General features: G+C 38.2%; 1 protein-coding gene across 7 annotated transcripts; it reads left to right on the forward strand.

Moving 5' to 3' along the window:
• Window positions 1-47,978: 47,978 nt before the first annotated feature.
• Window positions 47,979-117,640, forward strand: Spopl (speckle type BTB/POZ protein like). Of its 7 annotated transcripts, none has more exons than XM_052724095.1 (11): window positions 47,979-48,241; window positions 91,486-91,621; window positions 91,802-91,923; window positions 92,179-92,330; window positions 93,805-93,932; window positions 99,399-99,489; window positions 99,654-99,709; window positions 106,565-106,687; window positions 109,868-110,010; window positions 110,100-110,153; window positions 113,459-117,640. In XM_052724095.1, exons 2-11 carry the CDS (start codon window positions 91,544-91,546, stop codon window positions 113,601-113,603), a joined length of 1,092 nt encoding a protein of 363 aa, XP_052580055.1. In that variant the 5' UTR covers window positions 47,979-48,241; window positions 91,486-91,543; the 3' UTR covers window positions 113,604-117,640. The 7 variants fall into 7 exon arrangements, with proteins under 7 accessions (XP_052580055.1, XP_052580057.1, XP_052580058.1 ...); XM_052724094.1 differs by having other exon boundaries at window positions 47,980-48,241; window positions 99,399-99,576; XM_052724097.1 differs by lacking the exon at window positions 106,565-106,687 and having other exon boundaries at window positions 99,399-99,576.
• The last annotated feature ends 26,539 nt before the right edge of the window (window positions 117,641-144,179 follow it).

The raw sequence follows: 144,179 nt of genomic DNA on the forward strand, positions 1-144,179 counted from the left end.
GTCTATGGCTATATTCTATTCTCATTGTTAGCCAAAATGAGAATATTTCAACTAAATTATATATATAAATTATATATGTATATTTATATACCAACTTAAAGTGTATTATAGGTATTTTAGGTGGTAGTTGATAGTATGACTCCTTCTGACCCTTTCAGATGTCCTTACTGTTATTTTACCCTCTTCTCTAATTTTTCTGTATTTATCGCCTCCCCTCCTACCTAATTAGAATCCCCTACTTTTCTTATTTCCCCCTTCAGATCACCTTTACCCTGTTATTCCCCTCTCTATTGTTTCCTATATTTTTTATTTCAATTTCATTAGTGTCTGCATTTATTTTTTTAAATAATATCTTCATTAACTATCTAACATTTTCACAAATTTATTAAATGTATTTTGTTCAAATCTATCTACAAATACCTCCATGCAACTACTTTCATTTCCTACCACATTGTATCCCTAACAACCTCATGTCTTCTTTGTTTCTATGTTATTTATACTCCCTGAGTCCAATTAGTGTTGTCCATATACACGGGTGTAGGGTCATCCACTGGGGCATGACAAACTCTCAGTGGCCATGTCCCAGAGTGAGAGTTATTTATTCTCTATCAACATCCATCAACTGTCAGTAGTGCTTTTCCAAAGGTGGAACCTTGGGGAGCCTGCCCCAGTGATGATTACATTCTGACTGATTTAGTCTTGTGCAGGAAGGCGCAGCTGCTATGAATTAATGAGTTCTGCTAGCATGACATGTCCACAAGTAAGCACTCCACAGCACTCTTCCCCATTGTCCAGCTCTTACGATCTTTCAACTGCTTCTTCCTTGGATGGGAGAGATTGATATAGATGACCACTCACAGCTGAACAACCATAGCTACTTATACTTAGCATGATGACCAAGTCTGAGTCTCTGCATTAAGCACTGACCTACTGCAGAAAAGAAACACATCTGACCAAACTTCAGAGTAGGAAAAAAACCTATGGGGATTAAATATTTAGATACTTTATATTAAACACTCAATTAAAGCTTAAACATTAAAAATTAAATGCTTAAATATTTAGAAGGAAATTTAACAGCATAATTTTTTAAGCAAAAACAAATAATAAACAGAAAACCACGTAATAGATTAGACTTTCATGGACTTTTGACCAAGTTTACAATACCAGGCAGTAAGTCCCTTGTAGTGGATAGCTGTTCCAGCTTTGACCTTGAAACACTGCCCCTAAAGTGACAGCAGGTACCTGCCACACCTGCCTATGACCTGCCCCTGGGACGTGGCCGAGAGGGACCCCCTTAAGACTCAAGATGCATACGTGTTTGCTCTCTTCTGGATACCTTGTGGTCCTGGAATCTAGATGGGAGACCAAACTGGAGTTCTCTGCTGGATGATACCTCATCTCTCATGGATCCTGTAACCCATCCCTATTGGCTGTAGGTTATCTCAGAAATAAACTTCTCTTGTTACCAGATAAATTATGTGGAATTGCCTCATTAAATGCAGCAATAATCCCTCCTGTAGGTCTAGCCTCATATCCAATCAGAAGGTAATTGGTTACCCCATAACTACCATGCTACTGGTAGTTACACACTTGTGGGCATTTCTTGTAAGTTACTTGACTGATGGAACTTTTCCTAGATAAATTAAGAAACAAGTTGATTCAGTGAGGACCCTGGGATTGTTCCAGTACTTTAGTAGCTTTGCTGAGGCCCAAATAAGAGAAACTCTAACAGATCTCAATACTTAGCCCACGATGTAAATGATGTTTACATAACGTGAACTTGAGCGAGGTTCCTGCTGATGTCATACAGGAAAGATATAAGAATGAAATCCCAGGGCAGATTGACTTTGCCAACCTGGATCAGCCTTCTGGGGAGTCTAGCGCCAAGTGATTCATTGTCAGCTTACTTAAAGCACAGTGCAGTTTGAGAAAATTTTCTAGGCAACAATCAGTCCAATTCCAGGTGCACAATAAAGCTAAAGGTGTAACTACATAGAAACTCTTTTACAAAGGTCATGTGACTATGAGGGTGGTTCTACAGCTAAAAGGCCTAGAATCTGCTGTGGTCTCTGACTGAGAGTGTAGAGGTCAGCAGGCCAAAAAGTACATGTGAAATCTCTCTTAAGGATGGGTAATGGTCTAGGCAGGGAAGAGTCTGGGATAATCATCTGGGAAATTTGGGTGAGGTCTGCCTCCACAGATAGCAAAAAGGTCACCAGGTTCACAAAATCCACTTTCAGCTTTCTGGATGGAACTCAGGTATTTGGTTTTACCTCCTCCATTAAGTATGATTAACATACCAGGCTCTTTTCGTGCTTCTCTGTGAGTACAACATGAACTAAATCAACAGAGGATGAGGAAAAGAAAAGAAGTAGATAAGGGGATCTGGTCAAAAGCAAATATGACAGAAGCCACAGTTCCCATGGAAGAAATGAACACAATGGGAAATTCAGTGCTTGTGAGCCTCTGGGAAACTTTAAAGCTCAAAACTGCAGTTCATGGAAGACAAAAACAATACAATGGTTCAAGGGGAAGGTCAAGCTCATCCCAGTTACCCAAGCACCTGAGTAACGTGTGTACATTTTGCTCCCATAAGAAAGTGCAATAGAAATGGAGACTGTTCATCCAGACTAGAAGAGAGGGGCCCACAGGGCTCTGCCCCTTTTCAAAGTTATACAAACAATTACAGGTTACATGGGAAGAGAGATTTTGATGGTGTAGTCTCCCTTAGGTTGTCCACGCTCCTGTAAGTCACCCCAGTAAACTCAGTGGTTCACCAAGCTAGACTAAGGTAAAATTATTTCTTTGGTCTGTCACTGGTGCCCTTTTTGGGATAAGTAGACATTTGTTCACATCCTCCCAGGAAATAGTCACACACAGACAAATTAAGTCCATGAAATATTAAATGAATATATTAGGTTATACAATGATAGAGACAAGACTAGTCCAAAATTCCATTCTTCAGGCATCAAAACTATAGAAATGCCTTTTAAAAATCTTATTAAGTCTTTTTAAAAAATTTATGTGTACATTCTCAAAATGTTGCTTTTCTGTTTTTACAATCTTTTATATGTTGGATTCTACCTAGTACTAACAATGAAATTTATAGTGCTTATAGAAATTAATGTACTTTTGTCACATACCAAGCACAAATCTGTAATGAAGTTGCTATGTATTTCATTTTGTATTCTGTCTGTGAAAGCTTATTTTTCCTTTTCATTCAACTAAAGTGGGATTCATAAGCTCACAATGAACTGAACAGAGAATATTTAAGGAACACTCCTTATAATGCACATGTTCTCTATCAGAAATCAAATATTATCCCTTTATTAGGAAAGATTGGGGCCTCATAAAAGTGCTGGTGGGAACTTGTTACTTGTGTGTCTTTCATATGACACATGTGTGCAAGCAGGTAGATACACACACACACACACACACACACACACACACACACACACACACACACACACACAAACACACACACACCAGTGGAGTAATGGCTGATCACAGTTAAAAAGGCTAAAAACTATGTAACTCTTCAGAAAGGAAATATGTATTAAAAAGTACAAAGTCTTACATGTCAATTAAAGATCAACAACAAAGTCTAGCCCTGGAAATTTTGAAAAATAAAATGGACTTATTGGAAGTATATTGGCAGGTTATAGAAATGAACAAATAATTTCAGAGTATGCCCAGAAAAGGCCACAGAGAGGCACATGCCAAGAACTTGATAGAAAGAAGCAGACCCTGGTTTTATTAGGCCAATCCCATATGATAAGATGTTTTTTTTCCCCACCTTTATACAACTCTCTTTAAGAGTCAAAATTTGGACATGAATTTCTGTTAGTTCATATATTTACCACTTGCACAGGCACCCAAGGGACAGGGAGTCTTTGACTGACTCTTAAAAGGATTCAAACAGTGGGCAAAAAGTAATTCCCCAAAGGGGAATGTTATAACTAGAAGAAAGAAAAAAACATTCTGGAACTGCTAAAAATTGATCTTATAGCTGAAATGTCTTAGGTAGATGTTTGTAGGGGTAAAGACTTCCTCCAGATAAACTTAAAAACCATACACTGACATAAGCTTTGAGATTATTGCACTTAATCATTAGAGACACTTACTTTAGAAAGTTATCAGTATATGAAGTTAGATATAATTTTGTTATTGCTGTTATTTTACTCATAATTGCCTACTTTAGTATTAAACTTGTTATTTTAAAAATGACACCAGTGGCACAATATAGTTCATTATAAACTACAGTTTCTTTCATTATTTGCATTAGAAAACACGATGCCTTCTGCTAGAGTAAGATAATGTAGTTCCTAGGTGTTCAGAGATGCACAGTAAGCAATGCCTGAAGGGGGAATGTTATCTTGCAGTAAAATATGCCAACCTCAGAGCTTTGTTTTACCTGGGCTGATGGGCTTTTGCAATCCTGACAATGACGTACGCTAGGAATGCCATTGGCCAATCATTACATAGCAAATTCTCAGACAAATTCACACTAAGAATTCAAGACAAATCAGTAAGTGTTTGGAAAGTATATACACAGAAATTAAAGCCATTTGTTTCAAAATGCCATGCTGTTTTATCTAAATGCAATGTAGGCATTTGATAAGTATTTGGAATCTATAAGTGATTTTAAAATGGAGTAATGCTGTAGTGTTACTGATGTTTGCCTTTGCCTTTTTTCCAGAAATGAAGTCTTGAGGTGTAAATTGGAGCTCTGGCAAATGAGTGCAATTTATCGTAAGAATAAGTTAGTCCTCTGTAAACTCAGATATTTTTAGAATTTGCAGAGCATAGAATTAAAGAGACCTTATAATTCTTCCAGTGCAGCCTCTAAGTAGCACTTTCCAGTATAGCTGTCCTGTCCTGGAGGGTTCGGGTTAAGCTTTAGGCCTTGGTATTCAAAGTTGAGAGAAAACTTTAACCAAAAAAGTGTGGAAAGAGATTTTCTTTTTCTTTTTGTTTTGTTTTGTGTTGTTTTATGTTTATTGTAGCAGGATGGCCCAGGATTAAAGCAGGAGAAAATTTTAAAATCCAAGCTACTCCACTGACTTTTGTTTACTTTAGAAATATTCAAGAGTCTGGGAGTTTACAACTGAAGGGTCTACTTCTTCGTGTATTCCTTGTTTGACTTTAAAAACCTAACTTACTGTGTCTTTAGAAGTTAACTAGCAAAATCCTGCTTCCTTGAGAGGAACATCATGCATGCCATCGCAACTGCTACTTTATTTTCTTCAAAACAGAGCACACCTCACAGGTGGCTTCCTCATGATGTGATAAAGCCAAAGATTAGAAAAATTGCTTTCAAGACATTCATATAGTCTATTCTTAAAGAGGTGTTTTGTTTACCTTAACACAATCCACTTTAAGCTCCTTTCAAGGTCATAATCTGTCCACAGATTGTCAGGATGAATTACTCACACCCTGTCAAAAGTGGCTTCTGATTTGATTCTAAATCAGCTTCACAATCATTTGCTGTGAAAATTCTTAGACTCATCTCCAGACAGACAGAGTAAATCAGAATTCGTAGAGAATTCATGTACATAAGTATATGATTTATTTAAATCCTTGACCATTCCCCAAGAGAAGAGAATAAATATATTTTGTGGACTGATCTACCTTTAAACACACTAGTAGATAATTTCATTTATCAAGAGCTATAACATTCCCACAGCTGTCTGAAAGTTCTAAAGTCCTGTAAAGCATTACACACACACAGACACACACACACACACACACACACACACACACACACACAATCAAGTACTGCAATACTACATCATGTGAGGCAGGTTGGCTGCTCAGGGAGTAATAGCATATTGGAGTGAGTGCTCAGAAACAAAGAACTGTAAATCAGCATCAAAGGGTTATGGGTGGAGGGAAGCCCTGCAAACTATTACCTTCATCTTATCTCAAGAATGTGAACAATGCTCCATCCAATTCCACTGCTGCTTAAAATCAAGAATATTCTATAACAGATGTCTAATTTTTGAGAGGATTTGGAAATTTTGAGTTTAGTATCCTAATGTAGAATTAAATTCAATAGCCTTCAATCAATACTTTAGCTTCCATTTTAAGAATTAAAGATGGAATCTATCCTAGAACTCAGTCTGTGGATTTCTCTTTGTCCCTGCATCCATGCCCCATTTCCTCTAATCTTATTATAGCTTTTAAATATCACCTAGACTCTGATGTTCACTGCATTTTCTAGTTTGATTATTTGTATCTAATGTCTAACTTCATATCCAATGCCTATGTGACATCACTGCTTGTATTTAGTGCAGATATCTCAGGGGTGATGTTTCTGACCCTAAGCTTTCATCTTTCTCCAAATATGCTCTTACTCTTGAAAATATGCTTCCCATTAACTTAAAAGCTATCTTTTGAATTGCTCAAGCTAAAGACTTTGAAACTGTTGTAGCTTATTTCCCATCCCCAAATGTAATACCTCAAGGCTTCTTGAATCTGTCTTCAAAATACATCCAGAATCTATTCCACTTCAAATCATATCTATAACCATCAACCACTCTGAAGCACCATCTCCCCTCCCATGAAATATTGGTTGGGATGGCCTCCTAACTGATTTCCCTGGTTCCACCCTGCCTCACTTTAATCCATTCTTCCCCAAGCCCAGAGAGTAATTTTAAAATGTTAAAATTGACTGATTATGAAGCCCAGGGGCTAGAGAGATTGCTCAGCTGTTAAAGGGACTTACTACTCTTGCAGAAGGCCCACCTTTATTTCCTGGCACCCTCATAGTGGTTTACAACTTCCTATAGCTACAATTCTAGGGGATCCAGTACCCTTTTCTGGGCTCAGAAGACTCTTGCACACATGTGATACACATACACTCAGGCAAACACACACAAATATTAAATAAGTAAATGTTCTTTAAAAAATAAATAAAAACTAAGCCCAAAGATAGCACTCTATGGCTCTAAATTCTCCAATCATTTCACTCAGAGTAGAAATAAAAGACCATGCAAGGCCCATGGAGACCTGATTATAAGGCCTTATAATCTATTGGTTTGTATCTACACATGCTGGCTCTGGACTCCCAAAGATATCATTAGGATGTTGATTTAAGATCTTTGCATAGACTTTCTCCAAATATTCTCAAATACTCTTTCACTTACTTCAAATTATTGTTCAAAGGGTCACCTACTCAGTAAGTAGCTGTCCAATCACTATTTAAAATGTTTCTATTTCCCAAAGAGTTTCTTCCCTGTCTTTCTTGCTCATTTTTATCTCATATGTGTGATATAGAAATATAGGATATAGATATGATAGGATAAATGGGTAGATTATTGAATCTACTTTTAAAGAGCAGCAACTTGTTTGAAATGTTTTACATTGCTATGGATTTTAGTTTATTGATACAAATTTAGAGTTGATTTTGATATATATATATATGGATATTTCTACTCTTGTTTAAGGTATTATGTTTATGTAATTCATTTAAATTATAATGGATAATTTAAAAATACAGATTAATAATTAGTCTTTTATGATAATCAAACTTATAGTTATGTTAGTTTAGTTTTTTAGGTATATATATCTATGTATAGATAGATAGATAGAGAAATAGATAGATAGATAGATAGATAGATAGATTTCAGATTGATAAATAATCTTCAAACACTTCAAAGACCTACAGAATATGGCATTTAACACGTTTTAAAAACTTAGACTTCCTTGGATAATGAGTCAAGTCTGCTCCTGGCAGCACCGATTTACTTCAGAAAAAAAGATGGACGTCGAAGACATTCCATAAGGAATTTATCTTCTTGACAAAGACAGTTTTTTGGGCAAGAAACTGTTCTTGCATGGACTGCTTGACAAAATGTTGTATCAACTGGACATGCAGAACCTATAGGAAGGTGACCACTGAACTTTACAAGGCAAGATGGTCCTTCAGGTTCCTACTTCATAGACGAAACTGCTAGACATTCTACAGGACACAGAGAGAAGCAACTGAGAGACTCTAGGTCTGTAGACTAAAGAATGGATGCCCCAACATTGCGAAAGAACTTTGGGTGACTGTCCAGGCAGCCAACTGTCTCTGTCATGCTAGATTTTTGGAAGCTGCTTACAAAACTTCCTGTTTACTTAGGTAATATTATATCCTTCTGAGGTCTTTAATATAGTTAAAGACTAGGTAGTTATGATTATGGTTTTCCTTGGTTTTGATAGGAGATAATGTAGATATGGAACCTTGGACTCAAAAATATAAGATAGATAGGATATCTTCTTTGATTTTTGCCAAAACAAATAGACTAAATATTATAACTACAATTCTTGCTTGATAACTATTTTGTTATATGTAATTTTACTATGTTAAAGTTAAACCCTTCCTTTTCGATTACACAGAAAAGGGGAGGTACTGTGGGATGTTCTATATGCCTGAATGTGTTGATCTGATTGGTCGATAAATAAAACGCTGATTGGCCAGTAGCCAGGCAGGAAGTATAGGCAGGATAAACAAACAAGGAGAATTCTGGGAAAAGGAAGGCTGAGTCAGGAGGTGTCAGCCCACAGTCCAGGGAACAGCATGTAATGGCACACAGGTAAAGCCACAGAAAACGTGGCAACATATAGACTAACAGAAATGGGCTGAGTTTAAATGTAAGAGCTAGTCAGTGAAAAGCCTGAGCAATGGCCAAATAGTTTTAATTAACGTAAGTTTCTGAGTGATTATTTTATAAGTGGCAGAGTCCGTGGGGCTGGGCAGAACCAGGAAAAACTTCAGCTATGTAAGTGTCATTACTTTTCTTTATTCTGTAATTTACCCTTTTGTTTTAACTCAATATCTGCCCATTCTCACACAATATAAACTCATTAGAGCAATAATTTTTGTTTTTCTCTTTCCCTTCTTTTATTTGTATTGGTTTCTTTTTACTTTTCTACTGCTCTTTTTCAGTACCTAGAACAAAAAAACCTTCGAAATAAACATTTTTCAAATGAATCAACTAGTGAGTAAAGAGGCACAATTGGAGCCGTGTCCCAGTCGAGTTGGTCATTTAGTTTTATGTCACCTGTGCCCTCACTTGTAAAATGTGATTCATGATCCTTTCTAAGGTCTCTTTTGTGGTCCGAAATTAAAGTCATGATCATAGACCTGCAGACACGCAGTGTTGCTCTGAGGCATTCTCTTTGTACATTGTTAGAAACTGAACTGCTGTGGCTGTTAGAAGGGCACTTTTATCTGTGATAAAAGCTGAGTTCTAGTATAAACTATGAAGGTGGACCAGAGATCGTACTAGCTCTTATCAGCATGATAAATAAAATTTGTCTGATAGTTTCATCCTCACATCTTTTTGCTACTTTGAGCAAGCCAAGCAGTGCTCACTATGTCCACTTAAAATTATGTATTATACAAACTTAAAGGGATGTTAAAATTGAAGATTTCTGTTGAGGTTTATGTTCTAGGAATGTTAGTATGAGATGACAATTTTAACAAAAGAATTTAAGATTCTAAGCAACTTATCTAAATCTGGTTTTGTCAAACTTCAAAAGTGCAACTTCAAAGAAGCCACTTAATCTTTATGCCTCAGTTTCTTAGTTGTCTTATTTGTCAAGTAGAGATTTACCATCCCTCACTGGATAATTGTGAAGATTTCATAAGGCAATAGATGTAAAAGTACCTTGAAATTTTCAGATATCCTACACACATATCATCCGTTTTTAGTGTACTTGTGCAATCATTTCATTTAATTGTTTAATTTTTTAAAATTTCACAAAGAAGTCCTCTACTGACATCCTTTCCACCCTCTCTATCTTCAACTTTTCTTACGTTCCTCCCATTCCTCTCAAATGTATGACCTCTTGTTCTATGATTATAACTAATATATATATATATATATATATATATATATATATGCACATATGCATATGTGCATGTGTAACCATTTAGTGTTTTCAATATGTATATGTATCTAGGGCTGTAATTGTATAAGGGGCTCATCCCTAAAAAAAACTGAGTCTCCATTTATCAGTAACCATTGATTACCTATAGCTCTTGTGTGACCTTGTGAAATTTCCATCATTCATTTTGTCATGTTGACTGGTACTGTTATACAGGTATTGTTAGATGACCATATTGTTGAGTTTTCATAGATGCAGCATCCTGCTATGTCTAAAAAAAAAAAAATAAAAAAAAACTATCTCCCAGCAGGTTTCATGGTTATTTGATTCTTATAATTTTTATGCTTCTTCTTCCTTGATGATATCTGATGCTTAGTGTAGAGGGTGGATTGTAGATATACTAATGAGGGCTAGGCATCTCACCAATAACTTGTTCTCTGAATTTTCTCTTATTATGAATCTCTGTAGTAGGCTCCATCTGCTGCAAAAAGAAATTTATTTAAGAAGAGCTACAATTACCTGTATGTATACAGGTATCTGGTGATATATTATGCACCTCAATAAAACTTATGTGGGGATCAGAAGACAGAGCCAGCCACTAGATTAGACATAGAGGCCAGACAGTGATGGCATACACCCTTTATCCTATCACTTGGGAGACAGAGATCCATCTGAATCTCTGTGAGTTCAAGGCCACACTGGCAATAGAACCAGACATTGTAAAACACACCTTTAATCCCAACATTTGAGATCTCATGCCTTTACTTGGGAAGCACACATGCCTTTAATTCCAGGAAGTAAGATGGCAAGGCAGTGAGGAAACAGGAATGCTCTCTCTTGAAGCTGAGGATTTTGTAGAGGTAAGAATGTGGCCAGTTTGTTCTGTTTCATCTTTCAGCTTTCATCCCACTGTCTGGCTCCAGGTTTTTTACTAATAAGACCATTTAGCAATTTGTGTTACATCTGGTGACCCAACGTTTGTGGCACAAATTCATGAAAAAGCCGCTTGCCTGTTTCTCAGGCTGGAGCTACACAAGGCCGGAATCTCCACCCTGCCTGGGCTGGAGTCCCTAACCCACTGGCTAAGATTCTATTGCAGCCTCTCTGCAGCGAACTCCTCAGGCTCAAGCTCCAATCACCCCAGAATTAGCTGCTTTCACACATTCCCCAGTGCAGAAAACTGGCTTTTTGGTTTCATTCCTCTCCTGGTGAATTCTGGCTCCCCCTGGTTCCCCATCTCAGGCTGCTACCACACTAGGTAGCTGCCTTGAAATCCACTTGGGCTTCTACTGTTCTATGCAGTCAGCATAGTTGGTGAGTCAATTAAGATGTCTTAAAGAGAGAAATTAGTAAAAAGAATTTTTCCCACATTAAAAAATGGGGAACATTTTAATAATGAAGGGTGTTTGGTCTCTGTTTGATAACACATTAGTCAGTCTGAAAATGGAACAATTAAATGAGAGGATAATTAATGGGATTTACATAACATCAATTATAAATATTATTTGTTTGACCTTTTTGTTTTATCATTAAAAAGCTGGTTAAGGGGGCTGGAAAAATGGCTCAGGGGTTAAGAGCACTGCCTATTCTTCCAAATGTCCTGAGTTTAATTCCCAGCAACCACATGGTGGCTTGCAACCAGCTATAATGAGATCTGACGCCCTCTTCTGGCCTTCAGGCATACATGCAGGCAGAACACCATATGTGTGTGTGTGTGTGTGTGTGTGTGTGTGTGTGTGTGTGTGTGTGTGTGTGTATAACAAATAACTCTTTAAAAAAAGAAGAAAAAAAGTTGGTTAACATGAGTGCTAAGATAAAACTTTTAGAAAAACTTGTTAAAAAAGATCATAGAGAAATTCAGACCCAGACAGAAGAATTTGAAACTGAACCTATCTCAGATGCATTATATGGTTACAGAGAAACAGCCTAAGGCTTTCAAGCAGCCAACTTTATTCTATCTGATAACCTTACAGGAACTGTTAAATGCTCGAGACTGTGTACAAACTGATTGAACTCCTGTGCAAATGTTAGATTTGAGGATATTCAAAGAAGTCTCGTATGGTATACATTCTCCATTCATGAAGGAAATGTTAAACTCATGGTCAACTTGTAATAGAATTATCCCTCAAGACTGGAAAGATTTGGTTATAGCTGTCCTAGAAGCTGGTCCACAGTTACAATGGAGGAACTGGTGGAAAAATGATGCTAAGATAATTAAATAATGATGTAGGGCTAGAGGTATGGAAATTTCCCAAGATCAACTTCTTGGAGAAGGCGATTATGCTGCTATACAAAGACAGTCTTTATATGATGACCACATCCTAATTTTATGACAAATGGCAACCTTGAATGCTTGGAACAGACTTGAAGAAGTAGGAAAGAAAATTAAGTCATTTACAAAAGTTATACAGGGTCCAAAGGAAACCTTCACAGATTTTTTTTTTACAAAGACTGTCTTCAGCAGTAAATAGAATGATACCAAAATTCAGAAGCTAGACAGATAATAATTGAATCTCTGTCTTTTGAAAATACTAATGTACAATGCAAAAGGATAATGGTTACAGAGGCCATTAGGCCAGTAAGGAAAGATCAGCACCTTGGAGAAATGGATCCAAGATACAATTAATATTGAATCTCATGACCATGGTGATGCTTGGATAGGAGAGGTGATTTCCAGAGGTTTGAAGAAAATTAGTAATGTCAGTTGTTTCAATTGTGGTAAACAAGGTCGCCTAAAAAGGGAATATAAACAGGGCATTCCGAGAAACAATGTTTTTTCAAAGAATAATCCCAACAGAATGCACCACCCTTCTGGATAATGCAGAAGGTGTGGTGAAGGCAAACACTGGACTAATGAATGTAGATCTACAAGGGACAGACAAGGTAATCCTTTGCCTTTGCCATTGGGAAACTCCCAGAGGGGCCTGTTGCAGGCTCCCATGACAAATTCATTTCAGTCTTTTCCTACCATCATAGAAGAAACCCCTTCCCAGAGCAATTAAATAACCTAATGCCTATTGTAAAAAAAAAACCATACTACTTGGGGTGATAGAACAGCTATAGAAGAGAGTACAAAATAAAATTTAAGGAGAAATCATGAATCAAAATTGATAAAGATTAGAAAGGGAACCTCCCCAAAGTTAGGTTGAGGAAGTGTTTTGTTTTTATCTTTCAGGAGAATGAAGGCTAAGGAATCTGAAGAACACTGGACAAATGAGACATCTGAAGAAAAAGGACAAGTCATCCAGAAAAAATGTCCCAAGAAAAAGAGTAAATTGGCCTATTGGTATATCACATATCTAACAGGATAAAATTTTATAGGTCTTCCTAAATGTTTTTTTCTGCTGTTCTCTACAGACATATAACATAAATGGTCTTTATTTAGTCCTAGTTCAATTAATAATTAAAGCTGGCTTTGGAGTTGTAGTGTGGCTCTCTCCTTCTCTAAACCCAAGCATGCTTGTTAAAAGAAAATGCAAAATCTCTGTTTCATGTCAGAAGATCCACTTGATATGGGACAGAAGAAAAACCAAAATTAATTATTCTACAGCCACTAATCTCATGAGCTTTTCATTTTATTTTCACTCTTCAAAACTTTTCCATAAGATATGAATACTATCTCAAAATTTATAAGATTAATATATATTTTTTAAACTTTTTGTCATATTTTAATGGTCATGTAGAGTACTAACTAATCCTAGGAAAGAGGCTTCATCTAGCTTCCTGTACATGATTTTGGGTTTGAGTCTTTATCAGTTTTCTGCAGGGGACCATGACTGCACCTGACAGTGACTCTGAAGTCTACAAAAAGATGATAGGGACCCACAATGATGATTCCATCAGGATGATGATAATACCACTAAGCTGACAAACATCGCCCAAAAATCTTCTTTGGGCTACAAACTGCTCAGGACAACCTGGAGATGGCTATCTGAGATGATCTAGCCTCACAGACTACTCAAGCAAGGATTTGAGACAAGCCCAGCACTTTCCCATTATGCAGAGACTGGACAACAAATGATACAGATACCTCTCCCAGGACTTGATAATTAACCCACAATTTTCTTTTCAGGGTTTCCTAGAGGTAAGAATGTGGCTGACTTGTTCTATTTCTCTGAACTTTCAGCTTTCATCCCAATGTCTGGCTCCAGGTTTTTTTTTTAATTAATAAGACCATTTAGCAGTTCATGTTACAAAGGTAAGTACTTAAATTACAGTCAGAAACTATATTTACTTAAGAAAATCACAATAATTGGCTCTCCCCTAAAGGCTATGACCTCTCTAATCATTGGTACTGAAGTTTACAAAACCAAGCATTAGTTCTCTTTCAATGAGGAGACTTAGATCCAATGCCAGTGCTGCACCATTGGGGGTGTATGTAAGGGCTAGTGATTGCTGAAGCTCACAGGCTTTACAGATGCTTTGACTACTGATTGATTTCTCCTTTAATGTATTGCATAGCATCTTCTGATAAGACAAGAGCTAACCCTCAGGAAGGAGGCTTCCAGATCAGTGCTAATTCCATTCCTGCAAGTCTGGTTGTCAAAATGTATGGTGTCCACAGCAAAAAAAAAAAAAAAAAAAAAAGCAGAACCTTCAAGTTCTTGGAGTCATTCAAAGGCAAAGGCAATAACTTATATGTTTGGGTTACTTTTTTAATACGTCTTCAGTAATATGTACTTTTCTTTCCTTCCTCTCCCATAAAATTATGCTCTCTCTCCCAAGTTCTTTCACAATTTTTTCCCTTTCCCACTTCATAGCACCTATGTCCTTCTTTCCTCTCGGCAGAGATCCTTCTCTCCCATCCCCCATGGTCCCTCTCTGTTTTCCTGGTATCTCAGTTACTTCCAGTTGTATGCTCATATCCAAAAATCCATCCTTTTAAGTCATTAACCATATGTTAGATGTTGAAAGTGACAACAAATTAAATGTTATCTTTGTATATTAGTTTACCTAACATGACATGACATGAGCACCAGGAAACACTCAAGGAAAAAGGCTGTTGACACAGTAGAAAAGTCAAGGCCTACACCATTACAGTGTTGAATCCAATCACTCTCATGAGTTCACTGTAGATATTTATGGATCATTGTGGGGTTAAGTAGGAATGTGACATTCTGAAAGGGTGGTAGGAGAGGATTTCCTTCAAAAATGTGAAATTACCAAAGACAAATCCACTGCTAACTTAGGAAATGGATATTTTACAAGATATCCAGCTTGTTTTTTTTCAGGCCTAGCATTTGTGGCATGCAGCAACCAAGTTGTCATAGGAGCACAGTAAATGTTCTAAGTACTATGCTTGGTCCTAACACAGCTGTAAAAGGGATAGATTATAATCAGGACACCCCCCACCCCTCACCCCACCCCACCCCCACCCCACTGAATAAAAATACAGCTATTATTTCTGACTTTGTTCATGTGGCACAGCTACAGAAAGTAAGCACCCTTTAGCAGAAGCAAATTCATACTGTACGTTATGCCCAGTCTCATTAGTCAAGGGCACACCAATAAGCCCTGCAGAAGAATCATTACCACCATTTGTATTTGAAACACAAGCCTATTCTTAGAATGTCAGTACCTTACAAATACACTAATTGTTTTTTTAAAAAGTGACTATAAGGCTATATAAGACCAAAGAGATTCTTTAACAGAAATGAGAAATGCCTTCTTCTAAATTATCTGCTAGATCTCCTTCAACCTTAAAGTCCTCAAAACCATCCTCATTTATGCCCTTGATTCTGACACTGTCAATGTTGGAAAGATCTTCAGCTCATATGTGAAGGAATTTCTTTTATATGATACAACATCCTAGTAACTGTAAAGGTATAGTTCATTCCATACAAGGTTTTCCACAATCACAATTTTCCAACCATAATTCACAGTTCTGTGCTTAATTATATCGCAGTCATTAGTATACTCAAATGTAATCTCCTAATGTCTCACAATGTACTTTAGGATAACTATGTATCTCAGTTGTTTAATAGATTCCTGGTACATGCAACAGCATTTTTGCCCCAAACTATTTGGTGAAACTATAGCTTTCAGTAGCCCTAGGCATTTTGTTGTTGTTGTTCAACTACTCATCAAGATCACCTATATATAGTTTTCTAGGTCAAACAAATGCTTTAAAGACATTTGCCTATGCATTTATTTATTCAAGTTTTGTATTTCCTCCAACAGTCAGTCTCTCTCTCTCTCTCTCTCTCTCTCTCTCTCTCTCTCTCTCTCTCTCTCTCTCTCTCTCTCGTGTTTTCATTTGAGGTTTTTCTTCAAATTTGAAGTTACTATTTTTCATAACAATTTCTTCCCCTTAATGTTTATTTTAAGGCTGTACTCAGCAAGTCCTCCAAAACTGTCCTCTCTCCCGTCTTAATGGATATAAATATGGCAAAATAACTGATGTATTATTTAGGAAGCAACCAAAATGGTCCTTTAAACAATATAGTTTTGCATTCCAAATGCCTCAACTTATGCCACTCTGTCTTTGTTTTCTGTATTAGGATTCCACACAATATTGTTTGTAAAGTAAATAGGAGAATAAGTAATGTTGTCCCAGCTGTACTAATAGAAAGTGAATATTTCACTTTCATGGGTCTTCTTGCTAGTTGACAAACCCACTATTGAGCAGTAGCAGTGATGGTGATCAGTAAAAGTACTTTGGGACAAAAATATTTTAAAACACAGAGCACAACAGTGACTAAAGCTCATGTATTCCCAATACTTACAGTTCAATGTAGCAAAAACAGTTAACTCAAGTTTTTCTTCATAGTTCTCATGTTAAGCACACACACACACAATACTTGTCATTAACAGAGATTTGCATTACAATATTTGAGAAGCACATATGCATGCAATTTGACTCTTCACACTGGAGTAATTACCTAGTGTTGTAGCTGGACTCAAGGGATTTGGAGTAAAGTAATGAGTAACTGCAAATCTTCCAAGAAATATAGAGCCATATGTCTCTGGGACTGGGTTGAGGCTGCAGCTTTAGATAAGAATGTGAGAAGGGAATGAGAATGCTTCCAAAGCTGACTACTAATGTGAATAAAGCTGGAATGCATTCTTCCCAAGCTGTTTAGGGTAGAATTTGTCACATAGTAGGAAACTGGTTGCTAAACTTCATAAGTTGTTTTCTAGTGATTAAAGAACAAAATATCCAGATACTTGGGATTTTCATACTACACGTTCAAAATTACTAGGACTTCCATTATTTTTGTGGTTACAATGTAAAACTCTCAGGAGCTTTGGCAAAAAAAAAAAGGCCAGAATGAGAATGAAATCAACAAGAGTTAAAACACAGTGGACCAGAGAAGTGAGCTACAGATATTCAAGGACCTTCAAATTGAAGCAAGGAAGAAAATGCAAATAAGAAAAATGCAACCTAACCAATTAGATCTATTTATTGTTTGTGTGTAGAAAGAATGGGGTATATTTGTAGAATCACAACAGTTCACACTAAGGCAATTTAAACTAAGCAGGTTTCCAAAATAGACTAGTAAAAGGTTTATTCAACTTTAGAAGAAAAGAGACTATACCTAGGTCACATGAAGTGTATTGTAGCTATGAATAGGGGCAAATCAGCAAGCTTTTTCTAAGTTTCTTTATTATCTTTAAGATTCCAAGAAAGAAAGGATAAAGAGTTGTGGGGGGGAAAAAAGCCATCTACAATCGTTTGGCTTTATTTAAAGGAAATAATCCAAGGTAATCTGACTCCATCCATTGAAAGGCCTTTGCAGGGAACTGAACTTTCCAGGAAAAAGGAGAAACTGTTTGTGATCTATAACTTCATTACAATTAAGAGCTCTCCCCCCACCACTCTGCTTCTTCTGGACTTGCTTACCCAGTTTCCAAAGCCAAGTGAGCCAGTAGAATAAATACCCAAGAATATGTTGTCTAATGGTTTTGCTTATTTCCATTTAATCTCATTATTTTTCCATATAACCTTTCTTAGGCAACTAATGCATACCATGTACTTGATCAAATAGAAAGAGTAATTAAAGAAAGAAGATTATGGTCAAGAAACAGGCAATTCAACTGAAAAGAGAAAGTGAATTCTAGAATTCTGATAACTGAGAAACCCTGGGAGAGCAGTCATGGATCATATTCAACAGGATACCTAATATTTGTGAGAGAAAAGATAATTATATGATGAATGTTACCATGCATCGGATTAGTATATGTCAGTAGCTTGAGAAAATGGCAAACAAGGCCACTTTAAGAACAGTATTGACTGAAGTATTCAGTGCCTAACACAAAGCTTCCAAGTAGCTTTAAAGGACAGAGAAGTTTGTCCCTTGTCCAGGAAGGAGAGCACTAGTGATACTACCCCAGGTCCTTATGATAGAAAGATAGAAAAAATCTTAGGGGTATGAAAAGGAGAGGAAACCCTCCACCCGGAATCTTGCTGAAGACTGGTCAATAAAGGAATTTAGTATAATTAACAACTGTTTAAGGCCTTTGTTCCCTTCCCAGCTTAAACCTGCAGTTTTCTAAGAATCTCACCAGAAACTCGTTGCCTCTTTCACAGTCTTGGTTCTGGTTTTACTTTATCAGACTATAACTACCCAAGGCATTGCCAAAGCCACAGAGAGATTATAATTTCAGTAATCAAAAGAAAGGGGAAAAGAGGGCTCTTATTAACCTTGTAAGATGTAACTTAAGAGTCACCAAGATGGTATATATGGCTAATACTAAAATAAGTAATTACGACTGCTTTGAGGAGCTTCTGTCCACACATTTCCAGCTACTGTTTGTGTCTCTGTCTTAGTGAAGCCCATACCTATGCTCTCAGGTACATTCTGTTTTCTCCTTAATTTTCTGTTTTTCCTCCTAGCTCTTACACTTAAGTCTGTATCAAAGTACCCTTAATATAATCTCCAACTCTGCTGCAATGGGATATGCTTGCAATTCTTTTGAATGGCAATGCCATGGTTCTGCTTTGTTCCGAGTCATTGTCTCAATTAGATTAAGTGATTCCTCAGACTGCTGAAAGGGACATTATGAAGCTGTGTCTCTGTCCCCTCACTGCTTATCCCTGCCCATGCCATAATCAAGTCCTCAAGATGAATGTTTCTCAAGACAATGGAATTCTGAACCACAAATGCCTGTCCATGGTTTTGTTATATTAGAGAAAACTAATTTCTGAACATAAATGAAAAAATATTAGTGTAGCTAGAGTTTTCCTGCCTGGCTCACAGTCAGGACAAATCTCTCTCACCTGCCAGTCCCACAGCCACTCAGACCCAACCAAGTAAACACAGAGACTGATATTGGTTACAAACTGTATGGCCATGGCAGGCTTCTTGCTAACTGTTCTTACAACTTAAATTAATCCATTTCTATTAATCTATACCTTGCCACGTGGCTCGTGGCTTACCAGCATCTTCACATGCTGTTTGTCATCATGGTGGCTGGCAGTGTCTCTCTGCCTCAGCCTTCCACTTCCCAGCTTTATTCTCCTCCTTGTCCCACCTATACTTCCTGCCTAGCCAATGGCCAATCAGTGTTTTATTTATTGACTAATCAGCAACACATTTGCCATACAGAACATCCCACAGCAATATCAGGATGGAAAATATTCTCTTCTTCTTTTTAATAGTCTCTTCTTCCTCCTCTGCCTTCTTTTCCTCATCCTCCTTTTTTTTTTCTGATTTTTTGAGACAAGATTTCATGTAGTCCAGGCTGGCTGTGAACCTCTGGTCCCCTGTATCTTAAGTACTTGGACTACAGTGATGTGGGATGGTCTATATGTCAAATGTGTTGCTGATTGGTCAATGAATAAATCACTGATTGGCAGTGGCCAGGCAGGAAGTATAGGCGGGACTAGCAGAGAGAAAAAGGGAGAGAACAGGAAGCTGGGGAGAGAGACACTGCCAGCCGCCATCAGGATAAGGAAGATGTAAAGTACCGGTAAGCCACAAGCCACGTGGCAAAGTATAGATTAATAGAAATGGATTAATTTAAGCTGTAAGAACAGTTAGCAAGAAGCCTGCCACGGCCATACAGTTTGTAACCAATATAAGTGTCTGTGTTTACTTGATCGGGTTTGAGCGGCTTGGGACTGGCGGGTGAGAGAGATTTGTCCTGACTGTGGGCCAGGCAGGAAAACTCAAGCAACAAATGGCGTCCAACGTGGTGGCAAGAGTTTCCACCTAAAACCTGAGAAAAAAGATTCTAAAACGGAGCTAAAAACAGCTTCCTAATTGTCTCTCTCAAATGAGCGGCAGCTGCCGGTTTGAGCTACCGGCGGGTTCCTGGCGTGCGCGCTCGACCTGCTGTATGGCGGGAATGAGGCCTCTGCAAGTGGCACATTAAGCTGTGTGGTGAATTTAGCCTTTGCTAGTACAAAACAAAAAAAAAAGAGGTTTCTGGGCTACACACTGCTTTGATAAAAGCGTAGACCCACTATTTCTGAGACTTGATGGTTCCCAGAGCTGGCGGAACCACCATGTTGGGAAGCTAAAGTGGGCGGAGCCAGCAGCCACAGTGCCGTTTCAGGCTTAGAAGGCTGCAATTTAAAGCAACAGGTTCACAATAAGACAGATTCAGATGTAATAGTTTAAAATGTGTGTAAAATATACATAGGCTTAAAAGAGACAAAAAAAGGTGATATATACAGTATAGAAACAAATACATGGTTTTAAAAAATAAAGTCTTTAAAGAGACAGTAAAATTAATATAAAAAATAAGCCACGTAGAGATGACTATTACACAGAGAGTCTGGATTATGTTGTCTTTGGGATTCTTAACTACAGAGAGATATTTGATTGTAAAGGAAGCTGAGTTAAACCAGTATGTATATTTTAAAGATACTTTGACTTCAAAATTTGGATGTAAGGATATGTTGCTTTGGAAAAGAGTCTCTTTTGTTTCCACAGAAAGCAAGAGGCTATGGATTTGTTCCAGAGTAAGATACATCAGGTTTGACCAGCCAAGACCCCCTGAAAGGTCTCCGATGACACCATGGCCCAGATGATCCAACATCCAGAACCGTTTCAAGACAACTGGCTCAGATGATACAGCCTCACGGACTACTCCATGATCCTAAAATTTTCTTTGTTTCCCCAGAAGATACAGCGCCCCCCTCCAGCAGGAAGTAGTAAGAGAAGCTACGCCCAAATTCCCAAATATACCAAGCTGACTTTGGAGATATGTAAAGGTTAAAACCTTCCTTTTTAAGAAAAGAAAAGGGGAAGTGATGTGGGATGGTCTATATGTCAAATGTGTTGCTGATTGGTCAATGAATAAATCACTGATTGGCAGTGGCCAGGCAGGAAGTATAGGCGGGACTAGCAGAGAGAAAAAGGGAGAGAACAGGAAGCTGGGGAGAGAGACACTGCCAGCCGCCATCAGGATAAGGAAGATGTAAAGTACCGGTAAGCCACAAGCCACGTGGCAAGGTATAGATTAATAGAAATGGATTAATTTAAGCTGTAAGAACAGTTAGCAAGAAGCCTGCCACGGCCATACAGTTTGAAACCAATATAAGTCTCTGTGTTTATTTGATCGGGTTTGAGCGGCTTGGGACTGGCGGGTGAGAGAGTCTGTCCTGACTGTGGGCCAGGCAGGAAAACTCTAGCAACACTACAGTTATGAGCTATTAAAGCAAGCTTGAAAAATAATTCTCACAGTCAAAAGAAAATCCAAACTTGTGTTTAGAAAGAGTTACTGGGAATTGGGAAGGCACTATGAAAGTTGTGATTTCATACATAGTCATATAAGATGCTGATCAATCATGGCAATTTTGATATTAGCTATCAGAATCGATTAAATAAAATACATTATTGAGATGTCAGTATCATAGTTTCATCAACTAGGTCAAAGCTAAATTCAAAAAATGTTGGCTCTGAATTATACTTTAGTGAAAGGGAAACTATTTGGATGGCAACAACTGCTAGCTTCATGATTCTAGTTGCTTGGAATACTTTTGTCCATTCTTTTGCTTTAAAGTGGGGCCTACCTTTAGAGTTAAGATGAGTTTCTTGTACACAAGAGATAGATGAGATTTGTTTCTCCATTCATTCAGGTATCCTGTGTCTTTTGTTTGGAGAGTTGAGGCCATTAACTTTTGGAATTATTATTGAAATATGTGAATTTTGTTATATTTGTTTGTTTCTGCTAGTTTGTGTTCTTAGCTATGCTTTTTATGTATTTAATTAAATTATAGTTTTGATTGTTTTCCTTCTAGAGTTTCTTGGCTGTGCTTATTTTTCTCCTCGGTTTGAAGAAAATTTTCCAGTATTTTGTGTAGTGTTTATGTTACTGTTATTTTGAGGGTGTTTATGTCATAGAAAGTTTTTCCTTCTTGTTCAGCTATGGTGGACAATTTTGCTAAATATAATAGTCTAGGTGGATAGTTATGATCTTTTAGAACTCAAAGCATATTTCTCCAGGTTCTTCTAATTTCAAAGTTTTCACTGAGGAATCAGGTATTATTCTGATAGGTTTTCCTTTATATGTGACTTGTTTTGCTCTTGTAGCTTTCAATATTTTTTTTCTTTATTCTGTATGTTCAGTACTTTAACTATAATGCAGGATGTTTCTCTTCTGGTCTTGTATGTTTGGGGTCCTTCATGCTTCTCTTATCTGTATGAGGATGTCTGTCCTTAGTTTAGGAAAATTTTCTTCATGATGCTGTTAAAGATCTGGTCTATGCCACCAACCTGGAGATGGTTTGGTCTTTTCATGGTGTACCACATTTTCTGTATGTTCCTTTTCTGGTTTTTTTTTTTTTTTTTTTTTTTTTTTTTTTTTTTTTTTACTTTTTCACATTCTTTCCTTATTTTGTCTAGATCCTCTACTTTATTTTCGGGTCCTGATATTCTATTTTATTCTACATTCATTCTACTTGTAAGGCATGCTCTGAGTTTTCTAATTGGGACATTGAAGATTTTCATTCTATCTTCATAGCATCCTCTTCAATGTTTCTATTTCTTTATTAAGTTTAGTTTTCAAATCCTGAATTATATGAATCATTTCATTCAACTGTGTATTTATATTTTCTTGGATATCACCAAGTACTTATTTTCATCCTCTTGGAATTCAGGGAAGTATTTGTTCCTGTTTTCTTTAAATTTCCTGTATTATTTAGTAAAGTTTGTGATTATTTTTTAAATCTGGTGTCCTGACATTCATAAAGGTAATTTTTATTACAGAACACTTCTATAAGACTAGGGGGCATGACTGCAGACATGCTGTCCTGGCCAGTCCTGTTTTTTATTTTGTAATTTGATCCGAGCATGTAAACTTTTCTCTTTTATTGTGTCTGATATGAAAATCTGGCTTTCTTTAAATTGGGCCAGTACAGAAGTTGTATGGATTGAGGTAGGCCATGTGAAGCTGCTGTATGATCTGTTTAAAAATGCTAGGCAGAAATGGCTCCCAAACTACAGGTCTAGAACTGGGCTTATGGGTATAGAAACAGCAGCTAATGGAGGAAGGATGAGAGAAGGAAGACATGTCACTAGTCAAAGGTGGCCCTTTAACAAGGTTTGAAGGCCATGGATATAGGCCTAGACCAATGAATGCAAAGATGGCCATAGTAAGGGGAGGATTTGAGGGTATGAAGGGTATAGAGAAAGGCAATAGGGGATTTACTCATCAAAGATGGCTCACAAAGAAAGAGGAACCAAGTTTGTGGGTTTTCAGATGTTGGCCAATATTCTGTTTTATACACATATATGCAGAGAAATAAAAACATACTTATGGAGAAGTCATCAAGGAAAGTCACAAAATCAAAAGGATATTTCAGATATGTTTTTTAAAAACTATATGGATGTGGGTTCCAGGACTCTTTTCTGATGGAGTAATTTTTAAAGTTTTTTATTATTTACCAGAGTCACACTGCTCAAAAACATTAAAACTAAGTAAGGTTTTGTTGTGTTAGTTAACTCATTAGGTAATTTATATATTTGTTTAGACAGGGTCTCACTTTTTATGCCAGTCTGACTTTGAATTCACTGTGTGGCTGAGGATAACTTTGACTTCCTGATCCTTCATTTCCATATTCCAAGGGCTAAGTTACAGTCATGTGGCTCCATTTAAACAATCTTTTGATAGAGTGCACCCCATATCTTTTCTGAAGGGATAGGTAGGTATTTTTTCCATATGAGGATTTTTGGAAAAATAGAATATTATTTCTTGATAAACAGGTCTCAGATGAAAACATTCAGGTAATTTCTGCAAGTTTTTAAATGTTTTTAGTAGCATATTTGTACATAATAATGAATCTCATAATAACATTTTCATACATATATACAAAACATATTTTTTGAAGAGCAATTTTATATTATATTTATGTACAAGAAAGCCACAAAGTACATTTAACTCAATTCATGGCCTTTTTTTTTTTTCTCCAGCTTGGCAATGCAAGCCACAAATTTTGGACCCTGGCTCTTGTTGCCTCTCTGTGATAGTGGAGATCAGTGTTTCTGTCATTGCAATTGGTCTACATAGCTATAACCAGCTTAGCCTTTGCTTTCAAACCTGTGTGAAATCAAAGGTGGTGCCTGTCTTCCTGTGGACCAGTCTCTCCATCCTGAAATTTCTTTTTTTTAATGATGCTGTACAGGACCCCTGTATTTTGACACAGGAGAGACAGGAAAACCACCAGATGGATTGGGTCTACATCAAGTGCACTCACCACCAGTTGAGCCTTCTTGTTCTCCACCAAGATGGTGGTAGTATTGATCCCAGCTTAAGGTCGGGCCGTCAAATGAACCACCAGCCTCTACTGCTTTATTTGTTTTGTCTCTGGCCTCTGCTTGCAGGAGAGATTAAACAGCTAGGTGATTACTTGTTGATCTGGGGCCTTAGCAAAGTAGTTAACCATAAGCTGTACATTTAGCCACTTAGAGAAGACAGCCCTTTGCCTCTGCAGCCATATGTCACATCAATGGCCATTTGATGAAGGGTACAAGGTTTCTTTGAGGATGGATGTCCTATCCAATGCTGAAGTTAGGCATTTTCACTGAGAATTCACCCCCCTTTTTTTGGACTCCTGCTTCTTTAAGGCAGCAGGGGCCAGGGCTACCTTGTTCTCCTTTGCCTTCCTACCTTTTGGCATTTTGTTTAGTTAGAGAAGCAAGAAAGTAAACAGAATTATGGGCAGTCACATATAATGTATTTTGATTGTATTTACCCACCATTACCTTGTTGTCTCCCTCCCACTCTTGCTGCTCACCCTCCTCTTCCCAGATATCCCCCTTCTACTTTCATGTTTTCTTTGTGTGGGAGCCAATGAGTCCTATTAGGTTTGGACTACCATTAGGTAATAGGACTCCTCTCCCCGCAACAACCATTAACTGTTGGTAGTTCCTCAGTTGGGGATGAAGCCTTATGAGTCCTTTCTCCTCTGTTATGGGATGTTGACAGACAAAATATGAAGCAGGGAAACAACAGCTACTATGAACGAGTTCAAAAGAGTCAAAGCCATGTTGTGTCCAGATGACAGCTTTACACAGGACTCTTCTCTATCCTCTGCCTCTTCCTTCTTTCCACCCTCTCTTCCATGATGCCCTGAGTGGTTAAGGAGGTGACATAGATGTCACATTTCTGGCTAAATATTCAACCAATCACTTATTTTCATCACTTTGACCAGTTACGAATTTTTGCAGTTATACTACCTGCCTCATTAAGAAGCTTCTCTGACAAAAGCTGACAGCTGCAATAATATATGGGAATAAACATCACCATTTAAAAGGCAATTTAATTGGCATGCCATACCCATTTAGTTAAAACAATAGCTAGAGCTTCCACACTAAGGCCTATGACCTGCCTAGCCACTCTTTTGGTTAAGTTTAAGGTACCAATTTTCTACAATATTTAATTCCAAATATGACTCTAAAACTCTAAGCCAGATGTTGGGTTTAATGCTGGATTATCTTTCTGTCCTCTTATTTATACATGATGTTTGGTCCAATAAGAACTTTATTTTACAGATCGAAGTTCAAGCTATGTTAACATGTTATGGAAAAACACAAGAGCATGACAGTACAGGTCACCTGACTACTGCAGATGGCTATGATGCTTATTTTCTGGAACAATGGTTGACCTATGGCAGGCTTAAGTAGCACCTGGGGCACACACATTAACTCAGTAACTGAATTCTGTAAAAGTGCTACATGATAGAATTTCATAACTAAAACAAAGGAAGGTTTTGTAGAGTACGAGTAGTAGTCACACTTCTCTTTCTTATAAAAGCAGGAATCATAACATTGTTAGTCATTATTTAGAGTCACAGTTATTAGATACTGATTTATGGATTTCTTTTGTGATTTAAAGAGCTGCTTGTACTTCCTATTTGCCAATCATGACTTCACTTGCTGCCTGAAACAGAATGACCTAGAGAAGTAGCCGAAACAATGGGCCGTTGCCCTTAACCTACTGACTGTCAAGAACACTTCTCTGAAACCTTGCTTGCTCGCCTGCCCCCTCCCTTTGGGGTTTGTGTATAAAAACAGACTACAGAATTACAACCTGGACCCAGGATTGAAGCCTTTCTGGAATTTTCCTGGCTTCTGCACACCTGTGACACCACCTCTCTTCCACTCTCATTGGTGTCACGATGTGTTTATTCCAGAAAGATTCCCACATTTCTAGAGCCTCCCGTTGCCCAGAAAGATCTCTTTCTCTGTGACCCCGGTTGGTCCAGAGAGGCTGACACTCCAGGGCCTTTCTGGCCACTAAATGTCTCTGAAACAGGGAAGCAAGTGCCACCTGTCATGGGATTCCAGGGTCACCTTCCAGTGGTGAAGGCGACTGTCAGTCCCAGAACCAGAGTCTTCATGTGGAAGAAGAGACTAAGCTAGATGTTCAGGCCATGCAAGGACTGCCAGGGAGGTGGGCAGGAAGAGCTGAGCTGGCTTGAGTACCCTGCATGAGATCGCATCTAAATCTTCAATAAGATATTGAGGTAGCATGGGTCTCCAAGGAAGAGCTTCAAAAAGATACCGAGATACTGGTATTGACCTCTGGAGAAATAGACATACTAGGAACTTAAATGGGAATGTATAGGTTCTGAGTGTGGGTGCTTGCGACTGTCCCACAGCCCTGTGGCTATGAGATCCGACTGGGCCCCAACCTGTGCTTCCACTGCCATCATTTAACTTAACGGTGTTCACCTTCCCTAATCAGGGACTACTGATCTCAGAGATCTACTTGCGGCCCTAAAGCAAGTCCTTTTAAGTCACTGCTGTGAGGTGGCAGGACAGGCAGGTACCTGCTTGCAGGAGACACCTGTCTTCTCCATCCCACCCTAAGCACCACATGGAGCTAGGCATATATAAACTTCCCAATTCCTGGTTAGAGAACTCTTGTCAATGGGTCTGCACTGTCCTACAAACTATGCTTGACAACTTTAAGAGATGATTTAATATTAACTACAGAATAAAGATGAAGTCCTCCAAATTAAAGACTCAGTGAAATTGATTAGATTACCTTTGATGTCTTCTGGCCATCTCAAGGAACTCTAGATTTGACTCTGATTGACAGAACTCAAGAGGTCTGTATGGGATCACCTGGCCACCCAGACCAGTTGGTGTCTGCTGGCTCAATAACCTCTGGATGGCTTTACTACCAGATACCAGGACCTTCCCAGCCCCAGATGATATTGGCTGCAAACATTGTTAAGCCTGAAGACACCAAGGAAGCACCCCCTTTAGCTTCCCCAGAGGATAAAATTTCACCCATGATGCTATCTCTCCACTATTTCTGCTGCAGTCACAAAACCTCCTGCTGCTGCTGCTCCAATAAAATCTGCTGGCATGCAATGTTCAACAACTTCATCCATCTGGCCAGCTCCATTAGAATCTGGTCCACTGTGTTTCAAGGATGAGCTCATTCCAACGTGTTAACTAAGGGGAGTGCTAGGTCATTCCCTCATCCAAGAAGATGGAAGAAGATATGTTATTTTGCCACCTACTTGCCTAAGATTGTGGAGAAATTACAAAAGAGATTTTTCTCCTCATGGCTAGTCTAAAGGACAAGCCACTCCCCAAAATTCAGATCTGGAACCTTTTACAGGTAGACACTGAGGCTTCCAACAGGGGGCATAGCCCTTCACACCAAGAGACTAAAAGCAGCAAGGTGTTGAGAAAGGGGTTTACTTACCTCAGGGGACAAAGAAATTAAAACAGAGATCAAGTCCTCCAACTGCTAGAAACTGGGCCCAGGGCTATGGCAGTGGTGTGCTGCCACATTCACATAGAGCCTATATGGGCACACAAACAGGGGTCCTACGCATCTGAACTTCTAGAAGTAGACTTTAGTGGCATTAAACCCAGCAGATGGTACCAATACTTGCTGGTCATGGTGTGTACTGTCTTAGGCTGCATAGAAGCTTTTCCTACATGCACAGAGAAATCACTTGGAACTTGCACACATGATACCACCTCCAATCAGGCCACGTTGAGAGACTAAACCTCTGAACCTGTAAACCAGTCCCAATGAAATGTTTTCCTTTGTAAGAGGGGCCGTGGTCATGGTGTCTCTTCACAACAATAGAAACCCTAACAAGTCTAAATTTGATACAGGGATGGGGCATTGCTATGATAGGCCTGACTATGATTCTCTTTGGCAGAATTTGGATTTCAGATAAGGAAAGCAGTTGAATATTTCAAGTGGGAAGATAAACAGATTAAAGAAAAACCTGATACTAGATGGAATAAAGAGAGTGGTGCCCTTAGGGCACGACTCCAACCAAGTAAACTTCTAACTTGTGATAATTAATTAAAGAAAAGCTTAGGGCCGGAGATGTGGTGGCACAAACCTTTAATACCAGCACTTGAGAGGCAGACTGAGGTGGATCTCTGAGTTCAAGGCCTGTCTTGTCTACAGAGCAAGTTCCTGGACAGCCAAGCTTAGGTAGTGAAGGAAATCATCAAAAACAGAAAGTTAGTAAAAATGTATTTGAATGAGGTGATCATGTTCCAGTCCCAGCCAACAGCAGAACTTGGCAGCTTCATCCATGTGGTTCTGGCATTAGAATCAGGGATATAAGAAAAAGGCTATGAAATATCTCTCTGCGATTAAGGAAAGCCACTGGGGCCAGGAATATGTTGGGGGAGCGGCGCTGTACGGAGGCATAGAGAGGCCATTATGTGATGCTGTGAAGCTGAAGCCTGGATTGCCTTTGAGCCACAAAGATGTTTAAGATGCCAGAGCTGTGGGATATCTGCCGAAGAAAGCTACTAACAGGAAGTGGAACCAGTTCAAGAGAGAGAAGTGTGTTGCAGTTAACAAAGTTGAAAGGAGTTGGAGATCGGAAGAGCATTTTGACATCATACTTGGAGTGCAGTATTTGGAGTTTGCCCAGCTGGTTTTTGGTCTTGCTTTGGTCCAGTATATCCTCACTATGCCTCTTTCTTCCCTTCTGGAATGGTAATGTATAGCCTGTGCCATTATATGTTGGAAGTATGTGATCCACTTTTTCATTTTGATTTTATAAGGTATTGCTCCCGTGAGTACCAGCCTCCAGCAGCGCATGGCTCAAAGGGAATCCACGGAGTCAGTGTACTAAGACTTTTTATCTGAGGGAGTAAGGGAAAAGACACACACATTCTCTCGATGGTTTTCTTCTGACCTCTTCTTTAGTCTTTTTCTGTATTATTCCTCTACATATTTCCTGGTGTTTTCCTTCTCTCATTCTTGATGTTTTCCTTCTAACTCACTTTATTTTTTTCCCCTACTGCTTATACACCCCAACAAAGTCTTTCAAGCAATGTAAAAATTACAGTGTAGTTACATTTTATTTTTCAAGTGAATGATTACAATGAATACAAGTAAAAAACAGCATGTTTTCCATATCCCTTACATTAAACATTTTACATATTACAGATGAAAAACAAGTTGTCCCAAGAACCCATATACATTCATGTCCAAGCCACTTGTTATAGATTAACAGAGTGTGAGCAAGCAAGGTATTCTTCTTAGCCAGGTCTTTTACTAGCAGGCTGCATATTGCAGTTACAAAGAAAGGACCAATCATTTTATTATTTATCTCAAAAGGTAATCTTATAAGAAATCTTAGAAGGATCACAAATCTAAACTTTTATATATAAAGAAGAATCAGTCAGCTCTATTTTAAATTCTCAGGCTGCATATCTACTCATTAATAGTTTTTTATATTGGGAAGTTGAGGGCAGAAATGAGTACAAGGAATTAATCATTATCTTTGGTCACCAACCCATTCTAGCAAGAAAGGTACATCAGCTAATAATAATTGGGCTGCTTTGTTTTTGATCCCAAACCTTAACGAGTCCCTCACACAGCTATGTGCCTTTCTAAAAGTTCAGATTATCTTTTTGGGGTTTTCACCTCAAAGCTATTTGACAAAAACATCTTTGTCTGACCTTAAGTTATTTTAAGGCTTTGTTTCAGCTATGATATAATCCAAAACCTGTGAACACATCTCCCAACATTAACAGTAGAAGAATTTGAACTAGCTGGACTACTGGGACTCAGTTGTTTCTCTTAATCATTAATCTAAGCCACAGTCTATATAGCTCCTCAATAGAAACTCATGTGTTCTAGCTGTGTGACACTTCCTGATTTTATTTTTATCCTCTGCAGCCCCTGCTTTATTAGGAGCAGGGGCAACATTTTATCCTACATTTATCTATGTTAATTTTTCCATTAAACTAACCTCTATCTTAACCCCTTGCTGTTGCTTGAGTTTTCCTGCCTGGCCCACAGTCAGGACAAATCTCTCTCACCCGCCAGTCCCAAGCCGCTCAAACCCGATCAAGTAAACAGAGACTTATATTGGTTACAAACTGTATGGCTGTGGCAGGCTTCTTGCTAACTGTTCTTACAGCTTAAATTAATCCATTTCTATTAATCTATACCTTGTCATGTGGCTTGTGGCTTACCGGTACTTTACATCTTCCTTATCCTGATGGCGGCTGGCAGTGTCTCTCTCACTCAGCCTTCCACTTCCCAGCTCTATTCTCCTCCTTGTCCCGCCTATACTTCCTGCCTGGCCACTGCCAATCAGTGATTTATTCATTGACCAATCAGCAACACATTTGACATATAGACCATCCCACATCACCTTGCTATACTTTTAAAAAGCCCTCAATCATAAAATTTCTATTTAAACTAACACTATTATTGTATACAATCATTCCTTCAGTTAAACAGTACTGCTTAGGAGGAAATCATCTCCATAATAATCCACAGGTAAAAATGCCCAGTAGAACGGGATATTTCCAAGAGATGATCATCCTGCACTAAGGGCAGTGGGGATCTCCCCACGCCCGTCCATAACAGGCCAGATACCAGAGAAAAATGGCAGCAGCAAACATGCAGACACAGCAGTAACAGAAAACATTCTGTGGCCAAGGCTTTCAGAGCCTTGCCTATCCAAGGTTCACCCATCAGGGTTTTGTTTCCTAGTGGGTCAATCCCCTAAAGTCAATTGACATCTGCTACTCCTCTGACATGGCCACCAGCAATAGGAGATTACAGTTAAGAGATTACCTTGTGTCTCCGAAGAGACTTTGGATTTTTATACAAGGTTGAGACTTTTATAGACTATGGGGACTTTTGAAGGTGGATTGAATGCATTTTAAAGTTGGGCTGACTGAATGCTATAAGCCTATGGGGGACCAGGGAGTGGAATGTGGTGGTCTGAATGAAAATGCCACGCCCCCCATAGACTCATAGGCAGTGGCATTATTGGAGGTGTGGTCTTGTTGGAGTAGGTGGGCCTTTTTGAGGAAGTGTGTCACTAGTGGTCAGCTTTCAGTTTTCAGAAGCTCAAGCCAGGCCCAGTGTCCCTCTCTCATCTTGCTGCCTGCTGACCCAATTGTAGAATTCTCAGCTGCCTCTCAGGCACCAAGTTTGCCTGCATGCTGCCTTGCTTCCTGCCATGAATGATAATGGTCTGAACCTCTGAACCTGTAAGCCAACCCCAAGTAAATGTTTTCCTTTATAAGAGTTGCTGAGATCATGATGTCCCTTCACAGCGATGGAAACCCTAACTAAATGACCATGCATCCCATCCAACAATTTCAACATTGTCAGTTTTCTTCTCAGATTGTTCAGGACAGCAGAGGGGCTCTTCAGAATGAAACAGATTCACGGGCAGCAAAGTTCCTCCAAAATTCTCGAGTATTAGACTTGATTAACACTGAAAAAAAAAGGAATATACGTTGTTTTCAATAAGGAATGCTGTTTTATTCTAATCAGTGAGGAATAGTGTGAGAAAATGTGAAAAAAAGTAATTTAAAGGATTAAAATTAGGGGTACAAATAAGTGCCAATCAAGTGCAATGCAGATAATATGCCAGGATATATGCGATTTTGAAGAAATTGAACCATTTCTTCAAAACAGATTCATAAGGTGTTATGAAGAGGAGAGAATGAAGTAGAATTAGGTATGAAAGACCAATTTTTGGGTACTGATTTATTGATTTATTTTGTCATTTACTCAAAGCACTGCTTGTAGTACCTATTTGCTAGTCACAACTTCACTTGTGTCTCACTCAGTCACTGTTCTGTTGCTGTGAAGAGACACAATGACGTAGGCAGCTCTTATAAAAGGAATCATTTAATTGGGGGCTTGCTTACAGTTTCAGAGGCTTTGTTCATTACCACCATGGTGGCACTCATGGTGCTGGAGACACAGCTGAGAGCTATATCCGGATCTGCAGGTAGAGCAAGTACCTGGGCATGGCTTGGGCTTTTGAAACTTCAAAGTCCACCTCCAGTGACACACTTCCTTCAACAAGGCCACACATCCTAATCTTTCTAATCTTATCAAACAGTTCCACTCCCTGGTGACTAAACACTCAAATATAAAGCCTCCAGGGGACATTCATATTCAACTACCACAACTTGCTAACTGAAACAGAACTTGAAGAAATAACTGAAACAGTGGGTCATTGCCCTTAACAAACGGCTAATGGCCACTCACACTTCTCTAGACTCTTGCTTGCTTTCCTGCCTCACCTTGTGGTTTTTAGAGTATGAGAATACAAATTGGACCTGGGATTGAAGTGTTTCAAGAGCTATCCTGGCTTCAGTCCACCAGTGGCATCTCCTCTCTTACCCTCTCACTGTTGTCAGAGTGTTTATTACAGAAAGATTCCCACAACACTAGGATACGATTTAATTATATTTCATGATACTAAACATTTGACTCTTTACATTAACAGCATGGGCAAAGACACTAGTTAAATTCCTAACTCCATTTGTAGCTTTGTGTATCATTCTTATTTTATGACAACATAATTTAGTCTTTAAAGTTTTTAGAAAATGTAGATATCTTTAAATCAATGTCATGAAATAAAAATTTCAAAAATGATGATAATGATATTTTAACAAATTCCTACAGTTTCTATATGATTTGTGACACTAAAAACTCTGGCTGGTGAATAGCTCAAAAGCATAGCAAATATTTGGCTAGCATAATTATGACTTGGTTTCAATCCCCACTATCACAAAAACAACAAAAGAAAACCACTAACTTTTTTTATTTTTTAAATAAATAAGAATTAAAACATTTTTAGATTAAATATTCTTGGAGTTGATATCCATATTTCTTTATTTATGCAAATCATTTATTAAAGCTTTTTCCATCAAAAACTTGATTAAAGAATTACTTGATGATGTATATCTTGGGTGTGTCTATGAGAGATGCAAATGAGAAGGAAAAAGCTACCCCATATGTGGATGGCACTAGCCTATATGTTGTAGATTATTAGGCTGAATAAAAAGAAAAAAGGAAAAAGCCAGCTGAGTGCTGACATTTCTGCTCTCTGCTTCTTGATCTGCCTAGATGTGAGCAAATTCCTCCATCCCTAGCCGTGAGTTGCTCCTGCTACCTTTCTGGACAGAATGAACTGTGCTGCCCTAAACACAGTGGATAGTGTCTGTGAAAAATGAGCCCAAATAAACTTTTTATCCTTCAACTGTTTCTTATAGACTGAGGAGATAGCTTACCTTGTAGTGACAAAGACATGAGTTTGATGCCCAGAACCCACAGTCCCCCCACAAAAGGGGGGTAGCATATAAAGATGCTGAGCTTACCCCCTGGTCTCTACATGCACACAATCATGTACACTCACATATATACACACATACATATACACAGGACAAAAAATGCTTATCAGACATTTAGTAACAGTAACAAGAAAAATGATTTATTATTTTGCTTTGTTTCTATAAGAAAGTACAAAGTATTACCAAGATAAAACAATAAGAATTCACTTTATTTTATTAATTTTTTCTTTTTATTTAATTGCCTTGCTGTATAGCCCAGATAAGTCTTGAACTTGAGATATTCATGATTCTCAATCTTGAATATGGAAATTATAAGTATATACCAGAACATCCTGCTTAGTAATTCATCTTTATATTCCTGGGTCAGTTAAAACGTTAAGTTATAGATTTGTTGATATAGGCTACATGAAAAAACAAAACAAAACCATACTAGCTTAATAAACAAATTTAGATGTTTGTTTACTCTGGGCCTGTTATGGGTGAAAGTCAGTCTTCAGGCAAATATTGTTCATTTAGAGAATCAAGAAATAGCCGGGTGGTGGTGGCGCATGCCTTTAATCCCAGCACTCGGGAGGCAGAGCCAGGAGGATCTCTGTGAGTTCGAGGTCAGCCTGGTCTACCAAGTGAGTTCCAGGAAAGGCGCAAAGCTACACAGGGAAACCCTGTCTCAAAAAAAAACCAATAAAAAATAAAGAAAGAAAAGAAATCAAGCCTGCCTGTTGGTATCATCTTCTAACAGTTTATAGGACATAAATTTATTACTTTCTCAAAAAATACTGATTAAGAAGATACTATAGAAATAGATACAATGCTATTGATTGTAATTTTTATTTTTTATGGTCAGATACAAGTATTTAAATAGTCATAACTTTCCTTTTTATAAAATAAAATATAATAAGATAAAACAACAACCATAACAGCAAGGCAGGACAAGTAAATCAAACAGAAGGAAAAGACCCCAAGGGCAGGCATAAGAATCAGAGACCCACTCATTCACACACTCAGGAGTCCCATAAAAATATTATGCTAAGACCTGTAATACATACACAGAGGAACTGGCATAAACCTGTGTCAGCCAGGTGTTTGCTGCTTAAGTCTCTGTGAATTCAAATGAGCCTTCCTCAGATGATTCAGAGGGCCTTGTTCTCCTGGTGTCCTCCATCCCCTCTGGTTCGTACACTATTTCTGCCTCCTCTTCTGCAGGGTTCCCTGAGCTCTGAAGGAGGGATTTGATGGAGACATCCCATTTAGAGCTGTGTGTTCCAAGAAGTCTTCCTCTGTGTGATGTGTGGCTATGGATCTCTGCATCTATTCCTGTCTGCTGCAAGATGAAGCTTCTCTGATGATGCCTGAACAAGGCACTGATCTATGAGTATAGCAGAATTTTTTTTAGACCAGTAGTGTTTGGTTACACCCTATGTCTCTGGGATATCTAGCCTCTGGTTCTTGGTCAACCAAACAGTGTCAGATATGAGTTCCATCTCAAGGAGTTGGCCTTAAGTCAATCAGACATTGGATGACTACTCCTGCAAGTTCTATGCCATTACCCTAGCATTTCTAGTAGGAAGGACAGATTGTAGGCTGAAGGTTTTGTGGCTGGGTTGGTGTTTGTATTTCTTCTTTGATAGCCTGCAGAGTATCTTCCCTCACTAAATTCACTAGAACATAGGGGTGAAAGCTCCATGTAGGCACCAGCTAAAAATACCATGCTGTTTTTATGATTATAGCTCTGTGGTACAACTTGCAATTGGGAATGATGAGGCCTCCAACAGTTCTTCAGGATTGTTTTGGCTATCCTGGGTTTTTTGTTTTTCCACATGAAGTTGAGAATTTTCCTTTAGAAGTCTGTAAAAGCTGGAATTTTGATGGAGATTGGGTTGAATCTGTAGCTTACTTTTGGTAGAAGGGCCATTTTTATTATGTTAATCCTACTGATCTATGAGCATGGGATATCTTTCCTTTCCATCTTACATCTTCTTCAATTTCTTTCTTCAAAGACTTGAACTTTTTATCATACAAGTCTTTCACTTGCTTGGTTAGAGTTACATCAAGATATTTTATGTTATTTGAGGCTATTGTGAAAGGGGTTGTTTCCATGATTTCTTTCTCAGTCCATTTGTCATTCATATATGTGATAACTAATGATGCTGTGAATTAATTTTGTGTCCAGGTACTTTTCTGAAAGTGTTTATCAGCTCTAGGAATTTGTTAGTAAAATTCTGGGGGAGGGGCTTTACTCATGTATACTATCATATCATCTGCAAATAAAACTTCTTCCTTTCCAACTTGTATATAGTTGATCTCCTTTAGTTGTCTTATCACTCTAACTAAGTCTTCAAGTACTATATTGAATAGGTATGGAGACTGGACATCCTTACCTTATTCATGGTTTTAGAGGAACTATTTCAAGTTTCTTTCCATTTAAGTTGATATTGGCTATGGGCTTGCTGCAAACTCCTTTTTATTGTTAAGGTATGCCAGTTATATACCTAATCTCCACAGGACTTTTATCATGAAGGAGTGTTGGATTTTGTCAAAGTCCTTTTCTGCTTCTAATGAGATGATCATTATTTTTTGTCTTTCAGTTTATTTACAGAGTGCATGACATTTATTGATTTTCATATATTGAACTATCCCTACATCTCTAGGATGAAGCCCACTTGATGATGGTAGATGATCTTTTTAATATATTCTTAGATTCTATTTGCAAATATTTTATTGACTATTTTTGCATCTATGTTCATAGGGAAATTGGTCCGTAATTCTCTTTCTTTGTTGGGTCTTTACATGGTCAGTGTAACTGTGGCCTCAAAAATACATTGAGCACTGTTCCTTTTGTTTCTATTTTGTGAAATAATTTGAGGAGTATGGCATCAACTCTTCTTTGAAAATCTGATAGAATTCTGTGCTAAGACAATTTGGTTGTGGGATTTTTGTTTGTTTTGTTTGTTTGTAATGCGAGAAATCCATGGGAGTCTGCTTAAGGAATACTAGGGAATTTATTAGGATATAAATTGAGGAAACATACTCATGAATACAGAACCAAGTAGACAGCTGAAGTCATCCTCTGCCCTGACTGGGAGCGAATCCACCTGGCAGTTGGATCATACCGGGAAGCAGGAAGCAGAAACAGGAATGACAAGAAGTACTTCTGGTCCTTAGAGTCTCCACTGACATGTCAGGTGTAATTCTAATAGGTGTGCCTTTATATGCTACTTGTTCTTTTTCTCGTGCAGCTTTTACATCTTTCTTTGTTCTGTATGTTTAGTGTTTTGATTATTATGTGTCAATCTATCTTTCTATTCTGTTTTATTCTATTTGGTGTTCTCTATGCTTCTTGTACCTTGATAGGCATCTACTTCTTTAGGCTAGGAAAATTTTCTTCTGATTTTGTTGAAAATATTTTTTCCTCTATTCCTATTATTCTTAGGTTTGTTCTTCTCATAGCGTCCCAGATTTTCTGAATGTTTTGTGTCAGGAGAATTTTAGGTTTACCATGTTCTCTGATACATGTATCCATTTCTTCTATTGTATCTTCAACAACAGAGATTCTCTCTTCCATCTTTTGTAGTCTGTTGGTGGAGCTTCCGTCTGTAGTTCCTGTTCCAATTTCTAAATTTGCATTTCCAGAATTCCCTCAGTTTGGTTTTCTTTATTGATTCCAGTCCATTTATAGATTTTAAACAGTTTTCTGTTCATTTTTCCTTCCACTATTTGTTTGTGCTTTCCTGGATTTCTTTATTTCCTCACACTACTTGTATTTTTCTTGATTTCCTTAAGTGATTTTAACTTCCTCTTTAAAGACGTCTATCATCCTCATACAGGCAGTTTTAAGGTCCTTTACTTGTACTTCAGCTATGTTGGAATATTCAGGGCCTGCCGTGATAGGAAAACTGGGCTGTGTCTCTAGTGGAGATTATTATTATTATATTATTATTATTGTTATTGATTATGTTTTTATGCTGGCATGTAGGCATCTGGGATTGTGATGATTATAGGTCTAAGTGATGATTTCTGGATTTGTCTTTGTTGAGCCTGTGTGTGTGTGTGTGTGTGTGTGTGTGTGTGTGTGTGTGTGTTTCCCTTAGTTTGTTTCCTCTGTGTATTTTTGAAGAGTGTGATGCCTGTGTGTTGCCGGGTAGGAAATTTTCTTTGGACTTCATACTTGTGGTCACTGGGAGTTGCAGGTAAAAATGTGTTTTTGCATATTTTGAACTAACACTTAGGATTGGGGATAGGCTAGAGGTTTGAAAGGGTTCACAGGAGGAAGGAGACCAGAGTGTTCAGCCAGGTTCTGCTTATTTCATGTCCTTGGAATGGAGGGAGATAGTGAACAGAGTTCACCTCTGCCATAGCACTGAGGATGAGACTAGGGTTGTATCTAAAGGAACAGAAGGAGAAAAGAAGATCTACAGACAGCCTACCTACTTCCCTGGCAGGAGTGGCCTTCGGGTCAGCAGCAACTGCCTGCTGGAGAAGGGCCTGGGATAAAGCAACAGCAGGGAGAGGGAAGCTACGAGGGGAAGGTCTGTGGGATCCACAGGAGATACAACAGAGGATGAAGGAAGACTGAGTCATATTGCAGAAGTAGGGATGAAACTCAGGGATTGGCTTTGGAGGAGAGGAGGGAACTGTCAACATCTCCAGTTAGCTTACCTCTTTCCCTGGCTTGCTCAGCCACTGTGTTTACAGGGAATGGCTGTTGGTGTTGGTGGCTGGGATACTGGGATGAATTGTGGGAAGGAAGGGTGGAGGAGAAGATATTTGTGATCAGTTGGGCATGGTGTCAGAGAGGAAAGGGATACCAATGCAGGTGTTCTGCTACAAAGTGGGGGATGAGCCTTGGGGGATTGGAACTGGGGGAGCAGAAGGAGAGGCGAAGATTTGCAGTCAGCCTTTCTGTTTCCCTGGTAGGAGAGGTCTTTGTGTTGACAGGGGAAGGAGGTTAGGAGAGAGAGATCTGTGGAATCCACAGTAGTAGATGAGGGTGGGGTGGGGGACAGGGAAGGCTGCAGCAGGTGTTCTGTTGCATGAGACTAAGGGTTTGGGTCTGGAGAAATGGAGGGAGAAATGAAGAGCTTCGGCCTATCTACCTGGTCCCCTGACGAATATGAGTTTGTGATTTTTATTTTAAACCACAAGTTCTATCTGCATGCTATTCAGATAGGTTTTTAATATGTATTTGTTTCTATTTTTAGATAGCATGATGCACAAATACATTCACAATAAATGATTGCTGCCACATTAAGTTTAAACATATTACTACTACAAACACATTACCATTACATAGATACGAACCACACTGACATTATATAGACACTAAACAAACAAGCATTATGTAGACACTCTTTTAGTCAGGGCTTGCTAGAGGAACAGAGCCAATTTATTACATCTTAAAATAGTAGCAGCCAAATCACACCAGAGAAGCTGTGCACTCATTAGTTACTCATTCTTGGGACTGAATGACTCAACAGTCAGAATAGTCCCACGATAGCTGTCTCTTTCTTGAGGGTAACAACCGGTCATTCTTTAGTCCCCATGGTAGGGTACCTCAGTAGTCCCAATGTGGTGCCAGAAGTCCAGCGGGTTCCTGGAGAGTTGTTGGTTCCTATTGCAGCATGAAAGCTTGGAAACAATGGTACTGCCATCACAAAGCAATTATCAGCGGCAGAAACAATAGGGCAAAGCAACTAGCTGGTCAGAGGGAAGCCAAGTGAGCAAAAGTGAGATAAGCTTCCTTCTGACTTTGCTTCTTTTCTCTTCAGTCCAGAGAACTCCTTGCAGTATTCTCTGTAGGGCTAGTTTGGTGGACATAGTTTCTTCTAGCCTGTTATTAACATGTGAAATTTTTCTTTTGTCTTTCAACTGTGTGTCTTCGTTAGGGTTAACATTACTGTGAAGAGACACCATGACCATGGAAACTCTTATAAAAGAAAGCATTTAACTGGGGCTAGTTTACAGTTCAGAGATTTAGTCCATTGTCATCATGGTGGGAAGCATGACAGCATGCAAACAGATACAGTGCTGGAGAGGTAGCTGAGAATTTTACATTCAGATCAGCAGACAGCAGGAAGAGAGAGTGAGCCACTAAGACTAATTTGAACTTCTGAAACTTTAAAACACAACCCCAATGGTATAATGCCTCTAACAGGGCCACACCTCCAATAATGCTACTCGCTATGAGTCTATGGGGGCCATTTTCATTCAGACCACCACATTACACTACCTGACCCTAAAGGCTTGTAACCATATCAAAATGTACGATGCATTCAGTACAACTTCAAAAGTCCCCAAATCTATAACAGTCTCAGTACTATCTAAAAGTCTGAAGTCCAAAGTCTCTCCTGAGACTCATGAAATCTCTTAAATACAATCCTGTGTAAAATCAAAATGTAAAAGCAGATCACGTACTTCCAACACACAATGGCACAGGATATACATTATTGTTTCAAAAGGGAAGAAAGGGAGCATAGTGAGGAAATACTGGACCAGAGCAAGACTGAAAACCAGCTGGGAAAACTCGAAACTTTCCATCTCCATGTCTGATGTCAAGGCACTCTTCAGATCTCCAACTCCTTCCAGCTTTGTTGACTGCAACACACTTCTCTCTCTTGGGCTGGTTCCACTCCCTGTTTGCAGCTCACCTTTGCAGACATTCCACAACTCTGGCACTTTCAACATCTTGAGGTCTCCAACATAATACAGGCTTTACTTCTATAGCTTCACACAATGGTCTCTTGGTCTATAGACTTCCCTAATAAAAACCCGGTCTCAGAGGATTTCCTTAACTGCAGAGGAAGATTCCACAACTCCTTTACTCCTGTATCCTCTATGGACTCTAAAATCACACCACTGAAGTGGCCAAGTGGTTTGAATAAAAATGTCTCCCACTAGACTCATATATTTGAACACTTGTTCCCTAGTGAGTGGCACGATTTGGGAAGCATATGGAAGCTTTAGGAGATGAACCTTGCTGGAGTTAGACAGACTTTGAGACATCTAGTTCTCTCTACCTGCTTTGTGTTTGTAGTTGAAGATGTGATCTCTTAGCTTCATACTCTGACTGCTGCTGCTATGCTTCCTCTGCCTGGTGGACTCTCCCCTGGAACCATAAGTCAAAATAAACACTGTTATCAGATTTAATCAGAGTAGCCTCTTTTTCCTCAGATGCCTGCACTGGTTCTTCAAGAAAAATGGGCCCATATATAGTCAGTCATGTACAGAAGAAGGGTTTCAGGGTGCCAAATCCCTCACTACTGAACCCCTTTCCTCTGATATATTCAGAGTGAGCATTCATTATTGTCTTTAGTTGTGTACCCAGTGGAGACCTCCCAAGGCACCAATGAATGTCTGATCCAATGGTCCCACAAATGGTGCTGATTAAATTAAACTGGTCACAAAACAAAACCCTAGTTTATGAGTCTGGGAAAGGGACTGTAAGGAAGAGGGACAATTGATAGGGTTGGGAGGGAGATAAAAGAAGGTTGGACAAGAGAGTAATTAACATTGATTACATTTATGAAGTTGTCAAAGAACAAACTTATTAATAAAATTTTTAAAAGATAGATCAAATGGAAATACCAATGTAAATGAAAACTTTTAGAAAATGTAATATTACAGATAACAAATAAAAGAAACATAAACAACTATATGAAAATGGATTTTGAAATAAACAACAAATAGCTGGCTGAACAGCCTGGGTATGATAGTACATATTTGTAACCCTATATTAGCCCAGCACTCAAGAAGCAATGAGGGTGGAGGATTGAGGATCACAAGTTTAAAGCTACTCTGAGCTATGTGAAAAACTTTATCTCAAAAATCAAAGTAAATAAGTATAAATAAAAACAAATCATTGCACACCTTCAAATATGTGACTCCAGAAGACAGATAACAAACTGTTCTGAAGCTGGAAAGATTGTGGTGGGGAACAAGTATGTTGAATATAGAGTAGAAAAATAACGACTTTAGTTAAGCCAACTAGAGGAGCAGGCATATTTAAATTTAATGTGATTAATTTCCTGTCGGGGGAAAAAATCACTTTTCTTATAAAGAGTTAAGACCCCTATTAAAACATAAAGTTGAAACATGTGCAAAACTCAAAACAGAAACTGTAACAATTACTTCAAAGTATTTGATACAAGGAATCTTCTGCATGAGTGATGGAAAAACTCTGAAGAATCCAAGAATTAGCCACCAGAGGAAGCCTTTACACTTTTAAAAGGTAGGATGGAGAAGCTGGTATTTCCAGAATTCATGGCTGAGGAGGTGGTATTTCTGGATCCAATGACTAAGTCTCTAGTGGCCTGTTCATAAGGCACACAGTTGCTGCAGGGAACTGTGCCACAAGCAGGAAGAGAGGAGGAAAATACAGTGGTTTCTCCCACTCTCCAGTCACCTGACATGCCCTCTGTTGACCCAACACAGCAGGCATCTAACTGACACAGGTTTCCACATAAGAGCGGAGGTAAGGAAAAAAGGAGGTGAAGACAGGGAGGCAAACAAGAACCTGTCCTGCACATGGGTGCCAGTGGAAGGAATAAGGCACAAATTGGCTTAAAGCACCAAGTAAATACTCAGAAGTATAGTCATGTTTTCTTTCAAGGTAAGATATCTTCAGTCTATCCTAGACCAAACAAATAAATAAATGAAATGAAAATCAATCTCAGAAAATAAAGGCATTTGAAAATGAAGCAAATAAGATTTTATTTAAACATGCAGCTCTATTAGTGTTAAGTTGTTAAAATGAAAAGAAATAGTATATGTACACATATATAATATATTATATATATATGCACTTATATATACTTTTTAAGAAGTTGGGAGTGATGCAATAGGATGATTACTACATTTTGAGACCGGAATGGACTATTGAGTGATATTGTCACAAAAAGCGGGGAGGAGAGAATACAATGATACAGATAAAATAGCTGCTCAGAAATAATGATATTTTTGTTGCATCTCTTTGCACCCAGTAAACTCCAAAGTCAAAATTGAGGCAATTGTTCTGAAGTCATCACAACATGAAAATAAAATAATTTACCCCCTTTCCAGTCAGAATTGTAGACTACATCATAAGAGAATTTTTAAAATACTGTTGTATACCAACATTCCCCTTTAAACCTTCATACCATTTCATTCTACATCTTCTTCTTAGAATCCCTTCCCCCAATGGCCCCTTAGTAACTCCCTGGCCTTTGTGGGTATTGCAAATGGAACACACATAAAACTGAAGGCTAACGTCTTCAAATGTGAAAAGAGGATGGGAAGGAAGGATGCATGAGGGACTACAGGCAGGCAGAACTAACTCTAAAGATACTTTGAAAAAGTCATGTGGAAACCTACTGTAGAAGTTTCCCATGATTATACAAATATACATATAAAAAGAGTTTAAATGAACTCATTCTATAATAGGGCAACAACACTCCTTCTGTGTAGGGTCCTTTTTCTTTGTGGTTCATTGGCCGCCAGTTCATGAGGACAAAGGGGCAGAAGTGGTGATAGAGAGCTTTGAACAGCCAGGAGACATCTTCAGCGAGGCAGCTCAGTGTTATTCCAGAGTATCAGGGATATATATGATTAGGAATGGGAGCTGGGAAATCAACTAATTCACATTAGGTGGCATGTTCCTATCATATAGTTGGATTAGTAGCAGCATGGCCCTATCAATATACTTAGAGCATGTCACCTAATTACCATATGGGCAGCAACAGAAGAGCGTTTGCAGAGAACTGAGTCAAGGGTTATCCTTGAGATAAGTCAGGTATCTGGGTCTAGAGACATTCTGACATTCTCCAAATGAGATTAGATAGAGAGCAGGAGGTCCTCTACCAGGGGGAAGATGTTCTCTATGTTGTTGAACTTGGAGAGAGCTGCCAAGTCAACATAGACTGCAACCTTTGACCAACAGGGCCTCCTAACACTTTTACACACTAGAACTTAGCAAATACAAAGCTCAATAACAGGAGAATGGCACTTCTTTTGGAGTTGTTGGCAAGTGATGTCCCACAGACCATCAAACAATTATTACCAATGTTCTTGGTTACTACCTGCACCGCCCCCCCCTGCCCCCCGAACTTGACAGTAAGACCCTATTGCTGAAGATACCACACACTTGAGTCATAGAGAAGTCAAGCTGGTACTTACTTTGAAGATTCATCTCTAGTTGCTAGCTTTCATAGCACTGGAAAATGTTATGCTTTCTATCAGAGGAGAAAATCGATTACCCAGCTGTGAACCCTATGAGATACACCAATAACTGGTTTGTAGACATGTCCATTTGTGCAACCATGCCACAAAATGTTACAGGAGCAATCAACCACTTTCTGATTTGATTTAAGCACTCTCTGAAAATTGAAACCCATATCTAGCACCATTACTGGGGACAAGAACCCATGGCTAGATATGTCAGATTTTCGGAGGAAACCTACTATTATTACTATGGTAACTGGACACTATATTAATCAGATAACATTATACGTAGTATGGTAACCCCAGTCCACTGGAAAGGTAGAAAAGGATAATGATCTCCTAGAGTGAAACTTAAAAAAGCTAATTCGGGAGACTTGATCTCCCTGGGCCAAACTATTGCTCCTAGATCTTGGAATATGCCTAGTTGCCAGGTCTTCACACCATTTGAGGCTCTATATGGTGGGCCCTTCCTCACTAATGATCTTGTATTAGACCATGAAACCACCAAACATGTCATCCATGTCACCCACCTGGCAAAATCTCAACAGATCCCATCAGAGCTACCGACAGGACTTTATAGAGAAGAACAAACAGGACCCCTACCTCTTTTGCTCTGGAAATTTGATACTATTCAAAATACCAGATCTCAATAAAGGCCATGTTCACCTTTTATGGGAGGGTCCATATTCTGTTTTCCTGTCCACTCCCATGGCAGTTTGAGTTGCAGAATTAGATGCCTGGATCCATCACATTTGTGTTGAGCTCTAGAAAGCTACTGAAATCCCTGAGACTACAGCACATTCCCCTGAAGCTGTGTGTTTCAGGTACACCTGCAAGCCACTAGAGGACCTCAGGTTGCTCTTCAAGTGTCCACACTCTAGGACAAGTTCCCATAAGGGAAGCACCCTGTTGGGGTACCACTCTCTGATGATTAAAATGTTTCTGTGGCACTCCTTTCAACAGTCTTGGTGGAGCCTTCTTTGGCCTAGTGCCCCTGCTGGACTTCAAGGTTCTTTGAACCAGATTCCAAGAAATGGACAGATATAAACGAGGTCTGTTGCACCACCACTGATTCTGATGACTTTAAAGATGTATTCCAATACCAATATCTGGTAAAGGGCTCATACAGATCTGCCACTTGTCATTCTTCAGCAGGACCTCTTGCTCTAAGATGGAACAAGACCACCTTAGACCTATATAAGAGGGGACCATTTTCAACAGTACTCTCATCTTTGGGCCCAGGCCCCAGTAAAAGTTCTCCCTTCAATTCTTTCCTGGTTGACACCTGTTTGGAAAAACAAAAACTGCCAGGGACAAATCTGTTGTTACAATCAGTATGATAAATGCCCCCAGGCAAGAATGACTAACCAACTGCAAGGCCCACTTCCAATCAGGAACATTTGTGTGCAGAATTTATGAGCCTGACCAGATAAGGTTCCCTGTAACTTATAAAGCTGTCCCCAAAGCTCCCTGCCTTTGTACCTGTGGGATACTTATGGAGTTATAACCCCAACTGACAGGAATAACCTTGTGGGAATACAGGCCTTCAAGAGCTAATCTCATTTTTATGCTGAGTCTGACATGACTAAGATGATCCTAAGGCCTTCTGACACTCTGTAGGTTGGATGGATCTAAAAGCCTCTCTGGCATACCTAAACCTTTGCCTACCTGGGATTGGTACCAACTACTCTCATCCTTCAAAGGGCTATTTCTAGATTTTGAATCCATTGATTTTATACCAATTGTACCCAAACCACAGTCCTCCAACAGACTCAGTTCCTTTGGTGGTTATTCCAAACTTGGCCGAAGAAAATGACAGACTGAGAGTGCCCTATGGCTACAGCCCCCATTCCTAAAAGGACAGACTTACTTGAGGGAAATTGGTACAGTTTTAGGGATTTCAGGACAATGAGCCACTTCAGAAGAGAGACACTCATTAGAAAAGGCCTCTATCTAAAGTAGGACACAGAATTGCAATATTATTACAAGAAGAAGGAAAAGGTGGAGTATAATAATAAAGTAAAATTTAGGGTTAAAAGAATGGATAAAGGCCACAAAACAGATCTCCTACTTCCTGAGAGGGAGCTTGTACATAAGCTCAGCAGATCTGCTGGTCATTCAAGTTCAAATGAGATCTGACCTAACTATGGGCCAATGGCCCATCCTCCTAAATGCTGAGGCTAAACCCAACCATATTTTCACTATTTATGGTACCTGATCCTCTGGAAGATAACCTCCCTCAACTGCAATGTGGCATGTTGTATCCTAACCACCCATGTTCTCTGATTAAATGAGGCAATTAAATATTCTATTGTCAAAATCACAGGATTAGGGGAAATTAATCAAAATACCAGTGTTGTAGCCATGGGACATCCATAAACAATTCTATTAAACAAAACACAATGACACTATATTTCCCTTTCAGAATGTCAATTGGGACTGACCTAGGCCATCTATGTATATGTGTGACAGTTGTGTAGCTTGGTCTACTTGTGGGACTCCTAGCAGTGGAAACAGGGCCTGTCCCTAACACTTTGGCTGGCTTTTAGGAAACTACTCCTCATACTGGGTTGCCTTGACTACCTCAACTTGATATACCATGCTTTGTTGACACCCATGGGAGATCTGCCCCTTTCTGGACAGAAACAGAGGAGGACTGGATTTGGGGGTGTGGAGGGGAGGTGGGGGAAGGGAATGGGAGGAGAGTAGGGAGGGGAAACTGCAGTTGGGATGTAAAATAAATGTATAAATTTAATAAAAAAAAGGAAAAGAAAAAAAAGAAAATGGCATTTGCCTTTGCCCTCAATGGGCAATGGAATGGGACCCAGACTTCACCTAAATTTGTCTTCTACTGTCCACTTCCATCAAAAATTATGTATGGAATATATTGTTGGGAGGGACTAATTACTAATGCAGTTCCTCTCATCAATTGCTCATGTGAGGTTTCCAAACAGTCCTTCAGTCCTGCAGGGCTCTCATGCACTACTTTGCTGGTCATGCCTTCACAGTTTACCTTACTAAACAAAATTTATGTTAATCATGATGTCAAGGAACTTTCCTCTCTAACCTTGTCTCCTAATGTTGCCCTGAGGTTTATAATAGAGGAAACTCAATAGCTGACTTCTGAACTTAAATTGGCTGATGAAAGGCTTCTTGAAGTCCTGAACTAGACAAATGGCTCCTCCAAGGTATACACATCTTAGAGTAGGCAATGGTGGCAGAGAAATCATCATTGTCATTGTTACCTATGACAAATTCTGCCAAGATTTCTTGGGATGAATTTTCTTTCCTGTCCTCTTCCCCTCATAAAGGCAAAACTGCCCCAGCTATTTTTCTAATTGTGCTCTCAGAAGGAATTACAGCACTACAAAGTCTCCCTTTTTATATGTTACAGATGGTATCCCACTCGTACGACAAGTTCCAAATACACACATCATCACCAAATGGCTGTCCTATGCTCTGGATCATTACCATCAGTTAAATTTTATTGTGGCCCCTTAGATAGATCTTCCTCTGAGTCACTTTAATTTACTTTGGTTCACTCTCCAGTTGTTGTCTGGTCTTGTTGAAAGAGGCTCTACAGACTTCTCTCTTGTATGAAAAGTCCCCTTCATTCCCTCCAACCTAAAGTGTCTTCAACTATTTACCCACACTGAGTTGGTTTTCAGAAATTAGTACACTTAAGGGCTCAGAATGGGAGGTGAGCACATGTTACACCCTGGTGCATCCTAAAGGGCCCTTGGCCCTCCCGTTTTCTCACTGTGTGGAACTTTCTGAATTAGGAGGCATCCCAGGGAAATTTTCTATTGGGAGGTGCGAGGCGGAGTGTAGCAGAACACTTTCAGGGGCTGCGGCCCAGCAGGCACATCCGCCGCCGGAAGTTCCCAGCTTCAGAGCAGGAAGAGCTCTCCGGCGCACGCGCCCTGGTGACTAGCGGGGCGGAAACTGGACGCCCGAGCCCCCGCCCGGCCTTGGGGCTCGGGCTAAGCGCAGCCTCTGGCGGCCGGGTGTGTTGACGGTGGGGAAGAAGTTTAGCAGCCTGTGAGAGCAAGGAGGGAGGCCGGGAGGAGGATGCGGCTTGGCCGGGGCGCCCGCTGCAGGAGCTCGCCGCCGCCTCAGCCTCGGCCCCCGGGGCCGCCGAGGGTCCACCCGCCGCCCCGCGTGTCCGGGTAGGTGCTCCTGCGGCCGGCCGGTCCTGGGCCGGCTCCGCTCGCCGCGCCAGTCGCCGCTGCTCCGGCCCGTGCCCTCCGGCCCTGTCCCCGGGGCCCTCCCTCTGGCGATTATGCTTCCTCAGGACGTCCCCGGCCCTCCGGGAGCCCGCTGCTTTGGCCCTAGGTTCCCTTTTGATCGCGTCTAACTCCCTCCTCACCTGCATCCACGCTTGCACCTTTATGCCTTCCCCTTTCTCCCCAAAGCAAGCAGCTGCACCCCTCTAGCGTCTTCACCCGTCCCCCTCATCTCAAGCATGGGTACTGAAAACTGTCGTTCTTGTTAGCTCTTTTCAGGGCGACTTTTCAGACCACGGGAGTGTGCGTCTCCAACCACACACTTGCCCCTCACTGCTCTTTATTTACCAGGATGTGACAGGCTAACCCCGTGATTCAGGGTCTAGTTTTTGAATATCGACAATTTTCTACCCCCTTTTATCTTTTGCTGCTGTCTTCGTAATTCTTCCTCCTCTTAAGTATGTATATTATTTGTGTGCTGACTCAAGGGAAATGGGTGATAGAATTTTCTCCCTCGAAGAATTGAAGGTCCCTGTAGAAATCAAAGCCACCCCTCTATTTCTACGACAGAATACCATGGTTAAGCTGCCTGTCCATTCTTCCCATGTTTCTGACACTTCATCTATATCTGAATAATTCCGGGCTTAGTTTGCCCAATTAGAAAACTTTTCTTATTTTCTTCTACAGTTGAAATCCACTGTTTATTTGGGCTGGAAACTGAAGTGGTAAAAGGCTTATATGGTTAGGAGCTCAGAGAGTGTAGTTGAATTGCCAAACTTTCTACCTCTGTTCTGGTTTTGAGAAAGTCATTTAACTTCTCCAGCCTTTAGTATAAAGGGGATGGTGATAAAGTTCTGGTAGTAGTGCTTGTACAAGTTAATGCACTTGAAAGAGCCTGGGATATGGTAATGCTTCAGAAATGTTACCTTTATCATCACCGCTTAGCCTGACTTGATGTGATTGTTGGTAAGTTGATGGTAGGAAAGGAAGGTAAGAATTGAGGGTTGTGCAGGGTAGTGGTGTGACACGGCTTTAATTCCAGCACTGAGGGAGGCAGAGGCAGGTGGATCTCTCTGAGTTCTAGGACATCCACAGCTACACAGAGAAACCCTGTCTCGAAAAACAAAAAAAAACCAAAAAAAAAAAAAAAAAAGAATTGCTTGTTTTTTACTTAACATCCTTTTTTAATGTATATATGATTTGTACTGCATTATTATTTGAATTAATATTTCTTCCTTAAAAATACAAGGTTTTAGCTTTTTATGTTTCCTATTTTTGCATAGGAAAATTGGTGAGTTCCTATTTCAAATATCTGTTTGGAACATGTCAGGTTTTATTGTTTTGAGAACAAATGAAGTGAAATATGTAGCAGATTTTTCACAGTGGAAAAATTACATGCTGATTTTAGTACTACAAGTTAAATACTCAAAGCTGAGATGGTAGTCCTTGTGCATGACTTATAGAGAATTGTTACATGAGGCAAAGCTCTGCCTTCATCTGGAAGACTGGTATCTCTTTTCATTACACCTGTTACGATCATTCATCTTCCCAGGCTTTTGCCTGATTACTAAAATTGACTCACCTGTAAATGGTGACTTCTTTTTTTTTCCTGTTTTTGTCTACCTTCTGTGAACTGTAATTTAAGATATTTTTGATTCACTTCATTATTCTAAGTAATAAAAATTTGAACTATTTGCTCTCCTAATTACACGAAAATATATATGTACATGTATTAGTTACTTTACTCTTAAAAGTTCTTGTTACCAAAAACAAACCCAGAGCCAAGTATTGGGGTGAATGCTGGAAAATCAGAGAAGCAGAACAAGCCACAGCTAACCTAACCTCACCAATTCCTCAGCTGATCCTGTATCCTCAAACTGGAAGCCTCTGTGTCCTCATCCAAATGGCTCTCAGCTGAACTGCTGCTCAAAAGCCTAAAACCTTAGCCAGCTCTAGTTCCTGGTTTTCATGCCTTATATACTTTTCTTTCTGCTTTCTGCAATCACTTTCTGGGATTAAAGGCGTGAGCCACCATGCCTTGCAGGTTCCAGTGTGACTTTGAACTCACAGAGATCCAGATGGATTTCTGCCTCCCAAGTGATAGGATTAAAGGCATGTGTGCCACCATTTTCTGGTCTCTATGTCTATCTAGTGGCTGTTCTGTCCTCTGACCCCAGTAAGTTTATTAGGATGCACAGTATATTGGGGGACACAATATATCACCATACTTTACTGTTCCTGTGAAAAAATACCACTACCAAAAGCAACATAAGGAATTTATTTTATCCTACAGTCCTCCATGAGGAGTCCGTAATGGTGCAGAAGATCAAGAGTTGGTGTAATGAGTCTTTGTCTGTCACTCCAGCCAGCTCCCAAATAATGACATGGAGACTCTGTTAATTATGAAAGCTTGGCCTTTACTTAGGCTTGTTCCTAACTAGCTCTTACATCTTAAAGTAACCCATATTTTGTAATCTATGTTCTACTATATGACTTTTTACTTTTCTTTCATTCTGTATCTCTGACTTGTTCTGAGTCTCCTGGCATCTCCTCTGTGCGACTAGATTCATCCCTGGTTCCACATTTTGCTCGTAAGTCCCACCTGTTTTCCCTGCCTAGCTGTTGACTGTTTAGCTTTTTATTCAACCAATCACAGTGACACATCTTTACACAGTGTAATAAAATATCTTACAACAAGTTGGAAATGGGGTGAGGCTAGAAACTCCCAAAGCCATCTCCCAGTGATGTGCTTCTTCCAGCAAGATGAAACTACCTAAATAGTCCACAACCCCCAAGTGGGACCAAGTGTTCAAGCACGTGAACCCATGGGGGACATTTCTCATTCTAATCACCATAGTACATAACGTTTGAAATAAAGACATTTTTTCCATGTAGAACCTGAGATGGTTTTTGTATTACCTATGGAATGTGCATTACGCTTTGGGTGACATTGCCTTTGCTAAAGCTATACCTTGGCATAGAATAGTCTGAAGTTTTGCATATCCAGATTCTATGTACTACCATTAAACTAGTTGTTGTTAATATTAGTTTCTTGGTTTGCTTATATTTGCATTTTTTTGGCTTTGAAATAATATAGGAAGCACAATTAGAAGAAAAACAACTCACATAGAATCTGACTTTTTTGTTTGTTTTTTTTTTTTCCGAGACAGGGTTTCTCTGTGTTATTTTGGTGTAGATTCTGACTTAAAGCTTATAGAAACTTTGAAGGGGGAAGGGAGAAAATTGGCATGTAGTATCTATCGCTTGCTTAGAACTGCCTTTATTTTATAAAGGTTCATTACTTTTAAAAATATTTAATGAGTATTTGTTGTGTGCCATACATTGGAAAACATTGAAGCCCTTATCCATGGTCCCAGAAAAAAAATCAAAATTTTAATACTCCAATGTCTTTCAGAGTATATAATGAATTACTTCATCTCCTAAGCACCTTTCATGATACTAGCTGTATACCATTCTTGAGAGAAAGTTTACTTCAGAGAACAAAATAGTCACTGCTATCAAATTTTTAGGATTAATTTCTGCCGAGAATTGGATCAGGAATGCCCTGTTAGAGAATAATTATGATGACCTCCTCAGCACCACCCCAGTTATAGTCTAGCATGGCACTGACAGATGGTCGCAAGTAAGCAGATCCATTGAAATGAGGACTGCTAATATCAAAGATAATGATAGTGGCTAATGTTTACAGAACACTGTGTCAAAGACATACTCACATACTAACTTATTTAGACTGGGAGTCCTTTAAAGAAGGCTTTGTTGCCATTTCCTTCTTGCAAATGAGGGACTTGAAGCAATATCACTTCCACAGTTGAGTAAGCTATGCAGTGACCAAGAGTGACTTAGAGTCTGTTATCCTTTGCTACCACCTCTCAAATCTGCCACTTCTTACCTTTTTGAATATCTTACTTATTTTTTTAAATTGGGTCTGCATGCTGAGGTTTCTTCTGGGTTGTTTAGGGAAATAAAGTAGTGCTTTTGTAGAGCAGTGGGGACAGTTTATCTGAGGCCTTACGTGTGACCAGATATGGAAGGCATTTGTGTTTGATTGTCTTGCTCATTATCTTTTTCCAGCAACACACAATAGAATGAATATTTTGGTATGTCAGATGGCTATTAAAGGTTTTAAAAGTTTGTGGAGTAGTAGTATTGTAGTTCAAAGAACATACTTGGAATGGCTTTGAATATAGCTGTAAGAGTAATTTGGTTTGAGCTTGTAGCTCAGTGTTAGAATGGTGCATATCTAAGGTGCTGCTTTCTGTTCCAAGTAATTTGGACAAGAAATGATGAAACTTTAGGGTAGGAAGAGTAGAATTGAAGTAGCTTTTATTTTACAAATACTTGAAAGGCAAAATTGATAGGACTTTGTGATGGATTAGATTTGGGATCTCAGGAAGAGGTGAAGGCTGGCACCTGAAGTATGTAGAGTGAGAGGCAAGTATCCATGACTAGTAATATGTATGCATGTGTACCACAGGTATGCAGTGCCTGTGAAAGACACTTCCGGAAATGGAGTTGTGAGATGGTTGAGAGCCACCATGTCAGTGCTAGAAACTGAACCCAGGTCCTCTGCTAGAGCATCAAACACATCTAACCATTGAGCCATCTCTGCAGATCCCAGGAAACAACTTTGAATGCAGCTGAGAAAAAACTACAGAATACACTTTGGGTTTGGTAACACAAAGACAGTTTTGAATTTCTCAGTCAGTCCACCCATAAATATTTGATGATTAAATTCTGTTTTAATTGCCAAAGCTACCACTATAAACATAGAGGGGAAAAATCTATAGTGTGAGCCATTTTTTTCCTTTCTGAGCTCAGGCCCATGTTTTTTAATGACATTTGGATGCTATACATATCTGCACCCCGAACCCTTTAGTAATTTAAAGTCATTTTTAGAAGACTCACCATCAGATACTGAGTTCTAGATTTAGGTATGCAGTTAAGAATTTGGAGTGTAGATAACAGTGGACAGGTAGATGCATATTCATTACTCTGGTATGAATAGTGCTGTCAAAGCAGTTTGTTCAAGTTGACTTGGAAAAGAGTGACATTGAACCATAGTGTTAAACAGCAAGTTGAACTTGGGTGGAGTAGGTAGTATAGTAGCTGAGAAGTGTAAAGAAATACTTCAGGTGTTTTGATAGCACGTATAGACAGAGGTTGTTAATGCTGTAGCTGGCAAAGCCTTGATTGAGCAGAGTCCCAGTCAAAGAAAACAGTGATGTGAAGGAAAAGGAACTTTAGATGTATCTTACATTGTTTTGAGGTAATCTCTTTTGGTAGGGTCAGGCTGTCCTTGAATTTTAGTCCTCTAGTGTAGGGAATGAATATGTTCATGCTTAGCATGCCCAGTAAAACGGGTTTTAAATTGCTTTTACAATTCTCTACCCCCGGTGTGTAGGGTCAGAGGACAATGTGAGGGAGTGACTTCCTTCTACCATGTGTTCCAGTGATTGAACTCAGGTCATTAGACTTGGCTGTAGGTGCACTTAACTGCTGAACCCTCTCACACAAACATATTTTCAAAACAAAAGGCCTAGGAAGCGTCGGTTTAAAAGGAGAGAGAGGCTCTATAAAATATGCTGCTGAAACACTGTGTTATTCTAATCTAAGGTAGTCTCCTTACATTTTAGGTTAAAAAGTTGTGACTTTGAAATTTCTTTTTACACTTTCTTGTTGTCCTTAATAGCTACTGTTCCTGTGTTCTTCGTGCTTTTTGTAGGTTGTAGTAAGTAGCAATTGTGCTTTTCATATGTCCTTGAGTTGTTATTATTTCTTAATTATTGGAATAATATCTGAATTGTGCTACATAGTTATACGCAACTGAACTTTCCATAGCTAAAATCTACCAAATTTAAAACTTAAGGGAGGCCAGCCTGGGCTACAGAGTGAGTTCTAGGAAAGGCGCCAAAGCTACACAGAGAAACCCTGTCTCGAACCCCCACCCCCACTGTTAGTTTTTCGGCTGCGTTGTGTTCTTACCCTGCAAGGAAATGTCACGAAATACGACAGAATCCGCTAACAAGAGTTTTATTAAAAGTAAAGGGACAGAGAGTGAACAGGCCTGCGGAAAACACGTGTGTGGAGAAGAAGGAGGAAGAAGAAGAAGAAGGAACCGGGAACATGGCGCCGGATTTTAAAGGCTGGGCGTGGACAGATCAGCGTCACTATTACACGCAAGCGCGTAGATCACATGGCCACGTTGCGCGCCTACGTAGCCAATGGAACGTCACGGATCTTGGTCACGCGAGATGTCCTGACCCGGAAATGGCTATCCTTACCTGGAACTGGCTAGGTGGAAGTGTCTGTTGGGCATATGCGAACACGCCCGACCGTGGGGGCATGTTGTAAACCTTTCATCCCTGACTCTTCCTTTTTTAAAAAAGAAAAAAATTGTGGTTGTCTGGGTATGGGGGCGATGTTTCTCTCAAAGACTGCTTCCAGCTGAATAGTGGGCGTTGGTTGACTCTTGGGGGGCAGGGGGATGAGAGGGTATCTTGTGAAGTCCTGGGATGTTGCTGGGCAGGTCCTGGAATGAAGTTCTGCCGTCCCCTCGTTCTGCGGCTGTCCATCCGTGCTGTGGCTGGGAACCTTGTGTTTGACAAGACACTGTTGACATAGAAAAAGCTTAGAGAGAAAGAATCATTATTATTTTATTTTGGAGTTGGCATTTGTCTGAGGTAGATCTGGCCTGTCCAGATAGAGACATGTGGTATTTACCTGAGGTAGATCTGGACTTAGTACTCTGCTTAATTTTTATCTGAGACAAGCCTTATTAGAGGTAGTTTATTTAAGGCACCGGTTTCCCTTATTAGGTTAGCATTTAGGAAACGCAGGTGATCAGCTGCTGAGTATCGAACAATGATAGATTATTGTATTACATTATTCCTTACCGCCTGGATATTTTTGATGGTCCTTTTTGCCTCCGGCTCTGTGTGTCTACCTGAGAGACTGTGTCTACCGGAGAGACTGGTAGGGGAAAGGAATTGTTAGAGTCAGAAGAGTGAGTGGCTAGGAGGAGAAGTAAAGGAGCTGCTGGCGCGTCTGGGATGAGGCGAATGTGTGGAGCGAAAGAAATGGACGCTCCTACCTTAGCTAGAAGATCCCTCCCCATTAAAGGTACAGGGCAGCTTGGCACCACTAAGAATGTGTGTGTGAGAGGGATGCCTCTGAAAATGCAACTGAGTGGTGGTGTCTGATGAGGTAGATAAGGCTGTCCCCTAACCCTGACAATAGGGAGACGAGCAGGAGAGGTGGGCCTCCAAAACTCTCTCAGGACAGAGTAGGTAGCTCCGGTGTCCAAAAGGAACGAGATGGGGCCGCCCATTGACCTTTATAATTACCCTAGGTTCCCTGTGTGAGATGGGAGTGGCCGGGGCAGAAACCAGGCAGCAGCAGTCCTCGCTGTAAGCCAAGCCTACAAAGTCAGCTGGAGGGTGGTCTTCATCTGGCGTTCCTATGTCGCTTGGGACATTAGGACAGTCAGCTGACCAGTGACCCTTTTGGCAACACTTTGGACAAGGCTTTGTCGGTGCCCTTCATGGGCCGGTGGTGCAAGCCTGGGCCCAATGGCCTTCTCTCCCACACTTGAAGCAGGGACCAGATGGCTTTCGGGGAGCCGGTTGGGCAGTGCTTGCCAGCATCTGGCAGCTCCTTTTATGGGCTTTTTCATCTCTACCATGGAACACCTTAAACGCTATCACCAGCACATCTGCCTGTGGAGTTAGAGGGCCATTCTCCAAACGTTTAAGTTTATCCCTAATGTTAGGGAAGCTCTGTGAGACAAACTGGATTATTAGCAGCTGCCTGCCCTCAGGGCTCTCTGGGTCTAAGCTAGTGAACTGAAGTAGAGCCTTGGTGAGCCGCTCTAGGAAATGAGATGGATTTTCATCCTTATCTTGAATAACCATTTTTAGTTTTTCATAGTTTACTGGTTTTAGGGCAGCCTTACGGAGACCTGTCAGGAGACAGGTAATAAACCTATCTCTGGCTAGACAGCCACCCTGGGTGTTATAATCCCAGTGTGGCTCTCGGTCAGGAACCGCCTCAGCTCCTGGAGAGTGTGAAAGGTTAGTTTGAGGAATTTCGTCTGCATGAGTCCTAGCCTGCTCCCAAACCCGCCTGCGCTCCTCAGGAAGTAAATTATTAGAAAGTATCATGAATATATCATGAAAGATGAGACTATAAGATTGAGTTATATATTGAAACTGTTTAATAAAGGCAGCAGAATTAGAAATATAAGAACCCAGCTTACTTTCTATCTGAGAGAGTTCTGCTAGAGAGAATGGAACATGAACTTTAATCAGTCCATCCACACCAGTCACCTCTCGCAAAGGGAGAACAGTGGAAGGTTTTGGATGGCTGGAATCTGGCAATTTAGCAGCCCAAGAGCGGGTGGTAGGAGGAGTGAAGTTTGGAGCTAGGGCAGGGCCTTTGGAACCGGCCGCTGCCGAGAAAGGAGCAGCTTTAGAAGAAGAAGAATCCGGAAGGGGAGCGGAAGGAACGGTTTTCTAGGAGTTGGAGCTGGAGGTCGAATAGGTGGAGGTTCATTAGCAGGATCTAGAGTCAGAGATTCCGGAGTCAGAGAATCCTCCGGTTCAGGCATAGCCAGGAGCATATGAGCAGGAGAGAAGGAATCCAGAAGAGACGGTTTAGCACTGAGAAAGAAAAATGCTATAACGTAGGGCAACTCTTTCCATCTGCCTGAGCGCTGACAGTAATTAGATAACTCCCGTAAAATATCGGGATCTAAGGAGCCGCTCGGCGGCCTTTTTTGTTGTTTTCTAAAGCATACTTTGGCCATTTTTTAGAACATAGACGAGTTAGCTTAGGAATCTTTATGTAAGGCATTAAACTGAGAGGTTTTAAAGCTTCAACAAGACAGCCTAACGGAGAGGAAGGACTAACAGGGTTGGAAGCCTTGTTTCCCATGTCTGCAGCGGAGAGGCAGAAAAATAAAAAAGATAAAAAAACAAACTTGATCCGGAGCCAAGGCCCCAGGCGTCCCCAAGGCCAAGGACGGATCCCGGGCACAAGCCGCTCCTTGGCTCGTCAGCCACAGAAGCGGGGGCCCCTGCCACGTGAGGAAAGGATTCCCCGGGAATCCAGACAGCGTCTGCCACTTCGTCAAGTCGGATGAACGTGTCGGCCCCACGTGGCCCCCAGGACGCACCCAACGGCGGTGGTCCCAACGCGAGAAATATCTCAGGCTGCAGACGTGGGAGAGGGCTAGAAATCTGAGGCCTGCGATAGGGGCCGACCACAGCCAATGAAGACCGTGGTCGGGGGTTCCCCCGGTCTCAAGAATACTTGTGAGGTACCGGTTGTTCTCACAGATCCAGGAAACCGTTTACACTGGCCGAAAAATGGGGGGGACTCACCAATCGGAGAAAGCGGTGTTGCATGGAATTTTTGCGGTCAGGCAAAATGGAGAGCGGTCTGTCGCGTACGGAGCAGAGTGTTGCAGTCCCCGGTTTACAGGTTTCCAGGCGCAGGGTGCCCGGAAGCGCCCGCTCGGTTTCGGCACCAAAATGTTAGTTTTTCGGCTGCGTTGTGTTCTTACCCTGCAAGGAAATGCCATGAAACACGACAGAATCCGCTAACAAGAGTTTTATTAAAGGTAAAGGGACAGAGAGTGAACAGGCCTGCAGGAAACACGTGTGTGGAGAAGAAGAAGGAAGAAGAAGAAGAAGGAACCGGGAACATGGCGCCAGATTTTAAAGGCTGGGCGTGGACAGATCAACGTCACTACTACACGCTAGCGCGTAGATCACATGGCCACATTGCGCGCCTACGTGGCTAGTGGAACGTCACGGATCTTGGTCACGCGAGATGCCCTGACCCGGAAATGGCTATCCTGACCTGGAACTGGCTAGGCGGAAGTGTCCGTCGGGCATATGCGAACACGCCTGACCGTGGGGGCTTGTTGTAAACCTTTCACCCACCCCCTCCAAACAACAACAACAACAACAAAAAAAAAAACCTTAAGGGGCTAGGTGTGGTAGCACACACTTTAAATTCATCATCTAAGAGGTTGAGATAGGAAGATTGTCAGTTCCAGGGATTCAGGGACTAGGTAGTGAAGCTTTTTCTCTAAATGCATCAAGTCTCAAATTGTGGTTGTAATAGGTTGTATGCACCGCAGACTTGAAAGTGTGCTGGTAATAGCACCTTTAATAGCACCAGTAAAACAGGAACATATTTAGAAAGCATGCTCCCCCCACCTTTGGGACTACTGTTTGCTTACAATGCATAAATCAGAAGTGAAAATTTTAACTAAAGGAGCAGTTTTCTTCTCTTAGTAGCTAATACAGATATACAGTCTTACATACCTAAAGCATAGTAACATGCTTTAAAAATATTTCTGGTATTTATTAAAAAGAATATAGTGAGGCTTAGGAAATGGCTCAGTCAGTAGTTAAGATCACTGGCTGTTCTTCAGCAGACCTGGCCTTACTCAGAACTGTCTGTACCTCCAGTCCCAGGGCACCCATTACCCACTTCTAGTCTCCATGGGCATTGTATGCATGTGGTGCATAGACACACAGGTAGGTAAGAAAGAACATTTTGTTGCTTCCTGCATGGGTATGTTTTCTGAAGCAAATTAATTTTTAAAAAGTTTTATAATTAAAAAGTTTTATATAAAGTGTATTTGTAAACTTGTCAGTTGCCCTACCTCAAGTAATTAAATAATTTACAGAGGAGAAGAAGAAACTTTTTGAAGCTGTTTTCAGTTGACAGCAAGTTGAACAGAAGGTACAAAGATTTCTCAAATTTCTCCTGTGCCTGTACCCACATAGTTTCCACCATTATCACTCTCATCTACCAGAGTGGTTCATTTTTTACAGATGATTAATCTGACTTAACAGATCATGATTACTCCTCTCCCTACACTAAGAACCACTCCTGCTATATAGTCTATGAATTTCATCAAATTTATATTTACCTATCATGATAGTGTCATACAGAGTATGTTTACTGTTATAGAAATTCTGTGTGCCACCCGTTCATCCACCTGTCCTCAATCCTTGGAAAAACCACTACATTTTAAGAAATGATTTTGACTTTCCAAATTGTGTTATAAATGAGGCATACAATGTATATTTTTTTTTCATTCTGACTTCTTTTACTTACTATGCACTTAACCTTCCTTAGGCTTTCGTGGCTTGAATAGAATATTGCTTTTAATTCTGAGTAGTATTCCATTGCATGGATGTCCCACCATTTATTTATTTGTCCCATTAAAAGACATATCTTGAAAGTTTGGGCAGTTATGAATCTAGCTGTTATGAACAACCAATTTGTAAAGATACAAAATTTCAACTCCTTTGAGCAAATAGCAAGTACAGTAATTGCTGTGTGTAGGATTATGTTTAATTTTATGACACACTGATCAGCTGTCTTCTAAAGTAGTTGTCTCACTGCATTTCCTCCAGCAGCGAATAAGACAGTTTTGTTTCATGTTTTTCTTTGCATTTGGGGTTGTCAGTATTTGGGACTTTGACCATTTTAGTAAGTGTAAGTGATGGAGAAGTACCTCTTCCTGTACATTTTTGGTATATGTGTAGTCTCTGTCCTAACGTGTTTGTTTTCTTGTTGTTTCAAGATCTCCTTATTTTTGTTACAGTTTTGTTTTGTTTGTTTTCTTTTCAGCTGCACCATTTGAAAGTATTTTCTACCAGTCTGGCTTGTCTTTTTGTTCTCTCAACAGTGACTTTAACAAGTCAGAACAATTATCATTTTATTTCTTATGACTTGCATTAGTTCTTTAATGGATTATACTTTCAGTTTCATCTTTAAAGTAATCATTAAGTCCAAGGCCATCTAGGGATTTTCCTGTGTTATCTTTTGGCTGTATTGAGGCAGTTTTCCATCCTCTCCCAAGAATGGAGTAGGGAGACAGTGAAGAGTACAATGAGAAGTACTTTATTGTTGATTTGGGCTTAAGTACCTTAAATGGGATAAAAAACAAACAAACAAACAAACCTAGAACAGACTGCCATGTAGGATTTAAATGAGCTAGGTTTGAACTCTGGTGGTTTGAATGAGATGTTTCCTGTAGCCTGGAACATTTGAATACTTGGTCCCCAGTGGAGCTATTTGGGCAGTTTAGGACATGTGGCCTTCCCAGAGGAAGTATATCACTGGGGAATGGGCTTTGATAGTTTAAAGACTCAGTTGCTAATTTTCTCTGTATGTTTCCTGCTTGCCTTTGGGGTATAAGTGCATAGCTGTTCCTGCCCTCGTGCCTGCTGCTTTCCTACCCTAATAGACTCTTAACCTTCCACAAGGGTAATCCTAAATAAACCCTTCCTTCTCTAAATTGCCTTGGTCATGGTATTTTATCACAGCAATAGAAAAGTAACTAATACACCAGCGGAGAGCTGTTACAGTTCTGAGAAATGGGATAGCTCAGAAATTCTCAGGGTTTGGGGTTGTCAATGAAGAGCAGTTGCTTGCAGAGCAAGTTTACAAGTAAGGGCATAGAAAGTTTTGCAGAAAGGCTGCAGAAATGAATTCCCATCTCTAGCTGAAATTTGTGGTGTCAGAATTTAAGGCAAGAATCAGCCTGCCCTGTGCCTCTTGTCCAGTCCTGGATGCTGGCCCAACCATGCTTCTTGACGAGGGCAGAAACCCCAGACTTCAGTGGTCCTGTCCTCAGAGTTTTGAGTTATTCTTCCTTCTGCAAAGAGTAAGCTGCTTGAGAGACAGGCTTCTTTTCCTCTTGGGAGTGGGGGTGGGGAGGAAGATCTGGGGACAGATGCATGGCCATAGTCAGGAGCAGGGCTTTCTCTTCTTCCTCTGTCTACACCTGCTGTAGTTCTATGCCTGTGTTCTGAAGTCAGAATTTATAAGGTGTCAGGTGCATGTGATCCAGAGTGACAATACAAGCATGCAAATAAAGTGAAAAAATGAGAGCAATCAGGGACGAACTGTCAGATCTGGAGAAGGGACTGGAGAAGAGGTGTGTGGGGGAAGTGGGGAAGGGGGAGAAGAGAGACTGAGAGAGGAAGACTAAGAGGGCTAGCAGAGCTGAAGTAGCAGAGTTATGAGGAGAATGAGTAGCTGAGGGGAGGGAAGCCTGTGAGCTGGGGAGGAGCTGTGAGGTAGGGGCGGAGATGGGAAAAGCTGCTATGCTAGCTAGCATGACTTTGAAATGTGTAACAGGTACTGGTGATAGTGAGGTAGCCTGGAGGGCAGCATTTCTTTGGTATGCTAATTGCACCAAGGATAGCCATTTGTCCCTTTTGCGGTTGGTTAGTCAAATGTCTCCTTTGGTAGCAGGGAACTTGCTTCACAAGTTCCTGAGGAATGCTGGCTTTTGTCTCACCACCAGGAAATGGAGTCTCCTTTGGACCTGACAATTTATTGTTGGTTTTGATTTGCCTCCATTGTTCTGAGGAATTTTCTGTTTATGACAAATACTTATTTGTACATTTCTTGAAGTGTTCTGGTCTAGTTTAGTATTAAGGTTATGGTAGGTTTAATCTTCCAATGGTTTGTAGAGATTTTAATATAATTATACCATTTCTTCCTTCCCTTTCATCCTCCCTCTAAACCCTCTTATATACCCCTCCCCTTTTCCTTTGTTGTTACATACACACACACACACACACACACACACACACACACACACACACACACACACACGTATATACTGTAAGGATTATGTCCTTTTATGGTGTCCCAGCCTAAAAAGCGGGCTTGCCCTCCCATGGGCTCTCTTTCTGTATCCCCTCTGTACTTCCCCTCCCCATGGTCTCTCTGTCTCTCTCTGACTCTCTGTCTCTGTCTCTGTCTCTCTCTGTCTCTCTGTCTCTCTCTCTCTCTCTCTCTCCTTCCTCCAAATAAAGCTCTAAAAAGGTAACCATGGCTGGTGATTTTTCCGTCACCAGCAGCATCCAGCGCTCTCTTCTGGCGGGCGGCGGCCAGCCAGGAGTGCCCCATTAAACCCGTCAGTCACACACACTCACACATTCTTCAATGTCATCTGCTCAGTCTGTATAATGTTACTTGTATGTATGTTTTCAGGGCTGAGCATTTGATACTGAATAGCCGATTGGTGTGGAAGGCTTTTTCTCCTTTAGTTATCTATAGTTCTGTGTACAGGTTGAGGCCTGGTGGTCTTTCCCCTGTATACTTTATCATGTCTGTTATTATCATTGCACAGCTCATGTTTAGGCAGTCATGTTGGTGAGACTTTATGAGCATAGCCTACTTCTGACTTTATGGGATACAGAATCTCACTGTAAATTCCCTGAGTTTGCTAGCTTTTATAATCTTTCTGCTCCATTTTTTACTATGTTCATGAGCCTTGGGTGTGGGAGTTCTTTCATAGATACATCTCTTGGGTCTTTTGTTGGTTCTGGTGTTGTATAATGGTCTCTCTTTGTCACAAAGAAAAGCATCCTTGATGAGAGGTGAGGACTGCATTTACATTGCTCCAAGTTTCCTTTTAAGATTTATTTTTCTTTATGCATATCTTTTTATATGCATTTTATTTTCTTTATGTGTATCTCTTTGTGTATATGCCATGTATATTAGGATGCTCACAAAAGGTAGAAAAAGGTGCTGGATCCTGTGGCATTGCAATTACAGGCAACTGTGAGCTGTTCTACATAGGTGTTAGGAACCAAACTCAGGTACTCTGGAAGGGCAGTATGCACTATTTATTAACCACTGAGCCATCTCTCCATTCCATTAATGATTCATTATTTTTATGTGTATGTATATGCTTGTGCCTCAGTGAGTTTATATGCATCACATGTGCACAAGCACCTGTGAAAGCCACAAGAGGGCTGTAGGGCCCCTGGAACTGGAGTTATAGATGATTGTGAGCTTCCATGTTGGTTCTGGAAACAGAATCCTGGCTTCTGCAAATATAGTAAGCACGCTTAACTATTGCCCCAAATTGCGATAATTTCTTCCTTAAATATTTGATAGAATTATCAGTTCAGCTATCTAGGCATGGTACTTTCTGTTTTGGAAGTTTATTTTATTATTGATTTAGTTTTTTTCACAAATCAGCCTTTTCCCATGGTCTATCTCCTGTGTGAATTTTGAAGATCCTGTCTCAGGAAATTGGTCCATTACATTTTCACTATCAAATAGTGGGTATAGAGTTGATTGTGTTATTTCTTTATTACCCATTTAACATCCATGATGTCTTTTATGATCTTGTGTCCTTTCTCTCAACAATTGGTGTCCTTTTTTTTTTTTTTTTTTTTTTCTGGTTACCAACTGTGCTGGATGCTTATCAGTTTCACAGCTCTTTCCAAGGAATGTCATTTTTTTTTTTATTGCTTTCTTACTTTCAATTTTATTGACTTCTTTTATTGACTTTGGGTTTAATTTACTTGTCTTTTAGTTTACTAAGGTAGAAATTCAGATGAGATTGTAAATCCTTCCTGCTGTTTTGATAGTTAGTTGTCTTTTGCTATTTATGGGGTATTGGTTCTAAGATTCCTATGAATGCCTAGATGGAAAGTTGCTCAAGGACTTTATAAAAGGGGGCAGTATTTTCATATAACCAGGATATAACTTCTCATATGGTTTAGATTAACTCAATATGACCCATATTACCTATATTGTATACTGTATATGCAGAGAATATTATATTACCTGTAATGTAAATAATTTGTTATTATTACAGTATATTGTCTTGTTTACAGAAGAAAGACAAGTAAAAACAAATGTAATTTTCAGTATATATGCAGTTTGTTTCTTTAAAAATAATTTTAGACTGCACTTTGTTTATTGACTCCACAAATGCATAACAGAGGTCAACTATATATTCATTCATTGTTCCTAACTTTCTTTTAGGGGTTGTTTTGGTATATCGCACAAACTTTAATAAGTTGTTGTTTAATTTTCATTTAGTTTAGTGTATTTAGCAGTGTGTTGTTCAATATCCATGTATTTTGGGTTTTCTCTACCATTGCTAGCTTTGATTTCTAGTTTAATTCCACTGTGGTTTGCTAGCAGCATTATCTGATTTATGCATCTATAATCATATAACAGTGAGCAGGGATTCTGGTTCTCACATATTCTGCCACAGTAGCTGTATGTCACATCTTATTTTCTAGTTATCCTGGTGGCTATAAAATGGTATTGCACTATAAGTGGGTTGTTTTCTCAAAATAAACATGATCTGACACACTCAGGGGAAATGGAACACAGACCTGCATATTTTCACAAAATCTTTAAGATGGTCCCAGTTGACCAGATGCAGAATATAAAACGCATTTAAATATTGTTTGAGGAAAATAAGATTCTCATGAAAATTATAGCTTCCAGTATAGTTTATTAGCTTTTGGCAAATAATACATTTCTGTGTAACTTGATACACATGGGACAGCTTTTCAAACTTTGCAAGCTAGTCAAGTTTTTTAGGCACTTATAGAGTTAATCTGTGATATTGCCTACAGCTTTAATTACACAGTATTGTAATATACTTGATCTTGACCTACTACCAAGATTGTGATTGTCTCTTTTGTTTTTCTGTAAGATTTTGCTGCATTTTAAGAAAAGAAACACTGTTTACACAAGTTTACTCAGTTCCCAGAACTTGAAATGAACAAATATGGAGAAATTCAACTTTATTATGGGCTTACAGCATGCTTATTTTAATATTTAATTTTTTGTTCTTTGTGTGTTTTGTTACTTCTGTGTTTAAAACTTAAGTTTCACTGAAGGAGGTGTTGCTAAGTTTTATTTTTCATTATTAAGTTATGGAATTAAAGTCACAAAATATTTCTTACTGTGTATCTTTTGATTGTGAATATTGTAGTTCAACTCTTAATAATATAATATTTTATACTTTGAGAATTTTATACATTCATACAGTGTATTTTGCTCACATTCACCCCACTTTGCTCATCAGCAGTCCACTGCTTAAAAAAAGTGTCGCTGAGGAGGTCTGGGAGCTGCATTAATCCGTGGCTATAGAGTTACCTATTGAGAGGACAATTTGATACTGTGCCCATTTAGAAAGTAGTAGTACAAAGTTTTCTCAATTAGGGTTATCATTGCTGTGATGAAACGCCATAATCAAAGCAACCTGGGGAGGAAGGTGTTTATTTGGCTTATATATCACAGTCCATTGAGGGAAGCCAAGGCAGGAATTCAGACTGGGAGGGCAGAAACATGGAGGCAGGAGCTGTCCTAAGGGTCATGAGTCAGTGCTGCTTAATGGCTTCCTCTTCATGGCTTGCTCAACTTGGCTTTCTTACAGAGCCCAGGGGTGTCTCCACCCACAATGCCATACAGTATTGTCTGTTTAGATCCTGATCTTCTGGAGGAATTTTCTTAGTTGAGGCTCTCTCCTTTCAGATGACTATAGCTTGTGTCAAGTTGACATACAACTAGCCAGCACATAGGTTGATTCCAGGACCCATGAGCTCTCCTGCCATGAGTTCTTGACCAGATTTACAGTACCAGGTATGCATTTTCTCCTCTGTCGCTGTTCTTAAGTTGAATCAAAAGTAGTTGCTTACCCTTTAATTTTCGTGTCACTATTGCACCGTGGACAGATGTATCATGCCAGGCAGGTGGTTATTGTAGCTCCTGAGATTCACAGATAGGTAAGACTGGAGATGATATTTTTCATTGAGCAGCATGCATAGCGCCCTGTTGTACTATGAAAGCTAGCCATCAGGAAGAATGCTTCCTAGTCAGTAGTCACTGGCGTTCTCTGTGTTCTGAGATCACAATGTGCAGTGTCTTCACAGTAGGGGCTGGTGAGCAGCCAAGAGCAATGGTAATAGCCTGTATTATTTGTATTATTTTTTGGATCTTTTTTTGGATGTTGGGGGCATCTAAACTCTTAATGAATGTAGGTTATGTTAGAATCCTCCCACATCAATCAGTAATCAAGAAAATGTTTTACAGACTTGGTTACAGGCAATCCAATGGAGGCATTTGAGGGTCCTCTTCTCAGATGACTGTAGCTTGTGTCAACTTAACCAAAACAAACAAACAAAAAACAAAACTAAACAAAACAAAAACCTAACCAGGACAAACACTGAGGGTTAAGAGCAGTAAATTCTTTCCTGCCATGAGTGATAACAGAGATATTTGATACTGCTCCATTTATTAGCTACTTTTGAGTTTAGACAAGACTATATTTCTGTAGCTTGTGATATTCTTGAACGGCCAGGGTGGGACTAGGTGGAAACTGGTTATTATCGAGGCGTCTCTAGAGGAACAGAACTGATAGGATAAATCTATATATAGTAAAAGGGGACTTAATTGGTTTACAGGTTGTGATCTGGCTAGCCCAAGAGTGGTCATCTCCTGACAAGAATGTCAGGAATAGCTGTTTAGTCCACAGGCTGCCTGTCTCAGTTGGTCTCTAGACTACATTGGAATCTCGAAGAAGACTAATGCCAGTGGAGGAATGAACTTACCTGTGAGAGTGAGGTTGAGCAGGCTAGAAGCAAAGCTTCCTTCTCGATTGTTCCTTTATGTGTGCTGCCGCCAGAATGTGTAGTCCAGATTTTAGGTGGGTCTTCTGACCTTGAGTGATCAGACTCAGGGTAAGGTCTTCCTCAAATGATCCAGTGAAGAAGAATATCTCACAGGTGTGTCCAGCTGCCTGGGTTTTAGTTGATTCCAGATATTGTCAAGTTGACAGCTAAGATTAGCCATCACAAGTGGGGAAGGGAATATGAATTGAAATATTGGTTCATTCATCTTAGAGCATGCTTAGTGGCTCTGTTTAATAAATCTGTGTGCCATGATACAAATATTCTGCAATCTTTGCTTTATAGCATAGGAGTTATTACTTTTGTAGGTCTGTGAACAGCCAAAGTGAATCTAGAATAGACTTAGAAATGGATTAATAATTTTATAATTTAAATTGAAATAGGAATGTTTGGCTAGGGCCTAGCATTATGAATAGTCAGAAAGTTCTTATGATATTATATTTAGATATAATCTTGAACTAATTATTTCCTCATTTAGTAAGGCTTTTATTTTGAAGCAAGTCAGTTGACAGCTGTGAGTTTAAAAAAGAAGTACTGATTAATGAAATCTATGCTCTTACAAAGCTGCTCTTCTGCTTTCTTTGAAGCCTTTCTGTGCTTTCCTCATCAGCTCAAATAAAGGTGGTGAGCTTGGTGTGGAATAGAGGATTACCTGGAGGTCATGGTAATGGAACAGGAGTGAAGTTTTAAGCATGCCATCTAGAAAGTGTTTGAAGTGATACCACATAGATTTGAGGTCTGATAAGGAAGATCATTGTAAGAAAAACTGGTGACAGAGCAAGGATGTATTGGTAGTAAGGTCTTAAAGGATTAAATCTGTGTTATAAAAAGGTAAAGCAAGATTTATTTTCAGAGTTAGTAAAGCTTACTTGAGAAAGATTGATAACATGTTAAGTAGATGAGATTATTCAGAAAGGCCAAGGGATTTTGTCCTGAGTAGGTTGAAAGTCCAGAGGTGTAAGGAGTAATCTTAACTGATGTTAGGAATAGTAAAGATTAGAAGTGAGGGAGGCAGTCATGAAATCCTCAGTAAACCAAAGAGTAAGAGGTGATTAGATGATAGCGATGGAGAAAAGAGTCCAAGGCCCCGAAGCTGTCAGTTTTGACGGAAGGCAGGAACAGTGGTCTGGAAAGAACGATGAGGAGTTGGAGGAACTTGGGGACAGTGCTTCTCGATCTTCACAGGTGTCAGAGAGGCCAGTTAGATTGGGACTCTCTGCTTATCTACTTCACCTCTCTGATCTTATCTTTTATAGTCTTTGTTTCAGTTCCTGGTCTATTTAGAAACTTGTTCAGTATATGCTAAAGAAATGAAACAAAACAAAACAAAAACAAAAACAAAGCAAAAACTCAGTGTCTTAGAGCTCTAGAACAAGAAGGATTACACAATAGATAAAACAAGTGTTATTTTAATATATATTTTAAAATATGTAGTTAACCAGTTGTAATGAGACATTTGTTTCAGAGAGTTAATACAGAAAAATGATAGTGTAAGTATTTACATAAACTGGTAGATTGCAGTTTCTTGATTTTTTTTTTTTTTTTTTTTAAGAAAAGATTTTACTTCTGTCTGCCCCACCTGCTCACTGGGTACAACCATTGTGCTTTCAGCCCCTCGAGCTGCATGCAACAGAGGTGGCTCCATGCTGCAGGCCTGGCATGCTGGCCTGATCCTGCTGGCAGACCAAGGACCAGCCAGACTTAGCAATGACATGTTCCTTTGTCTGCTGCAGCTGCACACCCACAGGCATTGCCATCGAGTCTCTAGCCTTGCTTCTCTCCTCAAGTGCTCTGCTCTGCCATCTTTTCTTCCAGTGTCACGAGACCACTTTATATAAGCATCTTCCAATAAGACTTGCCTTATCTAGTTGTTCCAAAGATAATACATGCTCTGCAGACTCATCCTCCTCTGCTGCATCTCCCCCTAGAATCTGCAGCCCTTTCTTTTTTAAGTTAATAAAGTTTTATACGTAGATTTTTAAAGGTAACTTCAGTGATAGAGGTGTTCAGCAGCTCAGTGAAGGTATCAGTCGATCTCATTGTTTCCCGAAGTCTCCTCAGTCTAGAATGTGATTCCTGGGAGAATGCTTGGGTATCAACTACTTCCACCTAACTTGGATTAAAAAGTAGATGAAACTGTTAGAGATAAGCACCATCAGAGGGTCTAAGTAAATAGCTGATAGAAAAACTGATGGGGAGCCCAGTGATAAAAAGTAAAAAAGCAAGGCTAAGACCTCGGAAGCCTTATTTGGTAAAATTCCCTCTTTCTTTCATTGTTCCTGATAACTCTGGTTTCTAAGTTAATTCTGTCTTTGAGGTTTATATTAACACACAAGTAAGACTATAAGTCTTTCTCTGTACCAGGCACCCCACTAAATCTCTTCTAGTATTTTGTAATTATTATTCCCATTTTATGGATAGGAAAATTAAGGCTCAGAAAGTTTACACTGTTTTTAAACCCAAATCTAATATCTGCAACCAAATTATCAACTTTGATAATATTCTCTGAATTCTATTAAGAGTAGGCTAACTTTGTGCTTTGTTTTTGAAGGCAATAAATTATGTATTGCTTTTTCTAAGTAAATCATTCTTTGGCAGTGGCTAATTTCAAATCCAGTTAATAATAAATTTGGCTTACTATACCAAGTAAGCAGTGGTTGCATGTACAGGAAAGTATAGTAATCAAAAGGACTTTAGAATTGAAAAAGAAGTATTATTTTCAACTAAAAATTATGAGTTTAATTTCTGATTTCCTGACCTTTTAGAAAAAAATCTGTACCCTAAGATTATATCATTTTTCTGCATTTAACGTTTCTGCAAAATAGACTCTTCACATGACTTCTAAATCTCTTTATGCAAATGTGTTTTGATTACATTAATACAATTTTAATACTTTATTATTTTATTTTATGTGTTTTGTATACATGAATCTCTTGATACCATGTGCAGCCTGATGCTCTAGGAGGTGTTAAAGAGAGTTGTGGGTGTTGGAAATCTATCCACTTTCTCTGGCTGAGCAACAAGTGTTCTTAACCACTGAGCCATCTCTCTAGCCCCCCTCTTCATAGGACTTTTTAGAAGATCAGATGAAATAGATAATATGTATAGACATAAAGTTTAAGGTATAAAGCAAACCCTTACTGATCATTGTATAATTATAGTGTATTTCATTAATTCTTGAAGAAGCATTACAAAAATGGTCAGATAGCTTGTGAGCAAATTATTTTGCAAAGGAAATGGTGGTTAAGTTTTATCATAAAGGTGATGTTGAAGAAAAGCAAATTAGCTCTGCCTCCATGCACATTCCTTTCCAGTCATGTCCAGTTCTATCTGGTACCAGTGTCCCTCATACAGTGAGCTTCAGGCAATTGACCAAGGGGGAGTTGAGGTCATGAACCAGCTCCTATTTACATATGACCTCCAGAGTGAAGCCTTGTTACAGGTAGATTGGTGGTCTGAAAGATGTGGCTAGCCTGTGTATGTTCATGAGCAACTGCATGCAGGCCATGATTCCTGGATCAGCTGCTCCATACGTAACTGACACCAGCTAGAAGCCCTCTCCAACTTCAAGACCATGGTCAGCTATGGTGTGAACCTGTTGGAGAGTGGGAACATGATGCAGCTGACAGAGAAGGACATGTCTTGGAGCGGCTGGACATGTCATCAAATGGAGAAGCAACAGCTGAACTTGCATAATGATAGCTAAGAAGATATGCTGGTGCCTCCTTGGACTGCAGATGTTCACCAACAAATGTGCCAACCAACCCATTATGGTGGCCTATAGTACCAAGTGATTTCTACAGCCGCAAGAACCACTTCACTGCTGTGGATTGACTGCGCCACCATCCTTTAGATGGGGACCAACAAGTCCTCTAGCCAGGTATAAGGTATGACAGCCCAGGGATCCAGAGACATAATTGTAGCACCAAACTGGCACACACAAGTATGACAACTCTTCTCTGTCCCTAAAGAAGGGCTATATGCAAGGCACTGACTGGAATGGCCATGTCTGGAGAGGCAGATACAGGACCCTCAGTATTGCCTGCAGAGCTCCATCTAGGGGCAGTTGCCCAGGCTAGGCTCTGGAGCACCCCCATCACTGCCAGGAGGAGGCTGGCTACTGTGAACTATCTCTTATTCCCTTTAAGATGAGAACTGTGGTTTTTACAATGACAGTCATGGTGCCCAACCTCAGGCCCAGAGAATGATCCACCTTTAATGGGATGAATCCCATGAATGGAAGCCAAGTACCTGCATGGACCCATTGAATACATTGCATCTGGTGCTCTGTCCTCAGGGGCATTTTTAGTGCTTTCCAGGGCTCTGGATCTCCCTTAGTTTGTTTGAGGATCCATTTTCGGTATTCTGAGCTGGTTCAGAAGGATCCTACTTCATCTGGTATCATTATTGTCTGCTTTCAAAGTATTTGGTTTACAGTATCTAGTTTGGTTGCTTTGTAAGTAAGCATTTTGATCTAGATACTTGGTTTCATTTGCTTGCTTGCTTTTGGATCTCTGAAGACATTTTGGATTCTGGCTTTTTGGCTTGTTTTCAGTATTTTGTTCAACTTTGGAATTTTGAAAGCATTTTGGTTTTTGTTTTGTCCTGTTTTTTCTTGTCTTTGAAATATTTTGATTTCTTATCACTTGTCCTTTGTCTCCTGACATTTATCCTTAAATGCACAATTCTGCATTTTCCCGCTGCTTCTTCCATGACCTTGTCAGGCCTTTAGCTTAGGAATTTTATGAGGGCCTGATGATAAAGATACCAGGCTAAAGGGCTGGCAAAGTCACAAGAAAAGGCAAGAGTCCAGTCTATAAATTAAACTACAACTTCACAAACTCTTCCTATCCAAATTATACAAAAGACATCAATGACTAATAATAATATTAGTCATGTTTTATACGTTAAGATTGATGTTTCTTGATTTAATTATCTAAAATGTTCCATAGTACAGTTCGCTGAGATTAAAAATTAATTAAATAATATTTTAGTTATATAAAGGAGAGAATACTACAGTAACTACTTTTTAAAGTATTGTTTTTAACTAAGTAAGATAGTTCATCAAATGCAAATAACTGTAAATAGAGGGAACTATATAGTCAATACAGTAAATTTTGTTTATTTTAGACATTTGTTTCATCTGTAATCTTCACTCCACCAGGCCAAACTGTGTTCACTATTATTTAATTTTAGACACAATAATCTATGTCACATGTAAATATTATGTCAAATAGAGAGGGTGAAAAAAAATCAGACCCGGATAATAATGGCTAATAATTTTGATATGATCTACGAGTTTTCCTCTTAATGGCCTTTACCAGCTGTATCTCTCTCTCCTGAAGACTGCTTTGCTGCACACTACTCAGGCTTATCTGCATTTGATCATAGGAATAAGATTCCTAGCTATGAAGGACCTTATAATAGTTAATAAACAACACATGGCTCCTGAATGCACAAAATGTGATGTTTGGCCAACAAGGTGAACTCTGAATGAAAACTTTCGAAAAGAAGTTGCGTCTGGCTGTGAACAAAAACTTCTGAAGGAGTCTGTCTGCAGAGACTGATTACAATTCCAGTACTGTGGAGATAGTGCAATGTTTAGTTCTGGAGGTTAATTATGTTGGACTAAGTTTTGGCCTTCTGGAACAGTCATTCTTTTCGACTGGATTATGTACTTCCCTTTCCCCTGCTTAAAATACACTTTTAAAAGTAGAAGTTCCAGTCATATGAATCTTTCAGTTACAGAGTAAAAAGACCAAATTGCTATCCAACACCTAGTTCTGTTCTTGAGCTGTGTCTGCCTGTAGCTATGTTAGTAGGTTTCTATGAAAGCTCTCTTCCTTAGCTCTTGACAGTGTTACCCATCTTTGTGAATAATAGTCTTGTTTCCTTCCCTACCCCTCAAACTCCCAGTCCTCCTGCTAATTTATATCATCAAAGCATTTATATAATGCATGATATTTTCTGAGTCTGTGCTAAAATATTTAATTGTAGAAATACGTGATTATATGCACACTCTGTAACAAAGTTGAATGGTATTCCCCACTGAAAAAATGACAAAGAACATATTCTTGTGGATTCTCTCTTAACTCTTCCTAGTTCTTCCTTTTCCCCTGAGACTATAGCTTTCTTGTTTCTTCAACTTTTGTGTTTTCTCTTTCTCAGGTTTCTTTTTCACTTGGTTAGAGCTGTAGTCCTCAAAATGAAGCATCCACATTATAAGGGATATAAAGTATACTGTGAAGGAGTAAGGTTAGAAAACAAATCAGCTATGTGATATAGAAAAAATGTAGGGTTCATTGGGTTCAGAATACAATATTGAGTAATTGTTAGTGGAGGCGAGTGAACTGTTTAAGTGTTTGTAGTTTGAAACTGTTCTTTTTTTGACACTCAAATGTAAGTAAATTTGATTATGGAATTCCAAGCTCATTTTTTTTTTTCTCAGAAAATCTTAAAAATACTTACTATTTGTGTTAGCAACATTCAGATTTCAGTGTGGCTTGGTCTTTCGTAGATAACATGGTGAATTTTAGGATTTTCTTTACATATTTAAAAAATAGAATCCTGAAGTTTTACCAGAAGTGTCTGTGTGTTGCTCTTCTCTCAGTAATCATTCTTGACATATTATGAGACCTGACTATAACCTTATGCCTCCTTCATCTCATGACTGTTACCCTTTTTTTTAAATGTATGTATCACTGTTAATCTTCTTTTAATCTTGTTCGTGAGTACTTGTTGCTAAATCTGGTTCCCAGTGGCTCATTATTTCCTATATTTGGGTCTTCAAAAATAATCTTTTTATCTTTTATTTTCTAATTATGAGTGAGTTGTAGCCTTTTTACTTATGTTGCAGATTGAATTAGTCTTTCTCTAATAATTCCCATTTATGAACACCTTTTCAAAACAGCTTATTCTTGTTTTATTCAAATTAACTTTATCAGAAGACTTTTACTTTTTCTCACATTTTTAAACAGTCTCCTTGTAGCCCTGGAGGGCCTAGAACCTGCAGACCTCAAACTCACGTAGATCCTCCTGTCTCTGCCTATTTTCTAAGAAAATTTAAGTCTACCTTTCTGTTTCTTGAATTGACTATTTAAGTTACTTGTTTCTGTTTTTCTCTTATTTTGGTTTTTCTTTTGAATGTCATTTGTTCTTCCCAAATGAATGTTAGCCCTAGTGCTTCTGCTCATATTTTTGTTTAAATATGTTTTCTTGAATTTTTTTAGATCATATGTATTATATCATTTCCTGTTTCTCTTTCTTTCCTTCAAACCTCCCATGTACTCTACTTGTTCTCTTTCAAACTTATGGCCCTTTTTCTTTAATTGTTGTTAGATACATGTGTTTATGTATATAATATATATTCATACACATACAGAAAACCTGCTCATTCTATATAATACTACTTGTATATATTGTATGTATATGTTTTTCAGGGCTGACCATTTGGTATTGAATAACCAATTGGTGTACTCCCTGGGAAAGACTATTTCTCTTGTTCTCAGCATTCCTTGTTTGATCAGGACTGAGGCCTCAGGAACTTTCGCCCTTCCATGTTAGCATGTCCATTGGTATTACCCTTGTTCAGGTCTTGTTTAGGCAGCCATGTTGGTGAGACTTCATGGGTGTGGCTTATTTGACATTTCTAAGAGACACAATCTCACAGCAGACTTCCTGTTTATTTGGCTCTTAAAATTCTCTGACTCTTAAAATCTTTCCTCCCTAACTATTAAAATAATCCCCAAGCTTTAGGTGCAGGAGTTGTGTTGTAGATGTTATCTTCTGGGATAACATCTGGCCTCCATAACTCTTCATTTTGATTGGCTTTAGTTTTCAGTAATAATAGTCTCTAGATATGTTCCAAAGAGAAGTTTCTTTGGTGAGGGGTGAGAAGTACATTTATCTGTGGGTATAAGGATAAATACTTAGGGATTATGCTGGTTTAGTTAATTGCTAGCTGTAGTTTCTCCTTCATGATATGCTTATATTTTAAGGTCGAGGACAATTTTGCAAAGTAATGGTATTTGACTGGTATGGTTTTCTCTCAAGTTGTGCAGGTTTTCCTCAGCAATGCTCTTCTGAGTAGAAATGCTCTGTACACTTTCAATGAAAGAGTTAAGGGTGTCTCAGTGTGATGACTTCCTTGTATGTTGGGAACTTTTACCTATGTCAAAGTAAGGATTTATTTTTTTTATAGAAAAGACCTTTAATTTTATTTTCTGTCATCTTCTCTTACATCCCTAATATCTCTTAGGATATTCAGAGTGAGTCCTGTGTGTCCTCTTTGCTTCTCATGAAATGACATACTTAGAAAAAAGTATATGTATTCAAATGTTCCATGTCCTTTGGAGGACAGTTCTTAGAGTTTGGCAAGATGGTAAAAACATGGCTCATCCTTGTGAAAAGCCAACTGTGTCTGCCAGTCCAGTCTAGTCTGCTTATGAAGTAATGATCCTGATGATTGCATTTGCCTTTTTGCTGGCTCTTTGTATTACAAAAAGACCTTTTTTTTTCTTTTTTTTTTTTTTACTTCCCCAGAGGAATTATTTCTAGTATCTTGGATTCTAATATTTCTCCTATTTCTTGGATAACTTTTAATATTTCTTGACATTGAATATCTCAAAATTTATCTTTTTCCACCATTATCCACCCCCCCTTTTAATTTTTCAGCCCTATTAGAGCTTGTTTATCATTTTCCCCATGAATATTTTTTATCTCATTGGTATATTAGGGAATAAACATGGCAGATAAACAGTATGCATATTACTGTCTTAAACTGTACTGTTTAAAAGTTCCATCATAAGTAAGTATCTTGAAATTGGACAATTGGATAGAAGGCCTTATGTCTGAGATCATAAACTCCATTTCCACTGCTTTGTGGCTTTAACCAAACATTATTTTGTGCTACTAACATGCTCGAAAGAATTCATCTTCAAGCATCTCGTGTAAGATGAATTGCTCAAAACAGGCAAGCGCTACCAAATTATTCTGTGACAGGATCTCAGTTGCCTAGGCCAGCCTTGAACTCAATGTGTAGCTAAGGGATACCTGATACTTGGAAAACTTCTGCCTCAGACTTTCGAGTGTCTTGGGTTACAGGTGTGCACCACCACTGCTAGTCACTGTCAAATGCTTTTCTGCCACTATCAAAGTAAGCTTTTTACTTCATTTTTATGATTAATGTGATAAATTTCAATAATCGCTTTTAATGATAATTATTTACCTTTTATTAGTTCATTGAGAATTTTGTACAATGTACTTTGATCATATTTACCCTGTCTTAATTAGGGTTTCCATTACTGTGATAAAATACCACAACCAAAGCACCTTGGGGATGTAAGGGTTTATTTCATCTTTCAATTCTCAGTCCACACTTTAATCACTGGAGCAAGTCAGGGCAGGAACTCAAAGCAGAAACTAAAGCAGAGGCCTTGGAGGAACACTGCTTATCCTCTTGGTTTGCTCATTCTGGTTTCTTACAATACATGAGATTACTTGCCCAAGGATGGTACCACCCATTGTGAGCTGGGTCCACCAACGTCTATCATTAGTCAGGACAGGACGCCATAGTCTTACCTACAGGTTAGTCTTAATGAGGAATTTTCTCAATTATTGTTTCCTTTTCTCAGATAATTCTAGCTTCTGTCAAGTTGACATAAAACTAGCTAACACACTCCCTTACCTAACTCCTTCTAGTTCAGTAGTTCTCAGCCTTCCTAATGCTACTGCCCTTTAATACAGTTCCTTATGTTTTGGTGACACCCAACCATAAAATTATTTTCGTTGCTACTTCATAACTGTAATTTTGCTACTGTTAGGAATTGTAATGCAAATATCTGTGTTTTCCAGTGGTCTTAGGTGACCCCTGTTAAAGGGTAGTGATCTATAGGTTGAGAACCACTGGTGTAGGCATTTAATTCTGTGAAGTCTCTTTTTAGAACTACCTTCACTTTGTCCCATAGATTGTGGTATGTTGTGTTTTCATTTTTGTTCAATTCTAGGGATTTTAAATTTTCCTTCTTCATTTTTGCCTTTGTTGAATTCTCATTCAATAGTGTATTATTTCCATGAATTTGTGTTATTTCTGTTCTTTCTATTGCTGTTGATATCCAATGTTATTCCACTGTGATCAGATAGAATGCAAAATGTTATTTCAATTTTCCTATGAGTGTTAAGACTTGCTTTGTGCCCTCATATGTGGTTGATTTTGGAGAAAGTACAATGGGCTGCTGAGAAGAATGTGTATCCTTTTGTGTGGGAGCAATGTTCTGTAGATATCTGTTAGGTCCATTTGATTCATGATGTCATTAACTCTAGGCTTTTTGTTGTTATTGTTTTTCTAGATGACCTTTCTATCTGTGAAAGTGGGGTATTGGAATTACCCACTATCACTGTATTGGGTTCAGTCAGTGATTTTATATCTAACAGTATTTCTTATATTGAATTTGGTGCCTCTGTGTTTGGTACTTATATGCTTAGGACTATACCATCATGTTGGTGCATTTTCCCTTTAATAAATGTAACATGTCCTTATCTTTTCTAACTAATTTTTGTTTGAAGTCTATTTTGTCAGATACTGGAATAGCAATCTCTTTTTGGTTCTTAGTTCTATTTGCTTGGAATGCCTTTTCTTATCCTTCACCCTCAGGTGGTAGCTATCATTGATGGTGAGGTATGTTTCTTGGAGGTAGCAAAAAGATGGGTTTATAATCCAATCTGTGAATCTTTACCTTTTCATCAAGGAATTTAGACCATTAGTATTCAGAGTTATTTGAACAACACATGTTAATTTATGTCAGTTTGTTGATTTTGTGGTGTTTTTTGTTTTGTTTTGTTTTTTGGTTTCTTTTGATAACCACTTGTGCTGGTATTGGTTTTTTTTTGTTTGTTTGATCTCTGACTTCTTGGGTGTGTTTATTTTTCTCTTCAAGTTGAACTATTCTCATCAGTATCTACTGTGGAACATTTTTAGCAGATAACTATCTGTAATCTCTTTTTATTATGGAAGATTTTTATTTCTCCTTCAATTTTAATGGGGTTTTTCTTGATATAATAATGTGTTTGACAATTGTAGTCTTTTGGAACTTGGAATATATCTTTCTAGGCCCTTTTGACTTTGAAGATTTCTGTTAAATATCATAGTATTCCAATTGGCCTGCCTTTGTATGTGACTTGATATTTTCATTTGCAGCTTTCAGTACCCTTTGCGTATTATGTGTTTGTAATATTTTAACTGTAACTCATGGAGAATTACTTTTCTTGTCTCGTCTGTTTGCTGTTCTGTAGGTCTCTTTGTTTGGGCATCCTTTTCTCTTAATTTGGAGAATTTTCTTCTGTTTTGCTGAAGATATTCTGTATGTTTTCCCTAAGGTGGTGTTCTCTATAATTCAGGGTTAGGGGTTTTTTTTTTTTTCCTATGGTGTTACAACATTTTTCCATGTTCTTTTCATGCATTTTTTTTCCAAACTTTTCCTTGATGTTTACCAGGTGTTCTAGTTCCTCTGATTCATCTAACACCTCTGACTTTCTGTTTTTGAAGTGTTCAATTCTGTTGGTGAGGCTTTCCACTGAAATTTTTAATTGGCTTACTGAATTTTTCATTTCAAGCATTCTTAAAGCCTGGGTTTTCTTCATAGATTCAAAATCTATCTTCCTGTTTGGGATTGACCTCCTTATTTCACTCATTGCTTTGTCTTTTTATTCTTTGAGTGGTTTAACCATATTTACAATCATTCTTTTGAATTCTGTGTCTGGGAGTTTTTCCAGGTTATTTTCAATAGGGACCATTATGGGATTTTACTTTTTGGATGAGAAATTATTTTGTTTTTATTTCTGTGTTTGGATTTGCACATTTGTAGTTAGTTAAATTTTTCTTTTTTGTTCAGATCACTTTCAGCATGGGTGTTTATAGTGTTCAGAATAAAATTCATCACAGGGTTGGGATGTCTGTGTTCCCTGTTGGTCTAATAATGGGGGGCTCATCTGTTTGTCAGCTATAGTCTGGGGTCTTCTGTGAAATGATCAAGTCACTTGGAACAAGTGTCCCTTGGCAGTATGTACTGGATATCAAGGTTGAATAAGACAATTGAGGGTCTCAGTCAGGCAGCTGCCTGGGCTCTGTTAAGTTGTGAAGGGAGAAGGTTCTCTAGCCATGTCTGGAGAGTGCTTTGTGGGGAGCAGGCTGAGAACTGGGAAGTCCCAAAGGAAGGAAGAGAGATTAGGAGGCAGTCATGTTCCTGGCAAGCCACTATGGGGCTTAAGAGTGACCTGAATGGAAGAGTGCTGGCAAGGGGAATGCAGATAACCTCTGTGTATCTTTATGATATATGGGCAATGTGGAGTGGCCATGGTGTGGAGTGGTCTTAAAACCTTTGAAATGCATGTGTTTAGCTTAGCTACTTGTCTTAACTCTGAGCACTGCTGTCACCCCATGTCCTGAGCTGTGGTATGTTGTTTTTTTTCTCTTTCCTTGTTTCCTTGTCTCAATGTATTTTATAATCTTGTGGGTTTTTTTTCCATTTATTGTTTAATTTTACATTCTTATGAATTTTACTTGTTATAAATTTTTAGTTTGACTCTCTTAAAATCAGAGGAAACACTTTATAAGACCTTAATCTTCAAATCTGTTGCATTTTTTTTATGGACTTAAGCTGTTAAAGGATGAAATGACTGCTAGGTCTGATTCGTTTATACTACTGTTAAAGTCATCTTGTTACAACTTGGTTCTTCTGTGTATTATAGAACGTTGAGGAAAGATGTATTTATCTATTAATAGAGAAAGCTCTGTTCTTTTCTGTTAATTTTTGCATGATATGATTAAAGGTGTGTGTGTGTGTGTGTGTGTGTGAATTACATATTAAAACTTTTTTATGAATTGACTCTTTTTCAAGGTAATGTGTTACTGGTCACTTATAACAATTTTTTGACTAGCCACTCAGTTCTTGATTAGATATTATTTGCTTGAGATTTTGTGTGTGTGTGTGTGTGTGTGTGTGTGTGTGTGTGTGTGTGTACACATGTGCATGTGTGTGTGTGATTTTAGACTTTGGTTTCTGTGAGTATAGAGCTGGAAGGGCAGGAATGATGCAGATGCAGTGCCTACATAGTAAGTTCTCAAGACAAATTAAAACTGTAGTCTCTGCAGATTGGCTGTTACTTTGGGGACACTTCTTTTTAAAAAAAATGTCCTCAACTTTTTTCCTTTTATTGAAAATAGATTTTTTTTTTACACAATATTTGTTGTTTTCAATTTACCTTGCCTCTATTCCTCCCACTTGCTTCCCACCTCCCCTCCTATCCAGATCTACCTCCTTTTCTGTCACTCCTCAAGACAAAACAAAACAAAACCAGGCTTCTAAGAGAAATTAGTTTCTGTTTCTATTGCTGTGATGAAACACCATGACCAAAAAGCGAGTTGGGGTGGAAAGGTTTTCTTAGCTTATACTTCCATATTGCTGTTCATCATTGAAGGAAGTCAGAACAAGAGCTCAAATAGGGCAGGAACCTGGAGGTAAGAGCTGATGCAGAGGCCATGGAGGGGTGTTGCTTACTGGCTTCCTTCCACTGGATTGCTTAGCTTGATTTCGTATACACCACAGGACCACCTATCCAAGGAAGTACCAGCCATGATGGACCGGGCCCTCTGTCATTTGATCACTAATTAAGAAAATATGCTACAGGCCTGACTATAACCCCATCCTTTTGAAGCATTTTCTCAATTGAGGTTCCCTCCTTTCCAGTGACTCTAGCTTGTGTCAAGGTGACATAAATCCAGACAGCACAATAACAAAAATAAAACAAAAGCATCATATTTGAATTGGACAAGACAAAACAACAGAAAGAAGAGAACACAAGAGTGAAGAGATCTACTTGTTTGCACACTCAGGAGTCCCATGGAAACACTAAACTGGAAGCAATAAAGTGGATGCAGCAGATCTGGTGCAGACCTGTGCAGGCGCTGTGCATCTGTTTCAGTTTCTGTGAGTTCTCCTGAGCTTTGCTGATGTTGATTTAGAGGGCCTTATTTTCTTAGTGTCTGTCATCCCCTCTGGCTCTTAACACTCTTTCTGCTTCCTCTTCTGAGGGGTCCCCTGAACTCTGAGGGGAGGGATTTGAAGGAGACATTCCATTTGGGGCTGAGTGTTCCAAGAACTTTCATCCTCTTTGAAATGTCTAGCTGGGGTTTCTATGTTTGTTTCTATCTGCTGCAGGAAGACACTTCTCTAATGATGGCTGAAGAAGTCACTGATCTATGAGTATAACAGAATATCATTAAGGAGTCATTTTATCACTTTTTTTTTAAAGACCAGTAGTATTTTGTTTTACCCTAGATACCTAGCTTATCTAATCTCTGGCTTTTTTTCGACCCAAGCAGTATCACGTATGGGTTCCATCTTGTGGAGTGGGCCTTAAGTAAAATCAGATATTGGTTAGCTACTCCCACAGGCTTTGTGCCACTATTGCCCTAGCATATCTTGCAGGCAGTACAGCATTGTAGATCAAAAGGTTTGTGGCTGGTTTGGTGTTTATATTTCTCTTTTGGTGGTGTACAGAGTGCCTTTCTGTACCAACAACATAGGACATATGGGTGAAGGCACCAGCTCAACTTTTCTCTCTTCAGTGCATTCTATAGATGTTGTCATCAGCAATGGGGCCCTGCTGTCAGTTTGTAGAGAGAAACCTGTAGTCTTGGCAACTGCCTGAGTTGGGGATTCCTGTGTCACCCCTTTGACCACTAACTCAATTAGATGTGACTCAGTTCCAGTGCTGGGAGATTTGTTTGGTAATGAGATTACCTGTTGGGACTCTTCCCATTATTTCATTTAGATCACTTTTATATATGTATATATTTTAGGAAGATTCTACTTTATTTGGTTTTCATACTACCCCTCAAATGGTCCTTACTTTTAGCTGTTTCTCCCCATATTCCCTCCCTCAACCCACTCCCCCTCCTGTTCTTCCTCCCCTTTCCCCTTCCAAGTTAATCCTGATCCAGCCATCCTCCATCCATCTATAATTATCTATTTGATTTTTCCATTCCTAACAAGAACTATCTATATCCTCTAGTCCCTTATTCTGTACCTAAGCTCTGTTGTTCTAGGGATTGTTATTTGGTTATCACTGATGTAAGAGCTAATATCCACCTATAAGCAGTTACATACCTTATTTGTCCTTCTGGGTCTGGGATACCTCACTCGGGATGATTTTTTTTTCTAGTTTTGTTGCACTAATTGCTAAATTATCCTATAATAAAAAGCCAGATATTGGAGTAAATGCTGAAAGATCAGAGAGACAAAGGAACAAGCCACTAGAGAAACTTCTTACCACTACCTCAGGCCGAAAGGAAGATGAGATCCTATCTCCACAAATCCCCTGACCGAAAGCCTCTGAATCCTTAGCCAAAAAGGCTCTAGTTCCTGTCTCCTCACTCCTTATATCCTTTCTTCGCTCAGCCATTTCACTTCCTTCCTAGTGCTGGGATTAATGGAGTGTATGCTTTCCAAATACTGGTAGCAAAGGCATGAGATCTCAAGTGCTGAGATTAAAGGTGTATGACTCCCCCTGGGATTGAAGGTGTGTGCTACCACTGCCTTGCTCTGTTTCTCTCCTAGACTGAATCAATCTCATATAATCCAGGGTGGCTTTGAACTCACTGAGATCCAGATAGCTCTCTGCCTCCTGAGTACTAGGATTAAAGGTGTGTGCCGCCACTGCCTGGCCTCTATGTTTAATCTAGTGGCTGGCTCTGTCCTCTGATCCTTAGGCAAGCTTTATTTGATACAGAATATATCACTACATCCATTTGTCTGAAAATTTCAGGATGTATTTTTTTTAATGGCCTAATCACACTTCATTGTGAAAGTGAACTACATTTTCTTCATCCATTCTTCTGTTAAGAGACATCTAGGTTGTTCAGTTTTTGGCCATTGTGAATAAAACAGAATGAACATACTTGAGTAGATATCTTTGTGTTAGGACGAACCATCTTTAGGGTATACGCCCAAGAGTGGTATATCTGTATCTTGAGGAAAATCAATTCCTATCTTCTTGAGAAACCACTGCACTGATGTCCATAGTGACTGTACAGGTTTGCACTCCCACCAGCAATGGATGAATGTTTCTTATTCCACATCCTCACCATCATGAGCTGTCACTTGTTTTATTGATCTTAGCCATTCTGACAGGTGAAATATAAGATGAAATCTCAAAGTAGTTTTGGTTTGTATTTCCATGATGGCTAAAGATTTTGAACATTTCTTTAAGTGTTTCTCTGCCATTTGAGTTTCCTCTTTTGAGAATTCTGTTTAGATATATACCCTATTTTTTCTTTTTTAAATTGAAAACAGATTCTTCTCTCATACAATACATCCTAGCCACAGTTTCCCCTCCATTCACTTCTCTGAGCTACCCCACACCTGTACTCTCCCCCTGTTTCACTCCCCCTACCGCCCTGTTTCCTCTTTAGAAAAGAGCAGGCCTCCAAGAGGTGACAGCTAAATAAGATAAAACAAGATACACTAAGACGGTGAAAGCCCTCATACAGAGGCTGGACAAGGAGCCCAATAGAAGGAAAAGAGTCTCAAGAGCAGTCAAAAGAGTCAGAGATACACCAGCTCCCACTGTTAGGAATCCCACAAAAGCACCAAGCTAATAGCCATAACATATATACAGAAGACCTGCTCTGTACCCCATTTTTTAATTGGATCACTTGCTTTTTTGCTATCTTGTGTTTTGAGTTCTTTACATATATTTTGGATATTAGTCCTCTCTTGCATGTATAGTTGCTAAAAATCTTTTCCCATTTTGTAGGCTGCTGCTTTGTCTAAAGTATGGTGTCCTTTGTGGTGCAGAAGGTTCTCAGTTTCATGAAGTCCCATTATTAATTGTTGATTTAGTGCCTGTGCTAATTGTCTTTTTGGGACACTTATTTAAATGTTTAGCCCAGTCATTTACATCTTTGACTTAGTTTTCACTTTCACTTTGTTCAGCACCTGTATTAAGAATTGAAAGGTTAATGTCTAATAGTATCCTATCTACTAATATAGTTAGCCCTTGGCATGCATGTGGCGTTCACGATTTCCAGTATAATGTGGGAGGACTTTTTCAAAGCTTTAGTCCACTAGTTATCTGTATTAGTAACTCTTCTGTTCCTGTAATAAAGTACCTTGACATAAAGCAAGTTAGTGAAAAAACTTCTTTTGTCAGTTCCAGAGGAGATACAGTCTATCTATCATGACAGGGAAGGCATGGCAGCAGGAGCTAGGCTGGCCTGTCCGCTAGGAAGCAGAGTGATCACATTTCATCCTCATACAAAAGGAAAGGGGTTGGGGGCGAGACCTCGGAGCCCTCTCCTGGTGATGTATTTTGTCAGCAAAGTACAACTTCCTAAAAGTTGCATATCCATATGGGCCACTATGTAGGGAACAAGAGTTCAAACACACGAGGCTATGGGAGACATTTTACATTCAAACTGCAACATTTTTCTTTTTAGACTTTTCCTTCCTCTGCTGTCCTTTATGACCTCTGCTGCTTGCACTCATTCCCATTTCTTGTTCTAGGTGACTTCAGCTAGTAGACTTACTTTTAAGTGTTTTAATGAATGTTAGAGACCAGAATGCCACTTCTGCATTCCCAAAGTGTGGAAACAGGTGAAACAGGCAAACCCTTGAGCCAGGCTTTCAGAGAGTTACCAAGCCAGTTCAAGATAGAACCACAGTTGTTTTAGAATAAAGTTCACATGCTCTCTTTGGTACTGGTTCCCTGGTACCCTGTTTTCAGAACATGGGTGTAGCTAGAGTTTTCCTGCCTGGCCCACAGTCAGGACAAATCTCTCTCACCTGCCAGTCCCACAGTCGCTCAAACTCAACCAAGTAAACACAGAGACTTACTTATATTGGTTACAAACTGTATGGCCGTGGCAGGCTTCTTGCTAACTGTTCTTACAGCTTAAATTAATCCATTTCCATTAATCTATACCTTGCCACAAGGCTCGTGGCTTACCGGCATCTTCACATGCTGTTTGTCATTATGGCGGCTGGCAGTGTCTCTCTGACTCAGCCTTCCACTTCCCAGCTTTATTCTCCTCCTTGTCCCGCCTACACTTCCTGCCTAGCCAATGGCCAATCAGTGTTTTATTTATTGACTAATTAGCAACACATTTGCCATACAGAACATCCCACAGCACATGGGCTGATAATGGTATGGCTACTGATGAAGGAGACCCTGACAGACACATTTATTAAAATGTCAGATAATTTATAACTGAACTTAGTAAGTTCTTTCTTCATTAACAGTCCACTAACTATAAGGGTTTTATTACTATTATTATTCCAATATCGCAAAAAATTTATTTTGACAGTCTTTGCTAGATTATTTATTACATTTAGTGTCATTAGTATTTCTTAGTCATATCTGTCCATATATTTATTACATCTGTAACTTTCTGCCTGTAAAGCTTAGGGATTCATTGATAAATCTCTCCACATTCTTTTAACATTATCAGCAATCTCAGGCTACAGGTTACTTCTGGTAGGGAGAAGAAATGTAGGTACCTGGTTATTTGACCTGATCTTTATTTTCTCCTAAATACTGGGAAATTTTGTAGTGAACATAGGTAGTTATATTAATATACATCTGTTTAAAACATTAATTCTGATGCTTTCATAAAATAGTCTTGTACATGTTCATTCTCGTAAGACTCATTTTTCCTTTAATAAATAAAGTGGGAAATATCACACTTGAAATTTCTAAAGCGTGTCCAGACAGTCCTTCATGTACATTGATTTAACATTTGACTTTTACTACTTTATGAAAGTAGTCTACATTCAGTAGACACTGTACTTTCAACTTTAAAGTTTGATATTTTCTTAGGCTAGCATTGTTACATTCTCAGGATATTAGACTACAGCAAGATACACTTGCCATTCAGCCATGCAAGTAAATACAATGGTGTATTAAATAATTATGCTGTGATGTTCAGTGTGTTTTTAAACTTAGGATGGATTTATCATGCCATGGCTCTGTCATATATCCGTAGAATAAGGAAGAAGTCTTTTGTTTATTGGTTCTCATACATTGTTTGTTACACTAGATATTATTTTATTTATGTTTTAGTTTTTTTGGGTATCCCTTTTCCTCGTCGTCCATTGCCCACCAGGCTACTAGGACAGAGGGAGCAGAGGCAGCCTGCAGGACTTTGTAAGGCCTGTGACTATGATGCAAACAGCTTTCTGGGAGACAGTTTCAGTGTTACAGCTCAGCTTTATTTCAGAGTGAGGGGAAATATGTAGAATGGAGACAGCAGCTGGGGCATCACATAATTTATATTTGGCAACACAGTTATATCATACGATGGGAGCACAAAACCCAATTATCATATGTGCAGCAGGGGGAGAACATCTGCAGGGAGCTGTGTCAAAGGTCACATTTGAGATAGATCAGGCATCCAGGCTTAGAGACAGCTTCCAGATAAGGTCAGGCCTCCTGGAGACACTATCCAGGTAGGGAGGGAAGCCTGCTGGAAAGGGAGTCCTCAGTTTTACTCCAAGCTCGGAGCTGTCTGGACATGGTGGACTGCAAACTTAAATGCAGTGTACTCTAGCATCTTTTTATGCAAGCTTTTTTTGAAAGAACAAATATAAGAAAGCCTAAATGGCATTGGATAATAGAATATATTATTTTTTTCTTTTAAAATAAAGAGATTGGAAAAGAATACTGGAAACAGTAAAGTTGACATTGGAGGCTCATCTTTGTCCCTTATTCCAGTATTTGCCTAACACTGTAAAACTGATGGTTTATTATTCTACTTTAATCTATGTCTTTTGATTATCTGTAATATTAAGTGTTGAAACAGTGGGTCTGTTGCATCTCTACACTTTTTATGGGCAGCAGTAATCTAGGGGAGGAGCATAGGTTTGGTGTAGCTGGAGAGCTTCTCTCCGGGTCTGCCAAGCCCTGACAGTCTGATAGCCCACTTATAAAATAAACACAAAGACACTTATATTATTTAAAGTGTTTGGCCTAATGGCTCAGGCTTCTTGCTAGCTGTCTTAAATTAACCCATAATTATTAATCTATAAGTTGCCATGTGGCTCATGGCTTATCAGTTTCTTACATGTTGGTACTTATGGTGGCAGCTGGCAGCGTCTCTCTGACTCAGCCTTCTTGTTCCCAGAATTCTCTTCTCTGCTTGTCCCACCTATACTTCCTGCCTGGCTACTGGCCAATCAGTGTTTTATTTATTAACCAATCAGAGCAACACATTTAACATACAGAACATCCCATAGCAGTTTGGAGACAGGCAAATGTGTGTTCAATCCCTTGTCGATTACGTACATTCTAAAGTAGAAGTTTTTAAAACATTCGAAATCTTTTTCCTAGTTAAGGTGAGGTTATTACTACTAACAGCATTACTGAAACATAAACAGTCATAATACCTTATAAAGTGCGCAAGATGCAGTTGAGCAGTATTCTCTGTAACCCCATGTCATAGATACTTCATTTGAAAAGAATCCAGACTGAAAAAAAAAAAATCCTTTCTAACCATGCAAACCTTTTCTTTAGTTTTTTTCTTGAATAGGTTGATGCTGTGGCTCAGCCATTGTGAACTATGAGGAAACAAATATTTGAGTGCTTTCAAGGATGCCTCCAGTATCCTAATTTTCAATTTTACTTAGCTAATTGTTGATCCCTCAGTTTATCATTGTGCTACAAGCATGTTATGACAGGTTCTATTTATTTATTTACTTACTTTATGCAACCTGTGAGCACATCTGGGTCACTACATTAGAACTGATGTTAATAATAAAAAGGAAGTGGCACAATCTAATGGAAAGATTAATTTGAAAGTTGTTCCACTTGAGATATACTGTGATGTTGCACACTCACTATATTGGAACCTGTTCTCCAGCCCCCAATTTTACCGTTTTCCCTGTCTTAGTGTATGGTATCAACATTCTCCCATTTCTCAAGTCCTAAACAAGAACTTATCCTTGATTGCTCCTCACTTTAATTTCAGTCCATCAAAAATTTTGTTGATTGTCAAATATTTCTTCAAATGAGAGGGCCCTTTTCTGTAATTTTACTGAGGTAGCATTATCTCTTGTCAAACTGTCCTTAATAGCCTCATAATTTGCTTTCCAGCATGTATTCTTCCCTGGCTTTTACTAAACCAGTCTGTTCTCTGAAAGTTGCCTTTTCAATTGCACTATTACCTAAATTATGTATATTTTTCCCTTAAAATCTTGAAATGACATCAGACACATTTGACTGCTATCAGTATTCTCAGGACTCTCATAGGCTTTTCTGCCCAAGGCATTCACATTTGCTGCCCTTCTCTTCTCCAAATTACTGGCTTTGACTTGTGTCTGATGTTATTTCATCTTCTGGTCTTCCATTCAAATATTTTTTTAGAGAAGCCTTTGAGATTACCCTGTGGTGGTATTGTGTTCCCCAAAATATTGTGCACCCTAATAAACTTATCTGGGGTCAGAGACAGAACAGCCACTAGATACAAAGGCTAGAAAATGGTGGCACTCACACCTTTAGTCCTAGCATTCCAGAGGTAGAAATCCCTCTGGATCTCCGTGAGTTCAAGGCCACATTGGAAACGGCCAGGCTTGGTGACACACGCCTTTAATCCCAGAAAGCGAGCCTTTAATCCCAGAAAGCTAGCCTTTAATCCCAGGGAGTGGTGGTAGAAAGCAGAAAGGCATATAAGGCGTGAGGACCAGAAACTAGAAGCATTTGGCTGGTTAAGCATTTGGCTGGTGAAGCTTTTAGGTTTTGAGCAGCACAGTTCAGCTGAGAGCCATTGGGATGAGGACACAGAAGCTTCTAGTCTGAGGAAACAAGACCAGCTGAGAAGTTGGCCAGGTGAGGTTAGCTGTGGCTTGTTCTCATTCTCTGATCTTCCAGTTCACCCCAATACCTGGCTCAGGTTTGATTTATTAATAAGACTCTTTAAGATTCCTGCTACATCAGTAGCCTCCTTCCTGTCTAACTGAAGATTTCTCATCTATTGCATACCAATTTCTTAATCTTATTTCTTTTATTTGCTTTTAATTTTACATATTTCATATTAAAATTAATGTCTCCCAAGCTTGAGGAGCATATATCAATGTCAGCTACTTAAAATATTTATAAATAAATGAACTATAATTTGTCCCTTATTGTATACCAAACCTTATCAAATCTCGCTTATAGTTTACACTAACCTTTTTAAAAAAACAAGATGAATATATTCCCTTTATGTATTAAAAAAAATAACTTATTTTATAGTTTTAATTACTGTTTTAACTTACTGATTTACTTCATCATAGTCTTTTAAGAGTTTGTTTTTATTATTATTTTTGAGAAAAGGTCTTGCTATGTAGCCCAGGCTGGTCTCACAATGACAGTCTTTGTTCTCTTGCTTCTGAGTGCTGGGGTTACAAGGGTTATGGGTGTGTGCCACCATGCTTGGCCACTATCTCCTTTAAAACATGAGTTTCTTGTTCATATTCAAATGGGATAAAAATCAGAACTGCTTTATATGGAGATTGTTGTGTTGTTTTCCTCTGTCTGACTGGGAAGTAATTTGAGGGAATTTATCTCATTCAAGAAGTAGGTGAGTATGGTATACATGTTTTACATATCTAGAAATGTTATTTTGCCTTTTAAGCATGAAAAATGTCTGTGAGACTAGTAATCACTCTGTTTTTCTTAGGTTTTAATCAGCAAGTAGAAAAATAAGGCCACATTAATTTGTTTTTTCCTCATTTTGAATTTCATAGTAATATATTTCATTGGTGATTTTTGTCTGTGTTTGGTTTGTTTGTTTTGTTTACTATTTTTTGTTTGTGGAAAGGGTGGAGGGGGCACTTGTATACCATGCCTCACATGTAGAGCTTAGAAGACAACCCCAGGAGTTAATTCTCTTTTTTACCATGTGGCCAATTCTCTTTCTTTATCAATTTTTCCTTATTCAAGGAATAGTAATCATGTTGTCAGGCTTGATGGCAAGAGCTGTTGCCATCTGAGCCATCTCACTGGCCCAATTTTGAATTCTTATTTAGGTTGTTATTGTTAACCTCACTCATGTAGTCCACATTTTTTAGTTATTTCAGTCAAGTCTAAATATCTCAGTAGTGTTACACCATTGAAAACAGCGACTCTTTCCCCGAACACCCATCAGCTATCAATAGTCTGGGCCCCCCATGTGGAAAGCCCTCCATTCATGAATGAATGGGTCAAACCTTGTGCAGGCCCTTTTCAGGTAACTGTAGCTGTGAGTTTAAGTACAAATGTCATTCCCCCCCAAATACAGAATTTCATAGCCCTCCTCTCCATTTGGGGGCTCTTAAGTTCTCTCCCTTTCCAGTAGGTCCTCCTAGAATTTTCCATGCAGTCCAGGCTGTGTTTCCATGATCCTGTTGCTCTCTGCCTAGGGATCCAGGTCTGCACAGTGATTTCTGACTCCTGCTTCATGTCTGTATCGCAGAGTTTTAAAGTTCTTCTTCATTAACAATTTTATTTGTTGTTTTATCTTTTATAGCTTTATTTTTTTCTCAGTCTTTCAAGTGGCTTATTTCAGTCTTCATTTTCTCATCTTAAACTACTGTCCTATAGTTTTAGAGACAGTTATGTCTCTTTTTTTTATTGAAGGATTTGTCATCTTCTCGAAAGTACATCCCTCCATAGGATTAATGTGGTTTCTTTATCAGTTCTTAAATCAAAAGTAGATTCTCATTGCTCTTACACAGTACAGTATATTCACCAATATCAATAACAACAGTCAGTGGATGGGAGGAGAGTGGAAGACGTGAACATTGAAGAAAAGAACATAGTTCAACAATAATGAAATATATTGCTTTAGTATATCAAAATTTTCCCATGCAAGTACAACCAACTGATTTTTGACAACGTTTGTAAAAGTACACATTGGAGAAAGGAGAATATCTCAAACAAATGCTCTTCAACAACACCCAGATAGATTGTTGATTGTACATCCAGTTGATTTGGTACAGGAACAGATAACTAGAAGGGAAATACGTGATTCAGTCCATCTGTGAAGGAAACACTCTGACAGAGATACAGTCTCATGACACAGCCAGGTTGTCTGCATTCTCTGTAGGCTTTTTGTGAAGTCTGGGGTTCTTTGCTAAGAGCTGGGAACTGGCAGATGATGACAAGTAGTTAGTGATAACTTGCTCATGGCCCTTTGGATTTCAGGAAGTGATGGCAGAGGATGAATCAGACATTGATGTCATTAGGTTTCTATAATATGCTACATGAATATTTTTAATTTGTGATATTTTGAAAAATAGTGTCATATATAAGTATTGAGCTTGTTTAGATTTCAGATGTGTATTTGACAGATGTTTATGGTTTCATTTATTAAAAATTTCTAAAATTATTTGAACACTTAATGTGTTCTTTAAAATCTAATTTTTTTTTTTTTTTGGTTTTTCGAGACAGGGTTTCTCTGTGTAGCTTTGCGCCTCTCCTGGAACTCACTTGGTAGCCCAGGCTGGCCTCAAACTCACAGAGATCCGCCTGGCTCTGCCTCCCAAGTGCTGGGATTAAAGGCGTGCGCCACCACCGCTCGGCCCTAATTTTAATAGTAGTTTCCTCAACTTTATATTCTCCCTCCTGATTTTTTCAAAGGTTGATCAATAAATTTAATTTCTTTTCTTGTAGCTAAATTACTCAAGTTTGTGGGAAACTATATGAATCTTAAGCCTGTTATAAGGTGGCAATGTCTCGGGAACCTACTCCACCGCTGCCTGGAGATATGTCTCCTAGCCCTGTTGCAGAAAGCTGGTGTTACACACAGGTACAGCCATTTAAAACGCATTTGATGCGTGTCACATGAATTTTCTAGTCATGACAAGTAGTATTGTAAAATTGTAAAACAGTGTGACATCGTTGCTAAAAGGATTAGAATGAATATTTGACTCGTGACAAGTTAAGAGATTAAGTCCTGAGTATAAAAAGTGGCTTTCTGATCTCATAGGTTAAAGTGGTGAAATTTTCCTACATGTGGACTATTAATAACTTCAGTTTTTGTCGAGAAGAAATGGGTGAAGTGTTAAAGAGTTCAACATTTTCTTCTGGCCCAAATGATAAAATGAAATGGTAAGCATTATTATTATATTTTTTAACTGTATTTTTTCTTACTTTGGGTTTATTGTTGTTGTTGGCCCTATGGGTAATAATATAATTTTACATTAAATTAGTAATTAATTCCTACTAAAATGGAGAAAGTGAAAAAACATGGAGTTATTACAGGAGTGCTGTTGTGATATAATTTGCAAGTGATTTCAGTATCGCCTGTCTTTTTGTTAATGTCAAATACTAAATTCCTCTAAGTGACCTATTGTTTTATTTTAGGTGCCTGAGGGTAAACCCAAAGGGATTAGATGATGAAAGTAAAGACTATTTGTCCTTATATTTGCTTTTAGTCAGCTGCCCAAAAAGTGAGGTTCGAGCAAAATTCAAATTTTCCCTTCTGAATGCTAAAAGGGAAGAAACAAAAGCAATGGGTAAGTGATTGGCAAACTGGATGAAGAAGTCTCTTTATCTACATACAGTGACTTTATCTGGAAAAGTTTTGGGTTATTTTCCTCCCTTAAATTTCTTTAGTCCAAAAATTTACCTGTAACCATTACTACTTAATTTTGCATTTCACATTCTAGCTAAAGTTTCTTCATAAGTTTTAGCTTCCATAGACATATAGAAGTACTTCAAATAATATTAAAGTTTAACTGCTTCATGTCCCTAAAGTGACTTTTCACTTGTCACTTGGAAAAATAGTTGGTGCTAAAACAGGATGCCTGGTACATGTCACTAGGGAATTTCTCCTCCCTTTTCTTCTTGCTGGGAAACAATACAAAGGAGGTGGAATGGCCTCATGGTTTGTCCCTGGGATTTATTTTTACCAGTTAACTAACACTAAAGAAAATCAATTTTTCTCCTATTCAGAGCCTATTAACCTTAGTGGAAATGCTTTACTTTGGAGCTTCATAATAGAAGAATGTTAGAGAATATTTACAGTGTTTTTAATGGATAATAGCCTGTAACCTGTCACACTGAATTGTAAATACTTTCTAGAAGTGAATCAAAGAACCGAGGAACTTATTACACACACACTTTTTAATATTTATGTTTCCATATTATGTGACATTTAAAATAGAGTATTTTAGTTAAAGTTACATCCTGATTGTATAGATAATAATATATAGTGAATACTTTCTGCTGAGAATATTGTGTATTTTACAGTGTACAATTGAGCAGTATCTGAGATGTTTGAAACATCTTAGGTATTTATCAAAATCTTTTATAAATTATACTGAAAGCGTCTTTTGACCTTTTATGTATGAAAGTGTATTCCATGAGATTATATCTAAAATCTTGGGAATGGTAGGAGACTTATTAGTGTTCTTACAAATTTGAAGTTTTCTATAATTCAGCAAACTTAAATAAATAGGATGGGTTTGCCAGCAGAGCTTAAAAGGTTTTGTAATGGATTCAGCACCTAGTTTTAAGGGAGAAACAGCTATTAAGATATTTTGTAATTAGATTAGATGACTACTTATGCCTATGTCAGTATGTTTTGAATTTGTTTTATTTAGGGACAGTTGTGTATGTGCATGCAAGACAGAAAGAGAGAGAGAGAGAGAGAGAGAGAGAGAGAGAGAGAGAGAGAGAGAGAGAGAGAGAGAGAGAGAGAGAGAATGTGTTTCTGTGTGTCTATATGTATCTTTCCCTTCTAGCAGATTTGATGACTTTACTTAAGAGAGTCATAAGTCTTAATTCAAGTTCATTGACTGTGGCCAAACTTTTGAGCAACAATGTAGTGGTTTGATTCTCCTTGACATATTTCTTCAGGTACCTTATTTACACACATGGCTGATATATCATAGTGATTATTTATGTCCTGTAAATATATATTTCTTCACCATTAAGAAAAAATGTATCTTTGATACTTGTTTAATTTAAACTTCTGTTTTCCACCAGAAAGCCAAAGAGCTTATCGATTTGTACAGGGGAAGGACTGGGGATTTAAAAAATTCATTAGAAGAGATTTTTTGCTTGATGAAGCCAATGGTCTCTTACCAGATGACAAGCTTACATTATTCTGTGAGGTGGGTATGTTTTTATTAATAAAGACTTCCATGGTTTATTTAGTAATGTGGCAATGTTGTTCAAATCTTAGATGTTCTTTCAACTAAAAACCCATAGCCAGATATCAGAGTGAAAACTGAAAGATCAGAGAAACAGAACAGCCAGCCACTAGTTCTTACCTCTATGAACTCCTCAGCCTCAAGAGAGAGAGAGTTCCTGTTTCTTCATGCCTTATATACCTTTCTCTGTCCGGCCTTATTACTTCCTGGGATTAAAGGCCTGTGTGCTTCCCAAGCAAAGGCATGAGGTCGAGTGCTGGGATTAAAGGTGTGTGCCACCAGTGCCTGATCTATGTGTAATCGAGTGGCTAGCTCTGTCCTCTGATCTTCAGGCAAATTTAGTAGGGTACCCAATATATCACCACATGGTAAAAGTACAAGCTAGATTAATACTGAGTATACTTTTTAAAATTAAAGTAATTGGTATATTTCATAATTTTTTTTGTAAATTCAACAGAAAAAGCTGACAAAAATCTTACAAATTGATGTGGTCTATATTTTTATCATATCTCTAGTTGTTTGAATAGTTATACCTACTACATACTAAATCCTTCTTATTGAAGAAGCTTCTTATGTATATCTTTGTTGTGTTTATTTAATATCTTTTTCATTCTAAGTAATTCTGATATAGAGAGCCAGTTTTTTAGGTTAATCTGATTCTACTTTATTATTCACAGTTTGTTAGTTTGAATAAGAAAGCATGTGGAAAATATTAGAAAATTTTCTAGTCCTTCAAGTTATTTGAGTATTAATATAGTCAAATATGTGTTAATATTCTAAGAAGAAACAAATCTGAGATTTTAATAACATGATCATATAATTTGGCAAGCATACGTGCTTAATTTATATTCATAAAGCATCATATTTTGAAAATTATGAGTATTTCTTCTACCAGGAATTTACTCTTATGATTTGTGTTGATTTTAGGTTTGGGTTTGCTTCTGTCATTTTTATCGTTGGGTAGGTTTATTTATATAAAACCATGAGATTCATTTTTTTGAAGTAAACCCAAGGATTATATTTTCAAGATTACAACTGTGTGTCATTGTATTATATCATATTGACGTATGTTTTGGAATTGAAATAGGACCACAGGAAAATACTTGGATAAATGAACTATGTAATCTATTTGTTATAAATACAATTATTTGATGAGTTTCTCATGATTTCAAGGGAAAAAACTGAAGCATTTGTTTGTAATAAGCAGGTATTTAAGCAGTATTTTAAACAGATAGAGGTTATACTGTTTAAGTTCTTGCCTTTTGCGTGGACTCTTCCAGAATTTTAGAGTTTACCCTAATTTGAAAATGTTAGTTTTTTTAACTGTCATCTTAGAATTTAATGGTCCTTTAAGATTATTTGAGTAATATATTAAAAAAGAAAACCCGAACAACAACAACAAGTGAATGAACCTTTTTTAGAAAATAATCTAAATAATCTACATTATAGAATTGAAATAGTGTCTGTTAATAGGTATTTTCCTGGGTGTATGCACTGGAACCTAGACAATCAATAAATTCAGAATTAAGGCTGAAATTAATTTTAGGATTATTCAAGTATGCATTTTTGAAGTCTGTTTGTATATATATGCTAAATACATCTGGTGACCCATAGAATGTATTATGACACATGTTTTTAAGTTGGTGATAATCAGATCCCATTTTTAGATCTTGAAATATGCTTTTCACTAGCCCAAACATTGTCTCTTGGACACTACCTTTAGCATAGGTGGCCCAAAATCACCTTTAAACAACATTCTCTGTGCCCTCCATCATTCCTTCCACTCCTCTCATGGATGCCCTTCCTTCTACAGCATCTCCAACACTGCTTGCAGAAGAGGAGGAAGCATTGCACTGCCCTCCCTAAAGAACTGGCACCTCCCCCTCCACTGCAAGTGGTGCTGTAGACAGGTAAGGCAGCTGGGTGCTACCCTTTTTAAGCAAGACATAGCTTAGTCTTGCTGTCTATGTAGTGGCTCATGTGGCAAGAGTTAGATGAAAATTTCTAAGAGTGTAAATAGCCCTGCTTCCTTTCTCCAAAGTGATGCAGCAAACAAGAATTCAGAATAAGTTAGAGAAAGAAAACACTGGCCAGAGTTACTCATCTTTTGAAACCTTAAAAATTTTTAAATTCTTGATAGGCTATAGATCTATGGCATTCTTTAATAAACAAAAAAAGATCTGTATAGCTAAAATATATGAGAAGCTTTTCATAAAGCTAAACTCATTCATTCTTAAGGACATATTAAAGAAAACCAATGAAACATTTTCCTTTTGGTGAGGTTTCAGATTGACTTGACTGTACAAACGCTTCGGTAATGAGTGAAAGATGGGTTTTATTTTCTGAACTTTTAGCTGCGAAAAGTAAAAACTTGACTACCCTGTTGCTGTCACCAGAACTTTAAAATGGTATATTGAAAGCCCCAAACTCATATTAGCTACCTTTTCTAGGAGATATATAAAGCTAGACGTTTAAAAGTTTCTGCCTTTGGAGTGAGTATATAGGTTAAGCAAGTAGTTGATTAGAGAGACAGCATTGTAATACTTTGTGGATTTAGTAGCAGCTCCCTTTTAGGATAGTTTTGGAGGGTTCAGGTTTTTAAAAGTTAGAACCAGTATTGTCTTTAGTCCCACAGAAGAGAAGAACCAGATTTGTTAGCTAGATACACATTCAGTTACACCCTTCAAATGTTCGTTTTCATTTTAAGCTATATCCTTAGGGTCAATCAGTAGCAAGTTTAATAAGAGAACTATGTGTTAAGTCAGCAGAAAATCTCAGCCTTCTTCCTGAATTTTTCTCTCTAGGTTCCATAAATAAAGTTTTTCATTACCAGTCCTCAAAATTTTTATCATTCAAATTATAGATATCAAAGCAATGAACCCATCACATCTCAATTCTAATTAGGTCATTAATTTCCATCTGAATTGAAATGTCTGGTATGAGAGGAATACAAGTCCTTTAAATTATGATTATTTATACAGAATGCAACTGTGCTTCACAACTATGATGATAATGCCTGTTTTCTTTCATTCTTATTGATTCGTTCATTCAATAATTTACTTCCTCCCTCCCTCACCCTTCTTCTTCCTTCCTTCCTTCCTTCCTTCCTTCCTTCCTTCCTTCCTTCCTTCCTTTCTTTCTTTCTTTCTTTCTTTCTTTCTTTCTTTCTTGTGTGTTTTCTTCCAAGTTTTTACATTAAATATATTATCTTGGGGCCCAAGGAGATAATTTAGTGGATAAAATCACTTGCCACACACATGCCTGATGACCAGAACCCACATAAAAAGCCAAATGTTTTGACATGTACCTGTAATCCCAAGACTCTTATGGCAAAGGAGAGTCTGAGACAGGAGGATCAGAGAAACAGTGATCTAGCTAGAAATAACATGACAAGAAGACAGACTCAACCTCAGAAACAAGGTGCAATGAGAGAACTGACTCCTCAAAGTTTTCCTCTGACATTCACATTGGTAGTATGACGTTTGTGTACTTGCAGCACACACACATACATGCACACACACATGCATGCATACACACACACATATAACTATATTATCTTGAATTAGAGACAACACATAGAATTTAAGAAATCTTTTTTTAAATCAAATGTTACCATACTTTTTTTATAACTACTATATAATTTATGCAAGTTAATAAACAGATCCAGTTATTTCTATCCCAAAATTTCAAGAATAATGCTTAATATAATCAATTAAATATATTATATACTAAAAATTATTTCTAGATAAACCCTGAGTATTTATTTACATCAGCACATTTCATTTGTGTATCATTGACTTCTGATATATAGTAAAATAGGACAATCAAGCAAAGATCAGGCAAGTGTTTTTTTTCTCTTTGAAGTTACTGAAATTTTAGATAATTTGAATGATAGAAATCTTAAGATAGAACCTTTATAGATGGCTTTGTGTGTATAATATCTTGGCCCTCATATTTATAATACCATCTCATAAGATTATTGTAATAAATTCTTTCTTTTTCTTTTTTTTTTTGGGGGGGGTGTTGTTTTTTTCAAGACACGATTTCTCTGTGTAGTCTTGGTGCCTGTCCTGGATCTCGCTCTGTAGACCAGGCTGGCCTTGAACTCACAGAGATCCCGCCTGGCTCTGCCTCCTGAGTGCTGGGATTAAAGGTGTGCGCCTCCACCACCGGTTTAAGATTATTGTAATAAATACTTTTGATCATAACTGTTACAAGGAAATATAAGTACTAGGTTTCTCCTCTCTGCATGCCCAGTGTTAAAATTACATTTGGAGCTATAATTTTTTTTTTTTCTCATGGGTGCTAGAGAGCAAATTCTGGTCCTTATGCCGCATATGACCAGGGTGGCTTGGAGGTGCCAGACTGGGGATCCTATACCAAATAGACTTGGATTCTTTCTTTGTTTTCTAACTGCTTAGGGTAAAGCTTTAATCCTTAGATCTGAAAGCTTCTTTATAGCTAGCTAACATTTGATGAAAGTGCTAACGTGGACCAAACATTGCTTGTTTTCCCCTGTTGTTTACATTGGTTACCCAGCTACCTGAACCTTCCTCTGCCTGCTGGGAAAGAAGGCAGCACATGGAAGATAAAGACAGTTTTTACGTTGCTCATGATTTTACTGATTATAGACCTTTAGCTTAGTACCTACCCACATCTAGGAATGTAGTGATGTACACGAGATCCCCTCTTAGATTCCCATGTTGATTTAATCTCTAGCTGACCTCACTGGGGAATTTCTACTTACCACTCCCACCTTGTGCCATAAAAGAAGCTGACACTTACTGCCTTGTTAGTAACTTACCTGCTTTTTATGACCCTGAGAAGTTCTGGCCCTGTACCTTGGCTGCCAAGAATTGCTGATTATGAATGTATGTAAGCTGGAAACTTTGTAGCAAGAGGAGAACAATAGAGAACAAGAAAGAGAAGGAGAACGGTGTGAACCGATTCTTTTGCCCTCAGATCATTAGGTTTCCTTTGCTTGTTGTAGGGTCTTTTTCTGAACCCTAAAAGGACTGAGGCTGGACCTTAAATAGGACCCTGATAACTATACAAGTTGTATGTGTAATAAAAGTGAAATGTTAATAGGCATGAACTATAAGTGAAAAACAATAAAAATTCCTCCACAAAAATGTCAACTTGTCAAGTTTGATGATACTGTGGAGTTTCTATTAGGAAATAATTTTGTGATTGTAATAACTGAGTTTTTTGATCAATTGATAAGTCATTTATTTGAATACAGTGTCACTACTGAAAACGATTATTTCTTTCACTTATTTTAAATTTGTTTAGGAGGGTACTAGGATTTTTAATTAGCAATATATTGAATTAACCAGGGTACTATAAGTTAAAAAACTCAATGTACACATAGTAACTGATTATTTATAATACTGTATGAATATGTTTTCCTGTTGTCTTCTTTATCAGGTGAGTGTGGTTCAAGATTCAGTCAATGTCTCAGGACATACAAATACAAACACTTTGAAGGTGCCGGAATGTCGACTAGCAGAAGACTTAGGTAATCTCTGGGAAAACACAAGATTTACAGATTGCTGCTTTTTTGTGAGAGGAAAAGAATTCAAAGCTCATAAGTCTGTGCTTGCAGGTATCTTCTCCTTTGGATAATATAATATTTTTTAAATAAATTTGTGCAATAAGTAATGGTGCTTATTCTTGTTATAGCTCGATCCCCAGTTTTTAATGCAATGTTTGAACATGAAATGGAAGAATGCAAAAAGGTAAATGTTGTTAAAAGGCTTAATACTATTTAATTTGTGTACATGTATAATGATAGAATGCACATATAAAAAATATCTGTGCGTGTTCTTGTTCTCAAGTTCTAACAGAAGAACTTTAGAAACCACAGAATTGGGGGAAATGTTTTCTGAAATAAAACAGTAGGTGCCTCTCAATGTGAATGCTCAGTGAACATTCTCAGTAACAGATATTTTGATGGTCTCATTGCTAGAGCGCTTGCCTCCATGCAGAAAGCCTTGGGTTTCATCCCTAGTGAGAGAGAGAGGGAGGAGGAGGAACCACACTGGGAACGTTGTTGAGTAACTTCTGGCTTCTGTAGCATACATTACCCACCCATTTGAAATACCTATATTCACACATTTTTTAAATTATATTTTTAATAAATCGACTTGCAAAATAACCAATAGTAAGCTTTGCAGAGCTTTTTTTTTGTCATTGCTTTTGATTATCTCTTCACCTACTTCTCTTGTGTTCCCCAGCAAGTAAATTTTTTCATCCTTAGTATTTCCTCCCTCTACTTTCATAGCACGTGCTTTCTGCAATCGTCCTCTTCCATTTAGGCCTGTATTTTGTTCCACTTCCACTAATAGACCCTTGCTATAGTCTCTCCAAGTTAAATATCACAGTCTGAGAATTCAAAGCTAGGATCCTGAGGGAGACCATGGGGAATTTTTCTGTCCAAGGCCTGATTACTTCATATAATATATAGTCTTTTACAGATCCACCTGTTTACCTAAAAAATTCATAATTCGCCGGGGTGGTGGCGCACTCCTTTAATCCCAGCACTCGGGAGGCAGAGGCAGGCGGATCTCTGTGAGTTTGAGGCCAGCCTGGTCTCCAAAGTGAGTTCCAGGAAAGGCGCAAAGCTACACAGAGAAACCCTGTCTCGAAAAAAACAAAAAACAAAACAAAACAAAACAAAAAATTCATAATTCATTTTTTGCACCTAATTAAAATTTCAAAATGTATGTTTACTACATTTTCATTATCCACTCGTCAGTTGATGGGACCTCCAGGTTGCTTACATTGCCTGGCTATTTTGAATAGAGTAGCAATGAACATGGATGTATAAGTTTCTCTGTAGCCAGGTATACATTCCTTTGTATATATTCCCAGGAGTGGTATAGCTGGGTCATGTGGCAGACCATAGCCACACAGATTTTCATAGTGGTTATATCAGTTTGGACTCCTACCAAAAGTGAATAAAGGGTTCCTTTTTCTTCACATCTTCAGCATATTTTCTTTTGTTTTCATAACAGCCATTCTGAGAGGGTTAAGATGGTATCTCAAAGGAATTTTAATTTGCTTCTTCCCAGTGGCTAAGGATATTGACCACTGCTTCTATTATTCATTTGTATTTCTTCTTTTAAGAGATCTCTGCTCTAAAGCATGGTCCATTTTAACTGGGATGTTTGTTTTCTTGATTTTTAGTTTGTTTTTAGTTCTTTGTATATTCTAATTATTAATTAGATGCATAGTTGGTAAAGATTTTCTCCCGTTCTGTAGACTGTCTCTTTGCTCAATAGTTTCTTTTGATGTATAGAAATATTTAATTATATGAGGTTTAATTAATTATTTGTTAATTGTTGGCATTATTTCCTGAGTAACCAGAGTCATCTTTACAGAGTCCTTTCTTACATCTTTTCTATTTCTTCATCTAGGCATTTCAGAAGTTCACGTCTTATGTTGAGTTCCTTGATCCACTGAAGTGTGTGTTCTCCCCTGTGCTTCCTGCATGTACTTTTCCTCCCTCCCTCCCTCCCTCCCTCCCTCCCTCCCTCCCTCAAGCAAGGTTAGAAAGCAGGTTCTCGTTTTAATCTTCTGCATGTAGATACCAATTTTTCCAGCATCACTTATTAAAGAATTTTTTTCCTAATGTTTTTGGTGTTTTTATCAGGTATCTGTAGAACATAGACTTATATTTACACAGTTTTTTTTTCCTATTTCATTGATCTGTGTGTCTTGTTTATGTGCCAACAGCATGCTATTTTTATTACTGTAGCTCTGTAGTATAACTTGCAATCAGTTATTGTAATATTTCTAGAAGTATTTTATTCAAGATTGTTTTGGTTATCCAGAGTATTTTGCACTTCTGTATGAGTTTTAAGGCAGTTTTTTTGGTGGGGGAAGTTGTTGGATTTATATTTGTTTGTTTTGTTTTCTATGTCTGTTAAGAATGGCCCTAGCATTATATTATAGCTGTGAGGCACAGTGTGAATACTGGACCCAGGTGTTCTGGGAGAGCAGCCAGTGCGTTTAAATTCTCAGCCATCTCTACAGCCCCCTTACTTTGTATTTTTGACTTCTTTACTATGATGTGTCATGGAGAAGTTCTTTTCTAGTCATGTCTACTTGGGGTTCTAAATGAAGCTGGTGTTTGGAAGTCAGTTTTTTTCTGTAGGTGTGAGGATTTTCTGTTACAGTTTAGGTATCAATTCCTTGTACTTTTACCTTAGCTCCTTTTATCCCTGCATTCTGATTTTGATCTGCTGAATATATCCCAAACTTCTTAGAAATATTAGTCATATTCTTTAAATTTTTCCCCAAAGCATTAAGGTGCATCATTACATTATTTTTTTTTTTTAAAGATTTTTCTTCTTGAGGCTGCTATAGCTTTGAAATTTCATTGGCAGAGCTTCCCTGTCATATATGGAAGATGGAGTCTTCCAGCAGACTTCCTGGGCCTCTGGCTCTTACAATCTTTCTATACCTCCACTTCTGTAATGTTTTTGCAGGTGTAAGGATTGTGTTACAGATGTATCCATTAGGGCTGGGCACACTGTGGCAAGTTCTCTGCATTTTTACCATTTGTGATTTTCTGTAATGGTCTCCTCTACTGCAAAAAGAAGGCCCTTTCATGGGGGAATGAGAGCTGTACTTTTATGAGAATATAGTTAGATTCTACTGGCTTGGGCAAATAGCACTAGTAGGGTTTCCTAGGTTCGACGGCCTCACCAGATATGAGTGTTCAACTAATTTTCAGTACCAGGCATGAATTCCCTCCTAATGAGCAGGTCTTGAGTCCAGCTAGATGGCTGATAGCTACTCCCAGGATATAAGTACCACCATTCCACCTTTAGAGATTTCTTGCCCTTCTCGTCATTGCTGTGGTTTGTAGGTGTCACAGCTTGGTAGGGCTATTCTTTGTTTTTCTTCCTTTGCAGCTTCTAGTCTTCAGGGAGGAAGCTTCAAGGTTTGAAGCAGCTCAGTTCTTCTGAGTCCTATCCAAAGAGCATGGTGGCTTCAGCAATAGGGACTTAACCTTCACATTCATGAAGGCATCCAAGGACAACAGTGATAGCCTACATTGTTTTGAGTGTTGCTTAGACGACTCTGTCCAGCAACTTGAAGGGAGGTTTGTCATGCCTGCTACTTGGAGTTTTGTTAGAAAGTCTGTGGCTCTTGGGGGAACACTATCAACCTTAAGTGGTGTAACATTTCTAAAAATAAAAATGCGCGCACACACACACACACACACACACACACACACACACACACACACACACACACACACAAAGTATGCATGCATATATATTATAAAAGCATTTTTAGTAACTAGGAAATGTTTTTTCTGTGGCTTTTTCAAACATCTACACTTTTACTACTTATGCTCTTCTCCTCTTTTCCTCTTGCCCTCCCCACCTCCCTCCAGTTTAAAGCCCTCTCCATTTTCCCATGTCCTTCTTCATAGCGTTTCTGTCCTGCTGGTTCCTTCTCTAGAGCCCCAGACACCATGGTTGCTTTTTGCATTTCTGTTTTATGAGGATAATCTAGCTAATATACTCACATCTTAAGATTTGTAGCTAGGAACTACAGACAAGAGACAGCTTACAACAACCCAGTCTTCCTGGGTCTGGATGTTCACTGGATTGTTTTTTTGTGTAGAAGCTTTTTAGTTTTATGAGTTCCCATTTCTCGTGGTCTTAGTTTCTGAGCACTTGGAGTCCTATTCAGGAAGGCAGTCCTACTCCTATGTCCTGTATCCTTTGTTTTCTTCTAGTATTCTCAGTTTTAACATTTCACATTGATGTCTTTGAATCATTTGGTGTTTATTTTTGTAAAGGGTTTATTTTGTAAAGACACAGTTCTAAATTTCATTTTGCATGTAAATATCCAGCTTTTCTGACCCCATTTCTTGAAGATGCTGTCTTTACTCCAGTTTATATTTTTGCCATCTTTATCAAATATTAGATGGCTGTAGTTACATGCACTTGTGTTTGGGTTTTCATTTTTGTCCCACTGGTCTGAATATGTTTTCGTGCTGGTATCGTGTTGTTTTCATTACTCTGGCACTGTGTTTTATATTGAAATCTGAAATGGTAACTCTTCATAGTGTTCACTTTTGTTAGGATTGCTCTGGCTGTCCTCTGTCTTTTGTGGTTCTATATGTGTGTTAGGATTTTTAAAATTATTTCTGTGAGGAATGTTGTGGAGATTTTGATAGTGATTACATTGAATCTGTAAATTACTGGCAGAGTGGCCATTTTCACAATATGAATTCTACCAACCCATGAGCATGAGAGGTCTTTCTGTTATCTAGTGTCTTCAGTCAGTTTCTATAGGTATTTTAAGTTTTCATCATAGCAGTTTTTCTCCTGCTTGGTTAGGTTATTCCTCGGGACTTTCTTTTCTTTGAGGTCGTGTGAATGGAAGCATACCCATGATCTTTTTTAATGTGTTGTTGTTAGTATGTAGGAAGAAAGGCTTCAGACTTTTTAAGTTGGTTTTGTGTCCTGTCATTTTGCTGAAACAGTTGATTTCTGCTCTTTCTGAATATTTAATGTAGGAACGTAGAGCTATAAAATCTTGCTCTTCAGTTTACAATGGGTCTCAGAGGTTTTGTTGTATTGTTTACATTTTCAGTGAATTCCATGTATTTTTAAATTTCTTCCTTGATTTCTTTGCTTTTTATCATTAACGATTGTGTTATTTCATCTCCATGAGTTTTATAATTATTCAAGATTAATTTGCTATTGGTCTTAAACTTTATTCCATTTGGTCAGATTTGATACTTCCTGACCTGAAATGTTGACCCAGGGTAGGGTCTGATGTCTTATGTTTCCTGACTTCCCATCATATCCTAGGGTAGAGTCTAAAGTATCAGTGTGCTCCCTGACCTCAGAGGGTGGCCAGGGGTGGAGTCCAAAGTCTCCTGCACACTCCCAGACTTCACAAGGTGACAGGATGGGGTCTGAAGTGTCAGCCCATGCCTTGTGTGCAGAGCAGTGGCCAATGGGCTGTGTGGTGCTCAGCAATTAGGATATTCACACAAGATTTGTCTTTCAAATATGCCTGGTTTATTCACACAAACATCCCTTATAATAAATAGCGTACTAATTTAAAAATCAAATAGATAAATCTCCAAGTGGGGAACAGTTGACTGCGAAGAAAATGCTGTTGTGAGATTCCACTGGGGAATCTTCTCCAGTGGGATGCTTCAGAAGCTTGCAGGCTCTACTCATATCCATAGTGAAAAGGCTGGGAGGATGGCACTGGTGGAGGTCCCAGGAGATCCTTTAGAGCATAGGCAAGTGGCTATATAACTGACAGGCAGGTGTATGTGAGCCCAGCAAATGCCCCTGGTGTTGGACAGCTCTGGAAGTTCAGTGTTCACTGAAGCCAGGGCCACACAGTCTCTCATCTTCTTGCAGCTGAGTATCAACTGAGGCTAGAGAAACTTTTCTTTGGAGCACAGTAGTGTGATCCTAGGGACCGTTTCCAAAGTTCCAATTTTTTGTATCATTTCATTGGATGATAGCTTTGCTCTATTAGGGCATATCAGTACCACCTTGGGGTTAGTTCATTAGCATATCAAGGCCTGTCCTGGGCTATGTACTAATCAGAACTATCTGGGGCTTTCTTCTGATGCCTAGCTTTATCAGAGTTCCCTGGTGGCAAGCTTAGGTAGCACATTATAACAAGTCACACTAAATTGTTTTTAAGTTACACAAAATGATTTCACTCATATTCCTAACACCTTGACTTCACAAAAATGACCCAAGATGGTTTCTGAAGTGTTGACACTTCTTGCTTCCTTTATCTTAGAAGAGAATTGGATATAAGGCTACAAAGTATAAAAGCAACTCCTCTTGCTTGAACTGGAGTATGTCTCAAATAAGTACAGAAGGAACAGAAATAATTACGTGGCATTTTGCAAAAGCAAGTATTCTTAGCTAGTGAGCTCTCATCAAAATTACATACAGACTCTTCTTTTGCTTAATAACTGTGAATAGTGTATGTGGTTATAGGGTTTAGGTATCATATTAGGTCCTAAAATTCAACCAGGGAAATGTCAGTAATTGTCCTCTGAAACTGTGATCAGAAACTGAACACAGATGAATTTTATTTGGGCTGCAATATTTTGTCTCTCTTAATTATGAAAATTCATAAGCTTACCACATGATAATACTTAACATGGTTTCACTATCCATGTATTTACTTTCTGGCTGATCAAAGCTCTTACAAAAAAAAAAGGTGTATGTTTTCATTTTTAGAACTACCTATACTGTGGTTTGGATGGTTAAGTTACTACAGATTTACTTAACTTTGATGTAAAAATAGAGTTTGAAAATATTAATGTTTTTTAATTACTATCAAAGATTAATGTGGATTCGTATATGTACCCATTCCTATTTGTGTGTGTGTGTGTGTTTGAAAATATTAATATGTTTTTTAATTACTATCAAAGATTAATGTGGATTCGTATATGTACCCATTCCTATTTGTGTGTGTGTGTGTTGTTTTCATTAATAGAATTGGGTAGAAATAAATAAACCATGTGAATTCACATATATGTACATGTTCCTAATATTTGTGTGTATTGTTTTCAATAATAGAATCGAGTGGAAATAAATGATTTAGACCCTGAGGTTTTTAAAGAAATGATGAGATTCGTTTACACAGGGAAAGCACCAAATCTTGATAAAATGGCCGACAACTTGTTGGCAGCTGCAGACAAAGTAAGTAATACGGTTTTAAAGGACCAAATAAGAAAAAAGAAAAAACCAAAAACAAAAAGCAACCCCTCAGATTGACATTTATAGAAAATATCATACATAAAAACTACAAATAACTTTTGATATAATTTGTGCTCTTTATAGATAGCTTGAAGAGTTTTATGAAATAGCACAAAGTAGAATACTGTTGAAATAAAATTGTCTAAAAGATCTATATGATAGGAAAGTATGAGGGGCCTAGATCTTCTCATGGAAGATTAAATCATAAGCTTAATAATTTCTGGGGTAAATACAAAATGCAGCTGCATTTCTAATGTATTGGAACTTGCAGATGTTCTTAGTCTTAAGATACACTACATAACCTTTGTTTTTTTCCTTAAAAGCAATATATTTATATTATTCTCTTTGTAGATTTCTTTTAATATGATAGTATAGAAAGGAAAATTATTAATAATTTTGTTCTGTTATAAACATGTTGTGTCTTTTTGAACACAGAAAATGCAGAAATGTCAGAAAATTTTTGAATCCTAAAAACATATTCATGGTATATATATTTAGGACTTTTGTATTCAAACTGTGTAAAGAGTATTTAATCTTCAGCTAAAAAGAAATGTTATTACTAAGAGTAGACAATGTTTAAATAGATACTTCCCAAATAAAACCAATGAAGCTTATTAAATAAAGATGCCCTTAAAGAAATGGAGATTAAACCCATCATGATGCACCACTGTACATCAATCATAATAGCTAAAATTACAAAGTCTATATAAGACTTGTCAAAGATTTGAAGAATTAGCATTCTCAGACACTGCTGATAGGAGTATAGAATGGTACAACCACTTTGGAAAATTAACAGTTTCTTTTGAAGTTAAATGTAAACTTACCATGTACTCCATTGAGTTTACTTTGAGGCTTAAATCCCCTGTAGTCTCCCCCCCTAAAAAAAACAACATATATGTATGCTAATTTAAGATTTATATGAGTATCTATAACTGTAATAGCTAAGAACTGGCAACAAATACAATATTTTTCAATTAGTGAATGTATGTATGTATATGTATATATTTAGCTGCAAAAAATTGGTGGTTGTTAGCATTTACTTAGCTTTCAATGGTCATTCTTCAAGACTGAATATAGGCAAAGTAAATATAGTGCGTGGTAAATGCCAAGTGTGAAGTACAAGAAAAGAAAATGACTTGTTACAGTAGGTCACTGGCATGCACATGTGTGTGCAAGCACACACACATGCACACACACATATGCACAAATATGTGTAGAGTGAGGAGAGGTGGGAAGAGAGAGATACTCATATTTAATGTCCTATGACATTAAATTAAGACATTAAGAAGGTCTGAACTATATAAGCAATGATGTGCATGAATCTGAAAGTAGTCACACTGAGTAGCAGTGCTAGAGGATGAGTATATACTGTGTGATTACATTTGTAAAAATAACTTCAGGGAATGCAAGCTAATTTCTTAGTAGCATATCACAAATATTGCTTGGAATGGTATGGGGAAGGACTTTAAAGAGTATCTTTATTCTTGTGGGTGGATGATGGGTTTACCATGGATATTAAATCATCAAAGTACAAACTTTAAATGGCAGCTCTTATTGTATGTCATTAAACCTCAATGTGGGTACTAATATTGCAGCTTTACATCAATAACTGCAAAAATTAGTATTTACTAATATTTACTTGGCTTTCAATTTAATCACTCAAGATTAGTGACAAAATATAGTGTGATACATGCTAAGTATGAAGTAATAGAAAAGAAAACGAATTGTTAAAGTAGGTAACTAGTGGCACATATGAGCAGGAGCGTGGAGAGTGTTCTGGAAACCACTACTTCTGCAGTTAGGCACAGTCACAATGAGGAGGCAGGGAGCTAGCTAAGCTACTTGATAACTGTTATCTCCTGGTAGTCAGGATGCCCTTCTGTGGTCTGACATCCAAGCCTTGAAGCTGAGCTTAGTTTCTTCCCCTTAAATGAGAACTTGAGATTTTAGGGCACTTTTCACAATGGTATATATACTCAACAGTGAAGATCTAATAAACAGGGAATTTAAAACAAGGGCATCTTGGCCCCACACCATGCACAGTAGAGTGATGTAGCATGAATTTTAACAGGTCTTATTAATAAGAACAAACCTGAGCTAGGTATTGAGGTCAACACTGGAAGATCAGAAAGACAGAACAGGCCATAGCTACCTCACCTCACAAATTCCTCAGCTGATCCTGTTTTCTCAGACTGGAAGCCTCTGAGTCCTCATCCAGAATGAATCTCAGCTGAACTGTTGCTCAAAAGCCTAAAAGCTTAACCAGCCAAATGCTTCTCGTTTCTGGTCTTCACGCCTTATGTATCTTCCTGCTTTCTGCCATCACTCCCTGGGATTAAAGGCTCACTTTCTGGGATTAAAGGCGTGAGTCACCATGCCTGGCTGTTTCCAGCGGGGGCTTTAAACTCACAGAGATCCAGATGGATCTCTGCCTTCAGAATGCTAGGATTAAAGGTGTGAGTGCCACCATTTTCTGACCTCTGTATCTAGTGGCTGTTCTGTTCTCTGACCCCAGATAAGTTTATTAGGGTGCACAATATTTTGGGGAACACAATATCACCACAGAGTGAGATGAAATGAAAGTGCTACCTAGAAGAAGGAAGTTAAAAATGATGTCATAAGTGATAGGGACTGTAAAAACCTTAAAAATCCATAATACAAAATCCAGCCAACTGCTGCTATGCTTCTCCCACTTAAGGACAAGCCCACTCAGGTCTCTCTTTGAAATATGCTCATTACTTCACTTTCTTTTACTAAATAAAATACAGCTTAATTTTTCTCTCAGCTGAATTCTTTTCTTTGAGAAGACAAGAACTGAGATAAGTGTTTATTTGACAATGTACTTTTTAGGATAACTGAATACTAAGATAGCTGTCTTGTAACTCCTACTTTAATAAAATCCACCATGTTTTGCATTTATGATTTCTAAAACAAATTAGTATTTCTCCTAAAAGCATTCATTTACATTTTCTTCATAAGCTAAAGCAACAGTTTATTGATTTAATATAACATTAGTTCAAATCAAGTTTTCTTGTGCTTTATCTACTAAGTTACAAATATCAAGTACTTACACTCTAAATAACTGGAATTAATGTTTAATGGTTATATTTTTCTTTTGGGTAGTATGCACTGGAACGGCTGAAGGTCATGTGTGAAGAAGCTTTGTGTAGTAGCCTCTCAGTAGAAAATGTTGCTGATACCCTTGTCCTTGCAGATTTGCACAGTGCAGAACAGTTGAAAGCCCAGGCAATAGACTTTATTAATAGGTAAGCTATACTTGGGTTTCATTGTATATGACACATTTAACATTCTTTCACTGGGCTTTTCTTAAACCTTGTTTGAATCTTCTATGCAGGTGCAGCGTACTTCGACAACTTGGATGTAAGGATGGGAAAAACTGGAATAACAAGTAAGATGGCATCAGTTTCAGTCTGCATACGATACGTTCAGTGAAGTGTTTGTATAGCCTTTTGCTCATGAACAATAAGTGTGGCTCCTGATGAAGCTAACTGCCAGTTATTTTTTTAAAAAAAATAAATTGACTGCTTTTAGTGAATTCCTTGTAGTTTGGCTTTTGACACAAACAGGGAAGGGTGCTCATAATTTTTTGAGTACATGCATACATATCACATAGTATATAGCTGAGTACAGGCATTATAGGCTTTGCTGCAAATCTGGCTTCTGCCCTTTCAGAAAGTGTTAAGGAAGACTACATCCTCAAGATTTGCCTTGGAAGTCGTTAATTTTTTGGTTGATTTTGATAATACTTATTGATTGAACCCTGGATTTCACCTGCTACACAGGGACTCTACCACAGAGCTACCTGAATCTTAACCCTTTTTGAAATTGAATTTTGAGGCAAGATTTTGTTAAGTTTTCTATGATAGCTTCAGGTTTTACTCTTCCTGCCCTAGTCTCTCAAATAGTGAGGGTTGCAGATTAGAAGGACTTCATAGGTCCATGAAACTTTTATTTTTGTTTGTTTATTGAGCTTATTTGTTTGCTTGATTTTGAGTCAAGGTCTTGCTGTATATTCTAGACTGTCATCCAACTCAGAGACTTCCTGTTCTACCTTAAGAGCTAACTTGCTACTCTTTAGATCAGCCAAACACCTTGCATTATACATTAAGCTGCCTAATATTTTAAATCAGTAACATGTTAATTGCTAAGAGATTGGATGATTCTAGATCTTTATATACAAAGTGTTAGAAGTAATTTTTATCTTTTTCTTTCTCTTATTTAAGAGTATTCTTTTTAATTATTTGAGATAACAAAAGGAAGAAATGATAAAGGGTTTTGTAATGTTTTGATTATTTTTACATATAAACCCCTAAATTTTACTACTTTTGAAAATTATGAAAAGTTGACATACTGAGTTATAGGCCACTCTGGGATATCTATAACAAACCATATTATTGCATGGGGATCGTTGATAAAAGAAAATTTAAAAGGGGGCAGTATTAAAGATAATTGTTCACTTTTTTCCATTGCGTTTATCTGTTGGTTTCATATTAGTTTTAAATTTTGTTTTCTGAAAGTAAAGCATTTTACTGCTTTTAAATCTGTGGGAGGCATGTTTATTGACAACTGTAAGATGCCAGAGGATTATCAAAATAAAAATATGAATTCAACATTGTACATTAGCAGCAATGGCTCTCTTTGATCCTTATTACGTAGCTTTAGTTTTAGTTTTTCAAGATTTATTTACTCTATTAAGAAAAAACATCATGTAACTTTTCTTCTATTAAAATGAGGTAATTATGCACTTTGGTGTTATATGTGCAAACTTTCAATAAATATTTATTGAATTGATAATAAATAGCAATGTTTTCCTAAACAACTAGTTAAAATTTAAGACCATGATGGTATAGTAGTGATACTGGACAAAGACTATTATTTTGTTGATATCAGCTACTATTTTGTTCAATATACTTAACTTTTATTATAATTCAAGCACTTCTTTAAGGTACTGCATATAAAATGACATTTGATGAAATGTCTTTGCTTTTAAGAAATTGATCTAACAGAGATAGATACACACATATGTCCCCTTTTATTTTAAAATGGTGATGATAGAAGAGGATATGTACAGATACTTGACTAAGCCCTGGGAGTTAGGAATGGCTTCACAAAGCAGGCTGTTCATTTCAAAACATGAATAAGAGGTAGAAGAAGGAATAAAAAGGAAATAGCAGATATGACAGACTGAAAGGGGTTACATGAAACCAAGCAGAGCACTGTACAGAGTTGTGTGATTATTTGTTTACTGAGTTTCCAGAACACTATTGCTCAGTACAGAGAATATAGTGGCAGGCATAGTAGAAGTTTCCCCTCTATACAAGTAATTTATGGTGTATAGCAAATTGATTAAACAAGCAATTGCAATGAATTATGGAATCTACTTTCATTGATATTACAGAAAAGCAGAATAAAGGGTGTGTGAAGTAGGTATATAGTGAGTGAATAAAAGCTAGAGAAAGCAAGCAAAGATCAGATCCTGAAAACAATGCAAAATTAGGACTTTTGACAATGAAGTGAAGAATAATGAATCTCCAGTATTGGTTAATGCCTCTGATTGAACACAATAAGGCTTCCATTCTTAGGAGTGTTTCTGCACGTTGATAGATGGCAGACGAAAGTTGGAGTAATGTTGGTATTTGAGAAACAAGGTTAAATTCAGGTAAATAGAAGGGGCAGAGGAGAGAAGGAAAGTATAAAGAACTAATGTGTTGCTTTTCCAGTTACTCTGATTGCTCATTGAGAGAATGTTATATATTTAAGACACAGTAAATAAAATAGTAACAGAGCAGCTGGAGCATAGAAGTGGGAATGAAAAGCAATAAAGAGGATGGAACCACATTTCTCGTTTTTAAAACTTAAATATAGGGAAAGGGAAAAGTGGAGTACTGCATAATATAGTCATACTCCCTTTGCTACAGCAGCCTTATGGAAGCTGCAGTAAGAGAAACAACTTAATAGGATTAAAGACAAAGAAGAAAATGTGACAGTGAATCAGTTTTGAGATTATGAGGATTAATTATGAATACCTGATGCCTTTGGAAATTAAAATGGGAGTTTTATGCTTAATTAGAGGACTGGCTCTAGGATACCTCCCAGATATTTAAATTAAATGCCAAGCAATGGTGAAAACTTCAAGCCAAAATGAAAGACAAACAATTTGAGGCTTAAGGAGAAAGATAATGAGTTCTTATGTGACTGATACTTGAGGCTCATTCAAATGAAAAGAGCCAGTGATTGATGATGTATCTTGTGGGGAAGCACTAGGATTTAACTTATCACTAGTTAACTATTGGGCACGTATTAGAAATGTGACAAACAGATGAGATAAAATGCATAGTGTAGTAAAAGGAGAAGAGTGTAAGTAAAAGATTAGAACTCTAGAGAAAACCTGTAGGAGGTACTCAGAAGGAAAAATAGATCAAGTACTTGGAATAGAATTTGCTAACAGTGAACAGAGAGCTATGAGAACAACCACACATGTCCTCAGGTTCAAACATGCAGAAAAATCTTTTCAATTTTGACAAAAAATGCTGATAAGATAAAGATAATATTTTTAAAAATTCAAGTGAATGTATGGAAAGAGGTAGAGCACTATTTAAAATCTCAAAATCCACAAATTAGAAAAAGCAAAACTGATAACTCAGCAGTGTGTTTGAGAACACATTGTAAACATCACTTAATCTTCTTTTTCAGCCAAGCAACTGACATCATGGAAACAGCAGGGTGGAAGTCTATGATTCAGTCTCATCCTCATTTAGTGGCAGAAGCCTTCCGAGCACTAGCATCTGCACAGTGTCCACAGTTTGGTATTCCACGCAAACGGCTAAAGCAGTCTTGAGTCTTCCATGGACAGTAGGAAAATTGATTGCCTTTACTCCCCCAGGTCCAGAAGGATTCCAATACAAACCATAAGCAACAGTTGTTTCTGTCTCTTGTCCGCAGAACAAAAGCTAGAGAAGCATATTGCTTGCTTTCAGGTGGATAATTTATGGTTTATACTTCAGCTTTAAATCAGACTGATTAATTCACTTCAAGGCCTTAAATTATCTTCAGTGACTTCTCTTGTTCATAATAGTTTAATTTTTTTATTGTGCCTTGTCAGTTTGCCAAGGCTATGCAGGATTGCACTAGCTCCACGATGCAGTAATATTGATAACTGAAGATACTGAGTTTAAAAAGGATCTTCCATTATTTTGGAAACAAAAGAATTTTATAGGTTTTGTTTTATGCAATCTCCAAGTTTAAAACTAGGTTCTCCTGGATTTGGAGATTGCCAGAGGCGCCTCCAGTCTCAGTTCTGTTGACACTAAAGAGCCTATTACTGTTGAGGTAAGTGGTGGCCACACACTGCTCTGGTTAATTTATTTTTCATTTCATGGGGCAGATAAGTAATGAGTTGGCCTAAACTTTTAGTAAAATTTTTGGTGTTTATCTGTATATTAACTGCTCAAGAAACTGGGTTTATGTGCATTTCAATGATTGAGAAATGATTTGAAGTTAAGATTTCAGTAAAAAGAAAGCATGGTTTTTGCTGTGTTAAATTTATAATGACTTACATTTGAAAGAATAATTTAGTAGATGTTAAAGTCAGGATGACCAAATGTACATTTCATGAGTGGGCCAATTAAGAAAGATATATATATATATATATGCACTTTTAATGTGTAATTTTTCTATGATGAATGGTACATATATATTTTTTTTCCTTTTGAGGGGATTAATAAGGTATAATTACGTTTAAACATTTAAAACAAGTTTATATGACACATGGAGCCAACTTGATGTTTGTGATAATAGATAAACATTTGCTTGATTATAGATTAATTGATTTGGATTTCAAATAGTCATTATTGAATTTATTACTATTTTATCACGCTTGGAAAAGGCACCTAACAATAAATGAGTCCTGTACATTCTACTTCCTTTTAAACAATGAATGGATAATATTTGCCTGTGGGAGATGTGTGGGAAAGTAGAGGACCCTCTGAAAGTGTGTGCAGCCTCATTAGGAAACTTTATTTCCCCTTGTTTTCTCCTTGGTGACTCACTTACTGATTAACTGTAGATTGCTGAAGTTTTACATAATGTGAACAGGATAAACGATATCAGCTGTTTTTCATGAGCCAGTTCTTTATTATGAATTTAGCTTTACACACAAAAATGTTTGGAGGTTGGAAATTATTGTGAGATGTGTTCTGATGCCTTGTCCTAGAGAAGCAGAAGTGGTCAGTGTCAGATCATATATGATGGAAGCATGGTAGTATGCTTCCTACATAAAGACAGAGCATGTTGCTGGAAAAACAGGTACATATGCCTGTATGTTTGCATTTAAAGCTTTATTTCCCATATTAAAATTTGTGTAATTTGTTTATTTAGTCTTAAAATTCAGAACAAAATAATTAAGCATATGGTTTTAAAATAGACTTTATTGTTACTATAGCTTTATTGGATGTTAACTGAAGCAATTCTAAAATACTTACATTGAGAAAATATTATCAAATTAGCACAGTTCAAAAGAGCAAACAAGCAAAAATCTATTTTTAGATATTTTAGTTTGAGTCTTTCTTGTTTTACATTAAAATGGAACAAATTATCTGTGATAGAAGAGAAGTTTTTCAGCTGACAATGGGCTTCACCCTGTATAGGAGAATCATGACAAGCAAAAATTTACTCCCTTAATTTCATCGTAATATGAAGCCTATTACCTTAACATTGTACAATTTTAAAATACACAACACACACACACACACACACACACACATTATATATATATATATATATATATATATATACATACATACATACATACATACATACATATATACTTTTATTACAAGATTTTCCTGTGGTCTTACTAAAAAACAAAGATGTCAGTCAGCTATGAAATACATTGTCCGTATCATAAAAACACTGAACTCTATATACCACATATTGTAAACTGATTCTCATTAATTTGGTCTACATTCTAAATACAATAAAATACAATGAAATATAATGACCATATAGTGGTCATTATAAATGTTTATTGATCTTAAGGATTTTCTTATAAAGATTTTTGTTTTTAGTTTGCTAACATATTTTCTACCAAAAATGTCAAACACTGTGCTCTACAAATGTCAGTGTTATCTGAAATGTCCACTTTTCTGATAATACAATACCTACCATTATACCCACAGAATCATTCAATGTTTTGTTTTTTATGTATATTTTAGTAGCATATTTTAGGTTCTTGAGTCAGTGATAAGAGGCTGTTAATGTATTCTTATTGAAGTGTCATAATAGCATTTCCCCCACGGACCTCCCCCATTTTTAAACTATATAAAACTTGGCCAAAATAGGTACGAATTCTGTCTAATGTAATCTTTGTCTTTTAAGTTACCAGTTTGCTCCTATTACCCTCGAGTCACCCAAACAAAGCTTTCCTCACAACACAAGGAGTGGTTTTAAATATTACAATTAAGAAATGTAGCCAATGGAAAACTGTTCTTTGGACTAAGATTTAGAAACACTGTTATTTGTGCCTTTTTCATTTTTTACGTTTAGTGTGTTTGATATTTGGAGCACAAATATGAAGGTGCCATAATATGGCTTGCTGATGTTACCTCCTTAAATCCTTCTCTGTCACTGTCTTCAGATAGCTGTTGGAGAACCTTGAATCAAATGTGGTCATTTGTGTGAGGTATGTATGTGTTTGTATCTGTATTCCCTTGGGCTGTGTGTAATATGTTTAAGACTGAATTTATGAAAATAGGACTTAGTTAAAATATGCTGAAAGTTCAGATTAATTGATGTATCTCATTTTAGTGTGCTTTATTTAAGAAGACAGTGGATTGCCAGAAGACAGTGTAATCCTCAAAACTGTGACCAGCATTCTGCATGATAAAATAGGAAAACAGTGCTGGTTTAGGATATCAAGTATAATTAAAATTTAAAATTATTGCTTTACATATCTTAAAAGTGTCATGAGCATTACTGTTTTATTTTTTAACTAGATCTAATTGAAAGTTTAAATTGTCAAAGATATTAATTTGCCCGTTTAAAGTTTTGTATATAAATTCTAAGAATTTTTTATATAAAATTATAGATAAGGACTTTGAGAGTGGTTCAGTGATAGAGTGCTTATCAACATTTGTGATCCCTGGGTTGGATCCATAGCACCACCAAAACACACAAAAAATGAGGAATCAAAGATAGTATTCCTTGTTAGAGAAATACAACAAAGACTTGTGTAAGTTTTATGAAAATCCAACCCAGTAAGTTTTACTAAAAGCCACATTCATGGAGAGGTAGACTAACCTGACTTGGACATGCCTGGTCTTAAGTGAGTGGATGAGTGAGTTGTTTCAGTGTTCTCAGAGTATAAATACAGCACTTTCAGCACATGTGAGAATATTTTGCAAACCTTTTTATATATAGATTGTGAGCTCCAGTTTAAGTGTTCATGGAATGATGTCAATGTTAGGTCTCTCTGAACAAATACTGAGTGCCTCAAATGCAAGACTTCTTCACTAGGAATGAAATCACACTGTATCTTCTGTTGTTGTATGTGAACTTTATGTCTGAGAAGGAATACTTATATTTAAATATTTTCCTGTTAGTAAAGCTTATTGTATACTATAATCTAGTTAATTTTGCATTGCTTAAAAGTGAATTGAGCCCATTTATGGAAATAAAGTTCTGCTAAAATTATTTATTAGTTCTGAAGGAAGTTGACTTCAAGATTCAGATATATAAACATTTAACTTTTCGGCCTTTATTTAATCAATCGGTGTTTTATGATGAGATACATACTATTTGTGTCTTGATGTTGGAAATAGATTTTGTGTTTCAGCACGTTGAGTTAAAATAAAATTGTTACTACTTATTCAGAATTAATTTGCTTGTTTGGGTTTATTTGAGTCTTATCAAAAAAATCTGCTCTAGTGTACTACTTTAACATGAAAATTTAAATTTCACATACTATGTGTCTTCTACATTGGGAAGCTTATATTTTTGACAGTTTTAAATATTTACTGCTATTAAAGGGCAGGCCTAGGCAGGATATTCCTAAACCAGCTCATTGAGAGTAACAAAGTGCTTAATAGTTGTGGCCATGGTGTCAGCTAGAAGGACACCATGCCTCCCATATACCTAACACATATGTAGATATATGTACATACACTGAATTTTTCTTAGGATTATAAAATAGAACATTTTCCATGCAAGTGTAATCAAATAAGATAGAGAGGTTGGAATTCAGACTCAAAAATGAACTCAAAAGAGCCTTTTACTCATACACTGCCGCAGTCAGCTGCTTGGGAATGTTGAGATGAATGTTGTGTTATCTACTACCTCAGAGGAGTCCTAAAGGACCTAGAATAGTATTTGCTTTGTTCACAGTTTTTTAAAAACAACTGTTTCTTTTATTTTTTGAGATTATACTATTATTACATTTATCCCTTCCTTTTCATCACTCAGAACTCTCCTTGCTGTTTTTCAAATTCATGACCTCCTTTTCCATGAATTGTTGATACATATGTGTATGGGTGGTTGGAGTGGGGGTGTTTCATGAATACATAAATACAGCCTACTCAGTCTGTATGATGTTATTTCTATGTACTATATATGTTTTCAGGACTGACCATTTGGTATTGAATAACCAATAACCTGGTGGAAGACATTTCTCCTGCTTTCAGCATTATTTCGTTCCAGTAGGTTTTTTTTTTTTTTTTTAAATGTTAGGGTTGAGGCCTTCAGGGCTCTAACCCTACCTCTAACCCATCCACCATCAGCCACACTAACATGTCTGTTGTTGTTCTTATTCAGCTCTTGCCTAAGCAGTCTTGTTGGTCAGATTTGATGGGTCTAGCTTCTGATATTTCTAGAAGACACAATCTCACAGCAAATCACATGGTCCTCTGGCACTTAAAAACTTTCCATCCCCCTCTTGAGCCATGATCCCCGAGCCTTAGTGTTCTGGTTGTATTGTAGATGTATCCCTTGGTACTGGGATCTACAATTGATTTTGATTGGTTTTTGTTCAGTTGGAGTCTCTGGCTCACCCTTGCACTGTCCTGGAAGCCTCATTCCTGACTCTTTCCAAACCTGACCTGCTTAGAGAGTCTCCAGAGAAAGAAAAGATATTAAAAACATGCTTCTCCTCATTCTTGGTCGCTGTTGCAGCTTCATCCCCTGTTGTGGCCAGCTACCCAAGTCCCTGCCTAAGCACTTAGCTTTTAACCATACTTGGGCACAAACCCAGCTTGTGGCAGACATATCATCACCCCCACCTACAGTCTATAAAATCTCCCTGCCTTGGCTTGGATGCCCATCTTCTCTGGTCTCATTCTCAGAGGCCAGTGAATCCACCTGGGAGTTACTTTGCTTAATATACATGTTGTTATAACTTTTCAATTGAGCTTGATCTTTCTTACTGTGTTGGCAGAGAAACTTATTAAGGGGGGCAGAAAACCTATTAGTTGTGGTCTGCTTTAACAGTCTCCAAGTCTGTTTCAAAGAGAACTTTCCTTGATGAAGAAAACACTTATTTGTGGGTGTTAGAGATTATGCTGGTCTTATAAAGTGATGGCTATAGGTTCTCCAAGATCCATCTCAGTAGCCCAGAGCAGCTGTCTAACTTTCCAGTACCAAGGATTATTTCTCTCTTGTTGAGTAGGTCTTAAGTCCAATTAGAGAGCTGTTGATGACTGACCAATTATGTATGCATTACTGCACCCTTAGGGTTATAATGCCATGCTGGTCATTATTATGTTTCATAGGCATCATAGTTCCATAGGACTTTTGCTTCCCTCTTTTCAAAACTTGTATGGCTCCTTCTGACAGCATGAAATGTAGTCTTCAGGAAGAAGGCATTCATTTAGGTTAGATCCAGATCAGTTTCCTCTGGGCCCTTTGTCTGAAGTACATGGTGTTATCAACAATAGAGATTTACCTTCCAACTCTGGGTTATAACCAAGGGCAATAGCAGCGGCTATTACAGTGTGTGTAATACAGCAGTAGTTCTCAATCTGTGGATCACAACCCTTCTGGGGATCAAATGACCCTTTCCAGGGGTCACCTAAGATCACCAAAAAACATAGATATTTACATTACAATTCATAAAAGTAGCACATTATTATATTATTAAGTAGCAATGAAAATAAATTTATGTTGGGAGTCACCACAACATATGGAACTGTATTAAAGGGTTGCAGCATTAGGAGGGTTGAAAACCACTGTATTACACTATTTTGGGAGTCTCTTAGAAAACCCCGATGAACAACGCAAAAGAGGACTTCTCATGCCTGGTGTTAAGGTTTTCATTAGAGAGTCTTTGGATCTTGGTGAGAGAATTATTACCCAGATGAGAAAATTTCATTCAAACCATATATGTATATTTATATATAGTTATATATATTTTTAGGTAGTAGTATAATTCCTTATGATTTATTCAGATAGCCTTGCTGTTTTACCCTTTTTCCTCCTTCTGTATTTATCTCCACCCCTCCCTAGCCAAAGCCCCTCCCCACTCTGCCCCATATCTCAGTCAGATAACTTGTTCTGTGCTATTCCTGTTTCTTTGCTCCCCTACCACAGCACTCGTCCCTTTTTACTTTCCTGGTTTCTGAAGTTACTCCAAGTATGCTCACACTCAGATGAGAGAACGTGTCTTTCTTCTTTCTGGGTCTCCCTTACCTCATTCAATATGGCCTATTCCAGAACCATCTATTTACATGCAAGTTACATGAATTAGTTTTTCCTTATAGTTGAGTAATATTACAGAATATATAAGTGCCATATTTTCATTATCCATTTTGGGTGAAATCATTTAGGTTGTTTCCATTTCCTAGGTATTGTGACTAGACCAGCAATGAAGATGGCTGAGCTAGTATTTATAGAATCTTTGGGCTTATGCCAAGGAATGGAATAGCTGGGTCATATGGTAGATTTATGTTTAATTTTTAGAGAGTTTTTCACAGTGCTTTCCAGAGTGTCTAGACCTGTTTACAATCCCACCAACAGTCACTGCCCCTCCACCTCCATCCTCCCCATTCCTTTCTGTTGCTATGTTGATCTTTGTCATTCTGACTGAGGTAAGATGAAATCTCAAAGTTATTTTCACTTGTATTTCTCTAATTGCTAGGGGTCATAAACATTATTTGAGGTATTTCTTAGCCATTTTCATTTCTTCTTTTGAGCACTCCCTGTTCGGATCCCAAGCCCATTTTTTAAGTGGGTGGATTTTTTTTTCTGGTGTAGTTTTGACTGTTTTTTGAGTTCTTTTTATGGTTTGGATATTAATCCTCTGACAGATGCATAGCTAACAAAGATCCTTTCCCATTCTGTGGGCTTACTCTTCACCTGGTTGATTGTTTCCTAAGCTGTCAAGAAGCTTTTAAGTTTTAAGAAGTCCTACCTGTTGATAGTTGGCCTTAATGTTGGGCAAATGGAGTCTGACTCAGAAAGTCCTCCACCTAGATCATGTAGAGTACTGCCTCTGTCTTCATCTCTTTCCCTGTGGCAGGTTTCACATTTTGATCTTTGATCCATTTGGCGTTGAGATTTTGTGCAAGCTGTTAGATCTTTGGTCCATATGGAGTCGAATTTCTGTGCAAGCTGTTAGGTACAGGTCTAATTCCATACTTCTGTGTGTGGATATCCAGTTTTCCCAGCACTATTTGTGAAAGGTACTGTTTTTCATCAGTGTATATTTTTGGCATCTTTGTCAAATGATCAATGGCTGAAGTTATATGTACTCATGTTTGGGTCTTCAGTTTTGTCCCATTGGCCAACATGTCTGTTTTTCTATCAATACCATATTGGTTGTATTACTGTAAATCTCTTATATATCTTGAGAACTGAAATGGTAACTCCAGCATTATTTTGTTCAGAATTGTTTTGGCTATCAAGGGTATTTTGGGATTCCCTATGAATTTTAGAATAGTTTTTTCTACTTTCAGATAATGAGATAGGGGTTTTGATTGAAATTGCAACAAATCTGTAAATAGCATTTGATTATTTTCACAATATTAATTCTACCAATCCATGACCATAGGATAGCTTTCCGTTTTCTAGTGCCTTTCTCTATCTCTTTCTATAGTGTTATAAAATTTTATTGTAAACATCTTTCACCTCCTTGGTTGCTTTTTTTCCCCCCTAGATAGGTTATTATTTTTGTGGCTGCTACAAATGGGAGTGTATGCATCCATGATCTCTTTTTTAGTATGCTTGTTGATGAATAGAAAAGCTATTGATTTGTGCAACTTGTTTTATATCCTGCCACATTGCTGAATGTATCATTTATAGAAATTTTCTGGTAGAATTTTTGAAATTTCTAATGCATGATATCATGTCATCTGCAAATAGGGATTGTTTGACTTTTCTTTATTTTGTAAATTATTAATTTCGTTCTCTTGCCTAATGCTCCAAACTAGTTCTTCAAGGTTCCTGACTTCAATGGGATTGATTCAAGTCTTTCTCCATTTAGGAAGATGTTGACTGTGGGTTTCCCATATATAGCTTTTACTGTGTTGAGGTATGTTCCTTCTGTACCTACATTTTCTAGGACTTTTATCATGAATGCATGTTGGGTTTTGTAAAATACTTTCTGCATCTGTTGAGATGATCAACTGCTTTTTGTCCTTAAGGATGTTAATCTGGTTTATTACATTTATTGACTTGCATTTGATGAACCGTCCCTGAATTTCAGGGATAAAGCCAACTTGGTCATGGTAGTGACCCTTTTTGGTGTGTATCTGTAATACGTTTGCAAGCATTATGTCGAACATTTTTAAATCTATATCTATTGGGGATATTAACCTGTAGTTTTCTTTTTTGTTGTGTCTTTACATGGATTTCGTATTAGAGTTATAGGGGCTTCATTGAAAGACTTTGGGAGTACTCCTTTTGTTTCTTTTCTTTTTTATTATATAGATATAGATATATATAATTAAGGTTTGCCATAGATCTTTGAAATTTAGGCTTTTCCTTCACAGCTTCACACAATGACCTATCTAGGCCTCCATACAGGGACACCCCTGACACATGCTTGGCCTCAGTGGCTTTCCTTAGTTGTGGGGGCACATTGCACAACCCCGTTCTTCTATCATTAACTCCACAACCATGTGACCGAATCTGCCAAGTTCTGCTGCTTACTGGGGCTGGAACATGGTTCCCTCATTCAATCACATCTTTATCAGCTTTTTGTTCTTCACTGCCTGAGCTTGACTGTCCTGAAACTGGATCTCTAGGACAGACTGGCTTCAAACTCAGAGATCCTCTAGCCTCTGCCTTCCAAGTGCTAGGATTGAAGTCATCTACTACCACACCCAGCTATAAGATTTTCTTTAATTTCTTTTCACAAGTTGAAAATTTAGCTGGGCGAGATCTTGCCTTGAGGTCACCATTCCCTTTATTCCATTTCTTAATTTGTTTATCTTCTTTTTTTTTTTTTTTTTTTTTTTTGTTTTCCTGGATCTCGCTCTGTAGACCAGGCTGGCCTCGAACTCACAGAGATCCGCCTGGCTCTGCCTCCGGAGTGCTGGGATTAAAAGCGTGTGCCACCACCGCCCAGCTTGTTTATCTTCTTGAACGAATTCCACTTCCTAATGCTCCTTCTCCTCAAAATGTTTTTTTTTTTTTTCCTTTTTTTCCCCCTTGCTCAGTTTTCTCCTTATCATTATCTTCATTGGAGTTACCACTAATCAATCACCAAACAACAGAGTCAATACTAGGCTGTTTTGAGATTTTCTCTGCCAATGGAATTAATCCCACACTCTTCACGTTAGCCTCAGGCAGACTCTTCTGGAGTCTGGGCAAAAGCAGTTGTATTTTTTCACCAAAATATCACAAGACTGATTTCTTTGCAACATACTAAACTTCTGTGAAACCTCGTGATCCAGTCTCCAAAAATTCAAATTACTCTTAGCACCACTGTCTTCCATGCTCCTACTGGTTTGACCCATTAAGCAGTTCATAAAGCATTCCACTGCTTTCCTAACCCAAAGTACCAAAGTCCAAATTCCTCCAAATGAAAACATTGTTAGGCCTATCATAGCAATACCCCAGTCCCTGGTGCTAACTTCTGTCTTAGTTGGGGTTTCTATTGCTATGATGAGACACCATGACCATGGTAACTCTTATGAAGGAAAATATTTAATTGAGGTGGTTCACTTACATATAGTTCAGTGGTTCAGTCCATTATTATCATGGTAGTAATATGCAGGCAGAAGTGGTGCTGGAAAAGTAACTGAGAGTCCTTCATCTTGAAGGCAACAGGAAGTGATCTGTCTCACTGGCCAGGTGGTATTTTGAGCATATATAAGACCTGAAAGCCTTTCTCTACAATGACACACTTTGTCCAACAAGGCCATACCTCCTAATAGTGCTACTCCCTTTAGGAGCCATTTTCTTTCAAACCACCACAGTTGGGCCAAGGGTCTATCATTCTAATTTATCTTTTCAAAGAGCCAGCTTTTCATTTGTTAATTATTTGTAGTATTTTCTTTGTATCTATCTCATTAATTTCTCTGATTTTTCTTATTTCTTGTTATTGATTGAGTTTAGACTTGGCTTATTATCTTTTTCTGAGTTTTAAGTTGTATAATTAAGTCATTTATTTGTGCTTTTTCTGATTTTTTTTAAATGTAGGCAGTTTGAGATACAACTTTTCTTGTAGGACTGCTTTCAGTGTGTCCCAGAGTTTTTGTTATAGTTTGTTCACTTAATTCTACCTTTTTTTTGTTTCTTCCTTCACTTTGACCTATCTGCCAATTTGTAATGAATTGTTTAATATTAATAAGTTTGCGTATTTACTAGAGATTCATATGCTGTCTGTTTTAAGGTTTCTTATATTGTAGTCAGAATATATGGAGTTGTTTTGTGTCTAGGATATGGTCTAGTTTAGAGAGGCTTCTGTGTGCTTTTTTGTATATTTAGAGAAGCTTCCATGTATATTCTTTGGTGTTTGGGAGAATGTTCTATAGGTACCAGTTAAATCTATTTGTTGTATGCTGTGATTTCATCCTGATATTTTGTTGTTGTTAGATTTTTGTTTTGTTCAGATGACCTGTCTGTGATGTGTTTAGGATAGTTTTGTCTTCTTGGTTAACTATTCTTTTGATTAAAATGAAATGGCCCTCTTTGTTTCTTGTGATCAGTTTTAATTTGAAGTGTGTTTTTTGAGTTAGTATAGTGATGTTTTCTTAGTTCCTGATCCCATTTAATTGTTGTACTTTTCCCTATCCTATTTCTCTAAAATGATGCCTATCTTTAAAGGTAAGATGTGTTGTTTGTAAACAACCGACAGATGTGATTTGGTTCTTGATCCATTCAGCCTTTGTTTTTTGATTGGAAGATTGAGACAATTGATATTTAAAGTTACTATTGAAATGTGTACTAGTTGTTGTCATTGTGCTCTTGATATTGAGTGGTATTTTTGTATTCTCAGTGGTACTTTGTGCTTTAATAATTAAAACATCATATTTCTTTGTGCAGTCTCATTACTCTCTTCAGCACAAAATAATGCTTCTTGAATTTTCATTAGGTTTGTTTTATTGGATATTAATATTTTTAGGCTTTGTATATCAGACAGAGTTCTTCCTTCTCCTTCAGCTATGACTGATATTTTTGTTGGGTGTATTAGTCTAGCTTGCCTGTCATGGTCTTTTAGGACTTGAAATGCTTTGCTGCAGGCTCTTCTGGTTTTCAAAATTTCCATTGAGAAATCAACTGTTATTCTAATGCATTTTCCTTTATACATGACTTGTGTTTTGTTTTGTTTTTGAAACAATATACCATTTCCTTGTTTTGTATACTTTGTGTTTTAATAATTATATGCCATGGAGATTTTCTTTTTAGGTCTCGTCTATTTGGTGTTATATGTGCTTCTTGCATATGTATGTGTAATGCCTTTTCTTAGTTTGGGGTTTTCTTTTATGATCTTGTTGAAGATCTTGTCTGTGCCATTGGTGGGATTTTTCTCCCTCATCTATGCTTATAATTCAATGGTTTGATCTTTTTATGGTATCCCATATTCCTGTATGTTTCTTTCCTGGGTTTATTATATATTTTTTTCATATTCCTTGCTTCTTTGGTCTAGATCCTCTACTTTTCTGTAAGGCTTTCCCTTGAATTTTTTAGATGGGTTATTGGATTTTTCAATTCCATTTTCATTTCAGCTAGAGTCCTCTAAAGTGTTTCTCTTTACTGAATTAATTTTCCAAGTCCTGGTTGGACTTCATTTTGATCAGTCTTTTGTTGATGTTTTCTTGTTCATCACTCAGGCATTAAATTCTCCTTAATTTCTTTCTCCTCAGGTTCCCCCCCCCCCCCCCCCCCGAACTGTTTCTTTCAACTCCTTAAATTTTCTGATGAATTTAGTGGTTGTTCTTTTAAATTCTGTGTACTGGGATTCACCTAGGTAAGTCTGTTAGCAAACATTTCTGTAGGCCTGATAGCTTTTGTAGGGAGCTATTGGCTCGATCATGTTTATATTTTTAGGATGAGATCTGGCATTTGGACTTCTTTTGTTAGTTGTGTACAGAACATGCCGGAGCAGAAGAGAGGATGTGTTGCTGGTTTGGCCTAGTTGTTAATGGCTTAGGTAAAGTGAAGTCAGGTAGACAGAAGAGACTAGGCTGTTATGCAAGATTTTCCTCCTGTTCCAGATGTTGAGTAGGGAGGTGGATGAGCCCTTTGGCTTGGGAAACAAACAGAGCAGGTCCTGGTAGAAGCCTAGAGCTTGTTTGTGAAACAGGCAGGGGTGGCCAGACAATGCTGGTATACTGGATGTAGGATTCTGGCTAGATCTGACAGGTTAGGGAGTATGTGTGGAGGAGGGTCAGGATGACCCCCAGAGAGAGATCCTGGGTGCAGGCCATCTCTGCAACTATTACAGTCAGCAGAATAATGATATGTGGGAAGCAGGAAAGCAGTTTGTTCAACATGACTCAGTGGCTGGTTTTGATTCAGATTCTGTGAGTCTCACTCCTGTAGATGAATTTCTAAATGGCCTTATTAAATAAAAATCATAGAACCAAATATAGGGGTGAAAGCCTTAGAGAGATCAGGGAAATAGGGAAAGCCATCAGCCCACCTTACCTCACCAACTCTGCAGCTTCCAAATGCTAGTTACCTCCTGTCTACCCACGTCTATATGCCTTGCTGTTCTGCCATCTGATTTGTTCTGTTCAGCTACATCACTTCCTCTTCCTACACAGCTCTGTCACTTCCTGTCTGTCTGTACAGACCTCCAGGCCTCCATGGTTAACTAGTTTTGGAATTTAAGGCATGTGCCACCACACCTGGCTGTTTCCAGTGTGGCCTTGAATACACAGAGATCCTCCTGCCTGCCAAGTGATAAGATTAAAGGTGTGTGCTAACATTGCATGACTTCTATGTTGTGGCTGGCTTTTTCCTCTGATTTCCAAGCAAGCTTTATTTATTAAAGCACAAATAAAATATCACCACACACCCCAAGTAGTTTATTTAAGCACAGCACAATTTACAAAAACTCTTGTGGTAATAATACCTAAATCCCATGTGCACAATAAGGCTCAAAGTAAGCTATATATAGATCGGATGTGACTACATCAAAACCCTTTGTAAAGTACGTTACATGTTCCATAAAAGTAGATTGATTGAGAAAAAGAAGCTTACAGTAAGGGACTGGGGGTGGATGTGGTGTGGTCTCCTACCACACAGTGCAAAGGTCACCAGGGTCTTACCTACATCTCCCAGCCTTCTAGGTTGATAATAGGTTATACATCCTTCCTTTGAAGAAACAAGCTTATGTGTTTAACATTCCAGGTTCCACTAGTGTAGTGGTTCTCAACCTTCCTAATGATGTGATTCTTTAATATGATTCTTTATGTTATGGTGATCCCCAACCCTAAAATTATTTTCATTGCTACTTCATAACTAATTTTGCTACTGTGATGAATTGTAATGTAAATATCTGTTTTCTGATGGTTTAGGCTACCCCTGTGAAAGAGTTACTTGCCGCCCAAAAGGGTCATGATTTACTACTCCTAGTGCTTATCTGTGATAAGGACAAAGACCTCTGTGCCTCCTACACCTGAGGAAGGATGTGTAGAATCTGAGTGAAGAGGTTCAATCTTACTTTTTCAATGAAAGACAATTAGTAGAACTCATTCACAAAGCATGCAGTTTCTTTTTTTCTTAACACCAGGAATGTTTTCACACATTTGCAGTTTCTGTGGGGCTTCCGATATCTATTTTTGTTCATTTCTCTTCCTCTTTCCCAAGGACTCAGATGTGATCTTCTGCTAGTCTGTGATAGGGCACCCATACAATTCTTTATATAACCCAGTCTTACCCTTTTCCTCAAATTCAAACCAGGCCTTAATAGATGTAACTAAAGAGAAAAATTGTGTCATATAAGAAGAGTGATTATAGTACACACACACACACACACACACACACACACACACACACGGCCAGTTCCCTAAGCAGGATTTTGAGAGTGTATACTTTTCAAAGTGCTAAAAGCATATGAGGTCCATGAAAATTAAACAGAGATGAAAAAATGCAAATGGTATGCACTTGACAAGGATATAAAGTTGGGTTTATTAAACTTAAGGATATTAAACAGCAGGTATATGATCACAGACTACAAGAGCAAGAATAGAGAAGTGAAAAAAAACCTGATTTCCCTTTGATTTCATTTATTAGTACATTAAGTGGACTGTCTAGTACTGTGCTAGTTTGTATATGTTAATAAAGTAGAAATGATTTAAGTTTTCTGAAGTTTTATTTTCTTAAAGAAAATATAACTATTTGAGAAAATTGCTGGTAGTAGTTATGATATATTGTGTCCCCCAATATTTTGTGTACCCTAATAAAACTTATCTTTGGTCAGAGAAGAGAACAGGCACTAGATTAGACATAGAGGCCAGACAGTGGTAGCACACACCCTTAATCCTAGCATTCCGGAGGCAGAAATCCATCTGTATCTCTGTGAGTTCAAAGCCACACTGGAAACAGAGCCAGGCATGGTGGCACACACTGTTGATCCCAGCATTTGAGATCTAATGTCCTTGCTTTGGAAGGACTTACACCTTTAATCCCAGGAATTGATGGCAGGAAGCAGAAAGGTATATAAGGCATGAGGACCAGGAACTAGAGGCTTTTAAACCTTTAGGCTTTTAAGAGTTGAACTGAGACCCCTAGGGGTGAAGACTCAGAGGCTTTCAGTCTGAGGATTTGTGGAAACAGGATCGGCTGAGGAATTGGCGAGGTTGGCTATGGCTTGTTCTGTTTCTCTGATCTTTCAGCATTCACCCCAGTATCTGGCTCCAGGTTTTTTTTTTTTTTTTTATTAAAAAGACCGTTTAGCAATTAGTCTTACAAGTAGTACAAGAGGAACACTAATGAGGGAGGTGGAAGACCCATACATCTAAATTGAGATTGGTTATATATAAGTTAGGCTGCTTAATGGGGGTGCTATCTTAACTGTCATGTGAAGTCCAGTGGGAACATTCATAGAACTTGACATGTCACTTTTCTTTTTTTTTTTTTTTTCGGTTTTTCGAGACAGGGTTTCTCTGTGTAGCTTTGCACCTTTCCTCGAACTCACTTGGTAGCCCAGGCTGGCCTCGAACTCACAGAGATCCGCCTGGCTCTGCCTCCCGAGTGCTGGGATTAAAGGCGTGCGCCACCACCGCCCGGCAACATGTCACTTTTCTAGTATGGAAGGAAAAAATAATGTGAAAATCCAGGATTTGTTTTTAGTACACTTCATTATAGAAGTTATACTTAACCTATGAGTCCTGAGAGATTTAAAATTGGGCAGAATAAAAGCGTTATTGTGATCAGCAATGTATCCTTCACCAAGAGTAGATAAGCCTAGAATGGAGAGTCCCTCTTAAAAGGTAAATGATGTTAGTGCTCAATGCAAGCCTTTGGAACATTGCAGCAGAAGATGATGATTTGGGAAGAAATAGTAAGAAAACTTTAAGATTAGTTGGGTGTGATAGGTGGGAGAGAGTAGAGTGACTCAGGTTTACATTAATTAATCAGATGGAGGAGATCACTGTTGACAGAGCATCACAGACATTAAAGTAGTTTTGAAAGAACCCTCATCTCAACTTAAGGTTCCTGTGGGACATTCTGCTTGGATATTTTAGATGAGATTTGAGAATGATAACACAAAAAGTCAGGAAGATACAGATATTAATTGGGATAGGAGAGGTACTAGTTATCACGACAGAACTGAGAATGAATCACAAAACTCTAGGTTGAACTGAAATTGACACTGATTCTGAGTGCAATTGGTGTAGAAGCAAGTTGTATGCAACAGCCTACAGTGATGATCAAAGATTGGACTGCCTCATTGATGGCCAATTGATTGTCTATTGGGGTGGACCCTGACAGCAGCAGGACAGCTCCAATCAAAGAGCACAGCAATAGCTCCTGTTGAGAAGTAATAAGAACATCACTTTAGCAACTCGTAACCAGCACAGACTCCTGGGTGCCTACAGACCTGTGTGTCCATTTGACAACTGCCAACCTGCTTCCCTACTTCTCTACCACCACTATGGCAGGAGAAGAAATGGAACCAGACCCACTTAAAAATTCTTTGGATGAGATCAGCTTCTGTTCTCAAACCCTCACCGTTTACGTTTGGCAGCTCTTTCTTGATTGTTTGGATTGTATAGTTAAATGCACATAGACCGACCCAATCAGGGCCCTCCTGGCTCCATAAAACAAGGTATGTGGGTTTTAGATAGGTACACTCTTTTCATAGCTCATCAGCTATGGGAAGAAAGGAAGACTACCTTCAGAATGTTCTTACCTGCTATCTCCAAACAGATACCTACTATTCTAGTTTACAAGATTTGACCCCTGTGGTGTGGGGCGTTTACCCACCACTCCCACAGTTCCCCAGAGTTTTCTTGAGTGCAAGCAGCAGGAAATATTAGATAGAAGGATTTATTGCGGAGAATAAACAGATAGAAAATAAAGGATAGCCTCGAGAGGGCCTGGAACCTATTCCAATGGGCTCCGACTGTCTCTGCCCCAGGGTTTTTATAGAGACACCAAGGGGTGGAGCAAAAGACCTCCTCCCCAGCACAGCCAAGTGCAGACCATCTCAGACACCTGCACTCAGGCCCGTGGTCCTAATCATCCTCTATGTAGACCTGCTGGGTAAAGCCACGAGAATGGGCTCCCACAGGTCCCCCTTTCTTAATATATAAAAAATAACTATTAATGGCTTACAGCAATCTCCATAGCTGTTACACCTCCCAGTATGGGAGTAGAGGATGATAAAGATGGCATTTCTCTTTTGAATTAGGTCCAAGGTGACTACAGCAGTCTTAGCTGCCTCAAGCCCTTTCTAAACCAAAAAACTCTTAAGGCAACTACAAACTTAAAGAATCCCTTAGCTTCATCATTACCATTAACAGGTTAACATAAATATTGCTATACATAGTCACAGTTCTCTCAATCTTACAACTCAAAGCAAACTCTTAACAGAACCATTTGAGTTAGCCTATATGGTGCTATATATAGTTAACAATTTTCTCCATCTTACAACTTTAACTAACAGAACATAGGAAAAACTTCGATGTATTCACAAACAAATATTTCCTTAACTCCACAAAACCAGGGTGCATCAATATCAATAGGGTAAACATAATTTCTGCAAACATAATTCAACCTTATAACTCCTCCTTTTTCTTTACAATTTTTTAAATAAAATCTCAAACCTAGTAAGAACCCAAACTCAAACAATTCCTACAAATCCATATTGAAAAGCAATCTTCTCAATCTAACCATTAACACTTTGAAAACTTAGCAAAACATCCAAAAGCAGTTTCTTAATAAAACTCTTTACACTTTAAAAGTAGTCTCTTAATATACTCCATTTGCATTTCTTACTAACAAAACATGACATTAATCCACTCAAACAACTTTTGAAATTAGACTAAGGAATATTAACTCTCCCTTTTATAATTTAAGCAGAATCTCAAACCTAGTTATAAAACCCAAACTTTTCTGTTTAAACAGTTCCATTTGTAACACAAAACCAGTTCCGTAAGTAATTCCATTTTTACATAAACAGTTCCACAAAACAATTGCATTTTTAACACAGAACAATTCATGAATCACCAGCATATATGCATACACAAAACTGCATCTTGAGTCAAGGTAGAAACAATAAATTTCTTCATTTAAACAGTTCCATTTTTAACCCAATTCCAAAAAACAGTTACTAGGTCATTACTATAAATCAACTCAAAATTGTCCCATTGCAATGAAATCTCTATTGTTCATTTAACTTAAGTCCCAAAATTTAAATAATTCTGGTACGAGCCTTCCAAATATGAAGAAATCCATAACAAAAATTTTTGTAGTTTTATCTCATTATTTTAAGTTCAAAAAATAAATTTTGGTATCAGGTTTTCACTTTCAAATATGAAGAGACGTTTTACAACCAAAACTTCTTGCAGTTAGCAATTTTAGTTAAAACAAGCATCTCTGCAACTTTGCCAGAGACCTTTTTAGGTACAGTAGTATTCTATACCGCACCGTTTTTGATATTAGCTCAGGTTTTTCTGTATTGTGTTGATTTTTCACAGATCTCAGCTGCGGATGCCTTGTTGCGCTGGTTCTGGCGTCCGCCATTCTTAGCTTCTTAGCGGCTTTTGGAGCTTTTGAAAACCGCTCAGACTGCCTGCTTTGCAGTCTCCTAGGACACTAACTTCTATATCTCAGGTTTTTTCATCATGTACATTAAGCATAGACTTACACTTAACATTTACACTTTTTTACAAACTCACATACAACATATTTTGCCTTGCAAAGCATTTAGACTCACATTCAACATTTACACATTTTTTACAAACTCATATAACATATTAATATCTACTTATTTATGCTCCTTAAGGAAACTATAGAACTACTTTAGCAAATATATTTATTACTTCTTATGTATTTCTTATGTTCATTCCATCTTATTTCTTATTTAAACTTACATTTACAACTAGCATCTTTACTTCTTACAAGCTTATTACTACATGTCTTAGGACTACTTTAGATTCTTCTTGCAAGCTTATATTCTTGAAGGAACTCTATAGATCTATTTTACAAACTTATATAGGGCTACCATTAGCATATATTTAACTTAGCAAACACCTAAAGGTTTCTTAACACAGAGATCTAACAAGAGAATTTTTACATACAAACTCATCTTATTTTCATCTTTTTCTATTTCTTACTCTTAATTATTATCACTATCTATTAGAAAGATTCTCTTAACTAGACAGGAAGTACGTACATCATTTCTAAAGTTTAGAGTTTATAGTCAGCTTTGTTATAAAGCACTGGGATTTAGTGAGTGTTGTTATAGAATTGTGATAGTTGTTGCTAGGGAACTGTAACATCTTTGGGACAAAGCCACACTCCAAAGTTGTCAGTTCTCTCAGCAGTTCCAGACCGGCAGAGATGCACTGTCAGCAGTAGACAGTTTTTAACTAGAGGCTGTCCCTTCACCCAAATTCATAATAGTTCCCCTAAGTGCTTCAGGTCAGACAAACGTTTCTATTACAGCAGTACTTTTGGTTTGTTCTACCAAAAAACTTCACTTCACGCTGAGGGTGAAATTACCATATTTAGCTGCTGTAAAGCTCTTCGAAGAGTACTGCACAGCTATTAGGTGATATAAAGTATTTTTCTAAAGGAGCTAGTAAAGCCACAAGTGGCACAGCTCCGAATTGTATTTAGTATTTTCACTTCATTAGCTTTAACTCCTGATGTTATTAGCAGCTGTGGTATTTAGCATTGATTTCTTATAAGGAACTTTCAAGTAAAACAACCCTTTTGTAAGACAGCTAGATTTTCTGAAGTTTGTTTCCAGTCTATAAAGCAGTCATTTCTTTTTGAATGCCTGTTTCCTTGTATCCTTATTAGATTTACAAAGGAATTACTCATTGCAGGCAGTTTGTTCAAAAGGCAAAGAACTTTTTTAATTTCAACGTAAGTTTCTTCATATCTAAGACAACGTTCAGTGTATAAACTGCGCAGTGGCTTGTCTGCTCTTATAGGTAGCTTTTTGTCATCCAACTATCGTAAAAACTTTGCACAGCTATTAGGGTAAATAAGGCATTTTACCAGCCCCCCCCCCCCCAAACCGCAAAGTGCCTATTTCCATATCCTTTCAATTTTTCATTGGAAGTGACACTTAAACTCTTAGATGATTTTCCTTATTCTTTTTAAAAGCTGTATTTTAAGTTTACCATGAACCTATTTTCGAGCTGACAAAAGTGTTTCAGGGCAATGTCGCCATCTTTAGCGGAAAAACTACGTTTCCCAGAATGCATTTCCCTTATATCAGTCCATAATAATATCAGTCCCTTTTATCATTTTCCTTATATCATTTCCCATCAGTCATTTCCCATAGTTCTTTTTGGGTCTGAGAGTCAACTGGTTCTCTTTTACCAGACTTGCTTACAAATTCTTGCCCGGGAGGTTTGAACAAAGTTTTTGCTTTTACAATGGGAGATTTGAACAAGCATTTTACATTTTCAGCTATGGCACGTTGGGAGATTCCTATTCTCTCCTCAGCTGGCTTCAACAGGTCTCTCTCCTTCATTTGACACTGGCCCCCAAGTCAGAACTGCACCTGCCTCATTAGAGCGCATTGAGGTGAGCAATTTCTGATAGCAACTTTCCTCGGGGCTTGTGTTTGTCTTAGCCAGTCAGTGAAAAACAAGATCATGTACAACAGCTTTTCCATAGCTCCTTCATGAGAGATTTTTCTCCCACTGATTTTATTCTCATTTTGTTTGTTCCTTCTCCCCCAGATGCAGGGCTTCAGGTATCTGTCTGCCGCTCTGTACCTCTGCTAGCTGCCTTTGGAGGTAGGGACTTTTTTCTCCCCCCGAATCTGCCTCAAATTCTAGCAGCTTTTTCAGGTCATATATTTTCTGGGGAGGATTATGTCCCATCTCTTTCTTCAGAGTCTTTCTCCCAGACAGTTCCCAGTTCGGTCTCAGTTTATTCCCTCTACCCCAGAAACAGTTTCCGACACTACAGTGGTGGCTTTCCCTGCTACTGAAGGTAGGGGCTTTTTTGTCCTTTTGTTTTCGGGGTCTGCGTGGCTTGTGTACAGGCTGAAAATCTAACAAGGGAGGTTTTTGCCATTTCTAAACTCCCATTAGGACAGGTGTTTTGTCTCATCAGGCCTTCACCTGGCCCAGTCCCCCAGTGGGTTGTGTTTGCTTGTCTGGGTGCTCAAGGACAGAGCTTAGGCCAGAGGCAATCACCCCTTCGGGCTATACTCATCTCACGGGAGTCAGTTGAAACAGCTTTTCTCAAGGAGATGCTTTCTCTGACAGAAAAGAAAGCTTTACCCCTGGATAGTTCTGTTCTGCCCTGGCTGGGCTCTTTCCCCAGACAGCGTTCTGACTCAGCAGCACAACTCTTTCAGACACAGTTCAGCTTTACTGTTTTCCCAGAAAGGTCCTTTCTCTGATAGGAAAGCTGTTCTCAGATTTCTTTTTGCAGCTGTGGACCTATCAACCCCGGGACTTGTAGGAAAGTGGACAACTGTGCCATTCCCACCAGCTTTAGTTTTGTTTGTTCATTGGCAATCTTCCCCTGGGTCCTGCACCTTCCTGCCTCAGCTCTGTGCTCCAGGAAGTTTGCAACTGCAGGAACCCTAGTATCCCCGAAATGCACTCCAACTCAAGAGACGCTGACCAGTCACCTCTGGGGTTTTGGTCAGAAGCGAGGATACAATGCTTCAGGTGATCTTTGCATTAGGATGATTAGGAGCACCTTTTTTATTCTGAAACGCTCACTCAAACAAAACCCTTGATGCCTCAGCTTTGTTGTAATTGAAAAGCTTGGCTTTTTTGCTTTTCTCAGGTAAAGTTTCCTGCCCTTTTGGGCTCTCTGTAGCTCTTTACCCGCACTCTCCCAAGCATTTCCCTCAGGGTACTCTGACCCACTGTCTCTTACTAGCTTGAAGAGACAGAGCTTAGAAGAGAGGTTTTTAGGAACTTGTCCTTGCCTCCTGCATTGCAGGGAGGATTTTTAAAGTTTGAAAGAGAACTTGGGTTTTGCTGTCTTAAGAGGTTTGTTGTTTTTCCCTTAGAGCTAATCACAGGTGGTCCCCACACTAATATCTTCAGGTGATTCTAATTTTTGTCCTTCTGAGAGAGTGAGTTCTGAAAGGCTTTAGTTTTTAAGTTTGAGAGCTTTTAAGATTAAAGCTTTTTAGAGATTTTCCCCCCAAAATTTTCTAAGAAAAGCTTTTAGTTTAAGAGAAAGTTTTTTTTCCCCAAGAAAGACCAACTTTTCCCAAAACTTCCCAACTTTAAACTTTTTGGCTTTTTACACCCCCATTTTTGCCTCAGGGAGAAAACACTTTCTCCTGCCGCTTGGACTTAGCATTTCAGCTGTCCCCAGGTCAAAAGCTTCCATAGGAAACTTTCTTCCCCATAAGCTCGAAGAACTTTTTTACTACCCGAAAAGCCCAAAGAAAGATTTTTTCCCCCAGTTTGTGTTCAAAGCCCCCAAAGTTAGAAAATTGAAGAGTTTTTCTGTCTAGTTGCCTTACTTATTTTTTCCTACACGATCTTACACTTCTAAGTTTTTCCTACACTATATAACTATCCTATATCTTATACTTATTTTTCAGATAGAAATTGAGAAAGGGATAGAAGATAGAAAATTTTGACAGAAGAGAATTTCACTGCAGCATCAGACATCCTTCCAGTCTGCTTTCCTTTTCTCTCCAGGACAAAACCCCTGCCTCTCAATAATATATATGTAAAATATATATTTTCCATAACACCAGCATGTCTTTCCACTGGCAGGGCTGACCCACACTTTCGCCAAAAACTCTGTAATAAAACTATTATTTTCCTTTATCTTTAGTCCCTATTACTTTGTCTTTAGTCCCTGTCCATTTGTCTTTTGTCCCCCCCCTTTTTTAGTCCCCCCTTTTTTTCTTTAGTCCCCCTTTTTTTTCTTTTTTCTTTAGTCCCTGTTCATGGCGCCATTCTGTGGGGCGTTTACCCACCACCCCCACAGTTCCCCAGAGTTTTCTTGAGTGCAAGCAGCAGGAAATATTAGATAGAAGGATTTATTGCGGAGAATCTTGCAGAGATAAACAGAAAATAAAGGATAGCCTCGAGAGGGCCTGGAACCTATTCCAATGGGCCACGACTGTCTCTGCCCCAGGGTTTTTATAGAGACACCAAGGGGTGGAGCAAAAGACCTCCTCCCCCAGCACAGCCAAGTGCAGACCATCTCAGACACCTGCACTCAGGCCCGTGGTCCCAATCATCCTCTATGTGGACCTGCTGGGTAAAGCCACGAGGAACCCGAGAATGGGCTCCCACACTGTGGTCCTGCCACAACTTTCAAGTCTCTATTCCCTGGCTTCAGGTGGGCACTTGTTCCTGCTGCTCTCCATATCCACCAATCCTATGACCTGTAGCTTTAGCCTTTCAGACTTTCTTCTCCAAGAAACTGCAGGAGCTGTAGCACTCACTTCTTGTATCACACTTGTTGGCAAACTCTTGGCTACCATCCCACTTCTACCAAGAGTTCAGATACTACTGTTCATTTGAGTAGTTACTTACCTGTGGCAACTTGTTTCCCATTTTTTTTAAATTAAGAGATTTTTCTATTCATTTTACATATCAACCACAGATTCCCCTGTCCTTCCTCCTCCCGCCTCCCAGCATACCCTCCCCCCAACCCACCTTCCTTTCCCACCTCCTCCAAGGCAAGGTCTCCCATGGGGAGTCAGCAGAGCCTGGTACAATCAGTTGAGGCAGGTCCAAGCCCCTCCTCCCTGTATCAAGGTTGTGCAAAGTGTCTCACCAAAGGCACTAGGTTCCAAAAAGCTGGCTCATGCACTAGGAACAGGTCCCGATCCCACTGCCTGGAGGCCCCTAAACAGTTCAGGCTAAACAACTGTCTCACTTACCCAGAGGGCCTATTCCAGTACCATGGGGGCTCCTCAACTATTGGTCCACAGTTCATGTGTATCCACTAGTTTGGCTAGTTGTCTCTGTACTTTTTCCAATCATGGTCTTGATATCTCTTGCTCATAGAATCCCTCCTCTCTCTCATTGACTGGACTCCTGGAGCTCTGCCTGGGACCCGGCCGTGGATTTCTGCATCTGCTTCCATCAGTCACTGGATGAGGGTTCTATGATGACAGTTAGGGTATGCAGCCATCTGATCACCAGAGTAGGCCAGCTCAGGCACCCTCTCAACTATTGCCAGTCTGTGGTGGAGTCATCCTTGTGGATTCTTGGGAAACTCCCTAGCACTCTGCTTCTCCCCATTCCCATGGTGTCTTCATTTATCATGGTATCTCTTTCCTTGCTCTCCCACTCTGTTCCTATTGGAGCCCCAGAGACCGGCCAGCTGCCCCTTCCCCCACCCCCTCGCCAAGCAAACAGCCCTCAGAGCTGTTTTCCTATTTTAATTGTTAGTTCTGGGTTAATAAAGTTCTGGGCATTTGTTCACCCTTTGTTCTCTGCCTACTTCATTCTTGTAGAGGGCAAGGCAAGAACCAGCTGGAAACAGAAAAATTAACTGTCTAGTGGGATCAAAGAACAAAATGCAGATGGAATTACTGAGGTTGTGGTCATAAAAGAAGAATGGAGTTAGGTCCCAGACAGAAAAGTTGCCCTGTAGCACATTAAACAAATAGATGGAGAATCAGATCCCCCTTTTTTTTTTGACCCAAAGTTGATATTAGACTTTCTGTGAGTCATGTGTGTATGTGTGTTTACACACACACACACACATACATACATATGTATATGTATATATCTTGTGATACTGTATGTCCAGGGCCAAAAGATGGGTGATTAGTCTGGAGCAGAAGTAAATGAACTTACTTTGTAAAGGATAAGACAGTAAATATTTTAAAGCTTGATGATCCTCATGCTTAGCCATGTCATGGTAGTGTGAATACAGCTATAGGCAATACATGACCATTGAGCTTGGCTATATTCCATTACAAATATTAATAAACGCTGGCAGTGGAAAATATTTGACTCTGCCACATTGTGCTAAATAGGAAGATGTTAGTAAACGTTGAAGTAATTGATAGCAGAGAATAAAGCATGGGTGGCCTCATTGAGTTTGGAGGCCAAGAGTTTGCAGATGATGAGATCTACCGTTTTCCTAATTGGAATAGTAATGTAGAGGAAACTGAAGTAATAAAATTGCTGCTATAAAGGATTTACTAATAAACTTGCTTAGGGTATACTAACTCACAGAAAGGAGCATTGCCTCCAACATGGCAGGAAGATAAGTAGTATAGTAACTAAGCTTGTTAAAAACTATGGGAGAGAAAATTTTGTACCATAATTGAAGATTAAAATTTCTGAGGAAAAACTTCTACTAATGTTTCTTCAAAAAGATTGACCCCCTTTCCCATAACAAAGGGAGACAACCCTGACTTTAGACCACCATTAGGCCAGTGGTTTTCCATCTTCCTAATGATGTGATCCTTTTTTACAGTTCCTCATTTGTGGTGACCCCAAACCATAAAATTATTTCATTGCTACTTTATAACTGTAAATTTGCTACTTTTATGAATCTTAATGTAAATATCTAATATGCAGGATATATGATATGTGACCCCAAAGGGGTTGTGACCCACAGGTTGAAAACTGCTGTATTAGGCCCATCCTCATATAAAAGAACTTGCCTATAAAGGGCAGCTCAAGAAGGCTGTGCAGAGTCACAGCTGTCATTAAATCCTGACCTGCCATTAAGTCCTTTGTGCTTTTACCAGGAAAAGTATAGTTCTGCCAGGCATGCAGGATGATCGTAGGTAACAACTATTTGAAAAGAACATTGCTGTACTTAAAAAAAAAAAATTCTGGCAATATAATTGCTATGTAAACCTACCATGAGCTCAAGGGCCTAGACTTGACAGTTTCCTGTCTCAAATTGTTCAGAGTGTAGCCTGAGGCCAGAACCTGTAGAAGCTTTATGGATACAGTGTTTATGAAATGACAATAACCCCAAGATCTATATAAGCTGGTAAAATTTTCTGTTTGAGATTGGTTCCCTTTGTTTATTAGCCAGAACCAGTTGTGTGCTTTTATTAAAGAGCGTTTTCCTTTATTAATCTCTTAAGTGTGCAGAGTGATCCTCATTGGGTAGGCATATTAATTCTGTAATGAACCTTAGAAATGAGAATATTCATAGTGAAAAAATGGAATTTTTGAACACCTAAACCTAGATATAACTGATTTTTGAATTAGAAAAATAATACTCTTGATATCTCACCAGTATATTTTAAGGTTCCATGTTCCTCATAAAACATTTCAATGTGGTAAAAATGACCCAAGAATTCTTATTTAATGATTTGCTTCTCTTATATAGATGTGGATTTTAAGGATAATCATAGTTCCCCAAACTGAGAATTTATTTATATTTGTCAAAATGAATCTGAGTTTAGTGAACAGAGTTTTTAAAAACCTGGCAGTAAGTAATGAACTATGGGTGAGAAAGCTAACTTACTACGATGTTAGAGACAAGTGAATATACATTATAAAGAAGCTAGGCAGGGACAAAGAGAAAAAGGTAGAGTAAAGAAGTAAAAGTGTGCATTTCTTTTTTCATGCATAGTCATGAAAATTGTTATTTAATTTTTAAACTGAGTTGTAATTGATAAGTATTTTTTAATCATACATTTTCAGTCTTAATTGGTAGAACTTAAATGGCCCATATATCCATAAAAGCACAAGCTGCAACATTGGTTTGTGACAGTGACAGTTGTATATATAGCAATGTGAGAGAGAAAAATATGAATACTAAAATGGAAGGCATAGATAACAAATATTTAGCAGAATCAGAATGACAAGTTAAAGGAACCTACTATAAAAGAAAGCCATTCAGTTATGATTAAATAGATACTGTAGCTGTCTGTGGAATAGATATGAAATGGATGGATGTAAATTAATAAAGTAAGCTAGGTGAATGTTGAAGTAAAGGCTATCAGGAATACATCTCAGTTTCTAATTGCCAGCCAGAGAAGAGAGTGTTCCTAAATGGACCAGTGTGAAGTTTCTGGGGTAAGAGAAGACAGTGGTTTCAGTAAACTCGGTGTGTGTGAGAGAGATTTTTCTCTTTTGAGTTGAGGTATTAAGAGTATTGCTGTGTTGCTGAGGTTGGTTTCAAGTTCTTGGTCTGAGGAGTTCTTATCTCACCCTCCAAAGTAGCTGGGAATAAGACCCCATCCCTAGCTGAGGAGTCCTTACCACTGGGAGCAGACTAGTTTTCTTCAGCATTGTTGCACATAGCTGGTTTGTCCATGCTCCAGTAGGTGATGCCCTACACCTGTGCATCATGTAGATAGGACTAATAAGACTTAGTAGGTTATTTTTTAAAAGAAAGAAGACAAAATGAAGTTGGGAAAGGGTGGGACTAAGATTAAAGATTACAGGAGGAATTGTAGTATGGGAGCAGTGAGTGGACGTGATGGAAATATATTCTATTCATGTATTAAATTTCCAATGAATAAATAACACTTTCTTAAAGGCCTAGATGTAGGATGACTTTATATGGGGATTATCCCAAACATTCTAGACTGCTGATTAACATGATAGATGAACTGAAACAAATAGTGGTAACAAGTACTAATAGGAATCAGACTACTAGATAATACTCACATAACTAGGTAATGTAAAGAGAAATGCAAGGCAATAAGTGAAATGTTGCATGGAAGACACTCATGTAATGTTCTAGCAAAAGCACTTACTTTCACTGCCTGGGAGGCTAGCCTTCAGCAGCACAGGGCTCGAAGAGAAATCCACAGAGTTAGCGCATACTAGACTTTTCTATCTGAGGGAGTTAGTGAAAAAGACACACACTCTGTTGATGCTTTCCTTTAGACCTTTATTCATTTGCATTCTCTATTCTTTATTTTCCTGGTGATTTCCTTATCTCATTCTTGGTATTCTAACTCCTTCATTCTTATTGTTTTCCTTCTAAATCATTTTATCTCTCTCATTCTTGTTGTTTTCCTTCTAACTCATTTTAACTCTCTCATTCTTGATGTTTTCCTTCTAATTATTCTAACCCATTTTAACTTTATTTTTATTCTTTTTCTTATAGCTTATATACCCCAGCAAAATATTTCAGGCAATAGAAAAATTAAATGTGGTTATGTTGTTTTTCAAGTGAATGATTACAATGAATACAAAGCAAACAGTAAAAAAAACAGCATGTTATCCATATCCCTTACGTGATTAAGCATTTCACATATTACAGGTGAAAAACAAAGTATCCCTAGAACCCCCATACACTCATACCCAGGCAACTTGTTATAGTTTAACCATGTAGGCAAGCAAGGTATTTTTCTCAGTCAGATCTTTTACCGGCAGGCTGCAGTTTTGCAATTACAAAGAAAGGGCTAGTTACTTTATTACTTGCCTTGAAAGGTAATCTTATAAGAAATGAGAAACTTAAACTTTTATATGTGAAAAAGAATTGGTCAGCTCTTTGGGATGTATACCCACTCATCCATAGTTTCTTGTATCAGGAGATAAGGGCAAAAATGGGCACAGAGAATTAATCGTCACCTTTGATCACCAACCAGACCTAAAAGGAAAGTACATCAGCTAGCAACAGTTGGACTGCTTTGTATTTTTGACCCTAACCTAATAAATCTATATTTCAGCTATGTGTCCTTGTGACCTTTAGATTATTTTCTGGAGTTTTTCATCTCAAAGCTATTATCAAAACATCTGATCTAACCTGAGGTTATTTTAAGGCTTTGTTTCAGCTAATGATGCACATCCAAACCTGTAACTGCATTGTTCAGCCTTAAAAGAATTAAATCTATCCTGGCTCCTGGGGACTCAATTGTTTTCCCTAATCATTATCCTGAACTGCAATCTATGCAGTTCCTTACGTGAAACTCATAGGCTCTAGCTGTGTGACATTTTTTTGTATTTATTTTTATTCATCAAAACTCTGTATAAACTAACATTATTATTAATTAGACAGTACAGCTTAGGAAGAAATCATCTTCATAATAATACACGGGTAAAAATGCCCAGTAGAGTGGGATGTTTTCATGAAATAAAAACACCACATTATAAGCAGTGGGGATCTCCCCACACCCATTCACACCATGCCAGACACCAGAGGAAGATGGCCGGTGCAAGCATGTAAAGGCACAGCAGAAGCAAAAGACACTCTGGGGTCTGTGGTCTCAGGTCCTTGTGTATCTGAGATTTACCCATCAGGAATTTTCCTCCTGGTGGGCTGACACCCTGAAGTCAATGGCTACCTGCTGCTCCTCTGACATGGCCACTGGCAAGTTGCCTAGTAAATACTGACTCCCAGTCTCTTTCTCCCCTTTTCTAAGAGAATAATACTCCACGACTGTGATTCACAAACTTGTGTCTTATTGCTAATAGCTAGAAACTAGTAATAAAAAGAAAAACTAAGTACCTGTCTTAGTCAGTGTTCTATTGCTGTGAAGAGACACCATGACCATGGCAGCTCTTACAAAAGAAAACATTTCATTGAGCCTTGCTTACAGTTTCAGAGGTCTAGTCTATTATCATCATGGTGGGAAGCATGGTGGCACAAAAGGAGACATGGTGCAGGAGAGGTAGCTGAGAGTTCTACATTTGGATTTGCAGGCAGTAGGAAGAGAGACACTCTGGTCTTGGCATAGGCTTTTGAACCCTCAAAGCCCAACCTCAGTGATACTCTTCCTCCAGCAAGGCCACACTTCCTAATCATTTGAAATAGTGACCAAATCTTTGAGCCTATGGGGGTCCATCTCATTCAAACTACCACAGTAACCAAAGATTAACAGAGAACTTTGACTCATTAGAATAATAGTTTTATACCACATGAAATAGTAACCTAAAAATCATGATCATCTAATTTAATTGAACAAACATTCTATATCCATTTCTCACAAGAAACCTTTTTACAAATCAAGTATATGAAAGAATTCTTTATAGATTGAAAAATACAAGTGAATGTCCTCCTTCTGGTCTAATAGCAGAACCAAAAAAACCTTAGTGATACATTGCTTGTGTCCCTGTTATAGCTGGTATCAAACTCAGGAAACTATTGTTTATTGTTTAATCTATGGAATATACAAAAGAAGAAGCACTAGAATTTTGGTTAAGAAAACCAATATTTATTACATATAATTATTTCCCAATAGACATAAATAAAACAAAATTTAATTCTGGTTTGGTAAAACAGTAAGAATATCTAGAGATGATCAGTGAGATACATGAGCTGGCAAATAGGATTTATGGAAATGAATACTCCAATCAGTTGCAGAAAATAGATAAAGTGAAAATTATGATATGTGGATTCTGCAAGGGAAAACTAAATTGTACTGACAAATGGATGATATATAAAGGAAAGACAAATAAGTCATATATCTATG

This window comes from Peromyscus californicus, unplaced genomic scaffold (genome assembly GCF_007827085.1).
Source record: "Peromyscus californicus insignis strain IS unplaced genomic scaffold, ASM782708v3 Scaffold_7__1_contigs__length_154581171, whole genome shotgun sequence".
In the NCBI taxonomy this organism is placed as follows: Eukaryota; Metazoa; Chordata; class Mammalia; order Rodentia; family Cricetidae; genus Peromyscus; species Peromyscus californicus.

Coding starts and splice junctions, on each gene's coding strand:
- Spopl (XM_052724094.1), top strand. CDS start 91,544: ATGTCTCGGGAACCTACTCCACCGCTGCCTGGAGATATGTCTCCTAGC. Junction 91,924..92,178: donor CCAAATGATAAAATGAAATG/GTAAGCATTATT, acceptor GTTTTATTTTAG/GTGCCTGAGGGTAAACCCAA. Junction 92,331..93,804: donor GGAAGAAACAAAAGCAATGG/GTAAGTGATTGG, acceptor GTTTTCCACCAG/AAAGCCAAAGAGCTTATCGA.